General features: G+C 37.6%; 2 protein-coding genes across 3 annotated transcripts; both read right to left on the reverse strand.

The window, feature by feature from the left end:
• Positions 1-6,584: 6,584 nt before the first annotated feature.
• Positions 6,585-67,678, reverse strand: rspo2 (R-spondin 2). 2 transcript variants are annotated; one of them, XM_051865499.1, is made up of 5 exons: positions 66,760-67,678; positions 41,992-42,180; positions 30,789-30,932; positions 30,106-30,294; positions 6,585-7,900 (listed from the first exon to the last, which is right to left on the reverse strand). In XM_051865499.1, the coding sequence occupies exons 1-5, from the start codon at positions 66,860-66,862 to the stop codon at positions 7,779-7,781; spliced, it is 747 nt and encodes a 248-aa protein (XP_051721459.1). In that variant the 5' UTR covers positions 66,863-67,678; the 3' UTR covers positions 6,585-7,778. The 2 variants fall into 2 exon arrangements, with proteins under 2 accessions (XP_051721459.1, XP_051721460.1); XM_051865500.1 differs by lacking the exon at positions 66,760-67,678 and adding an exon at positions 65,753-65,843.
• Positions 67,679-70,262: 2,584 nt separating this feature from the next.
• Positions 70,263-120,044, reverse strand: eif3ea (eukaryotic translation initiation factor 3, subunit E, a). Its single transcript, XM_051865498.1, has 13 exons — positions 119,901-120,044; positions 118,309-118,426; positions 118,084-118,201; positions 106,976-107,018; positions 104,746-104,850; positions 95,390-95,515; positions 94,225-94,349; positions 88,843-88,969; positions 86,709-86,810; positions 78,864-78,973; positions 73,504-73,606; positions 71,222-71,356; positions 70,263-70,461 (listed from the first exon to the last, which is right to left on the reverse strand). Exons 1-13 carry the CDS (start codon positions 119,988-119,990, stop codon positions 70,426-70,428), a joined length of 1,338 nt encoding a protein of 445 aa, XP_051721458.1. The 5' UTR covers positions 119,991-120,044; the 3' UTR covers positions 70,263-70,425.
• Between the last annotated feature and the right edge of the window lie 14,386 nt (positions 120,045-134,430).

Here is a 134,430-nt window from a genome sequence, read left to right on the forward strand (position 1 = left end):
TCTATAGGCAGCAGTCTTTCTATTATGGTTTAATAAGGGCTGTTTTGTATTAATCCTCCCTTGAAACCACTAGCTAATGTAGCTACTAGACCCCTATAAAATTCAATAAATGGAGAACTGTTGCCAAACAAAAAGGAGAACGCAAAATCATGATGAAGGTTTTAATTTCGTCCACAGCAACAGGCACGGAAGCTTGGCCAAAAGTGACTTTTGTCTCCACATTCCGCTGTCTGGCCATAAAGGGAGCTCAGAGCTCTAGCTAATGTCTTTTAAATATATGTAACTGTACTCAGCAGCACTGATAAAGAACATATGTTAAAGATACTTCTGGTAAGACCTGAACTGGAGTCCAGAGGAAGGTGGTGATGGTGCGGTCGACTCACGGTTTTGACCTCTCATGTGATTACGAGACTTCAAGGCCTCAACGGAAGACTCGAGGTCTTGTGCGGTTGTCTGACTGAAATAAAACAGCTGACTTAGTGTGGTGGTGCAGTGGTCATTTGCAAGGAAACTAGCCATGGTGAGGGAAAAGGCGCTAAGAATAATATCATATGCCCCATAATAAAATCGTACCCCATGCCAGACCTGCCAAGAAACCTTTCTCCTATGGGAATCATATCAAGCCCATATCCACCGCTGCACCTGCCATAATGAAACCAAGATGACCAGGCTCAAAAATTAGGCCATAAATATTATTTTACTCCCTCTTGACTTCAAGGCTGAAAGTGAACATGAAGCGGGCCAGACCTTTAAATTGACAGAAGCATAAAAGAGGATTTCTCTAATTGTGATAAACCTCCATAATGCACTAATACACCAAAAATGACAATTTTCACATACTGTAGTTTCAATAAAACCACTTGATTGAGCTATATGTTGGTCTTTGAAAACCATTATTGACTGAATACAACAGTGCCTCTTAAAACACTTTGCACCTCTAAAAACTACATCATTATACCTGACATAACAGAAATTACATCACCCCCTCCCAAAGGACTACTAAATTCTTGAGGTCCCATTCACACCCACTGTGATGGATATTTAGTGGGATATTTACGAATGTAATTTATTGTTGAAGGGTTAGTTCACCCAAAAATGAAAAAAAACTGTCATTAATTACTCACCCTCATGTCGTTCCACACCCGTAAGACCTTCGTTCATCTTCAGAACACAAATTAAAATATTTTTAATGAAATTTGATGGCTCAGTGAGGCCTCCATCGCCAGCAAGATAATTAACACATTTTCAAATGCCCAGAAAGCTACTTAAAGACATATTTAAAACAGTTCATGTGACTACAGTGGTTCAACCTTAATGTTATGAAGTGACAAGAATGTTTTTTGTGCTCCAAAAAAACAAAATAACGACTTTATTCAACAATATCTAGTGATGGGCGATTTCAAAACACTGATTCAAAACAAAAGATTCGCAAGGCTTCGAAGCTTCATGAAGCAGTGTTTTGAAATCGCCCATCACTAGATATTGTTGAATAAAGTCATTGTTTTTTTGTTTTTTTGGCACACAAAAAGTATTCTCATTGCTTCATAACATTAAGGTTGAACCACTGTAGTCACATGAGCTGTTTTAAATATGTCTTTAGTACCTTAATTGTAAATTGACGTGCTGTCAATGGAGGCCTCACTGAGCCATCGGATTTTATCAAAAATATCTTAATTTGTGTTCCGAAGATGAACGAAGGTCTTACGGATGTGGAACATCATGAGGGTGAGTAATTAATGACAGAATTTTCATTTCTGGGTGAACTAACCCTTTAAGGTTAGTCTGAGACTAGATGGACAGAGACATAAAGATTATTTGATTGAAACATAATTTGAAAAAACGAAGAAAACAAAAGCATGACAGAAAGACAGATGTATGTATGTTTTGGCCATTGATAGCTGACATGGTAAGATGGACGGGCGGATGGACGGATGGTCTACTTCTACCTGCACATGGACATGCACAGCATTGTTTTTAGTGCATGACTCAATTTCTTTTCATTGATGGATTTATTCAAATGTGGGATTTTTTTTGGTCAGTATGAGCACCTCATTTCCCAAAATGACTGGGACTCTGGATAATATTTGTGTGAAAATGAATTATGCACTCCCTCTCTCAGTGATTTTGTATGTTTTGGGCATTGATAGTTGACAGATGGTAAAGTTGTAAGCAACACTATACGCCGGCAGACACTTTTGGCCTATAACATCGGAGCATATACAACCACCCAAGATCTCTCGCCAAAAAAAAGTCATTTTCAGCGAGAGGGCTAATGATCCCAGATTTCCTTTGCCTCGGTGGGCAACCAATGCCCCATTACACAGTTATTGAAAACAGCAAATTATTTCAACATTTATTGTCCCAGGCAAAGTTATTAATCCGGCGATGCAATGTCATAACTTCCATCTCCAGCATCTGCTTTGGAACAAATGTGTCATTCAGGCAGCAAACGTTCTGTACATGACAGAAAGATCATGAGAGGGAAATCGCATTGCACGAGAATGAGGACCACTAGCACTCAGGCCTCACAAACAGCATTTCCTGTTTGTGGTTCCACTTGTTCAGTCTTTGAAGTGTGCCGTAATAATAGAACCAAATGGAGCTAATGAAAACGCACTTGCCAGATTAAAAGGAAGCCATAGACTCAACTAGACCAGAACCTCATACCACAGGCAAACACACACACACCAGGAAAATACAGACATCCTCAGTATGATACTCCACCACATAGTTTACAGAAGTGGTTTTATGATGAAAAGAGAATCGCAAAATAGCAAGAGGAAATGGGCAACGCACACTTCTGATGTACAGGCATTAGATACATAACATTAGCATGTGCAGTGTGTCTTGGTCTGGATATAAATGATTACTTCACCCAAAAATAAACATTCTGTCATCATTTACTCACCCTTATGTTGCTCCGAACTTGGCTTTCTTCTGTGTAACACATAAGGGGACTGTTTTTTTTCACATTCAGTTACAGTTGATAGCAAGTGGAGCATTCAGTCTTTAAAGGTGAGGGACAAAGTGATTAAATTTTTTTTTTACTGACATTATTTTGCTCTAGTGCAACAAAAAAAATCACATACTCAGAATTAGTATCTGTTTTCTTTATAAATTAACAATTTCAAACAATGTACAAGTTTATAAGACAGTATGTAAGACTATGTGAAAAAAATATTCAATAAGCTACTCAATCAAAAGAGTAAACACAACTAAAAGCCAAGTCTACTTAGAATACTTAATTATACTTACATCTCGATGAAAAGATTGAGTCCAAGCGTGCAGCCATCTTTAGAATTTTGTCTTTGAACTTCCGTTTCTGCGGTAGCTGTCGATATTTCTATGGCATCGCTGTCAAAGAGTAAGCTGGTGAAGTTGATTTACTTTGTAGAGTTAACGAAAGTTATCATGAGCATTGTAATGTTTGAAGCGTATGTGATAACAAATGTCAGTAGACCGGGAAGATTTTAAAATGAGAGGTTCATAAATCCGTAAGATCGTACCTTTATGCTGTGGAAGACAGAACACAACGAGCGCGAAGCTAAAAAGAGGCGGGGCTACATAAGTCTTATAGGCTACGACTTTTCTGTCAGTAGCCTATAGCTCAAGTACACTTGAGTGTAATTTTAAGTAGCCTGTATTTCTGAGAAGTAGACCTACATAAAGTATATTTCTGAGACGTACATAAGAAGTAGACTAAAAAGTATACTTCCTTATTGTTAGTTTAAAAGAAGTATACTAATAGCACACTTGAATAAACTTCTTTTTTGTAAGGGATGATAAAATTTCAGCATTGGGATTAACTATTTAGAGAAAAGCGAAGACAAATACTTTATATTATATTATAATATATACAGTGGTGGTCAGAATTATTGGCACCCTTGGTAAATATGATCAAAGATGACTGTAAAAATAAATCTGCATTGCTTATCCTTTTGATCTTTAATTCATAAATTTAGCAAAAATATAACCTTTCATTGAAGGAAAAGAATTGAAAGTGGGGGGAAAATCACATTATGAAATAAATGTTTTTCTCCAAAACACGTTGACCACAATTATTGGCACCCTTTTATTCAATACTTTTTGCAGCCTTCTTTTGCCAAGATAACAGCTCTCTTTGCCTATAATGCCTGATGAGTTTGGAGAGCACCTGACAAGAGATCAGAGACCATTCGTTCATGCAGAATCTCTCCAGATCCTTCAGATTCCCAGCTCCATGTTGGTGCTTCTTCTCTTCAGTTCACTCCACTCATTTTCTTTAGGGTTCAGGTCAGGGGACTGGGATGGCCATGGCAGAAGCTTCTTTTTGTGCTCTGTGACACATTTTTGTGTTGGTCTTGATGTTTGTTTTGGATCATTGTCCTGATGGAAGATCCAATCACGGCCCATTATGGGATTTCTAGCAGAAGCGGTCAGGTTTTGATTTTTTATATGTTGGTATTTGATATAATCCATGATACCATGTATCTGAACAAGATGTCCAGGACGTCCAGCAGAAAAATAGGCCCACAACATTAAAGATCCAGCAGTATATTTAACCATGGGCATGGGGTACTTTTTATCCATGTGTGCACCAAACCCATCTGGTGGGTTTGCTGCTAAAAAAATCTCTTTTTTTAGTTTCGTCTAACCATAGAAGCCGGTCCCGTTTGAAGTTCCAGTCCTGTCTGACAACTGAATATGCTGGAGATTGTTTCTGGATGAGAGCAGAGGATTTTTCTTGAAACCCTCCTGAACAACTTGTGGGGATGTAGGTGCTGTTTGATAATTATTTTAGGCTTTCTGAGACTCAAGACTCAACTAATCTCTGCAATTCTCCAGCTGTGATCCTTGGAGAGTCTTTGGCCACTCAAACTTTCCTCCTCACCGCGCATTAGGACGATTTAGACACATGTCCTCTTCCAGGCAGATTTGTAACATCTTTAGTTGATTGGAACTTCTTAATTATTGCCCTGATAGTGGAAATGGGGATTTTCAATGCTTTAGCTTTTTTCTTACAGCGACTTTCTATTTTGTGAAGCTCAACAATCTTTTGCTGCACATCAGAACTATATCCTTTGGTTTTACTCATTGTGATGAATGATTAAGGGATTTGGCTTTTGTGTTTCCTCATGTTTTTACTCCTGTGGAACAGGAAGTCGTGGCTGGACAATTTCATGTTCATGATCACCCTGGTGTGCTAAAAAAAAAATGTAAATATGAATAGGAATATACTTCAGAGATATTTTACTCACAAAAAATTCTAGGGGTGCTAATAATTGTGGCCAACGTGTTTTGGAGAAAAACATTTATTTCACAATGTGATTTTCCCCCCACTTTCAATTCTTTTCCTTCAATGAAAGGTTAGATTTTTGCTAATTTTATGAATTAAAGATCAAAAGGATAAACAATGCAGATTTATTTTTAGTCATCTTTGTTCATATTTACCAATGGTGCCAATAATTCTGACCACCACTGTATTATAATATAACTACACACAGCAAAAATTATGTAACCTAGCGTTTTATTGTTTTTGGTGGTAGCCTATTCTCTTTAATGAATACACTTCAGTGTGCCTCTTTCTTGACTGTAAGTTTCCAGTTTGGTTTTGTGATGGTGTGGCCCCCGAGGTGACATCTGTGAGGAGTTCATTAACTTGTAACCCACAGCAGATGGGTGTTTATACACAGTAAGTTTACATATACATTGACTATGGAGAGTTTATGGGCCCCACTCCTACTTCAAAGATGGCCCAAATTGTACAGGTTTTAAAGCATAGTTTTGATTTGTTTTTGTCTCAATCAACATTTTTGTCCAGGTGTCTTTCAACATATTTATGAAGATAACGCATAAAACTGTGAAACATGCAACGTTAACTTAACAGTAATTGTGGAAAGATCTTTCACACTTTCCCTCTGGCACCAGCCGTATTTCTCTCCTACTTAATTCAAATTTAATGCAATGTACATTAGTATATGACTCTATGTACATCAATAATGATCATTCAATTCAAATGTAAGTTAAATTATTTAATTAAAAAAAATGCATTCCATTAATAAATGATTTATTAGTTTTCATTAAAATTTTGTTCATTTTGTGTAGGCCTACTTATTGTATATGCTTCTTATTCCCTTCTGGAAATAATTTCTAGGTTCACAGGTGCATTCGAATCTGGACGTCTGCTGTCTGACTCTTTGTACATGATAAATGGAGTCTGTTTGGAAGATCAGGCTTGTTTTGGTTTTTTCCCCAGAGGCAACGATTATACAGCATACAGCACACAGCACTAGGTTAATTGTCCGTGACTTAAATTAAACCGTTTTGGCAGAACCTACCTGAAGAAAATGTTTATTCATTTTCTTTCTGAGAGGTTGTTTGAAGTGGTTGCAGTGCCTGTAGCGACGGACAGAGTGATGCCATTTGCACCTGTCAGAAAGACTTACAGCTGCTCTGAATGATGTCGCATTCCAATAATGGCTCTATTCTCTGCTGCCAATTGGCCATATCTGTTGGTGTGCTGTGAAATGACAAATGTTACGTAATAGAGCTTTAGGGCTTGACGAGAGGTTGGCGAGGTTCTGAAAGCATACAAGGGCACGAAGTGCAACATGAACTGCGTTTTAATAGCACACAATATACACATTATCAATCAGTTGACGATATACTTCAGCTGCTGCAGGATGTGTGATCAACAAAAAGTACAAGATGTTAAACCAGGATTACACAGTGATTTTCTGAGGAACATTTACCAGCAAATCAGACACAATCGGTATCCACTGTTAGAGATATTTTGTATTGTTATAAGTGGTTGAAAGAATACTTCAGCACTGAGGAGTATCAGGTACAGAGACATAATTTTCACCAAACATAAAAATAATAATAATAATAATAATAATAAAAAAATGAATCAATAAATAAATCAATTATATACCATATAAATGTAAATGCTATGTGGAGGCTATGTTTTTTATTTAGCTTTTTTGTTCTTTTTAAATTCATTTAACTGTAGCTGGTATTATAACCCTTTACACATTTAAAAGCTGAAGGTGTCAATACTGAAAATACAGTAAGGTTTTTTTATATTTATCATCAATGTTACCATTATTAGATAAACTCACCGACTATGTACACATGAGTTTGTGGCCATGCTAGTTGAACAACTAAGATTCTTACCCACAATATACAGTTAAAGCATAAAGCGGTCTGGACGTAAACATCTTGTGCTGAGAATAATAATTTCGCAACTATGCATGGTTTGCAACATTGCTATGAAAAACAAAGTACCTATTTGACAAGAAAGGCCATACATGATGCACTCTGCCTTGATTTTTAAGGAAGGGGAATGGTGTAAATTGTACATAAATACAGATAAGTCTCTCTCTTGTTTTTCAGGGCATCATAATCAGTCAATCATCACGTAACCTTTCCGATCTCTTCTGCTCCTTTCGCCACTCTGTGCTCGTTCAACTCCTCCAGGTCTCCATGCCCAAGCTTTCTGTGCTTCCAGCTCAGTCTCTCTCTTCTTCCTCCTCAAACAGGACGAGATATGAGCTATATGAACAGCTGCTGTAGTGTTCCATGATATCACAGTGGGGTCATGGGTCGGGGGGACGTGTCACCGGTGAGGGAAGCAGCAGGAGGCACAGAGACACAGTGTGACCACATGAGTATGAATAATCCCTTTGGATGCGTGTGTGTGTGTGTGTGTTTTCATTTGGGTAGGTGTGTGTGGAGCGTGGCTAGCAGCTTTGTGGTCTTTGTTCCATTGTAAAGTCTTTTTTTTTCTTTCTTTTTTTTTACTGGGCAGCCCGAACAGAGGCGAGGTGGTCGCTGTGTTGGTTCTGGGCCCGGAACCGCAGCCTCTGCTTGTTGGACTTCTTCTTTTGGTCTTTGGTCCGGGGGCCCTTCCCCGAACCCCCTATAGCAAAACGGACAAGAAAGAAAAAACACATTAATTCTAGAAACTGTTGACTGGAAACAGACCCCCCCCCCCCCCCCCCCCCCCAAAACAAACAAACAAACAAAGCACTTAAAATAAGTACAGCTCTGATTTGCTCATTTTCTGATTCGTGATTAGGGGTATAGCAACCATTATGACATGTTACACCCATTTTTAATAATTTCTTAAAGGCTTTTTGAGTAATAATCAAGAAAAATAGTTTCAGGAAATTGATTAATATTCATGTTTAAAAGCATAATTAAGCCAGGCTAATCAAATCCCCACCCTCTGTGTCATTAAGGAGGAAACCACCTGGTTGTTTGAAATGTTTGAACTAAATTACACTGAAACTAAAAACATAACAAACATTACTGTTCAAAAGTTTGGGGTCAGTAAGATTTTTTTTTTTTTTATGTTTTTGAAAGTATCTTATGCTCACCAAGGATGCATTTATTTGATAAAAAAAATTCAGCAAAAACAGTAATATTGTGAAATATTATTACAATTTAAAATAACTGTTTTCTATTTAAATATATTTTAATGTACTTTATTCCTGTGAAGGCAAAGCTGAATTTTCAGCATCATTACTCCAGCCTCCAGTGTCACATGATCCTTCAAAAATCATTGTATAAATCATTGTATTTCCTTCAGAAATCATAATATGCTAATTTGGTGCTGAAGAAACATTTCTTATTTTTATCAAAGTTGAAAACAGTGCTGCTTAATATTTTAATGGAAACTGTGATACTTTACAAGGATTCTTTGTTGAACAGAAAGTTCAAAAGAACAGCGTTTATTTTAAAAAGAAATCTTTTGCAACAATATAAATGTCTTTACTGACACTTCTGGTAAATTAGATGAATCCTAAATAAAAGTATTAATGTCATAAAAGAAAATCCTAGCCTTTTGAATGAGAATGTCTCACAAAATACATCTCAGATAGATAGGTAGATGGATGGATAGATAGATAGATAGATAGATAGATAGATAGATAGATAGATAGATAGACAATTTTGTCTCATAACCATTTCATGCAGTGACATTTAAAGGGTTAAAATACTAAGCGAGACCTTTAACTGCCTGTAAATGATATTTTTAATGATTTAAAGACAAGCAGAACCCCAAACCAAATGAACCTTTCTTCACCCCTTCTCCCCTCCTCACACTCCAGTGGAGCAAAGTGCATAACACTCGTTCACTTCTCAGCCAGGCTTCTCAGACCAGAATTAATGCAAGCCAGGTGTCGCAGGCAAAGCATTCTGGGAAAGACTGTGTGGCATATCGCACACAACGAAGGGTGGCTTGCTAAATCCAACAGTGGCAAATAAGATAACGAGGTGCGTATGATTGAGTGTGTGTGTGAGTGTGTGAACGTTCGAAGGAGAAAGTGTGACTGAGAGGCACAGAAAATTTGTCAGCAGGGGGAAAAACGAGTCAGACTTGGATGCCGGGTGGTATCTGGATCCCGATCTGGCACACATTCTCCGCTAGCTGTGCTACGGTTCACATACAGGCTGCTGCAGAAAAGAATCTTTCTATAGTTGTATTTCAAGGCCTGGCTCACAGTCTTATTATTGCACTTGTTCAGGCCATTTAGCACCACAAAATGAGGCAAGGCTGCATAATGTGTGGTGACTTTATCTCAAGTGGGGCCTCTCTCTCGAACACGGTCCCAGCTCTTGGCTCGCTCGCAGCTGCCCGATTGCCATTCCCAGCCCCTAGATGTGAATTCTCAGAAAATGATTTTCTTAAGTGGAAACAACCCTGAGAAAATGGTCTCTTTTGGTGGCATGAGAAAAAAAATCTTAATCTTCCACCAGTAATTTCCTGCAATTAATACAATCGTTCTATTTTTGGGCCTTATTTCTTGCGGTCTCGCAATTTGGCACAATGCAAAAATGTTGTCTTTACACGACGGCTTGTTATGCCTTCAGAAACACCTCGAAAAGCCCTCTGGGTCCGATTTCACTGAACCGAATCTCCGTGCGCCTCACATAAAAACTACAGCAACAGCGAAACCGTTGAACCTCTTCGATAAATGTCGCTTCCAATTGCTCCAAGTGAGCTATAATGGATTTACTCAGGCGCAATATGCAAGTCCATAATGACCACAGGCAATATCTTTTCGTTTTCCATTTTAAGAGGCCATTTTGATTCAAAACTGTGTGCTTTATAAACAGTCTGCAATGCGATCAATTTGGGGGTGCAATTTGATGGCAGTACAGAGCAGAGGTCTACATTAAAAAGACCTATGTTGCAGGCCAGAGCACATATGTTCTTTCCTCCCAACCATTAGAACAATATCCTGTCTCATTAAGTTCTGTTTATAGTAGTGGAGAGCAGTGTGATTAACTAGAAAAGAACTAAACCTCAGGCTATGCCTCTTTGGCTGATCAAATCATTTCAAAGACATCAGTCAAAAGGACAGATTCTTCTAAAGGACTATTGTAGTAAATATTTGTCAAAGGCATTACAAGTTACCAAGATCCCAGCTAACAGGGAATGTTCTCAGAACTTTGGCTAACGTTCTGGCAAAGTTCTCTCAAAATTCTGAACAAACATTCTTCCAGTAACGTTAATAGAATGTTTGTTCAAAGTTATCTGGTCTTTAATAATGTTCTGAAAACGTTAGCCCAAAAACAATTTTTTTAACATTCAGAGAACATTCAGAAATAACGCTTTCTTAACTTGAAATATAGAGAACATATTTTTATGTACGTACCTGGATCCCTGTTTTTGGTGGCCAGTGTTGGGGAAAGTTACTTTTAACCCTTAAATGCATACCTCGGGTCTTTATCGACCCGGGACGTCGTTCACTACCCTCCTCCTCATTCATTTTTCAAAGTTAGACATTAACCTACTTAGTATTCCTCAATCAATTCATTACAAAGAATATAACAAGAAAAAAAATCATAAAATTATAAAGGAATGCCTGTTTTCCCATTCATTTTTTGTAAAAATTGTATAGAGTCGCTAACGACCCGAGGTGTGTATCAGTGTAAGTATATATTTTTTCTGCACAATAACAATTGAATCTTTGATGAGGGAATAAGCGCAATTCATATTTATTCCACAAGGTGGCAATGTCTGATACACAATGATGAAGTGACGTTTCATTCAGACAGAAAATGAAAGAATAGGCAAAACATGAAATGGCTCAGAGATTTACTGCAGAGCAAAGGACTGAATGCAATCAAATATGAGTGTCACTTTCACTGGATGGATCTGGTGAAGCTGTCACCGATCAAAATATTGATTTTAAAGATGCTGAAAATGACAGTTTTGAGAATTTGTTTGAGATCGCGAATGAGCTCATATTGGCGATCTCAAACATATTCTCAAAACTATCTTTTGCTGAATGTACTGGGAAATGAGCTCTGACGAGGATAGTAATGATGGCATAAAACATCTGCTCAAAATGAACCCTCCCAAGCTCCAAAAGGTAACAAAATATGCTTTATTTTATTCTTCTGTAATGGTTATTCTAATATTAGGGAAGTTTTATATTATCGCGACAGGTGGAAATCAATCTGTGATATAGATCCGGGTCGCTAAAGACCCGAATATGTAAGAATGACTGGCGAAACATTCATGCATTTAAGGATTAAAAGTAATGCATTACAATATTGCATTTCTCCCTAAAAAAAGTAACTAATTATGTAACACAATTAGTTACTTTTTATGGAAAGTAATGCATTACTTTACTAGTTACTTGAAAAAAGTAATCTGATTACATAACTCGTGTTTACTTGTAATGCGTTACCCCCAACACTGTTGGTGGCCTTTCCTAAGCTGGAAGTGTCCTTGGAAATGTCCTCTTTTTTTTTTATTGTGCATTTAAAAATGGAACTTGTTCATTTAAAAAATGGAATTTCATGTTTTTGGTGCACACAAGTTCTTTACAGTTCATAAGTGTGTTGATGTAATTTAGTATGACAGAGTATTATATACCATAGTTTATGACAGTACTATATTTGCCATGGTCAAAATACAGTAAACTGGTTGTCCTTTTTTGACTGGTTTCATCTTTTTTAATTTTTTTTTTTCATCAAAAAAAAAAAAAAAAAAAACAGTCAGATTTGCAGTTGAATCTACTGTAGAAATGCCTCTGATTTAATTTCAGAAATCTGTCTCAAGAAAATAGGGTCACATAGAAGTTCCTACAAGTAACCTTTTTCAATTACACATCCCACTGGATGTTCAAATCATCATTCATTTGTGAATTCTGAAAAAAAAATGCTGTTGGAAATTTCATAATATTTCATAACTGACAGCTAGAGGGCAACCAAAACTAACTGAAAGCCTTGTGTCTGTGCAGGTCAAAACCTGAAGTGGAAAATCATATCAAGATGTCTGCAACTATTTAATGCGCCTCAACCTGAATTGATGTCAGGCACACGATTGTTTGAATTAGGACCGTGTTTTCAGTTTTGATCTGATATTTGCAATTAATTGCCAAGTTCAATTAGCAAGGTTCACAGAGTGAGGTCAAGACAACACTGCCTTTCGCTACAACCCCACATTTTGAATTACCGCGAAGAGACGTGAGGGGAAAAACTGATGTGTTTTAGCATTTCTGATTGGGAAAGCTGAAAGCAAACATATGCCAGAATGGTTTTTATCTATAAACACTGGTTCCTTTTTTTCAGTGGAATTAAAAAAAGAAATCTTTCCGACACTGATTGCTTTCCTTTTGTAGATAAAATAAGCATCTGCCAAAAGACACTCAGTTTTACATGACTTTCAGCATCAAACAAATAAACAAGTTAGTGCTAATCAGAAACAGTGTGCTTGTGTGCGCCCTAATGTTCCGATATCTGCACGGAAAATTGATTACCATTCCTTGGCAACAAAAGAGAGAGTTTTCCCATGAGTGTATGAGTGTCAAGAAAAGAAAGCAAAGCAAAGCAAAGAGAACACAGGTGTAAGCTGAAACACATTCTGTAATGTATGTCCACGTGATTTCCTCATAACTTTCTTTCTTCTCCTGGTTTCTGCCACACGCATGGATATGATCTGCTGAAACACCTGGCAATGTGAAACGGTAGACCGCTGGGTGGAAGTTCCACTCCCAACCACAAATTCCTTCAGCGCGTGATTTGACATATTACTCTCTCCTTTCAATCCTCTACCTGGCTCTGACTGCATGTGTTTATTTTCTTTCATGTCATCAAAATACCACATAATATCAAATAAATGTTAGGGGTTTTTTTTTTATTATCAAGATAAAAAACTCTAATCACATGCTTGTGAAGCTAGAGCATGGCGCTAACAACACCAAGGCCATGGGTTTGAATCCCAGGAAATGTAATTTATTCCTGTGATGGCAAAGCTGAATTTTCAGCATCATTACTCCATCTTCAGTGTCACATGTTCCTTCAGAAATCATTCTAATATGCTGATTTAGTACTCAATTATAATCAAGTATTACTGGTGCTCAATTATTAATAATGATTAATATAATTATTATTATAAAACTATAATATATTTTAAATTATACATTACATTATTTTTTATAACAAATGCATATAAATATATATATACATAAATATTATAAATAAATATGAATACTTAAATATATAATAAATTAAACATATATAACATATTTTATGCCAAATGCATATCAATATTCTCTAATGTTTATTTGTAAGTTAATTAATTTGAATATTTAATATAATATAATATAATATGAGAACAAAATACAGTAATGTTGATCCTTTGAAATGATAAAAAAATATATATATTCCTGTTAGACTGCATTAGAAAAGGCTTCTCCTTAACAATTAAAAAAGTGTTCAAGTATTTAAATTCATTTAAAGTATTTAAAGTTTTTTCCTGCCCAAATAGTGGCAAAATGCATAAAAAGGTCCCATATCCCATCTAGGCCTGGCATTGACCTCCTGAAAAGACACTGAAGAGGCCCGTGACCAAATGAAAAGACGTCCTTCCAGCCTTAAAATCTAACCCAAAGTGACTTCATCTGCATGACTCAAGTAGTTCAGGAATCGAAAGACCTAATCTTATCAGCACAGCATGTGGTTTAAAGAAATCGATGCCTGACCTCAGGAAAGCATTACGAGCGAGCGGTAAATGGGCCTCTCTGCGAAGGTTCTTCTTCTGCTTCGAACGTTCTCATCTTTCAAGGGATCAACAATTAATAATTGCCTTCTCTGCTGATCCTTAATCTCATCCACTACCCCCACCACCCCCCAAAAACAGAAGAATTAAAGAGAGAATGAGGAGGAAAGACACAAAATGGAAAACAGGGCATGAGGCTTCTTGTGGAAGTAAAAGATGATAAAGCTGCTGTTTTGGTGGTCCATCATTTTCATAAAGACACCAAACGCAAAGTCATTATTTGTGAGTGAAGGAGAGGACCACTGGCGCCAGCAAGATTTGATTTCAGTGGCAGAAATTGGATTAGCAGCCATTAAGGGCCTCCTAACACATACATTTATAATGCTGTGAAGAGATGCATAACTGCAACCAGCTCCCCTTGACTTACACTGTGGACTATGTGTCTGGAAGGAGATCCAGTGAACCTGGCAGAACACAGAAGGGGAATTCACTAAACAGTTGTGTCAGTTTTACACAGCATTTCAGCACAAAACCATGTTTTATGCACTACCACTGCAATCCAGTTTTACTGGTCTCATAATGTCTTGTTTCTAAATAAATTAAGCTAATTATAAATTATGCCTTTTTTCAAAGGTCAGAACTAATTCCCCGGTGCAATTAATGTTGTAATTAACCAAATTTAATGATGTGCCTTTTATAATCATCATAGCAGCAGTTATTCATCAGATGTTAGGAGATCAAAAAAATAAAGAAAAGAAAAGAAAAGAAAGAAAAGAAAAGGCTCTGCTTATTATCAGATAAATTACAAAATTATTTTATTCAAGTCCCTGCAATTAATTTTATGATCTCTTCATTTTATTATTTTTTATATTGGAATATTATAGTGGCACTATATTGTAGTATTTCAAATATAGTATTAAAATTGTTTATTAAAAAAAAAAAAAAAAAAAAAAAAAAAAACAGCATTTTGAACAAAAAGTTGAGAAAAACGCATTTTTGTCAAATACTACATTCGGAACGATGATCAAAACATAGATGGAGTAGATCGAGTCCATCAACACCCCCAGAGCTTCACAGTCCTACACCTCATCCTGAGTAGACATTTCATTCGGTAACGTTTTTGATTTAAATGTTTGATGATTGCGTTATTTTAAACTTGCATAAGCAATGCTTTTATCGCTTGTTTCTGCTGTGTTTTGATCCAGAGATTCTGTACTGATTCTGTGTAACAGCGCCCCCTACCATATAACAGTGAAAACATGAATTGCCGGAAATTTACGTCAATGGTGGGAAAGCGTGGTGTCATAAATGACTGAAAATTCTGTTAATGGCGGGGAAAAAGTTAAGTTTTTAAAAGAAATAGGCGGACATTTTTTACAGTGTAGTAGCTTCAATGCAGTTAGTGACTTTTTGGTAGCAGCTTGTAGTGTTTTTCAAAAAGGTAACTACTGTAAATTATGATTATCTTGTAGCTTAATTTACAGTTTCAAAGCAGCTTCCCCAACACTTCCCTGAGAAGACGATCCTTTATAGGTAGAAGTCCATCTTGCTAACCAGCTGACAAGAAGCTTCTCTGCACAGTGTCACTTAGCCTAACAAGGTTACTCTGAATCATACTTCTCTCCCCTCCTCTCTCTTCTCTCTCTCCCTCTGAAGCTCTGCTTACTATCAGAAGGAATGATTTAAAACACATGCATTCCGAACTCAAAGCTAATGTTGAGATTAGATGGGTCATTATTGTCTTAATTCTGCTCAACTGTAGAAGTGTAGAGAGATTAAGGAGCAGGTGAGTGTGCCGCATTGGTTCTTTGAAGATATCCACGATGATATGTCCACTACCATTAGATCATCATCTTTAGCACAAAAACACACATGACTGGTGCAGTGATTTATCTGATGGTTACTACTGCGCTGTTATCAGGTCATGGGCCAGAGCTGAACTGGAAAAGTCTGAACACATTATCTTTAATGCAATACAAATAATGCATCCAGACTTTTCCCAGATCAGACCTAGATATCATTTAAGACTGATGTATTTTTTGTCACTTTATAGATGATAGTGTAAATGATTGTACATCAACATAAGCACTGTAGCTCAATATGTTGCAGCCTGTACTCTAACCGCAAAGCAGCTGATCTAGCCTGCATTTCATCAAAAATTAAGAATGATAAAAGGACCTATGATAAAAATAATTAATATTTTTGTCTGGTTTTCCAGGAAAACTTTCAAAGCATCCTGAAAACAAGATACAGTTATTTTGGGAGCAAGATTGCAGAACACACTGAAACTTCTTTTCAGAGAATATATATTGAATATTCATTTTTTAACCCATTGCCCAACTGCTTTTTTTGTTTCAAGTATAAATCCAGCAAAATTAGTGATATTTATGCTTTAAACAAGACAAAACAAATCTCTAATGGGCAGTGTTGAATACCAAGTCATATAATCTTGAAGAATTGTGCTACAACTTAAAAAGTGTTCTTGTTTTAAGGATGCTTCAATATTTTAGCTGGAAACAAAAGACCCAAATACAGTTACACTTTATTTCAAATGTCCACTTTAGACAGTCTACTAACTATACATAACTTTGCAACTACATGTCAACCAACTCTCATTAATTTGCAACTACATGTCAACAACTCTCATTAATTTGCAACTACATATTAACTAACTCTCATTAGAGTAGTAAACTGTTAGGGTTAGTAGAATAAGTTGACATGTACTCGCAAAGTTACTTATAGTCGGTAGAATGTCTGTTGGGAGACCATCAAAATAAAATGTAAGCAGATATTGAGCAAGTCAGTCTACTAATGCTCTAATGACTGGTAGTTGACATGTAGTTGCAAAGTTACTTATAGTTTAGTCTCAAGTAGCCAGACCTTCAGACTGATGGTCAGGACTCCATAGCAGCTTTCATTGGCCAAGGACCGCCCAAGAGCCCATCTGACTGACATGTAAAGCAACCAATCAAAGTTTGTCTTGTTCAGCGTTTTGGCGTCACAACGGCTTAGTTTCCAGGTGGCACGTCTCCTGGAAATCCTGGAGAATTCAACCAATCAGATGAAGTGAAGTGTTTCCCATTTTGTGCACCGTATGCATCAACGGTCCATAGGTATGACGTCTAAGGCTGAGACTACTTATAGTTAGTAGAATGTCTCAAGTTTTATAATTAAAAAAAAAAACCTAGTAAATCCATAGAGATGTTAATTAAGGCAGATATATTATTCTGACCAATGTGTAGCCTGATTACAAATATGTATCATTCTATTTAGAATTCAGTCAATCACCTGCAGACTTGCAGAGTGATGTCCACTACGAGTTACCACAGCGATGCCAGCTGCCCTCTACGCCACACACAGAAGCTGATATGCCTGCCACCGCAAACCCATAGAGAAGGCTGCAAAACAACTTCTGTGGTCTCCTATCTCACTGCCTGACTCACTCCCACATCTGGGCATAAGTACATAGAGCTGTAGTCTTGTGTCCCTCAGAAAATGAGGCGTAATTAGCTTTAGTTTCATTTAATTACTGCCTAAATGTTATGTTACATTTCTGACGAACGACATAAAAAGCTTCCACAGCTTTATCAAAGAGAACCTCTGTGCTATTTTAGCAAGCATCCAATGCTATTACCAACCAGGAGTGAGAAAACGGCAGTAGGATGATAAAAAAAAGATCAAGGGAATACCATATATTCATAATTTGTGTCACATGCCACAATTTTATAAATCATTTCTGATAAGGCAAATGATGGCTACAGCCGAGGTAAAACTATTTGGTTTTTCTGGAGTCGCTTAAGTGTATTCAAAACTTCAGCGCCTCGCTTTGATCTGTCAGATTTACGTAAACATCTGTTTCGTGCTGATAGAACGGAGGAATGATATACCAGGAGTGGTTCTTATCAAATCAGCTATCATCGGATTGCGAGGAAAGGAACTGATGTGCTGTTCTACTCGCCCAGGCATTTTGTGATTAACATCGGAATGTTTAGTGTATTAAGAACATCTTTTGTTTATATGTACAAAAAAAAAAAAAAAAAAAAACGGTTGCTACAATTAGCTTATGATTAAGGCTTCTGTCTTTGCTGACCTACAAACCGGCAGGAAAATGTCTTGTCCCTGGAATCCATCACTTTTCGCTCACTCCGGGAGTGCACAACTGTACGAGTACTGTATGTTTAAAATGTTTGTCCTGAAAATGGAACAAAAAAAAAAAAGAAAAAAAGAAGAAAAAAATTCAACAGCTTTGCCAAGGATGTGACCTCGTCACACTACAATTACACAAACTATTTGATGGAACATTTGTTTTCGATTTCACTCCTGAAGCTGCATTTCCTGCGAGTGCTGTGGGTGATGGGAAGTACAGCCTATATGTGGGTGCGTCATGGCAAATGAGAACATCGTAGCCCCCTTATATAGGGGCCAAACTTTCATGTACTGTACATATGGATGCAGAGGTACAACTATTTTACACCACGATGTGCGGTTGTCCTGGCAGGAGAGCGAACATTCATTATTGTGGAGTTGTGGGAAACATTTGGGGCCACCGCCACCACTGGGGCTTTTCAAACAGGGGTCCATGTTAAATTCATACAATCTAATCTGTTCCTTATATAAATACACACCGAGGCACAGCCATACTATAAAGCAAACCTGTAGGCTACATCTTGTGTCGAGAACGTACCTGTCATAGCCCTGTCTGGGCCATATGTGTTTCTGAGCTATACACCCGACCGTTTCAGATCTGTTTGCTCCCCAGGGGCGCTTCTGGAGGATGTAAGAGGAAATTGTGTAGCAATGATGTGTTCTTTATATCTCATTTCAAAAACAAGGCCTTCAATCTCCATCTCCAAAGGGGAACGGAGAGGAAATCTGCCTCGTGTCTCCAGGAACCAAGCGGGTTTCTACATAAAGAGGAAGTGCCCATGAGGCAGACGAGCTGTGCCAAATCAGACAGGCTTACACACTAAATCTGAAGAGAGTAGTGTGCGAGTGTGTGTTTTCGAGGGCAGGGACCCTCTGTGAAATGCTTCAAGTCAAGGGCGTCACGCCTGCTTTCCTTTCCTTACCTCAATTTATGAAATTCCCTTCAAAGAGCTTTCATCGGTCTAAATGGTGTGCTTGTATCCTTTCGAGACAACTTGACTTTAAAGAACAGCACTAGAAACTTTTGTGCTTGCATCTGTGGGCCTATGGGGCTGTGAGGTGTGTTTATTGATTTGAGGATCTAGGTACAAAGGTTCCTGTCAACCCAAAACCACTCACCTGAGTGAAACTGACAGCTTTTATCGTCTACCTATGGAGCCGCCCCGGTGCCAGTAATTCCCCTGGTTCTACTACAGTACTTCTGCTAAGGTCTTTCAAGGCCCAACAGGGTCAGGAGTTTCACACCGCAGCAATGGTTAGAAAAACAGGAACATGTCAGGGAAAAGATCCAAAAGTAACTTGAGGTAGCAGGGATTTGTCCTACATCCAGGAATTGGGTATAAATACTGGGATATGGGGACTTGGGACCTGGATGAACATTGAGAGGCAAACAAACCAGCTAAAAGTGGGTAGGTTGGGGGGGAGGGGTATACTAAGAGGACTTCTTTCACTGCCGTAAGGCAACTACTGAAATTACGGTCCTGAATAAAATCTGCATAAATTCAGCATAAAGAAAACTAGAGTTTCTACCCAGAGCAACTGCACCATTTTAATAGGAAATTTGAGGGTATTTTTAACTTAAAACTAGGGTTGGGCAGATTTAAGAACTGAAGAACTAATTGGCTAAAGAATTGGCTAGTTTTATTAATTATTAATTGAAATAAACCAATTCAAATTCAGGAACTGAACTGGAAGTTAAAATAATTCTCAATTCAGTTCCAAATAGTGCACACGCCCATTTACAGCCCATCTGTTTATTTTGTTGAATTTACCCAATTGCAAATTGACACAGTCTCTTTTGGCTATTCCCTGCTGGGTGTATGCAAGCTTGGATGTACAAACACCTAAAAACACATGCATTCAGCAGCAAACGACACTTTGTTTTGTCTGGGTGTCTGTTTCGTTGGTCCAAGCCGCTGGATGTGATTGGGTCAGAAGCCACAGCTTCCCTCAGTATCGTGAGGCTCTGATTACAAGCTGTGATGTCTCAATAAAAATGCCCGAGAGAGGACAGAAGATTTTAGCGGTTGAGTTGGTGCAACTGTGCACCAGATGTTGAAAGTCATACCCCGCTCCCAGCTAGCCCCGAAGAGGGGGTGGTCTTGGACATGCCAGTGTCCCACTGATATTGCGGGTACATGAAACGGAACCTCGGCATACACACTATCAAAAGTTGAGCTTATACATTAGTGCTTATGTGTGGGAATGTATGAATGCATGTTTATTGAAGGCTGTGTGGAGGAAGTGTCTTGCCTGTCATGTGTGATGTGTGTACGGCTGTTGTGTGCGTCTGTGGAGATGAAAGCATGTGTGGGGCCTTGCGGAAGGGCTTGCAGTGGGCTACGCAGAGGCCTGGAAGACAGAAGGACCACATTCAAATGGCAAACAATGAATGACTGCAGCCTAATTTGAGTAATAATAAAACTCTGATGCTATCATGAGACAAAATAACAGCTGAAAGTCACTGTCGCTAGAATGTATATTGTGAAATAAACATGGACTGCCTTAATTTGTATCTCAACTGGTAGAGCATGAAAGAAGGAAGGAAGGAAGGAAGGAAAGAAGGAAGGAAAATATATATAAAAAAATATAAAAGCAGCTATATATTTCAATAAATCCCCATTTATACTGTGTAATTGTGAAGACAGACAGACAGACAGACAGACAGACAGATAGATAGATAGATAGATAGATCCCCTCACCCCAGTCTCTCTTTCACAGGACTCCACATTTATGGCTCATGCCTGTGGAATGACGACGGATTCTCCATATAAAAGCCGGCGGGATCATGGGGTGTTTCAAATATTGCTCTCTGAAGACAGTTGCTGACAGAATGACGGGGCCATATTTATTTTGGTCAGGGAGCAGGGCACTTTGTGGGGAGTTAATCAGAGACTCCTCTCTCACCCCTACAAGGAATGTAACTGTGAAGAAAAAAGTGAAAAAGACGGCCCAGGACTACTGGTAATGACTTTCGCTCTTTGTGGAAGATTTAGCACCGGCAGAACTCTTCAGAGATCACATTTAGGCAGAGAGTGTCACGTAAATTGTACAGCAGGTGAGACGCTGCCTGAACTGATGCACTCCCTGACTGACAGCTATGACTTTTACATGGCTTCTGACTTGAATGACCTGGTCTCTCCAGTAGGGAATATAATTTTTTTCCAATTCTCAAAAGCTGCAATCTTCTGCTTAATCAAGGGGGCAATCAAACTGACTTTAAAGTTAGAGGGTACTATGTAAACACAGTGATAAACATCCAGCAAATTCTGGAGTGAGAACGAGACTCATCATGAAGCTCAATAGTTTGCAAGCTACACATGTGGCTTGTTAGCAAAGCTAGATAAGCAGATGGTCGCTTTGATTATTACTCATTCTCCAAACCTTCAAAAGCTTGTAGATCTAAAAAAGTATGGAAGCCCTTTTCCACTTGAGTAAAAAATAAAAAAGTATATTGTTAAATAAACTCTAAAATAATAAATTATGTCACATTGTAAAATATAAAGTCATGTGAGATATTATGTCACAATTATGAGCAGCAATAAAGTCACAATTGTGGGATATACATTGTCACAATTTTGAGCAATAAGTTCGCAATTGTGAGGTATAATGTCAATTATGAGATATAAAGTTTCATTTTGAGATTTAAATTCACAATTACAAAAAAACTTAAACATCAAATTATGAAATATGGTTCATTTTTACAATGGGACAATTGGAAGAAATTAAGACAATTACAATAGAAGTTACGTTTTAATTTTGATGGAAAAGAGCTTACATATAAAAATCGTAAGTTATCACTTAATCAGTAAGATGTAAAATCAGAGTTCAAGTTGGTTTAGGTCAGTTAAAAATAGACAGCATTGATTTCAGATTAAACAATGATTAAAAAGTAATTTCTTGCAATCAGGCACCTTTAGAAAAGCCAACCGAAAATCCGGGAAAATGCAATCAGTGGACTAAGATATCAGTATCTCGAATGACTTCTTATGAATAATTCAATAAGAAGTTCAAGAAGATCATTAAGAATCAATAACTATTGACAAACAACATTTACTGTTGACCTCAGTCCAGATGTCCAATCTCAGATGCCTCATCTTCAGTCAGGCTTTAAATGGATATTTATGTTTTGCAGACACTTTTATCCAATTCGACCTACAAGCGAGAAACAAGTGAGCGATTAATCATACAGAGTCAATAACATTAGCAGTGCCGCAATACAAACTTTAAAAGAAGATCAAAAGGGTACAAATGGACGTAGCGGGAGAATATATGGGAGCTGTTGTGTGAATGCAGAAAAGCGTGTTGGCCGTGAAACAGCGGCCCCCTGCTCCCATGTCAGTCCTGCGGAGTCAGCTAATTAAAGAAAGATTAGTCCACTGGCACACCAGTCACAACAGACCTGGGCGCAAGGCACGGATAATCACCCAACACGGCAGCCAATTAGTGAGCTCCACTTGCCCTGGGAAAGCAGCGCGCGCTGCGCTCCTGCTCTATCCAATGATAGCCCGCAATATTACCCAGACGTAATACACCATTTATCATTCCTGAATTTCAACACCGAGTCAGGATCTCATCGGGAGTCGTCATCTGCGGATCACTTTCTCCTGCGAGAGGCCCAAGTTTTAGTGGGAAGCGCAAGGCAGCCTGACAGTTATTAAATAAATAAGTGCAAACACACACTCTCGGCAGCGGTGGCAAGAGGCGTCCGCTATTTGTTTTGGAGGGGCGCTCGGCACAGGGCGAGTGTAAAAGACTCACATAAGAAGTGAATTAGTTGTCTGTGGAAGCTCGCATCTGTAGCTGGAATGTTTGACACTCAAAAGACGTTCAAATATGGATTTGGATTTTGGTTTTCCAAACTAAACACAGGCCCCGAGTCAGATCATAGAGCGTAATTAAAATGCTCGGAGGACAAGGTTATCCTGCCAAGCCCCCGAATTCAGTCCGCTAACTAACCATAAACACACCAGTGCCACACAAATCCGCGCACACATTAAAACGAAACTCCGCCAGTGTTTTCTCTGTGGCACAGAGGGGCATGCCTTGCTGCGGGTCTCATCCTGCTTCCCTCAATAACAGATTAAAGGCAATTACTCCTCTGTGGGCATCACTTTACCATAGTCTCCATCTGGCTCCCAGACTGGACTGACAAGCAGAGGATTGGGGGGTGGGGGGTGGGGGGTGTAGAGCTCAATCCTCATCCGAAGACGGGAAAGCAAATAGCGCCTCTGCAGCCACTGATCTCCCCACAACTTCTAAAGGGAGTATTAGATGCAAGATTCAAGAGAGCTTTATTGTCACACCAGCAATATACAGATATAAGTATACAGAGGGGGTGAAATACTGTTTCTTTAAGGCCCTGTGGGGCAACATTTAAACTGACACAACATAAAGAGACGAAGTGCAAATATCAATACAACAAGTGAAATTAAAAGGATAGTTCACCCAAAACCTGAGCACAAAAGCACAAATGATATGTATGAGCACAAAAGATAATATTTTGAAGAATGTTTCAGCTTTTTTGTCCATACATTAGGGGCTTTCACACTGGGTAGTTCTAGGAACTAGCCACCAGGGTGGTTCCCGAGAACTAATAGTTCCCCTAGGGCCGTTTTCCTGGTTGCATTTGCACCACAAGTAGGAACTATGAAGTGAGGTAAGCTGCGCTTGTTGTTTTGACTTTTATTGTGACGGCGCTGAGAACACCAGAGCCTGAGCACACAGCGCTCACATTCTGCACCTTCATTAGTTTACGATTTGTTTAACAGCCTGTCTAATATGTCATTAGATAGAACTGTTATACAAAGAAAGAAAACAGTATATGAAAAAGTATTAGCGTTTGCCGTGTGGTTGATGTCCAATGTCACTAGCTAAACAAAAATACATAATCATATTTCGCTTGGTCCTCTCAAAGTTTTGCTAGATTTTCTCCTTAACTCGAGAGGTCCATCTATCATTGTTTTCCATTTTCGTAGAGTTAGTTTGTGGAGTAAATATATAGGCTGTAAACTGTGTGTGTACACAGCTTTTCTTAAAATGGCGGGTGCCAGTGTTTCGCATGCGTTCGCTAATGAACATACACTTACATCACTGATAGTTCCTATAGTGCTGGTTTAGACCCTACTCTGAAGTAGGAGCTAATTTAGTTCCCCCCAAAAGGAGTTCCTAGAACTAAAATCGTTCCTAGTTCCTGCAGCACGAACATGGCAAAATCCGGGTACTTCCGCCAATAGTTCAAGGAACTATGACAAGGTTCCTATAGTGCGAAAGCCCCTATTAAAGGTCAGTGGGGTCCAAAATAGGGATCTGCACAGGATCGCAAATTCCTGCAGGTACAGATCTACATTGATTTGTTTTAGTCCCATTTCAGTATGATTCTGTCTCAAGCTATCTTTTCCAATTCCCACACTGTCACATATAACCGAAAAACATGTCCAACCCTGTGCCTGTAAAACACTTATTTTTGTTAATCGACAAATAGACAGTAACATCAAATAAATTTGAGTAACTTTTATTTTATTTTTAGATATTTTTGTGGGAGTCCAACAAGTCATTTTTTTCTCCCGCTTCCTCTGCACACATCAGTATCTTCCCTCCAGCACCTGCATTCAGCAATTCAAAACTTGTCCCACAGACCTCTAGTACATAACAATATTGGACCTGATTGACTTTCAATGGTAAAGAGAAAAAACACAGAGACATTTTTCAAAATATCTTCCTTTGTGTTCCACAGAAGAAAAAAGTCATACAGGTTTGGGCTGGACAGGTTTACAGTACATCCAACTTCAAGTTCGAATGGCAATTATCTGTGGCCTGTTTGCTAGCTCAATTCAAATCAAATGTATTAATTTTATTTGAATTTTAAAGGCATTCTCAATTAAATTCTGAATAGCGTACAACTCTTGCAAGAAGCCAAAGTGTCTAAATGTTACATTTAAGAGTGAGAAAGGATCATGAGCAACCCAAGAAGGACAAGAAACTGTCGCAGATATCAGGGCATATAGGAAAAACTGTATGTTTCTCCTATTTCAAAAATGGGAAATCAATTGCACCATGCAAGGCTCTTTGGCCCTGAGCTATAGAATCTAGAAACCACAGAAAATCGTTACGAGAAGTTGAGCATGCATATCATTGCACTATGGAGTCTTACTTGTTCCTGAAGTAAAATTTTTTCCCGAAAGTGCCACTCATAAGTGGAACAGACATGGTTATGCATGTACCAATATGCCATTCAATACACCATTTCTAGCTGTCTGAGAATCTGAAAGCTGCTTTGCTACGAACAGAAAAATTATCCAATAAGTCTCAATGTCGTGTTTGTGTCTGAACCTCAGCCACACCAAATACAATGTTAGGGAATTACTACTTGGATTAGGGAGATGATTGGAGGCAATAACAGTCTGAGTTGTTTACACAACATTTAATACAATTGACATTAAGCAACCTGCAGCTTGTTGGTTGGAGAAAGGCAGAGGGCTAACTACCTTTGAGCCAAACCTTTGCTCCAGGAAGGAAGGAAAATCTATCCACAGAACAACAGTTCTACTGACAGACGCTCCCTGCTGGAATATCACTCTACAGAGCACTTTCATGACAGAATTGTCTTAGCATTGCTCTCTCTCTCTCTAGTGTGGCTGGTCAGTCAGTTGATTTGATGACAGGGGCTTGGTAAGGTGAAAGCTGGAGCTCAGCAGGCATTTCATTTTCGCGAACAGCCGGGCGACTATTAATAAATTGTGTTTACAGCCCACTCTATACACCACCCTTAGGAGTCCCGTCACGCTGCCAGAAAGAGGCCGTCTAGCCTGCTGGGAGAGCGTCGGCCCAGCAACCGACTCCCAGATCCTAAATATAAAAGTGAACGATGGTGATATTCAACAATAGTCAGCAAAAGGTTAACTCAAAGTTCATTTGATCTGATTCATTCAAACCAATAACGTGTGAGCTTGAGAGTTTTTTTTTCTTAAGTGATTCATTGAAAGAACCATTTTATAAGAGTCATTTGTTTGTGAAATTGACTACACCATATCTGTAATGTTTTGCCCTAACATTATTTAATGAATTAGGTATCATACATTAACAATGAATTTTTCACAGCATTTAAATAAAAATAAAAAAAAACATATACTTCATAAAATAGTTTCACTTTATTTCAATAGTCTACTTTAGACAGTATACTAACTATAAGTAACTTTGCAATTACATGTCAACTAACTCTCATGTCAACAATATTAGTAAATTGTTAGGGTTAGTAGAATAAGTTGGCATGTATATGCAAAGTTACTTTGGCCGCATTTACTCTTGATGCCAAATTGCGATTTGTTGACTATATCCGATTTTTTTGATGACTTACATCATCTTTTAAAATTGACCCATATCCGATATCTGCATTTACACTCTCCACTTGGCGAAACAACCCTAAGTAGACGTACTGACCCATAAAAGCATAGGCCAAAAAGGAAGTAAAAACAGCACAATTTGCAATGGACGCAGACGAAATGATAAAGAAAGCTTTTGTTTTCCGCACCATTTTTAAATTTCAGCAAAACACTGGGTTGAGCCTTCGTCCTTCATTGCGCCATTGAAAAGAGTCATGTGATCGCGATTGGTGTCCATCAGATTCATTTCCACATATGAATAAGGCCTGAAACCGATCTAAGAATATCAAAATCCATGTGCTAACCCCCAATCTAAAGTAATTGTAAATATCTACAGAAAAAAGGGCGTACTACTTACTGTTGCACTGGTGCATGTGAGTGGTTTAAACGACTGGTGTCCAGATGTTTTCATCTTTTCTTAAGTCGCTTGTGCGTCAAGTTCAAGACAGGGTCCGTATATGACGTCCAGTGACATTTAAGCTCACAGAAACGGAAGCTGGATGATCAGATAAACAATGCCAGAAATATATTCACATGTAGAATTCCTCTGATGTTATTTACCTTCTCATATTTCCTGCCTTTGTCTAATCCATAGCAATCTGCAAAGTCTGCTGTTACGTAATCTTATACCTATTTCCACAGGCGGGTATCTAGTATCTATAATGTTATGTGCATTATGGTAACAGGGTCGTATTCTAGCACACTCCCCCACAGTCACCTTTTGCCTCATTTTTCTTCTTATGCAGAGTAATTTGCCCGGCAGCAGGGCATACATAAACTTACACATGTGTACATGTTTATAGTCTGGCTGTAATCCTATTTATGTCTCACAAAGTAATTTGTTATATTGCAGAGCAAAGCTGTCGTATTAGGTAGCATTCAGGGACTTATTCACAAAGTCCTTGGAATCCAGTGTAATGTAAGAGGTCAGTCGGGGGCTATGTTATCCTGGCCTCTCGTTTAATGAAGACTCTAGACCAAGCGGCCGTATCTTTATCCAGAGGCTTTGGCTACTTTCTGGTCACCTGTGCACAATATTTTCTCTGCCGTACCTGCACTAGGATGCAAGACAATGACCATAAAAGCGTTATTTCTATAGAACATCGCAGAATATCTAAAGGGCCTATTTACACCTGGTCACTTCATGTGTTTTTACAGCTATCCGATTTGTTAAAACTGTTCAGTTTACACTTGGCCACATAAATGTGACTATGCAAAATGAATATAAATCCATTCTTCAATTCCTGCACTATATGCAAATTTAACGGGCTGTATTTTATTTATCATCAGCTAATTTCAAGATCATAGACTGCAATGAAGATAATGAAGATAATTGTGTGTTGAGCTTCAGGATGCGACGGCAAACTTTCAGTTTCACTCAGCTACTCATCTGCAGCGGGCCACATCTGAGTATCCCATAGAGTATCAATATTTCTCTAGTAGATCTCCTGAACATCAGTTCTAGTGCACTACCTTAAATACAACATACAGCAAGATCAGTGTAGTCAGATTCACAAACAAATGGCTCTTATGAATTGGTTATTTTCAGTGGCGCAACTGCTTCTTTTTAATGAATTAAAAACGTACAGATTGATCGGTGTAGTCTGACTCACTAACAAATAACTTTTATTAATGAGTTCTTTTTAGTGAATCAAATACATAATGCATGACCAGTGTAGCTCAATTCACAGACAAATTATTCTTATGAGCTAGTGCTTTTTAATTAATCAAAAACAATTTTTTTTAATTGGTTCTGTACAGCATGCCCAGAGTAGTCTGATTCCCAAACTAATGACTCTTAAGATCTTAAAGAAGTTATTTTAATGAATTGATCAAAAATACTTTACTGCTTTGAATCAGTCTGACAAATCCTTCATTGAACTGAACTGATCATAGTGGTTACTTCATAAACATCTGACTCACTTTCTGAACTGTAAGTGATTTCTGTTCAAAATAAAATATTGTGTCAGCATCATTAATGACTGACTGTCCATGTGACAACTTGCTTTTAAACATTTCTTGGTTAAGTTCAAATGCTATATAAGTATTTCCACACAGTTATAGTCCATCTCAGAGGTACACTCTGTTAGTGACTCATACTGACCATATTACCATGTAAGACTTTTCCATAGGATTACATGGATGTTGGTTTCTAAATGTAACAAAGGAGCGCCTCCACTGCACGTTCAATTAAGACTTTAACAATGGCTCCTAATTACTGACCTCAGACGAAATAATTGAGACCAGGAACCATGCGTCACAATGCCAGTTTTTAATTAAAGATGACTATAAAATACTTTTGGAAAAGGTCAGGAGGAGCTGAATTAGGGAGGGAAAAATTCCTGTGGAGAGGGCCAATGTAGGGTACAGAAGGAAGACATGCCAGAAAATCACTATTTCCAACCTTCGCTCTGCACCTTACAACCACTGAAAGGGGAAAAGAGCCATGTGACATGTCAGAAATATATTTACTCAATCAGCACGTCTCTAAAGCAGCTGTCAGAGTGCATTCGTACAAAAGTAGACAATTTTTTATTTCTTCCAAATGATTTAAATGAAGACGAATGGATTCAACTTTAGCGATACGCTTCTCAAAACGAATAGCTCATGGAGCAAAATTCAGTGGCTGTGACCTGATACTAAGGTGGACGTTATGGAAATTTAGATACAGTAAGAGACTGAGGTACCTAAATAAACAATGGAACAGTTCAGCTTTGTATTGCCTCAGGTCTCTGGGTTGACAATTAACCTTTCCATAATCAGTCAAAAACTTTCTCAATGTGAAAGTGTTGTCCTTTACTGACCTCCAAAATTGAAATTACATGTGTACTCATTGTGACAGTATCATAAGTCAGTGACCGCAAAAGATTTAAGTTTGTTCAGGTGAGCAGAATGAAAAAAAGCTGCGAGAAAACGTCTCGATTAATTATCATCGTGAGTTTTCCTGATAAGCCCTCCTGAATACGGCAATTATTTCCACGAGTAAACTTGGCCCATCTCTTCTAAAACTAAACACTTTATAAAATATGTTTCCTTGGCTCTATTTACTCAAAAAATATTTTCCCTCCGATTTGACTTCTCGTTTTAGTGGTAAAATACATGCACCACCTACCGCAAATAACTCTCTTATAGAGAAAGGAAACAGAGTACCATTGAGGAAACCTGCACTTCATACTTTAAGGAATTCCACTGGGAGGAGAGGAGAATAAGTGAGTGAACACATACGCTCTCAAGAAAAGAGAGAGAAAAAAAACCTAAGGCGAGCTGGCTAAAGTGAGCATGGAAAAATACTAATAAATCATGAATGAAAATGCCAGTCGACACTGAAAACCCAAATCGAGGGGTTGAGGTTGGGCGGCTGACTTTTCAATCCGAAAATGCAGAGCTCAAGATTAAACAGGTGAGATGCAGTCAAAAAAGCCACAGTTATATTTCCTTCTTCGAGCGGAGGTTTGGAAATCTAATGAAATTGATGATTTGCAAAAGGAATTAATAATTTGTATCTTAAACAAGGGCTTGTATTCAAGGCATGAGCAGACCTAGATCCACATATGCTGATCCAATCACAAACACACTCACCTCTCCTGCAATGTCGCATAGCCATTTTGCATCTCCTGGACTCTGCGATGGTTGGACATGGTATTGTGTCCTTTGGTGGTTTCTTCACAATATGCCGTGTTCGGGTTTCCAGACCCCACTTGAAACCACAGGTTTTGTTTCTTCTGGTGCAGGTCCCCCACTCACTCCACTGGCCCACCTCACAACCCTCTATTGGGTGAAAGAAAACTATTATTTAGAGAACTAAATGAAAACCAATAATAATTGCTATGAAGGTTTTGATATGATAAGATACAGTGCAGTAATATTATACCTAATGCATAATATATTTATTTAGAGAAGTTTTAGGTTACAAAAAAAATCTGATTTTTGTGGAATCAAGAACTGGATATTAGAGAAAGACAATATTTGTAAAAATCCAGCTCAAAATTGTAGCAGTGTTTGTGGAATTTAGTAGCTTGTTCTAGCTGGTCTTTATCTAGCACAAGATAATCATTTTCTGATTGACCAGCCACTATGTCCCAGAAGCCAGCTTGACCACCTTGAATTGGTTTGAACAGCTGGTTTCATGCTGGTCTAATGCTAATGACCATCTTGGAACAGCTAATGAGCATCTCAGTGTAGTTACAAACCAGTAATGTTCCAGAACAGCTACCAGATTTATCTGGATTTTCCAGTAGGCTTGTATAAAATGATTTACTTACCTCCACACTCCATGCTGTCCTCCAGCGGAGCAAAGCCCTCCGGACACTTTTCGAAGCAATGGCCCTTGTGCAAGTAAAAACCAGGCTTGCACTTTGTGCAGAAGTCTTTGCTAAAGCAGGCCTCACAGTTATCTATCCTACACCCTGTGAAGAAACAAGAAAGATAGACGTCAGTTGGGACAGCAGACAAAACCTCCTCATCTGGAGCAGACTGAAGGGTGGGGGAGGGGATCGACGTGAGAGAGGGATTATGGGTTGGGAAAAAGGCATTTTGATGCCTTGTGAAGCTTTTCTCTTCAGGGGAGTGAGATATTCCAGTGTAACTTCCACTGATATGCATGTTGAGCCAGGGAGTGTGGGGTGTGAGAGTTTTTAGGGCTGCATAGTACTCCAAAGATGTGACGACATCCAGAATGAGAAACTACCTCACCATGACCCCTTCACAGAAGAAAGGAAAGCAGAACATCTCAGCATCCAAAAGTCCAGAGCTAGAAGAAAAGTTTGGCTCTCATTCGCTCTCTTGACTGAGCAAGTGGCAGCACAATTTATTAGCATAAAATCATTATCAGCAAGTTTAAACAAGAACTTAGAATAAAATCATTTTTAGCAAAAAATCTTAGTTAATTTTCAGCAAGAACTGAGCATAAAATCATTAAGCATAAAATCTGAGTAAAGTTTAAAGAAGAATTTAAAGGGATAGTTCACCCAAAAATGCATTATCCCATAATTTACTCACCCTCAAGCCAGGTGTATATGACTTTCTTCTTTCAGCCAAACATAATCGGAGTTATATTAAAAAATGTATAAACTATAATCACTGGCTCCCGGGAACTGAAGTACACAAGTTGAGTTCCAGCCGAAGAGTGAACTCTGACCTGACGCATGACGTATTGACGAACACGGAAGCACAGAGGATAAAGAAAAACAAAACACTGGTCACAAATTAGAAGTCCTAAATGAAAATGTTTAAAGAGCCCTATTCCACGAGAGGCCTCTACTGTCACCTAAGCTTACGCTACTCCTCCGTCATACGCCGGGTCAGAGTTCACTCTTCGGCTGGAACTCGACTTGCGTACGGCCGTTAGCCAGTAAGCCAGTAATTATAGTTTATAAAGTTAGAAATATGGATATTTTTCTTACAAAAATGCACCGCTTAACTTCAGAAGGCCTATATTAAGCCCCAGAAGCAGTATGGTTTACCTTTATGATGGATGGATGGATGGATGCAATTCAAAATGTAAGTTACTATTCACTCCCATTATAAAGCTTGGAAGAGCCAGGATATTTTTTAATATAAATCCAATTGGGTTTGGCTGAAAGAAGAAAGTCATATACACCTAGGATGGCTTGAGGGTAAGTAAATTATGGGATCATTTTCATTTTTGGGTGAACTAACCCTTTGACATAGTCATTACACCAATTATAAATAAGAACTCACCATAAATTCATATGTATCATAAAATTGTAACCAAATTTTTGCAGGAGCTTAGCATAAAATCATTATCCGGATCAAATTTTCATCAAGACCTTAGCATACAACCATTATTAGCATAAAATCTTGAAAGGTCGTAGTCTAGTCTAAGTGAAATAATCTAGTCTGGCACATGATGAAGTTCTCCTGTGTTAACATCAGTGTTGGGTGGAAGCAAAAGAGGGGTCAAGACACTCTGTGAAGGAGGCAATACCGCCGCACCGATCCTCCCACGCCCCACCTTGCCACAGCATATCAAGGGCAGCGTGCCAGCATGTCATCAAGCTGTGACTCTGCAAATAGCATGTCAGGCTGAGCAAAATTACATGAGCCACACCAACAGGGCGATGCGCTGGCCTGGATAATTAAAAAGAGCCACTGGGAGCTGTCTAATTTATGGCACTTCTTAAAAGCTTCTTCAGAGGCCCAATTGCCAGATAGGCAATGGATCTCAGATTACAGCTATCCACAAACATGTGAAGCTGGTTGCTGGTTCCACTCAGGTATGTTAAGGCACCTGTTTTTGGATCTTTAGTGGAAGGTTTATAACTTCTACCAATCTACAGGTAAGCATGCATTTAATAAAAAGTTTGTAAGAGAAAATCTGGCACATTACAAAGAGATAAGGCTTGGGCTTTAATCTCTGACCTCTCTGGGTTTCGTGAAGGTTCTCACCATCACACCCCCCTAATTAGACCATCTCCAGTAAACCAGCCTGTCTCCTCGGCTACATTCTTTCCCAACAAATGAGTCCTTCCCCTTCTCCCTTTGAACCCCTGAAGCCCCCGCCCACTTTTCCTGATCTCTCACGCTTTCTTTATCCAGTCCAAACAATCTCATGCAGAGAAAATAACACACACATACACACTGTACTCCAACAACCATAATCACCATCATTATCACTCCCAGGTCAATGACTGTGATACAGAATTTTTTGACCTTTTGAAACTTTTAAGACCTGTATGTAATAAATTGAGGTTGTAATTTATTGTGAATATAGGCATGGCAAGTGCGCTGCATGTCAAGCAACACTCCTTTAGCCTAATTACATGCACAATAGGTTTGACTTTCATACTTTATTGCTTAATTATAGTAGAGAGATGACAGGAAATCATGGAAGAAATTATGCAGGGATCAGTAAGAAGTTTTTTAGCTGGCCCAGTTCTGATATTTTGCCCTGCCAACATTTCACTGGCACCACCACAAAACATTTTTTATTATTATAATTAATTTTTAAATTTTTTAATTAATTATTCCTTAAAACGTTTTCATTCATAATTTCTTTCTTTACTAATTACAAAAAGCCAGCAGGCCATCCTTATTGTTGAATCCTATTACGGGAGCCAACTTGTGGTGCCCGTATGAGCACCCATGATCAATGTGTTCACAAACTGCTAAACCATAGTTTGCAACAAATGTAATACACACTGAACTGATGTGACACACAGATTAAAGAGACGAGCCGAGTTGGCTTGTAGCTTTGCTGCAGGGCAAGAATGTAAACCACGCTATTCAAAAAGAAAATAAGGACAAAAAAAGTACATCTTCATCATGTCGTTGTTTTTAACACCCTTGTCTTTACATCAGCCAAGACACCAGGGCAGAACTGCATCTTTTGTTTGATAAACATGTGCTCTGGCTGGTCAAGTTACGCTGTGCTGTAGAGATCTTGGCGCAGAGTCTCAGAAGAAGAAGGCCACACAGATGGATCTACTCGCTTTTGTTCCCAAAGTAATCAGAGCTCTGGGAGTCTCTGTGTCCCTACATGTACAATCTATGACAGGGAGCAACAGCTAATAAATGAGCTTTGTAACAGAAAAGCCGCCTCTGTCCTCGGTCTGATATATTGCAGCCATAGGGAGGCTGTCATCACCTTTAGGATCGCTTACTTCAACAGGGAATTGAGGACGAAAAGAAAAAAGAGCAACTATTGGCACACGACTCAGACAGTGACTGGACTGACTTGACATGAAATGTCATTTGTCATTCATGATCATCTGCAGATGCTGCAATATCAAAAATCACTGTGTTGGAATATCAGTTAGAAATTAGTAACGCTATCTTTGTATCTGAATAAGGTGAGCTTGGGTTAAGAAGCCTCATATTGAATGAATAGTCTGACCATCAGTTAGAAGGTCATCTAGGGTCTCAAACAACTAAACTACTAGTAAGAGATTATCCTTAAATCCAGCCTGCAACATTGGTGCCACTTTTGAAGGCCTAGATGATAAGAGGGGGCTAACATGACATAATTAGATCACTTGTTCTTCTACAGACATGGGAATAAGGACAAGCGGTGGGAATCTGATGAAAGCCCAATGCAAGAGGGACAAAAAAAAAAAAAGCCTAAACAGAACATTAGAGGAAATTGCCTACTCCGCTGCAAACTGTTGCTTGAGATTTATGTTTGTCCTTTTTTTCCACTTGGCTTTCAATGTGGTTTTCAAGTCAAGTGCATGTTGAGTTGAATCATCAAGCTTTAGGGGTGATCTAATCCTGAAAGACTTGTGGCAGGAATGCCTCTCTGCTGTGGTCTGGATGAAACAGAAAAAAAACAATAAAGCAAATTATACTGTGGACATTCAAACCAGCGTCATATTCAAGCGGCTGCGAACCACGTTGGCCAGGGCTGTTGAAAGTTTACTTCATTTTTAAGCAATTAAACATGTAATGTTTAGTAACTTCGTTTTCAAATAAAAATCTACTTTCTATATGACAGCGCCTTGTAAACAAGGGGTAAATTTGGTAGCCGGTCATGAGGTTACAGCAACCATTGCATAGTATTCGGCAGCCATCTGCGGTGCAAAAGGGATGCCCATGCTTGGGAAGTGCTAAATCCGGCCACATTTTTCCATTTCTCCTACCCAGAGAGCTTTGCTGAAAGAGTCTGTCCCATATGACCTGCTTTTTTTTTTGGTGAACATATTATGCGGTTGACTTTCTCACACCCAACAATGTCATCTTGCTGTGACAGTGGGTGCACCAGACCAAGCCCTCTGGGTTTTCTTTAGGCCCTTGCAGCATCTATCTGCATTATCCTCAAGCAGCTTCCTGCAAGAGAGGACTGTTGATGTTTTGTCCATACATACAAAAGTATTTGGATACTTAAAAGATAAGTTTGCAGATGTTCAACCAGTTTTGTATTGCTACAATGTTGATAGTTATTATGAACAATGTGTACTCTATCTCCATGCTACCTGCACCCAGATAACCCTATTTATTTGTCAGCAAAAGTCTGCTGGATGACGCAAAATGTCATTTTGAGTCATCCAACAGACTTTTGACAGCTCCAAGGCTTTTATTAAAATTACAGATCGAACTTCCGCATATTTGTATTCTCACCCACGGACAATCGGATAGTCAGAGAGGTGGTGCCAAAATCAAAAGTGCATTATGGGAGTTGAAGTCTTTGGCAAAAGAGAACGCCACAACCCATTTTCTCTGTTTTCTCTAGTCATGAAGCACAAATTCAACTTTTTGTGTTTCTAATGCACAGACAGCCAAGTTTTTTTAAAAGCTCATCAAACCAAGTGACATTAGTAGATCTAAAGCAAAAGATATGCTGTTATATCTACACTATATAACAATACTCAAATAATGAGTAAATACATTAAGTAAATAATTTAAATATAAAGAACATTCTCGTTGTCAAACGTTAGTGGTTAAAGGGTTAATTCACTCAAAAATGAAAATTCTGTCATTAATTACTTACCCTCATTTCGTTCCAAACCCGTAAGACCTTCGTTCATCTTCGGAGCACAAATTAAGATATTTTTGATGGCCTCCAATAGACTGCAATGTTATTACCACTTTTAAGGCCCCGAAAGGTAGTAAATACATTATTAAAATAGTCCATGTGACTACAGTGGTTCAACCTTGATGTTATGAAGCGACGAGAATATTTTTTGTGTGCAAAAAACAAACAAAAATAACAACTTTATTCAACAATTTCTCCTACGCTGTTCACATTAAGGTTGAACCACTGTAGTCACGTTGACTATTTTAACGATGTCTTTGCTACTTCTCTGGACCTTGAATGTGGTAATTTTGTTGCTTTTTTTGGGAGATAATTCTCTCGGATTTCATAAAAAATATCTTAATTTGTATTCCAAAGCTGAACGAAGGTCTTGTGAGTTTGGAACGACATGAGGGTGAGTTATTAATGACAGAATTTTCATTTTTGGGTGAACTAACACTTTAGAGGTCCAGTTGGCTGGAAAGTCATTCTAAAATTGGCTGAGAAAAAGTCTAACATCAATTGTTTGCAGATATCGCTTGGTTTTGATGTTTTGTTATTTAATGCAACAAGAGTCATTCATTTTAAGTTTGGTCCATTTTAAGTGTAGGCCACTATAATAATAACAAAAATAACAACTATTAGAGTGTCCTTAAATGTATATTCAATTCAACTGGGGCCATCTAAAATCTCAAATGATCATTCAGACCTGTAAAACTGGCTGAAGGTTAGGTATGCCGCTTACACTGTCAGGCAAATCGAGCTCTTTGGTGTGAGAGTAAGACAGAGGGGCCAACAGTAACTGTTCTTTTGCAAGTCCCAAATGACATCACTTTAATTGCAACAACTCGTTCTTTTCCAGAGGGTACAGGACTCATTACCTCATTGGAAGGACATATTGTGGAATTGTGTTGATTCTTTAACTATTGGGTATCACTTCAGGCAACGGTCGTTTCGTGTGGCTGAGGTCCACATCTGTCCCACTGGATTATCAAAACTACCCGTAAAACTCAGAAGCTTAAGAAGGTTTCGAACAGACTTACCCAAATGCCTGTATTCGCCCATTTAAAATAGTGACAAAGTGGGAATAATTGCAACAACAGTACAATAGGAACAGATTTTACAACACCAGTGACGATAAAACATAATATAAAATTAGATGAAACAATTATCCTTGACATGAGGGCTCTCATGTGACACATATACTAGTCCTGGATGAGCTGTGATACTTGAACTACACGTCCAGGATATTGGCAATCAGAAAGCTCTAACAAGGGTTTCCATATGAGTAAAGAGATGACAGGGTACTTTACATACGGACAGTACAGAAGGTCATCTGGGGCCAATATCTTTCATTCAGTGGAAGGCTGCTTATGGGCTATCAATCATGTCAAAGTATTTCATAAAGTCATGAAGTCAGCATTAATACTCAGCCATGTCACTGTGAAGTCACATGTCCCTAAAAGAGATGTATCAGTAAGCTGATAAATACCTTGAGGGCTGCTGTAAATAAAGATTATGACTGAAACTAGTCTCACTGCTTGCATGTTATACCCTAATTCTCCTTTTCATGCATTTATATACTTGCGTATCCGTGAGAAAGAGGGTTTGGGGGGGTTTCCTTGTGGTGACATTGAAAGACTTAAAATGTAAAGGGAGAAAAGGAGGGTTCAAGATGGATGAGGAAGAGGGCTTCCACTTGACAACCTGTGGAAAAACTGATGGTACCAGCACACTAGTTCTCTCTGCATTCTGAATCTCTTTTCCAGCGTTTATCTCTCCTTCATCCTCCCCACAATCTCTTTTTATCTGGTTAGCTTAAGTGGTAGGGTGCAGCAGTGTTTGGGAGCAACTAGCCAAAAGCAGAAAGGCTACTAATTTATGTCATATTTTATCACGCACACAGTCTAACAATCTTGTGAGATCAGGTAATAATTAAACACGCTCACCAAGTATGTTTCTCTCAAATAATTCTATGACTCATCACTCAGATGAGTTTCTGGAACTCGGCGCACTGTATTTTACATGTTCGTTGTTGCGCAAACAGCTAAACAGTTACATCCAGCTTTCTGTTACAGTTTTCGAATCAGTTATATAAATTAAGTTTTGTTAGTCGTGTTTATTGTAAATTTGAGTGTATTAATACACTAGGTGTGATGCTGTTACCCTAATTAATATCCTAATGATATTTTTGTGGCAGGTAATTTTAGCATTTAAAGGGATAGTTCACACAAAAATAAAAATGTCATAATTTAGTCAAACTCATGTAGTTCCAAACCTTTATGAGTTTCTTCTGCAGAACAGTGTGGTTTTACTATTCTTTATATATTATTATGGAATTTATTAATAATTAGAATTAATCATAATTCTTCTTTTTTTTTTTTCGATTTTATTATTTTATTTTGATTTCAGTTTTAATCATTTTAGTACTTCAACTTAAACCTATTTATTTAGGCAACATTTCTCATTTTTTAAAACTATTCAGGCTATATTTATATTTTAATTTCAGCTTCATTTCAATTGATTTTTAAAAGTTTTAGTTAGCGATAACACAGCTGTGGAACACAAAGATAAATTTGTTGATGAATGCTAGCGTTCAAATAACACTGGACCCCATGACTTTCATTGTGTGGACAAAAAAAAGACAACTTTCAAAGTATCTTCCTTTGTATTATACAGAAGAAATTCAGGTAGGTTTGCATTGATATAAGGGTGAGTAAATGATAGAATTTTCATTTTTGGGTGAACTATCCCTTTAAGCCAATTATACAATCTCCCTTCTACACATTTGTGATGGATGGGTCACGCATAGGATGCTCGCCAGAGGTTCAGTGTGGATTTCAAAAGTGCTCGACCCCACCCCACGGCTCCAGCGGAAGAGTCTGCACTGATGTAGTGCAAACCTGTCTCCTCTTTGCCTTTGTTTTCGCTCAGGCCCGGCGATTCTGCAAAGCATTCTTAACCGAGATAGGATCACACACACACACTCAAGGTCTAATGATAAGCAGCTGCTGCTTAAGTGATTTCAGAGCATGTTTTTTAAAAACACGATCAACTCCAATGTAATCCACCATTTCAGGCTCTTAGAAGAACGTACTGTAGTTGTGCTGAAAACCCGGACAAGAGAGAACACGGAGGGACTCTGAACGGCTGCCGTGTGTTCGAAATTGTTCCCAGTGACCCGACGATTAGTTCTCCGACTAACCCTGATAGAACATCCCATTATGACCGACAGACATGAAGAGCTTAGCGAAGATGACAGAAAAAGCATAACTTAAGGAGGAGGGTCAAATGCGAAGCTGGATTACAAAGTCATGACTGAAACAGCGATTACATCAAAGTAGGCTTTGCGCGGAGATTTGATGCTACGTGACAATGTGAGGTTTTGTTCTGGGAGAAGTTCTCCATGAAAGGAATCCAGATTAACTGGCCACATATCAGTATCATTTAAAATCAAAATTCAACCAGGACAACGAATGGTTGGAGGACACAGTCTCAGAAAACAACGTGTCTTTGTCCCTTCTCCACAACTTAAGAACTTATGAAATTTAGGTGCAATGACTTTGATTACTAGTTTAGAAACTCTATAAAGCCAAGGAGCCTCAATTGGTACATCCAGTTTATGGTAAATGAGACGTTTTAGGCGTTTCCCCTCCTTTTCTTTTGATAAAATTGGCAGATATAGCTGTATCGAGTTTGCTGAGTGAGAAGGGACATGTTTTTATACAGGGGTGTCTGTACTGCATCTGGGTTTATTAGCATTGTAGGTCCTGACACACTCCTCTGAGGTTTCAAATCTGTCTGTCAGGAGTTTGGCTCGAACAATCCAAAGAGTTAGAGTTTTGTTTTCACATGAAGTACAAAGCCAACACCTCAGGCTTTTCACTTAACCTCAAAAGGTCCGGAGTGTCTCAGGCCTGGCGCAAATGTTAAAATAAGGTTATAAAATACAGGGCATGGAAAGGGGGGGGATACAAAATTCCAGTAGGATTATTATATTGCTCTTTGCAGACAAATATAAGAATTTATATTTGGGATGGGTGACATCCAACATCTGACCAGTCAATTAGATCCTTTTAAGGAATCCCATCACAGACACCACATTTTAATGCAGTAGGTCAAGTAAAAAACTCATCTCGAGACCCTTGCAAAAACACATCTTACGTAAACGCACCCTAGAAAATGTGTCAAATCAGGTCAAACCGAAAACTCAAGTCAATACTGCATTCAGTGTATAAAAAATATTGAAAAAAGACGGTTGCCTAAATAACTAGTTGACTTTGGAAATACACTATATTGCCAAAAGTATTGGGACACCCCTCCAAATCATTGAATTCAGGTGTTCCAATCACTTCCATGGCCACAGGTGTATAAAATCAAGCACCTAGGCATGCAGACTGCTTCTACAAACATTTGTGAAAGAATGGGTCGCTCTCAGGAGCTCAGTGAATTCAAGCATGGTACCGTGATAGGTTGCCACCTGTGCAACAAATCCATTCGTGAAATTTCCTCACTACTAAATATTCCACGGTCAACTGTTAATGGTATCATAACAAAGTGGAAGCAATTGGGAACAACAGCAACTCAGCCACAAAGTGGTAGGCCACGTAAAATCACAGAGCGGGGTCAGCGCATGCTGAGGCGCACAGTGCGCAGAAGTCACCAACTTTCTGCAACTTTCAGTCAAAAGCTACAGACCTCCAAACTTTGTGTGGCCTTCAGATTAGCTCAAGAACAGAGCGTAGAGAGCTTCATGGAATGGGTTTCCATGGCCGAGCAGCTGCATCCAAGCCTTCACCAAGTGCAATGCAAAGCGTCGGATGCAGTGGTGTAAAGCATGCCGCCACTGGACTCTAGAGCAGTGGAGACATGTTCTCTGGAGTGGCGAATCACGCTTCTCTGTCTGGCAATCTGATGGACAAGTCTGGGTTTGCCGGTTGCCAGGAGAACAGAACTTGCCTGACTGCATTGTGCCAAGTGTAAAGTTTGGTGGAGGGGGGATTATGGTGTGGGGTTGTTTTACAGGGGTTGGGCTTGGCCCCTTAGTTCCAGTGAAAGAAACTCTTAATGCTTCAGCATACTAAGACATTTTGGACAATTTCATGCTCCCAATTTTGTGGGAACAGTTTGGGGATGGCCCCTTCCTGTTCCAATATGACTGCGCACCAGTGCATAAAGCAAGGTCCATAAAGACATGGATGAGTGAGTTTGGTGCGGAGGAACTTGATTGGCCTGCACAGAGTCCTGACCTCAACCCGATAGAACACCTTTGGGATGAATTAGAGCGAAGACTGCGAGCCAGGTCTTCTCGTCCAATATCAGTGCCTAACCTCACAATTGCGCTTCTAGAAAAAAGGTAAAAAATTCCCATAAACACACTCTTAAACCTTGTGGAAAGCCTTCCCAGAAGAGTTGAGGCTGTTATAGCTGCAAAGGGTGGGCCAACTCCATATTAAACCCTACGGATTGAGAATGGGATGTCATTAAAGTTCACGTGCACGTAAACGCAGGCATCCCAAAACTTTTGGCAATATAGTGTATGTAGTTTGGCATATCCCTATTTGTTTCATACACTGAATGCAATATAAAAGTTTGATCGGTTTTGATTGTAGTTAAGGAACTACAGTATATGATCTTAGTATGTCAGACAGCACTTAAACATATAATAGCACTTAAACATATAATAGCACATGAAAAATGCTGGAAAAAGTGTCTCCACAAATCACAACACTTGCCAAATCGACAGTTGGATTTGTCAGTTCACTCACCACGAAATTACAATATACAAGCGTTTTGTATCAAATACAAGGCCGAATTACTTTACTTTGAGTATTTACAGTATGTGACATGATAAATATATTCTTTACAGAGCTAAGCTTATGCTCAAATCCATGCTAAAGCGGCATGTATGTGCTTTAGCATTCACAGACCTGTGCTACAAATAGGCAGTGTGTGTGTATGCGTGTATATGTGAGTTAGGAAGTGTAGGATCTTACTGGAGCACATGTTGATCTCTGTCCCACGCATGCCGTAGTAGCCTGACGGACAGGCGTGGAGACACTCGCCGTACTGCCTCATCCTCTCCCTCCTCAGGAACAGGAAGAGCTTGGGCTGGCAGTTCATACACCCGTTGTCCTTTGAACACACCGAGCAGCCTTTACAAATGGGATAAGCTCCATAGCTAGCTGCAATAAAGCAAGACACAAAACAGACATGTTTACCAGCTAATAACAGCAAATAATGTTAAAGTGACATCTTGACAAGGGTTGCCAACAATCTCCATTTCTTTATAGCACATGCCACTTGAGATTTCAGTAAACCATTGATGATAAGTGACAATTGATCACAAAGTAAAAAACAAAAACAAAATTATACCTTTATAAACCCTTGCATGCAATTTGTTTTCCATTCTAATATGCGATAGTTCATGGCAATTGTATGCAAATGTATACTGAATAGTAAATCAATTTAAATGCAATACATACAGAAGCTTCCCCAAGCGTTTTAATGTGAGACTCTAAAATACGGGACAAATTGCATCCCATATGGATCGAATATGGAATGCGAGATTGTTTGCTTAAATACAGGACAGCAACCATAATCTTGACCTACATGAATGCAGAATGTACTGTAAGTAGCAAGACAAAAGCATTTTTAACAAAAACAACTTACTGTACACTTACACTTACTGAGGTTAAGTGCCTTGCTCAAGGGAGCATGGTGGTAGTTCATGACTCCTTTTTTGCAATCAAACCAGCAACGTGAAGTTGTAACCGCTTCACCACAGAGCAAGCTAACTACAAAGTGCTCTGCTGAATGGTAAACGTGTGCTGCTATAGAACTGTCTAAGACATTTTCATTGACACATAAAACTTTCATTGACTAAAGAAACTGTCATTACCATGACACTAGTGAGGCCTGACGTTTTCGCAGCACAGTGATTTGATTCAAAGCTCAACTCCTGTATGTAGAGTTCAGACAGCCGCTGAAAGCCCAAAACCGCATTGACTCCGAGAAGGATCATGTTGCTGGTAGAAGACAAAGGAGCCAGTAACGACCATACCGTTTCACAATAAAGGTCTCTTAATGTAAGCTCCTTAGCGTCCTCTTTACAGGAAAATGTCCTTGGGCGCACACAATAGCTGCAAACCAGAGACATTGCTATTGATTGGAGCCAAGTTTTAAATATCACAAACCAAGATAGAGTAACAGTCCGAAGTGGACGACCCACCACAATGCTTTATAAAATATCATGCATTTCGCTGACCTTTTTCCCATTCCCTTTTTCCCTCATCTTTTCTCAGTCTGAATACATATTGGTGCATCAGAGTTACAGTTAAAAAGATAAATAAATAATTATAATATTTATTTTATCGTTCTCATACTCCTCAATCTGTTCCCTAAATGAGCCATTTCTTGTCAATATCTTTGCGCACCAAAAAATTTGCTCACTAGAAATACCCAGAATGTACCTTAAAACCAGTGAGCATTAGGTCACTGTATTTGCTTACTGCAAATGTTGTCATGTTTATGTTAATGTTTAGTTGAACAAGGCCCAAAATTGTATTCAAAATATACTAGGGGGCAGAATAAGACAACCTTAGTCTTTAATCTAGATTTCTAATTTTCAAATTTGATAAAGGACTTAAAATTTTAAGAAAAAATGCTTGACTACTTGAGATCAGAGCCTTTAATAGGTGACAAGAGACATACAGGAACCAGATTTTATACAATATACAACAATCACTACTTATTTATCTGTTGTAGTGGAGGCAGTTCTTCCAAAAAATCAGTGATGTTGAATTATAAAAATACATTTGTAACCATCACAACATTTGTTATCTATATGCTATACATGTGCTATACACATTCAAATTTACATTGTAAAAATGCAATGTTGCCAATCAACTTGTCTGCAACAAAAAGCCCTAGAACTGATTAGGAATATTTATAGCATTTTTTTTGGTTTTTATCATGCTGTTTTCATGGTAACCAAAAATAGACAGCATTATTGTGTAGCTTGTTTCATGCCATGTGACCTCTGTGTTTTTGTGACAAGGAAATGATCTGGACACATTTTTTCCCCAACCACACATAAAGACATATGGTATACAGTTTGAACATGTTTATAGAAACCTGACATTCACCGTAAATTGGTAAAAATCTCCCCGACTCAACCCACACATTTCAGACCTGATTGCGATCGTAGTGCAGAGAACAGGCGGAAACCAGGACTGGCGTGAGGTTGGAACTTCAAAAAGCCGAAAACTATCAGAGTGTTTCCCTTATTGAATTTCGTTAATTGAGGGTGGTATGGCAATATCACAAACCGTTTCCCCTGTTCCTTAATCATAGGGGTGTTATTCCTTTTATCCCACTGTCAGAGCTGTTTCAGCGAAACCTTGCGGCAGTTAAATGATTTCTTTAACTGCTGCTGTCAACATGAGCTTGAACAACAAGATTGACCATGAACAATCACATCAGCGCATCGATTGCCCTGCATGATCATGCCGTTTCCCTCATCGCCTTGTGTTTGGTAGGGTTTTGCTTGTTATCAATTGTACGGCATGCCATTCAGACCTGTATTGATGGGACGTGCTCTCACTGGCCTAGTAATTATAAATGGAAAGAGTAAAGGAGACGGCACAGCTGACATTTTTTGCCTCATTCAAGATTTTTGGAACAGCAGCATGTCTGAGGACGGCTTTCCCAGCTCTGACCACAGGCATGTCAAAAAGGAGGCTGGGATCTGGTGCGTCTAGGGCAAGGGTGTCCAAGAGCCACCCTAGAGGGCCCAGTGCTTCCACATTTTACGGAAATCTTTTCACCGCCAGCTGATTTATACCTGGAGCTATGACTGGAGGCTTCCATTCTGCATCGTATTTTCATCGATTCATCAAGGGGATTAAATTCAAGCTCTAAACCAGAAAATTTGATGGCTTTCCAATATCACTGTCAAATCAGGCCTTAAAGAGACACTGGGACCCAAGAGGGGAAACAAGCAAGAAAAAGTGCCCAGTGGGAGCTCATTCATTTTCTGCATTCAACTGTACTTATACTTAAACTCAAGCTAAAAATCAAAGTTATGTCATAGCCATCATGTGGCATTTATGCATCTTATTTGCACAGAAATCTGCTCGAACTGTTTGAATGATAAGACGGCATCCGAGAAAAACCGAATGAGCCAAGTGGCTTTCATATGTAAACAACATCTCTGGCTATGTTTTTAAGTCTCTCTAGAACGCTAATTATCTAAGTGTGTCGGTCTGGCAGAATTTGGAGTTCTATGTAAATTACAGTGGGATAAGCCTAATTTGGCTGCTAAGAGTGTTTTTTGTTCCAAGAATCATACCAGCGTGAGCTTTAAACTTTACCATAAGTCTGTCATGTTAACCTGCCGGAGTGTAACTTATGCTGGCAAGCGACTGTTTCAGAACTAAAACTATGATTTTTTTTTTTTTTTTTTTTTAAAGAGAGAGGAACACATTTCTTGTTTTAACTTGACAAAAATCCACCCCTAAACCCAGAGTAAATTTTAAATAAACATTTGTTCTGACTTCGATTTGATTGCACTAGAGTTGAGCATAAACAAAATAATTTATCAGGCTTTACATTCAAATTCTCAAGATTTTATCCATGTTTCAATTTGTGCACATTACCAATTAAAAGAAAGGATAATACCCCTTCAGGAAATGAACACAAACAGATGTTCACAGCAAGGAACAAAAGTCATACAGGTTTTAAACAATTAGAGCAAATGACAGAACTGTAATATTTAGATGAACTATCCCTTTAAGTAGACTGTTAATATCTGTTAGGTTTGCACATTAGTGGCAGAACATATAATTAATTTTTAATTTAATTAATAATTAAAAATTATTGTGTAAATGAACAAATGATCATCACAAGTGAAGGCGCATTAAAGCACATTTTCAAAAATATACTTCAAGTAAGAAAAAAAAAATCACAACTGGGGAAGAAAACAACAACAGTTAGGCTAACTTACTTTTCTGAAATGGATGCATGCAATTATGAATAATAATGCTGAAATCCAAACTCTGCAGCATGAACTTTCCTCATTTAAATTGTGCATTGTCTGCTTCTTTTTCATGTGGATAATCTGAGATGGCCTCTGTAACACATTAGGTATTACAATAGATCATTAAATTTCATAATCCATACAATGATGCAAACCCATGTTCAGCACATTATTCCAAAGAAAAAAGAAAAAAAAACTGTTTTTGTAATATTTTCTTAAAAGTAATAAGAGGCTCAGTTCAGCAAATGCACGTTGACTTCAATGTGTCCCTGCTACTTTGAAACGGTTCCAATGGCCCTGACATCAACCTGACAACCTGTGCACCTCTCTTTGAACTGCCCTTTCCCATAAAGCAAAATAGTTTACACTGAGAGCACGGGACAAATGTTTCACAAAACCAAAATATGCAAGTGCCTTCTTTCATCATGCATTAAACGATCCATCTACAACCTAAACAACTGCATTTACAAAGGCCTTGTCCTCTTTGAACATCTTTGCTAAAGACACCACTAGGACTCCATTTTATTGCAGCCTGACCAGAAGACAAGATAATTTCTGCAAATCATCTAGAGTGACATTTTATTGTGTAAAAGAACCAACAGACAGCTTGGTCATACTGTTTCCACCATTTCTATCAGCCAAGACACAAAATCACCAGTACAAACGGATGTCTTGATTTGTTTGGGGAGCAAAAATGAAGGGTCGTTATTCATTTGAAGATGTTATTTTGTTCTTAGCTATGTTTTCATTTCTTTCCCTTATTCTCTCAATCGTTCGCCACAGTTTTCTGGGCACTTACTTTCTTCTCTCATCTATAATAGACACATCACTGTTGACATCGCCTCTCAGGAACATCAAATGACAGGTAAGGCATCCAACTGCTGACAAATATTCATCTGCAGACATTAGTGCAATGAAATGTAACTTATGAGGAGTAAAATATCTATCCAACAATATTCTGTGCTAGTTTTACTGTGCCCAGTTTCTGTGGCGAGACTGTGGTTCATTCAGGTAAAAGCTAAATTCTTGGTCCTTCATTCATGCGAATCTCAAGCTTATAACACAATGTATGACGGAATTGTTGGACTGTGTTGCCTTCACTCAGCTTTGGCTGGCTTTGTTTTGAATCCTGATCAACAGTAATTACAGTGTGAGTGAGATCCGACAGAAAAAAACGGTCTAAGGTACATTTAAAGACTCTCAAAGAACCGTGGAGCTCATCGCCTCAGGCCGCCAGAGCTGGGAAGAAAGGGCAAACCTCAACTCAAACAAACAATCACAACACTGCCAACAACTCCCAGTGATCTCTCTTTCTCACACTCAAAAATACCTATGACACCATACAATGACATCATCCCTATCCCTATACTCTAGATGATATCATGCATCATACAATATGTCAAGATTCAAAGCTGTAAAAAGTTAAAATACAAAACAAACTCTAGAAGAGAAAGAGAAAGCAATAGTACCTTCAACCCTGAGGCTAATTCAACGTTCATCCAATTAGTAAGAATTGTTTGAGAGACAGACGGGAGATCATTCTCTGTATCTCTCTACTTAAGCCATAATACTGTTACAAAGCAAAAGTGGAATCAATTACAATCTGATTTGTCTTAATGTTGCATATAAACTAGTTTTACAAGAGCTTTACATGCCATTGTTACAATTAACTCAAAGAATACCAGGGCCCTATTATACACCCGGCGCAATGCGGCACCAGGCGTGACGCAAGTGTTTTTTGCTAGTTTCAGCCCTACGCAGTTATCATTTTCACGTCCTGCGGCACGTTTTTTAAATAGCATATGCATTTTCGCCCCTTTTTTGTGCCCATGGGCATGCTGGTCTGAAAACGAGGTTTGTTCAGGTGCATTGTTGGCGCATTGTTATTTTGAGGCAAATGAAATAGACTGCGCCATTGACCAACTGAAACCTGGTCTAAAGTCAATGGCACAATATTTTTTTTTGTTATAGGGTGCGTTAGCAAAATGCGCCTATAGGCGGGTGCACAACGTGCGTACACTCTCCTTATTACACACACAGGGACATGCAGCAGCACACAAATATTTTTAAATATTAAAAATAAAAGGATTCCTCTCTGGAGAAGCGTTCGGTTTTTCCACTTGCAAATTGTGCCATGTAAATATCGAATCCGCCATGGTGTGAGCGCAACTGGCTTTTAAAAGGAATGGGAGATGAGACTCTGATTGGTTTATTGCATGTTACGCCCAAAACACACCATTTACTCATTAAGAGAATAGGGACAACCCTTTTAGACCATGCACCTGGAGCACCGACCATTTTTCCTATCGTTAAACTAGCAAAAGTGGATTTGGACACGCCTAAGTGATTGGTTTATTGCACTTAGATCATTAAAATAGGGCCCTTAAAATAACTGAATTTTAAAGTTAAAGCCACCAACTGAAATTGTAAAAATAATGATTGGTTAAAGTTGACATTTCGGACCATTTAAACAAACATGAGGAACAAATGACTTGTTTATAGTTGTTTCGACACATGGGATTGCAAACTGGGATAAGAAAAATTATACATTTTACCTTTAAACCAGTATTATTTTAGTATTATTTATACAGTGGTATAGTTTTTTAATATTTTTAATTAGCTTTTGTTTTTCTATTTCCAGTTTTCATTTTAGTTTTAATAATTGTATGTGCTTTTGTCATTTTTATTCTTTTTTTTTAATTTATTTCAGTTTTAGTAACTTTAGTACTTCAATTTAAACTTACTTTTTCAGTTAGTTGCCAAAGCTATATTTCTGCAAGTTTTTTTTAGTTTTCATCTAGTATTTATTATATTTTATTTCCAGTTTGTCAATTAACAAAAAATATTTGTGATAATTTTAATATTTTTGTAATTATTTGTAGTTTATGTGTTTTAGTTAACAATAACAAAGCTTTAAACCACCATACAAAATCCACCATAAAGATGTATTAGAGCACATAGAATAACAATATGATACAATATACTAAGCCCATTCAAAGCTCTATTAAAAGGAAGATTTGTATCTGTTAATGAGTAATCAGCGTTATGTGAATGGGAATAGAGAGAAAAGTCAGAGTTGGCACAGAGTCAACTGTCTCATTTTGAAATTCTGTCATCATTTACTCACCCTTTTGTTGCTCCAAGCTGTATAACTTTTTTTCTTTCTTCAGTGGAACACAAAAGGAGATGTTAGTCTGACAGCCTCAGTCACTATTCACTTTCATTGTAATCTCCATTTGTGGAAGGAAGAAAGTCATACGGTATTGGAACAACATGAGGGTAAATATTTTTGGGCGAACCATCCATTTAGAATCAGAAACGCTCGCCTCTTATAATGGAAAAGAAATTGGGAGTATGCAATAAAACTTTCAGATCATCCACTAAAAGTGTGCCAGTCCCCACATTGTTCCACATGGTTGAAGACAGTACATGGAAAACTGCATCAATCCACCCGCATTTGTTGCATCTGACTTTATTTGTCATGGTCATGGGCATGGAAATCACACTTTGCTGAAGATTAATACACCAGAGCCAGAATGGTGGGATATGGCAGGGGTATGTTTTGCTCTAAAGGCACATTTCTCCTCCAATTTAGCAGAAAATATGCTGGACCTCACCTCCGACAACTTTGCAGCTGGAAATAGTCAGGATTTAGGCATCCATGTTTTTCCCCCCAACTCCAGTTTACTTTAACAGATTGTACTGTATGCATATGTTTACAATTTAGGGCAATCCCATTACTTATAATGATTCTGCACCATGTGTCTGAGTAAACACATTTGTTTCACTGCACCGGCTTATTAGCTTAGTGAGAGTGTTCCTGTGATACAGGCCCGGGAGACATGGCAAGCACAGATAGATTTGTAGATTGGATCACCACGATTGAATCGGTGGACTTGATATCCAAACATGCTTTGTAAGCTTGGGCAGCTGGTACTGGTGTTAGTGTTTGTTTACAGTTGGTGCAAGACAAAAAGGGATTCAGAGGACCTGAGGGCAAACCTGCTGATGTGTATACTAATACCTTGGCGTGGCTTTTTAGTCCGTCGAGAGATCATAGAGCATGCACACGGGCTGATTATTGTCTTTCATTTAAAGTAGGAAATACAGTTATTTAAGGTAGCCAATCATTTAAACTGTTTCTAGAACTTGCCTATAGTGTTTTCTAATTGATGAAACATTTATTTATTTATTTATTTATTTATTTAGTTAGTTAGTTAGTTAGTTAATTAAAGTCTTTAAAGCTTGGGGTTGGTAACCAAAAGTTTGCTGGTTCAATCTCTGTAGGTAATGAGACATGAGAAAGAGTTTAAAGAAAGTGAATGTTGGATTTCCATTAACTTCAGGCAAACTGCAATAATGTGGTGGAACTATGACGTCACTTTGTAGGCCAATCGGCAGTTAGCATCACACAGGTTCCCTCGACAAACACCCAATAAGATTTTCCCATAGGCTTTTGGATTATCGCAATAAAATAAGCTTTTTGATCAACAAAAGTTTATAATACTTACATGTTTTGTCCATCAAGATAATTTCACAGATGAACACAACTTTTATGAATTTTGAAGCCTAAATGCAGTTGCCAGAAGCAAAAAGCTAAAGGTAGGCTATAAGTGAACTACACCACAGTCGCACAATTTCAACGTCACCAACACTAAGCTTCTGACAACTCTTTCAGTCTTTATCTAAAAACATTTTCCCTGAAATTAAAACAGTTTGTAAGAGAGCAGTTATAAGCATAACTAGGCTGTAAAAGCGGACTGAGCTTACCTGTTCGGCGTGATGACGTTTAATGTCGCCGACAGCCTCTGTAGTCTGATTTAGCTACTTGTTAGCAACCATCATTTTCAAGACATCTAACAGCTTAAAATCACGGGTAGATTAATACTGATGTATTTTATGTCGTAGAATAAAACGTAAAAGTATCTTGAGCTTGTGTTAACCACGGACCTTATCTCAGCCATTTAACCCATTCAAAAAACCCATTGACTTTGGGACGATGGAACCAAAAGTCCTAAAATGCTACCTCGCTTCCGGGGTTTGGCCTACAAAAATTCATCATAGTTCCACCACTGCTTTTAAGCATGAAAGAGCAGCCATTTTGATTCATGTGAATTACCATTTAAAAAAAGCAAATGCAATGGAAAAATACAATGAATAGCTGCTCATATGCTGCAATTCTACAATGAAAGTTTTGATTGAGAGGTCAAATAGCACTTTAACTATAATGCCTCTCGTAAAACACACACAAAAGTTCTTTATGTGTGGACCAAAGACAGGTGCCGTAAGGTGCAAAAGGCAATCTGTCATGATGGGATATGTGTGAGAAGATATGTTTTATGTTTCTGAACAGCTAGCTCTTTTTTTAGAATGGAATTTGGAAGTTAGCAGCTTTTTCCACTCCATGAATTCTTTTTAGTGTGAGATGTTCTGTTATGGTCTCAGGTCTGTAGAGAAAGTTCAGAGGTGAGGTCTGAGAAGAATCAATTTCTCGATCAGTATTTTGGTCTCATTTCCAGTAAAACTAACTAAACATCCTTAATAAAAGTTAAATATGCCTGATTCACAAAACTGTGCCCAATTGTAAGACTTGTTCAAAAAGACTTTTATCTGTCATGAGCAGTTTTTAGTTTTCTACCACTAGCAACATGTTTTAATATTATTATTTAGTTAAATCATTATATCAAATTGAATTAAAACATTCAATTTGTATTAAATTGTTTGATTTATGCTTATAAAAACCTTTAAAATGATAGAAGTGTAAAAAGAGTGGCAGAGAAGCAAAGACATGAGGGTGGTGGTGGAGAGGGTGGGAAGTGGAACGGTTAAAATTAGCACACCTGTTGGTAATTTATCACACATAAACCTCACACCTAATTTTCACACCTGTGGCACAATGGGTTCTGAATCCCACAATTCAGTCACACATGCTGTTCTACACACATGCTAAGCAGCTAGCAGTGGGTTTTCAGCGTGGAGAAAGAGCAACGTCATTGCCAAAAGATCAGAGAAACGACGTGCCTGGGATTTTTTCACAACATTGAGCATTAGCGGACCTAACAAGACCCTCCTTTTCCGCCTGCCAGTGATCCGATCTCATGCCACATCATAAATACCACCACAATCCCACAATCCAATACAAAGTTATGCAAAAGTTAAAAGGATAGTCCTCCCAAAAATGGACATTCTCTCATCATTAACTTACCCTCATGTCCCTACAAACATATATGAGTTTCTTCTGTGGAACACAAAAGAAGATATTTTGAGGAATGCTGGTCCTTATTGACTTCAGACATTTTAAAAAAATACCTCTTTTAGTGTTTGACAAAAATTAAGTCATACAGGTTTGGAACAACATGAAGGTAAATGGCAGAATTTTAATTTTTGGGTGAACTATCCCTTTAAGATGAAAGGCATTGCCCATGATGCATTTTACCACCATTTTGCCACCATTACAAAAAAAAACAGCAAGTAACACGTTGAATTAAACATGAAATTTTGAAGTAGAAAGTCTTTCTTGTAAAACCTGCTCCAATAATTTTTATTATTTGATAATAGTTTAATACTAAGTGTTAGGGGGTTGTTCATCAAAACTCAAACCCTAAGTATGAGCACTAGTAATTGTGAAGCTTGCCTTAACAAACACCTCTAAAAACAAAGTTTAAAATTATGAGTGCACATAAAATTCACCCACACATACTGTATATAGACACACTACCCAGCAGACCTCCATCTACACAGTATTGTTTGCCTTCACGCCTGACTCTGTGCTGTGCTGGGGAACATGAAAGGTATTACCTCATTAACCCTTTAACGAGACCTCTTCTCCACCTCCTTGCCTAAACTCTTCCCTACCAGGCCAGATCAGAAGTGATCCACAGGGTCAAAAGTGGAGAGCACCACGGGGGTGGCAGGCAGAAACATGCCGAGGAACCTCATATGGTCCCAACCACTGAGAGGGGACTTCAAAGCCTGATGCCCAAGACTGAGTCTTCTACTCCATAAATAGCTTCAGCAGACCCTCAAAAACTTCTACTGAGCTAATTAAGCAGAAATTCAACAGGATACCACGCAACACCCATGCCATCGACTTCAAAAACGGCACGCATACGATAAGCATAAGCTTGAAAATAACAAAAACAGGCTCTACAGTTGCGGTTTCCTGCACACATGGGTGGCACAATGTATAAAATCTGCGTGTATTGTTACAAATTTGTCAAATCCCCGTGAAAAGCTGGCAAGCGAGGACATGCCAGAACACTTCCAGATACAAATGAACACCAGGGCAGGGTTTTATGTAATGGCCGCTCATCTCATCTGCTCCCCAGGGCAGAGCTTACACTAAAGAGCTCTGTTATAATCACTCAACTTCAACCTCTTCTTGCTCTTACCAAAACAAACCTGTCTGGCAGCCAGATACATCTCAGATACGGCCCCTGTATGGCCCCAGTACTCCCATAAACACATTGGCCACACCATGCAACTTTCTTCTTTTGCTTTTGAGACCTGAAAGCACTGTTGATCTTGTCAAAGAAATTCTTGCTAAAAATGTTTGTTGACAAAAAGTGATAATGAAGATGAGGTGAAAAAGCATCATAATGATAATTAAATGACTTATTTAAAATACTGTGGAAAATAATACCGATATTACTATAAATTTGATGTTGATTCATTGTATCTTTGGAATTGCCCTGTTTGAGCTGAAAGAGCTGAATTCTGGTAAACTGAACTGCTTTATTTAAAGCTCAATAGTCCTATAAACAGTATATGAGATTAATTATCTATATATACAAAATTAACATAATATTACACCACTATTCAAAGGTTTGGGGTTTAAAAATATATGCTGTTTAAAATACATGCTGTTCTATTGAAATTTCTATTCATCAAAGTATCCTGAAAAAAAAACAAAAAAAAAAAAAAACATTGATCAATGTTTCCACAAAAAAATATTAAGCAGAACAACTGTTTTCAACTTTGATAATAATAATTATTGATTCTTGAGCAGCATATTAGAGCATATTAGATTCAGCATATTAGATTCAAGGATCAAGTGATATTTAAGACCGGAGTAATGGCTGCTGAAAATTCAGCTTTGCCATCACAGGGATGAATTATATTTGAAAAAATATTGAAATAGAAAACAGTTGTTTTAAAGGTTAAATGTAAATGTTTCACTGCATTTTAGTTCGAATAAGGCAGATTTGATGAGCTTAAGAAACTCTTTCCAAAACATTAAAAAAAATCTGGAAAATTAAGCGAATACTCAATGCATAACTCAATTACGTAAAGTACTTTGAGCATAAAGCAATAATAAACGGTCTCTAAAACACAGTGATTGTTTTTGCTGATAAATGACAGGTCTTTTGATTTTTACATCTTACAGTGCATTGTCATTAAATAATGCTATTTTTTGTCAACAAAAAGTGCCTTTTTACTCAGATTATAATTGACTAAAATTAATGGATATGACATACTGAATGCATTTGAAGAAAATTTACATCAAAAGACTATGGCCTATGGCTGTTTGGTATTAAGATCGGATCACAAGTGGATGACGCTAAATACAGGCGAAAATGGGGTCTAAAACGTTTTGAGCTTGTCCACTTTCAACCACTTCCAGAGGTAGTTGAAAATGCATTCGACCGGATTGCTTTGGTAGTGTAGATGCTCATGTGGTTGAATGTGTTCGAACAGCCACAAAAGACCCCCTTTACTCTCTGCCTACTGACCTAATGCGTAAACATTATAGGAAGCTCGCTAGGTAGGCGGGATTTAAACTTTATTGGCTGGAGTTTGGTTTGAAGATGGAAAACGTGCCAAGCACAATGTTCTCTCACCATTCCTGAACATGCACTCATAGCATTCTCTGTGTTCTTGTGGCTATCAGAGCAGAAATAAAAGCTGATGCTCTCCGTATGTTTTCCTTCATCTCTGGGCACGTTCATATGTAAATTGTGCGAGCTTATTTTGTCCATTAGATCCAAAGATCTGAAAAGCCCCAAACATTTACCCACTCATAGACCCTACCCTCGAAGAAATCAGGACGGAAGTGGTTGAAAGTGGACAAAAGAAACAGATTAAAACACCAGGAATGTGTCTTCCTCATCCACTTGTGATCCAATAAACTGAAACACATCTTAATACCAGGTGTAAACAGGGCCTATGACAAAACACCAGACCTTTGTGCATGTTAGTTAAAGTGACAAGCTGGTATTATCCATTACTGGAGTGCCACCACCACAGCCATTATTAACACATGAACATGAAACTACATGTGACCCTTGCCTGTGGATACCTTCAATGTACCGTCCCTCTCCGTGACAGCTGTTTACACAAGAGAAGACGGTGTGCTTCTGAGGTCTGGCTCTGGTTCAAATAAAATAATACACAGTTGAAGTCAGCCAAGATGTAATACAAGTGGATAACTGAGTGGGTGAAAAAAGAATGAATTTGTGAAATGTACATAGATATTTTCTCTTTCCCCAACTCCCAAACCTTTTCTTTATCATTCTCTGCCACCACTGGCCTGACCTCCTCTAAATATCTACCTACAACTGAGCCTAGTGGGTAGTTAAAGACAAATGGACAATAAAGGGACAAAAATAGAGATGTATTGAAGTCGCACAATACGTTCACTCACCACAATTGAAGTCCTCTGAGTTTCAGAACTTAAGAGTCTGAGGAATGCATTTTAAGGCCACATGCTTATTAAAATCATAACTTGCACTTGGGAATTTCTTCAAATTATGCGCAACAGATTACAAAGCATAAAACAGGGCTTTTTCTCTTCAGATTTCTATTTAGGTGGCACAATGCCAGACTATTACATGCATGCACACGACCCAGCAAAGACAATGCAAAAACAGACATATTATTGTAGGGCAAGCCGGAAGTTAGCATCACCCTGGTTCCCTCGACAAAAAAACAATTGGATTTTTCCATTGGCTTTTGAATTATTGCAGATAATAAGGTCTATGATTAATAAAAGCATATGATTCTTACACATTTTATATAATACAATAATCTCAATCTCAAATACACACTACTGTTTAGTTTGGGGTCGGTAAGATGTTAAAAGTTTTTGAAACAGTCTCTTATGCTAACCAAGGCTGCGTTTATTTGATCCAAAATACATTCTCATGAATGTTATATATTATTACAATTTAAAATAACTGTTTTCTATTTTAATCTATTGTAAAACATAATTTATTCCTGTAATGGCAAAGCTGAATTTTCAGCAGCCATTACTCCAGTCTTCAGTGTCACATGATCCTTCAGAAATCTTTGATTTGGTGCTCAATAAACATTTCTTATCATTATCAATGTTGAAAACAGTTGTGCTACTTAATATGTTTGTGGAAACTGTGATACTTTTTTGAGGATTCTTTGACAAATAAAAAGTTTTAAAAGAATTAAAAAAAAATCTTACTGAGCCTAAACTTTGAATAGTGAACTAATTACATATTTTCCTAATATATATATATATATATATATACATATATATATATATATATATATAGCTGTGTCCAGAGATGGGCACAAATACATCAAAAAGTATTTAGTTACAAATTACAAATACTTACTCATCAGATGTATTTAATTAAAATATAAGTAATTTGTAATTTGAAAATACAAAAATACAAACAAAATTTACACACAATCATTTGAAGTGTGAGAGTAACAGTGGAGTAATAAAGATACTAAAGTTATTCAGTCAGGAGCAGTGAGTGATTTTGTCTTTTTCTTTTGTTCCTTGATTAACATTAATGACAGACAGCAGCAGGTTTATTAGGCTACTGTCACTTTAAGAACAAACACACAGACCGAATATACTTATGGTTACATTAATTTAAGACACAACCGACTGTGTTTTCACCCGCAATTAAGCAATGTTATTTTTTATTGCTTGACCTACCCGTCAGTGGTTTATCTGCAGCGCCCGCGGGTATAACTGCGATCTGCCCATCACTACAAAGCGCACGTCATGCTTTAGCTAGCAAGTCAATTCACAAGTTCTAGCAATTTGCGTTAATCTTCTGTCCTATAAAGACATCCAGTGAATAATATCTGATAGTATATTTTACTAGATACTTTACCTAAAAGCAGTTTGATTGAGCACAAAAGCAGCTTCTTTACCTGCTTCTGACCTTGCTATGCAAAGTAAGACAGATGTCAGTCACGAGCTCGCAACCGAAACAGCAGCCGCCTTTTATGGCGCATTCACACTGGGCATCAGCGTTAACGCTTCTCATTTACTTTGAATGGGTGACGTCATGCGAACTGAATTGTGGGTCGCTTCATTCGCATTGCTTGTAGCAGAAGTTAAAAATTTCTTAACTTTTCAAGTGCCAGCGCAAGCGTCAACCAATCAGATCGCCTTATGCAAATACCGTTGCGCAAACGCTAATTGCATTCATGCAACACCAGAAAGTAATGTGATTGGCTGTTGTCACTATGACGGTCGCGTCAGCACCAAGCTTCAGAAACGCTCTCCATCAAGCGTTGACGCCAACTCCCCATGTGAATGCACCGTTACAGTTGTGTTCATGCCATAACTACCATAATTAAGAGATGGCAACCCGTGACGTTATACTTATAATTTATGCATTTCAGTGGCAATACGCCAAAATTAATCTGCAGCAGTGGTACAGGTCAGAGCTCCCCTGCTGAAAAAAACAGCATATGCTGGTTAGGTATGTTTTGAAGTATGGAAGCTGGTTTGAGCTGGTTTAAGCTGGTCAAGTGCTGGTCCTAAGCAACTAGCTCCAGCTTAGGACCAGCACTTGACCAGCTTAAACCAATTCATGACCAGCTTAAACCAGCTCATGACCAGCTTCCATGCTTCAAAACATACCTAACTGGCATATGCTGTTTGTTCAACAGGGTCTTTAAGTTGTTTATATTCATTATTATTGTAATGTTATGTGCTTTGAGCCATGAGGTAGTTCAACGCCGTCTCTCTTGCCACTTTTGCTCCCTGCTGTGAGCATTCATGTGTTTTGAGGGAGGCGTGGCTTTGGAGACGCTCTGAAAGGAGGGTGGGATCTTATGCTTTCAAAGCTAGCTCACTATTGCTAGCCTCTCTGAAAATGACCTACCCTACCTTTAAGCCTGGTGATGAAAGTTATTGTATGTGAGAATAAAATAACATATTCTAATGTATTTTTTAGTATTGTAAATACAAAATACATTCTCACAAAGTATTTAATTACAAATTACATTTGATTTTTTCTTTGTTCAGGAAAATACAAATTACAAAATACTCAAAAGTAATTAAATACATATTTTAAATACAATTAATTAAAATACTGCCCATCTCTGGCTGTGTCCCTCATATATATATTAGGAAAAGGTTCTGTTACTCTTGGGGGAACAAATACCTCAGTCTGTGAGAGAGAACTTATAAACCATGTTAGTGACGGCATGATAGTAATGAAGTTAACTGAGCATTTTATACTCCTAGCCATAACAAATTAATAAGATTGACACAAAATGGTCTGAATAATAGCTTACAATGATCATTTCCCATTGCAAAAAGCACACAGCTTTATTATGTAATAGAGAACAGAATGTTTTAAAGACCTTTTTGTTTAGTTTCTTTTGCATTAAGCGAGTTTTGCGATGACTCATGACTCATACGCTGATTACAGATCCGTGTTGGCTACTGCACACAAACCACTGACACTCACTTTGTCATCAACGGCTAGTGACCCTTGAGGACCCCTTCACATCTGAGTTGCATGTTGAATCCTCACAGAAAGAGAGGGAGGGTGAGAGACAAAGAAAGACAATGAGCTTAGCGCCAGGGCACTATAATGACCACCATGCCTGGCCTTGATTAAAACCACACCAGGACTTCTGGGTTGCACAGGCAGGCGGGCAGCAGGCAGGGTGTCTCTGCCTCCCTTTCAAGCTCTTAGAAGGTCCAGACGTCCTCGACCTAGACCCACGATGGAGACGGGCACAATGACAGGGCAAAGGGGACGAGACCCAAGCTCGATTCACAAACAAATTACAAGCAAGAGTTTAGCTTTATTGCCCCTGACCGTCTCACTTCCGCACCATGCTGAAAGCAAGGCGTGTGGATGGCTGTTTTGATGTGGTGTGGATGCGTAATTAGAGGTCCTATCAAGCGCAGGGGAACAGAGGAGGCCTGTCCATCTGTCGGGTGTTAGAGAGACTGGGAGGGGGAAACGGCAGTCCAACGTTCCCCCTTGTTGTTGTTCCAGCGATTTGTGTAGGCGTGGATGTAAATATCTATCAGAGCCAGAGACAGGCCACACACGCCTGCATATGTAGCTATGTGCGTTTCTGTCTGAGGAAGCCTCTAGAGCTCACGTTACAACAAGGCCCTCGCCGATCGATTCAGACTTGGTAGGAGGCCTGAACGCATACGGACATACTCGCAAACGGAGAACAAATGCGGTACAGAATAGAACCTGGCAAGGCCTGGGAACACAGAGAGCCTACCCAATGCAGTTCGATTCCTCCAACCCTTCCAAGACACTTTGAACCACCAATTAAATTCTTTAAAATGTCCAGCACACTCAGCTGACACCCCATTACCCTGTCTGTGCTCTCCCGTCTATTCTCATATAGCTGGTTCAAGATGAGGTGATTCGTATGGAACTGTATGATGCAAAAGACCAGCAGGTTTGTTTTACATTGAAGCTCTGTTTCAAAAATTATAGTGAACTTCCTCGCTGGCTACTACCTACACAGGCAGCTGCATTCTAGAGGAGCGTCCTAACTAAAATGTAACTGCCAAATCTTAAGTGATTTGGAACGCTCTACAAAGGGAGGAATTCATCATACAAATAATGCTATGCATGGGACACTCGACTCAGTTTCAATGTAGGAAACCCTAGAGGAATGACAAGATATTTCAATGAGCAGAGGGATTATTGATTATTATTGAATTATGTGTATATATATATATATATATATAGCTTCTACGTGAAGGACACAAGCAATGCTGTCATAAAAATTGGCATCTTAGATGACAGCATAATTAAAATGCCTATTTTTTGGGGGGGGGAAATACACATCACACATATGATGCCTTAAAAAGTTGCCTATAGAGGAATCTTACTAGGATTTGGAACAGAGCAAATATCTGTCAGAACAAGCAAAACTATGTCCGTGACATGCACAATGTTTGTCTCACTTCATCAAATGTCCAGATGATACCAAGTAGAACCAGTACTTGATGTAAAAAGCAATGCTTTTGAATAACATGCATGGTACAGATGTGCAAATGTACGCATTCTTACTTTCAAAATCAAATGGAGTGAAACAAAGCATGGGTCGCAAGATGTAGTTTTTTAAAAATGAACTACATTTAACTTGACATGCCATCTTAAAAGTGCAAAGCTCATGCTCCCGATGTTGAAGAAATTGAGACAATGAAATGTCAAATATGTCCATCTCATTTACATCTTCAAATATCACTTGTGTCATTGTATGATTCAAGTTACTATTTTAAACAGTTTGTTTAAATGTTAAAACAACTTGTGTTAAGTCCACCTCTTGTAAACAAGTCCCATTTTCAAAAGTTTTATTGCTTTATAAACTCAAGAGAATCAAACTCGAATGGCTTACCATATTTAGTAGCCTTACAAGAAATGCATTAAAGTAAAATTACTTCAGGGGGAAATAACAGAGGTGAGCATGTATTAAAAAAAAAATCCCCCTGGAATTTAAAAGGCACAGTAGACTTTTTGTCTATGGCACTACAGTTTTCAATCACCGTTGGGAAATATGGAGCGTATTATAATAAGCTTTACATAATAAGTCTATTTTATTTCACGTTTCCGAAAATGAACTTTTACAGTGTGGTAAATTGTAGCCTGAGAGCAAACCATCTGTTTGGCATTTAGCTTTGCCAACATATGGGATCTTCTGATGACAACGATTGAGGCCAGTGTAGAGGATGCCACATTACCAAAGTACATATAAAAAAAAAAAAACTATGAACACACAATGGGTATTTCTCTGCCGCGACATTACGAATGAAGGTGGAAAGTGTTACAAAACCTCTCAGCTGCAATGCTCACCAATTCTCCATTTTGAACATGAGGCAGTACCCTGGTGACAAGGAAAGCGTTCGGACACAGGACGCCTGGTCTGGACAGCAAGTTTGGGACTGTTTAAATTAATAAGTTCATTGAGTTAATAGTGAAGTGGATGTGGACACAGTCTTTTAGTAGTACATTTAAATGGATAATTACTTTCTTCTGCTGAACACAAAAGAAGATGGTTTGAAGAGTGTTCATAGTATTTTTTTCCCCATACGATGGAAGGGGGCCCATCAAATGTTTGGTTACCCATATTCTTCAAAATATCTTATTTTTTGTTCAGCAGAACAAAGAAATTCATACAGGTTTGGAATAACGTGAGGGTGAGTAAATGATGGTGGAATTTTCCTTTTTGGGTGAACTATCCTTTTAAGGGTTTTTCAAAATTGCGTAACACTTAAAGGGTTAGTTCACCCAAAAATGAAAATTACCCCATGATTCACTCACCCTCAAGCAATCCTAGGTGTATATGACTTTCTTCTTTCAGACAAATACAATCGGAGTTATCAGAGTAACGTCCTGGCTCTTCCTAGCTTTATAATGGCAGTGAATAGAGAATGAGATTTTGAAGCCCAAAAAAGTGCAAGCATCCATCATAAAAGATATCTACACAGCTCCAGGGGGGTTAACAAAGGCCTTCTCAAGCGAAGCGATGCGTTTGTGTAAGAAAAATATCCATATTTAAAACTTTAAAAACTAAAATATCTAGCTTCCGACAATTTACGGTGAAAGAGTGAACTCTGACCTGACGCATGACGTATTGAAAAATGCGAAAAGCAAAACAAAACACCGGTCATGAATTAGAAGTCTAAAATGACAATTTTTAAAGACAAATGCCGGAGGATTTCGATATAAGAAAAGAGGAGCTCGAGTTTGTTGCCCAGCCCTAGGTGTTTGAAAAGCGAGAGGCGTCAAAGCTTACGATACTCCTACATCACATCAGGGGTTACTCTTTTGGCGTAAGTCAACATTTGCACGGCCGTAAAATTTCTTATTTTTCTTATACAAACGCATTGCTTCACTTCAGAAAGCCTTTATTAACCCCTCGGAGCCATGTGGATATCTTTTATGATGGATGCTTGCACTTTTTTGGGCTTCAGAATTTCATCTTCTATTCACTGACATTATTTAATATAACTCTGATTGTATTCGTCTGAAAGAAGAAAGTCATATACACCAAGGATGGCTTGAGGATGAGTAAATCATGGGGTAATTTTCATTTTTGGGTAAATTAACCCTTTAAACTGTGCGGCTTATTAATTGCGCTATTACTTTTCTACGCAATCAGCCCCACATCTATCTATATATACACAAGCACCACATTCTGCAGATAATATAAAAATCTAGTTAATACAATACTGTCCTTAAGGATCGCGGAATGGCGAAAGAGAGAGACAGAAAGAGAGAGGGACATCTTATCAGTTCACTTAGAACACCAAAAGTTTTAATCCGTCTCAGGTGATGGTGCTTCCATTAAACCATCTCTAACTGATCTCCTCAAATATGCCATCCATCCCTCCCCTCAGTCTCTCCTGTGCCCCCAGATCAAACTCTTTGTCTAATGATATTCTCTCTCACGCACACTCAATTCTCAGAAATTCGCCAAAGCGATCACAAGCTATGGTGCGACAGGAAAGGGACACAGCGAATACACCCAACACCATCTAACCTGCTGGAATAAAAAACTCCTGGCCAGCGGAATGAATGGCTGGGTGAGAGAGTTGGCTGTACTTGACAAAATTAAATGAACATCAATTCCATAGAACATCACTTCCATTATGGATTAGAATGAAAAGGCATGTCACATTTTCCAAAAGAAGAGTGGCAGAATGTTTTTCTTTTTGTTTAAATAAAGAGGCTCTGGAGCAGTCACCCATCCTGTCACACACTTCATCAAGACATTAAATGGCACGAACATAGCAAGAGCCAACATTAACACTTACACCCACAAACCTGGGACCTTACGTAAACTTGTAGAAAGCGTAGCTCTAAACAGTTCTCTGTCCTTACTCTTTTTAGACGTCTTCCCGAACAGATTTTAATGACATGATCACTGTAAAACAAAGAAGTCTTTTACATCCTACACTCTCGCAGTTTCACCACTCAGGCCATTTTTTCTTACATATATTCTCTAATTATGAGCTGCACACACCAAAAGTTCACCCAAAAATTAAAGCTCTGTAATCACTTACTCACCCTTACATTGTTCCGAACCTGTATGAATTTCCAAACCTGTATGCAAAACACTGACTTTCATTGCACGGGAAAAAAAAAAAAAAGTCATCTTTTGTGCACCACAGAAGAAAGAAACACATACAGGTTCGGATTTACTAAACTATGAACCATATAAACTTATCATCTTGCATTTCTTTTTTATGAAATATTTATCTATACAAAACAGTTTCTGAGGCATAATGGGACAGATCGCCATTTGCTGCCAGCAGATTAAGATATAACTGTTCGATAGTGTTAAAATACAGGTGCTTTTCCCCTAATCCCTTCAGGGTGAAGCTGGGGAGCTCAGGGATGGAGCTAAGCCTTTCCTCTCTTCCACTTTCCCATGGATTACCGCGACTGTGTTTCTCTGGAAACAGACTTCTATTAGTTCCATTACTGTGAGCTTAATCGGGCCGTTCATCAGAGCTAGCCGCTCCTTAACCTCCTGTAGTGCAGAGTTTCACTTAAAGTGCAAGTGGATGGCTTGTGCACAGAGATTGGCCGAATTCAAATTAATATGTTCATTTAAATACTACAAATAAAAAGTCAAAAGTTGTCATATTTAAAGCAGTAGCTCTGAGGCAAAAGCATTAACACCCCTCCTGAGCCTGGCTTGTCAAACCTGCAAGTCTGTATGTGAATGTTCTCTAGTCTGCGCTGGTACGCAAGCCCACAGTTTTATGTAGTCAGCAGGTGGCATCATTAGCCAGAGAATAAAAATGAAAAGTATTACCCCTGGGCCAAGCAGTGATATCATTGCAAACTCGCTGGCATCTGTAAAGCACTGAATGGGGGGTACAGAGGTGCAAATTTAATGTGTCTTGCTGCTGGCTTTGTTATATTCATCTGAGGAAGGCTGTGTGAATACAAAGCCAATCACGGATAAAAACACAGAAAAAGTATGATTTGAGCTTCGATTTAAGTCATGCGTTCCTGCTCAGCTTTAGTAGAGTATCTGTTGAGAATAAATACAGTTGTGGGGTGGTTAAGACAAAGCCTTGTAAAATACGGTTCAAGAGGATTGACTGTGCCGCTGGGGTGATGTGGGATTGTAGAGTGCACACAAGCATGCCAGAAAAGACTGCACATAAAGCTGTCCCAAGTGTGCCGAGGGCAAGAAAAACACTTCAGCATTTTAGACTCAATTGAATAGTGATACAGCTCTCAATAAGTATGATAAATATAGGAACGAAGCAAATATAAAAGTTTAATGGCATTTTAAATGACCAAAACAAGCCCCGTATGTACACGCACCTTTCAGTTTGCAGGATCAAACTCAAACAAATAGAGTTCACTGCTCCTCCAAGGCATGTTTTACAAATGTGTCACCATTTACACATACAGTACACAAGATCCCGCTCACCTCCAGATGCACTTCTGCCACCATTTTCCTCATCAAACTCCCCCAATCCTCCTGAAAATGCTTAACTAGTCTGCCTCTGCCAACAAGTTTGATCCTATTAAGAAAATTATATTACGTAGTATCTGAAATCGCAAATCTTGTAGAAAAACAGTGGGGCTGAAAACTTGTGTGTGCCAGTTCCCTACAGTGTCTGGCTGATTATTTGCAGATGGGCAGTGGTTGGGGCTCTCAGCCGGAGCAGAGGTTTCCCCTGGCATGCCATGCATGTGATTAAATCTATGAATGCCTCCAAATTTACATCTCTGCGGATTTAAGAGCGCATATCAGCCATGGTGTCAGCAAGTGTCTTCATTTGGGCTCAAGTTCAATTGGGAGACATGTAGGCGGTTGTCCTGTCACATGCAGTGAATGATGTTCAAGAGTTTGAGGCTTAGGGGGGGACGGTTAAGTTTGAAATGTTTGACCCCCCGTGTCCATATGCATTGGTTAAGCAAGGCAACCCTCATATTTACTGATGGGTTAAATCCCTGCGGCTCTTAAGTGTGGATTGTTATACTTGCAGCAGTTGTTCAAAGCTTAATCAATGCCTGTCTGTGAGATCAATTAAAAGCGGCTTAGGGCAAGAGAAGGGTCACTGCATTTGAAAAGGGGAAAGGAAAGCTCAACTATTCATCAGATGTCCACCAGACAGCGCCGCACTGTGAGGGTCTGTTCTACAGTCAGTACTTTGAGAATGAATTGCCCATATTCTTTAACATAGTGTGTACACAACTCTCCAAAACATGAACTAACCAACTCATTACAATCATGATGAGATATCTGACATTATAAAATCAAGGCTTAAGTAAAGTGTGCGAATTATTAATTGACTTTCAGGGTGTCGACTTTTTAAAAAATGGCAGTAATTTTCCGAACGCAATTATCCTATGGCGTCCCTAGCACACTTATCCAACCGTCTATTATCTTAAAGGCGTTTGAAGCAAAACATTTAAAGATTAAATTCATGATAAATGTGTGAATTTATAATAAAATTATACATAAAGAGAGTAGCTACTTACGTTTCTAGACGTAGACGAAACATCTGTAGACGAAAGCAACTTCTGTATTTAGCGCACTCTGTCAAACTTTTTAGCTTACAGATCTATTGATTTTTTAAACCGGCTCTCTCAGTTGTTCGTGTCATGTTGTCTACTAACGTAAAAAAGCGTTTATACAGCTCTTTAACAGAGTTTTGCGTTGGATAATGGGCGCGTAATTTATACCAAATTAAATGCGTAATTAGTTAGACAGGATGCTGATGAAAGAAAAAAAGACGGGTTTTTTTTTTCACGTTTGGACCTTTAAAACGTCATCTTTACGCATCATTTGGAGACACCGTAAAGAACTTAGATTCTCTGACAGGATGCTGAACACAATCTTGAAGGTACAACAACCCTTTTCTTTTTAAATTCAGACAGTAAACGTTTTAAAACACCTTAAGGTATAGGGGAAAATTGCATTCTTGGATTCACTTCAGTAAGCCGAAAAATAAATACAACAAAATAAATAGGCTACAAGGACGAGTAACAGGTTATTTATTCAATTTTATGTTAAAAGTGTCTCATTTTTAACATTTTGGCAACATACGTGTGACTAAAACTACGGTTCCCTGAGGTACCTTAGTATGTAAGCTATTAATCGAAATGTTGTACGTTTAAACGTGAAATGAAATGATCCATGAACATCACTTGAGAAAGACAGCGAACCTCATTCTACAAAAATCACCATGGTGACGATATTTTTCGCCAAAATAATAGTTAAAACTAGTTATTTTTACTGTTGTAAAACTATGGCAACTCGCCACCGCTTCCATCAAAAATCGAAATAAAATGACAAAAAGATTCTGAAAGCGTACTACGGTTACCATGGTAATTTTTTTGTGATGAGAAGTAGCGTAACATCAGGTGGGACTGTCCCTGTCATACGCTTACCGAAAGTCTGTCCATGTAGAATCGTCAGCTAAATGGCTAATTTGTTAATTAATATGCTAAAGCATCTATCAAAGCCACATGCACAGTTCACTCACCTCTTTTGTTTCTTCTCCAGCGGTGAGACTGCTGCGTCTGACAGTGGCTGTAGTCCACACAGTTCAACACGATCAGCGCAAATGAGAACAGGCGAAACTGCATCTGGGCGGCTGTATGATTGTCCCGACTCACGGTAGAAAGCGTCAAAGGTACTCGCCGCGAGCCTTCAAGGTCCGTATAAGAGGTTTCAATATGTATATTTTTCCACAGAGGAGCAGGGAGTTGAGGAGTCCGGACTCGGTTGTGTCACACATTAGAGGGGTAGAGAAAACACCATTTCTCACCACCGGTTAATGTCATTTTAAAGAGCGAAACGTGCTTTTTTTTAACAATAAAAAGTGTCTCGTTAATGTCTGTGGAGAAAGAAAAGCTTTTAACTTGAGCTTCTTTGAGTAACAATTACACCTTGATGGATCAATGTGTTTGCGAGTGAACTATTTCATTCAAAAGAACTTAAGGAATTAGCGAATCTCCAAAAGCGCACGAGACGCGGGATGCCTTCAAAAGTAGATGCACAGAGCGAAAGAAATATACCTGCGCGAGTCCAGTCCAAAAAAAAAGAAGAGAAACTTAGCCTATACATCAAGTTCCTTCCGACTGCCAAAGTGGACTTGGAACATCCAGCATCCCTCTCGCAGGAAAAGTTTAGTCCTTTCGTCCCCTAGACAGAGTGAGAAAACACATGGATGCAATAGTCTGCAAAAGCTCTAGAATAAACCCTTGAGGTGCATGAGGATGTGTGTGTAACTGTGGCATATGCTGCAGTGCTCGGCTGGTGATGGAGTATCACTCTACTGGTGCTGATGCTATATAGGCGCTGCTGTCACGTGGAGACTCCAAGATCTTGTGGGGCTTTTCGGAGCACTTTCAGAAGCCCCTCGGCCAGAGAGGGCTGTTTCCCCCCTCCTTATTTAAGTTTTAGAAGATGACAAATGGAATTTCTCCTACTGTATCTATACAACACAGATTAGCTTCCCCAGGGTCCTAGTGCATTGGTTTGAATTAGAAGTAGTGTGCATTTTATCATCTATTCACTTGTTTTTTCCTCCACTAATTCATAAATCTGACACATTTATATAAAACCCAGTAACATCGCAGAAAATACAGCTTATAATACTGCATATACACTACCTGAACTGCAATCTTCATTCTACTGTTTCATCCTGTTGGGAAAACAAAACAGACAAACAAATATTAAAATAGCCTACGATGGTTTTGCTGGTCTTTACTAGTCTCCGTGAGCACTTTTCAGATGGGAAGACTAGCTTGGCGACCCAATAAACCAGATGAACTCTTGCTTGGCCAGATGGAGAGACCAGTTTAAACCTGTTAAGACCAGCAAACCTACTTGTAATGGTTTAATTTTTTTTTTTTTTTTTTCAGCAGGGATGAAACCACAAAACTAAAAATATACATTATTACAAGGAAAAATATGCGTACTCATATGATCCCAGGTATAATGATGTAAATGTCTCAGTTTTAATGTAAACACTCAAAATTTAAAGACTGCAATTTCTTTTTATATATTAGGATTAAAATAACTTAATCTCTCTATTCAGGTCGATTAGAACAGCTTTCATTTAAGATATTAACATTAGTTTAAACAAGTTTTTAAACCATTTAAAGTACAAAAAGAATGAGTGCTGAGGCAATTTTCCTTTAGAAGCTTCTTTGCCAAAATGGACATTAATTGCTTTGAAATGCAAGAAATGTTTTACCCAGCCTGACCACTAGGTGTGGCACTTAATCTTTTATTTATATATCAATTTTTTTCCATGTTCTTTGACTACATCTTAAAGCATCTTTTCCCCTTCAGTCAGTTTGGCTCAAATTAGCTAGAAATCTTCCAGGTTAGGTTAAGGTGTGAAGCACGTGATTCAGGTACCAATACACTTATAACAAACAGGTGTTATTCAAGGCAGCACTTTGTGTATTTCACAGAAAAGTCCATCCGTCCTTAAAAACAGTCCACACAGACCCTCCGTTACCCTCCTCAGAAAAAAAAAAAAAAAACCTTGTCATTTCTAAGTGATGACGCTCTCTTCTTCAGAGCCCTTTGATGTTCAGATCAAAGTGAAATTCTGCCAAAGTCAATGTTAATTATATGACAGCTATTTGTCTCTATCAGTACAACACAATAGAGTTTCATTTCTCATTAAAAAAAATCTTATTGAAGATAAGTATTTATTCATCTGCCTTCATTACTAGAGTTGTATCAGGTTGCTTTTAGAGTATCTGAAGACTTTCCATCTCGGTTTACTATACCCTTTTACTGGATAGACATTTAAGTGCATACTATACATAAAACCTAAATATAAACCTGAAGCACCTGAAGTGATTCCCTGTCAATATAAAGCTTCTGCATTAGGACAGACTCTGTAATGATCTCTCATATTACAGAAAAAAGCTACTCTATATATAGGCCTGCCCTTGCAAAAACGCATTTGCAAGTTGGAAAACAAGACTCAAGAAATAATCCCGACAAAAATTTATTAGGGAACATGCGTTGTATATTTTAATTATGTGGCCTGTTTTTGAACAAATGCCTTAACCTTTTCACGTAGGGAAAAAGGAATGAACAATGCGAAAAAGGGAAAGATTATGTAGCCCTCTTAACCAAAACCTACGTTGACCTTTTCATTTGGGTGTTTGTTTATTTATTTTAAGTGAAGTGACAGACGTTGTGGTGGACAACCTTCTCAGCCGCACGTCTGCTGTTGGTCTGGATGTCTTACTAAAACAACATCTGAGACAGCACTCCTAAGGTGAATGTGATAATTAAGGGCTAGGAGGGTTTTATTTTCGTAATGTGTCATGGCACAGGACCGGTAAACCAATCACTTTAGCCCACCCCCCCTTCCTCCCCGCCTGCTCGCTCCCTCGCTCCCTCGCTCGCTGGGAAAGTAAAGGTGACGTCAGTTGTTTTAGATGTCTGGCTGGGAGCCCGAGCGCTGTGGCAGCTATAAGCCCCCTCTTCACTCGTCCAGAGAGACAGGGCCCATAAACATGTCAGCTGATAGAGAGGCCAAAGCAGACATTAAGACACGCTTCGAATCCCAGCCTGCAGCGTCTGCGAGCGGTAGGGATAGAAATAGAAAACGTATAGAGCGATAGACTGTAGGTGTCATGCGCGGAAGATGTGATGAGATGGGAAAGGTGGGGAGGCATTACGTTGATTGTCTAGCGCAGCTGACGTGCCCATCTGCAAACAAAGAGGACGAGCGGCATTGAAAATGACAACGGGAGTTGGGATGATCACCTTTCCGTGCCCTTTTCTTCGCCGCAGCGGAGTGGGCCGCTACATAACAGCGCCGTAAACGCAGCAGACTAAACACTCATTCATCATTACAGCGCATGCATGTGCAGCGGCACAAAACCCCCCGTCCCACTCAGTGACTCAGAGCACATTAAAACTTCATCTATTACACAAAAGATCACAACCACTTAACCCTCAACCACCATTCGTAATGTCCAGGAATAAAATGCAAGCATGAGGTGAAGATGGTTTTGTATTTTTATTTAATACCAGATGCATTGAACCCAAGTGCAAAAATAAGGCCTCTGTCTCGCTCCTTTGAGGGACACGAGAGGGAGAACAGGATGTTCGGCCGCAATATGGGAATGCTGGAAGGTTAGATGGGAGAGTACGGTCTGCAAAGTTCCACTCAAAAGCCAGTCTCCTGACCTGCCCAGTTTGGAGTCTGAATAGAGAGAAAGAGAGCCAAAAATGTCAATACTCATCACAAATGCAGGTGAATTCATTATAAACGACTGAACATGCAATTGACACTATCTACTACAAAACCACAGTCATTTCGTAAGTACAGTACAAGCAGTTCAAGTTCACGTTCGCACCTTCCGTTGGGAAAGAGAAAATGTTAAATTAAATTGCGTCTGGCCAAACATATCAAAATACAGGACTGTGTGTTATGGCCTTTGCCATTGTGGTGTTTGTGTGAGTGAGTCATTTAAATGACGTGGTTTGAGAGACCGAGACATTTAAAGGCCGTTATTTTGAAATGTTCTATTTCGAACAAAGCGAAGGCACGTTTGTCGTGGGCCAATCAGTGCGCACATACGAGATCAAACGGAGGCCGACTGGACCCCAAGCAAAACATCTGTGGTGACTCCTAAACGCAGGGAACTCCATGGAGCGTGTGTGTGTGTGATTGTGTGCAAGCGTTATTTACTCTGCAGCGCTGAGTCATGGGACTCAGACCCTCTTCTTTATGGCTGAGCTGTGCTACCTTGTCATTAGGCCTTTGAAGAAAAACGACATGATGAAAGCACTTGCTGTGTTAAACTTGCTCTTACTGGTTTACGCCGTGTAAAGACAGTTCTGGGCTGATTGCCGCTCGGCATTCTTCTGGATAGATCATTTGCGTGTGTAAACTACAGGGCTCAAGACAAAATGAGATGAGATCAGACAAAAGAGAAGGAAAGATGCTCTGGTGCTTTGACCTCATTCCTGTTTGCGTTGGTCTGCTTCTTCTCGATGTTCATGGCCAGCATTTGGCTGCGGAATGAAAGGCTCTTGGTTTTCTCGATCACTTGCTGATATGGCGATACGGCATTGTTGCCCATCACCACATGTCCCTGCCAAAGGAAAGAGGAGAGCAAAAGAGTGTCAGAGCTAAACTCAGGGAACACCAATCCTTTTCTGTTCCCACAGACACACAGACCTGTATTCACAACCTCCTTACAGTCAGCTCAAAACACACAAGAGCTAATTCTAGGTCATTCCGGTAGAATATAATGTGATTTGTGAGATCAGAAGTCTTGTTAATTGTTTGTGGTGTTATGACATGCAAAGTTCCTAGATCATTTGCCAAAAAAAAAAAAAAAAGATGATGATAATAATATGTCTGACTTTTCTTTTGGATAATCTCTCACACAAGCATTAAATGATATATACTACTGTTCAAAAGTTTAGTGTCAGTTTATAAAAAAAAAAAAAAAAAAAAATACTTTTATTAAGCATGGACACATTAAATCAATCAAGTTACAGTAAAAACATTTATAACGTTACAAAAGATTTCTATTTCGAATAAATGCTGTTCTTTTTAACTTTCTATTCATCAAAAATATGATAATGATAATAAATGTTTTTGAGCAACAAATCAGCATATTAGAATGATTTTTGAAGGATCATGTGACACTAAAGACTGGAGTAATGGCTGCTGAAAATTAAAGGCACAGTATGCAAGTTTCTCAGCTAGAGGTTACTTATTCAAAACAATAAAAATGTGTAGCTTGATGACGCTGTGAACGAGCGTGGAATCATGGGAGCTGTTGTCTTCACCTCCACAGCCAATGGAAAGCAATCGAACAGGAAATCATGTTCATGGATGAGCTCATGTATTAAAGCTTTATTAACGTTACTGTGGTATGAAGCATGCTGGGGTATCCAAACAGTTGCTCATCTGTCTAATAAAACATAATATATTAAAGTCCATAATATATAAAAATCCCCCTGTGGTGAAAATCAAGTTTTTAATGCTGTTTATATGTCTATGTGGTGTTTTTAATATGCTTTAAGACAAACCATGTGTCAACGAGTGGATCTCTGAGCTGGTGTGAGTGAGTGGAGGTGGGGCTAATTTGCATATTCATAGAACCGGGTATACTAAGTGAGGCAAGGGTGTCGAGTTACATTCAAGCAATTTTAAGGCATGAAAATTTTTTTTAAATATGTTATTTTGGTGATCAAAGATGAGTTTTAAGGAAGAAAATTATTGACTACAGGGGGACTATTATTTGGTGATTCCATGGTTTCGAGGAAACCGCGGATATGACAAAACTGTGGATTTCTCTGGACTTAAACGTTGGAAATATTTAATATAAGTACACAAGTCAACAAAATATATTGTTCTAGTGCTTTTTGGATATTTTAATCCAAAAATCTTACATATTGTGCCTTTAAGCTTTGCCATCACAGAAATAAATTAAATTTTTTAAATAGAAAACAGTTTTTTCACAATATTACTGATTTTACTACATTTTTGATCAAATACATTCCGCCTTGGTGAGCATAAGAGACTTTCAAAACATTAAAAAAATTCTTACTGACCCCAAACTTTTGAACAGTAGTGTTAAACATTTAAAATGAATAATATTATTATTATTATTATTATTAATAATAATAATAATATATTGAAATTTAAATGATATAATACACAATGTATTAAATGGTGGGAGAAAATCACCATGTGCAAATTAATTACCTTTTCAAATTCATTTTCAAATAGTTTTTAACACTAATGATATATTATTACTTATTATATATTATAATTATTACTTGTTTTGTTTTTTTATACACTTGTTAGACCCTGCACTAATGCCTAACCCGGACAAACAAAATTAGTCAAAAAAAAAAAAAAAAAAAAAAAAAAACTTTAATATATATTTTAAATAGTTTTATAGAATGGTAATCTTTGTCATTACTAAAAAGTAAAGCTACATGTTTGTCACCATATTGAGAATGACCCTCCTTCAGGACGGTAATGACAGTCCTCTTACCCTCGAGGAAGGATATGGTGAGTAAGCGGGCACTGGGCAGAATTACTGACGTAATTGATTGCCTCTCCTTTATGTATTAAAGCAGAACATAATCCCCGCACAAAAGAGGCTGAATTTGATTTTCAGACTAATTAAAGGACACTAACGCAGCATCTATCAATCGTTCGCTATTTGAGGAGGACGGCAGAGAAACGAGAGTGAAATAAAATATGAGAGACTCTCACCAGTTTGGAGTCGATTTTGGCATCCAGCCTGGCATTGCGAATGAGGTTCACGATCCATCTTTCTGCCTCCTCGGGAGTCATATTCAGCTTATCGGCCAGCATACTGCGAGGCAAACACAGTCCATTAGGACAAACTTAGGTAAAGGGAGAACATTATATACACTGATGGCATTACATGAAAATTGTGAGGTATATAACAAGCTTGTGGAGTGTGTGTGCATGCAGGCTTAAAGTGCTGATCGAAAGTGCTGGATGATAATGGGTTTACTGTCATACCTCAGCATTTAGATGTCTGTTCAAGAGTGACAAATGCTTTGCATTATGTAATCAAGTCCGTGATTCTAAACGTACTAAGAAACCCATAAAAATGGAGTACAATTACATCATTGCGCTTTCACGGGTATGAGGTCAAGGTAACGATGAAACAAACTTTGCAGACAAGAATAAAATGACACAGCTTGGGCTTGCATGACTTCTACTGACCATCCTATGGCATTTTAAAGAAACGGTCCATAAATAAAGCCAGGTGTCTCCTCCACGAATGTGTCATTGAGGGAGGAAGGTGGCAGCAGGGGCTCTAGCGTTCTTTGATGCAAAATCCTACTATACTGCAGCTGGCTTTCTTTTCGACTAAGCTCATTCCATGCTAGTCAGAAAGAGCAGGCTTGTCTCATTGTGTTCAGTAAGTAAAGCCAACACACCAGGTTTCCAATGCTTTCCCAGTGAAAGGTTAACTCAATCACCCACCGTGGCAACAGCATGGGTCTGGAGACGGACAGAGATGACAGCTTATATCATTTCGCTCCCAGTGAAACCCTCAGAAAATGATGCGTGACAGGCTAGATTGGTCATAAAGCTCATTATTTAAGAGCTAACCGCCAATGAATGTGCCGGTTGTCACATCACGAGTTCCAAGCTGGTGATGGTTAACACATGTCCAACATCAAGCAGTGACACTCGGTGCGGGAAAAAGGAATGCCTGTCGACTCCAGGGGTTAAAGCAGGGACATGAAATCCAAGCTCTTCGGCAGCCCCAAAGCACTCCGCAAAGCATGCGGCGCGCTGATGAACAATTACAGCCGAAAAGGAACAGGAAACCAATTAAGACACTGGGAAGTTTAGATAGCTGTACATCCATTACAGGCCCACAGACCTAGAGGTCTAGACCATGTCTGAAATGAAGCAGACAGACTCTGAGCTTTTATGAAAAAAATCAATGGAAATGCCAAAGGTATTAGAAGAGAAGAAGAGAATCACATGACAAACAAACAGCTAAAACAAACTCTGGTGACGCAAGAGACAATGAATATTATTTCACTGATTTGATTAAGTGGTGATACATGTCAGTCAAGCCAAAGTCAAAGATCAACTCAAAAAACAAATAAGATCGAGTTTCCTCTTAGGGGAGCTGACCCTCCGGAGGAGCTAAACCAGAGACCAAGGTCAACCACTGCCTCGGTACAATGAAATGGCCCACACACACACACACACACACACACACACACACACACACACACACTAATCTAATTTTACCCAGAAGTTTGACTTTAAAACAAGAAGGGGAAAAAAAGTAGTGCTTACACATGCTTGCCACTAATATGAATGAAAGTCTGAACTGAAACCAAAAATATACAAACGCTGAAAGAAGTAATTATGGAAAAGAAAGAGGTTGGGTGAATGAGCCACTCAAGCATAAGTGCCTGACATGGAGGTTTAAGCCAAGTTGCTTGACTCCCCTCACTGCAGTCTCATTTTACACAGGTTTAAACCTGGTCCTCTGAGGTTAGGGGGTGAAGGGTAAGGATCGTTTTCACTTCAGCCCCTTACATGTACCAGCTCCTCGCAGTTGATTTATCCAATTCCGATTCCAGGCCTGTGGGACTGAGGCAACCGGTCTCACTCCAGGAGCCGTAGACAGTTAAAAGGTCAGCTGTGAATTCATACAGTACTGACCTGCTCTACAGAAGTTTTTAACATAGTGGACTTAAAACAAATGCATTTTTAAACAATTCCATATGAAGGCACAAAGAGATTCACATCATTGGAAGCCATTGGAAGTGACCCCTGCTTCATAGCTTGGGGTAAAACTGATTCTCCTATTCCCAGTAAAACAACCTCCCTGTTTTTCATAAGGAAATGCAGGGTTTTTTGGTAGAGCTGTGAACTGAATGATTAATTCATTATATGTATTATTAATTATATGATTTTTAAAGCTGCAGTCCATAAGTTTTGCCTCTTTGTCGCCATCTCTGTTTGAAACCTGCAATTGCAGTTATTTGCGGAATTATCTTTACGTGGTTTGTGCCTTGGCGCAACTCCTCAGCGCGGATGAATCTAATGTTTGCTGTCAATCACCACATCGGTGTGGATACTGTACTTCGGAATCCCAGATTGTAGTCTTGAAGTATGACCAAAGTAAGAATTTTCACTGGAAAATGTCATCTGAACAAGTAACATGTCTACCGCTTTTGTTCTGTCCAACTGAAGGAAAAAAAAGCATTACAATAAATCGCGCTGACAATGGTGATTAAATCTAACGATCGCTTAGCTCATAGCACATCAAACCGTGCAAATTATTATTGTTGTACTTTGTTCTCAAATTGTTAATTGTTAACAACATCAGCATTGCGTGACTACGTGTATTTAGTGCGTATTAGCGTTACCTGTAGATTTCAATTTCTGTACAGTCTAATCATCACTAACGTTAATTTCTCATACCGTACAATCCGTCATCCAAATGATAAGTTTAATTATTGAAGCTGCTGTGAGAAAAGGCCACCTCATATGCGAAATAGCCTAGTTAGCTGGGACTCTTTACTTTACGTAAACAGAAATAACGCAAAGACAAACGGCGACATGCTCGAATTTCCCACGAAAACCCACCAGTACCACCTGAATTATAAAACATTATTACAAGCTTACTGTTGTGAATCGGGCTAAGGTAAGGAGATAGTTTTGAACACTGACTGATTATGTACTTTCTCAATAATTGATTTTGGATCATTTTTAACCAAAAAAAAGTTACGAACAGCAGCTTTAACAAAATGAATATTTTTTTAAAATAAAAATTACACTTAATTTAATTGTTAATTTCAAAAATAGTAAACAATTTACAAAATTCCAGGCCAGTGGGACTAAGGGAATTTCAATAAATTACCCAAAAAGAAAGAAAGAAAAAAAAAAAAAAAAAAAGAAGATTGAATACAACAATGCCTCCTATGTGCTTGGCCCCACAAATCAACTGCAAAATGGATTACAATGGATTGTAAGAGATCACACTGATTTACAGATGACAAGATTTTAGACATTCAACTAAAAACTAAAATTATCACCAAGTGCACACAGACTCTCTACTCAAATAAAGACCAATGAATTTAAAACTGGGAATTTAAGACTTTGAGGGCAAAAGACAAATACAAAAGCCATCATATGTGCAAGTCATAAAATCAGATTTCAAATACAGCCTTCTCAGACATTTTTATATATAAAGCCATTTGTAGTTTTTTTTTTTTTTTTTTTTTTTTTGGTGTAGGCTGAGGGCAAAAACGAGGGGGGAAAAAATAAATAAATAAAGCCTACCCGTTCAAGGCCAACAACTGTAAACATAATAAAACTGCTACAAAACTTGCATATGTTTCATTTGAGCCCACAATTAGTTGCAGAGGACTTCTGCGTAATGTACCAATGACATGCACTTGTAAACCAAAAATGGAGGTTTTCCAATCCTCTATACCCTCTAAACAGACATAACGCTGTCTTTCAGGTGACTCCTTTGAGCTACTAACCTGAACAGATAAACAGCAATCACAATTCAGTTTCCTAGTTCAGCATTACCTTTGTCGCCTTTGACAAGAAAATGGATTCAATTGCAACGAGACTGCCAAAAAAGAGCCAAGACTCCAAATCAATTCCAGACTATCTGCAACTGGAGATTTGGACAGAGCCTGATCACATTCCATGTTTCAACCTTGACTCCAGCCCTTCTCGGTTTTATACAGCTCAGAAAAAGTGAGCGAGCAATTAGGCTGTACAATGAAGCATGGAAATAGTGTGAGAACCTGGGGATAGTTGGTTTTTGATCGCGGGGTGTGCGCTGAGAAGAGAAATAACAGATTCCGAATGGCTACGACTGTTTGCACGTGCACTGCTGGAGAGAGAGAAAAAAAACAAACTCCACAGGGCTTTCATCAAACGTGGTATATGATATTGTGTCGGGTGAGCGTGTGCATTCGCGAACATGGACCCTTTCGGGATTTACAGGATGTCATAAATCCCCCGAGGTAGATGCAACCTGTTAGCGGATCTCCAATTTGCCGTCAAGTGCTTTCTGCTTGGCGCGCAGAGGCGGTGGCGGGAAAAAGAATGCAGGACAGATGCTCAAAGACTACTAGTTATGAAAGCTCATTAAACAGGCAGGAGGGCAACGCGGCCTCTCTGCTCTGCACTCCGTCACTGGAAGGCTAATAGGAACCAGGCAAAGGGAAACCAGTGACACCCGCCCAAACCTCCCTTTCCATGCAGACCACTTCTTTTCCACCAATGGAAAATGTTGTGGACTGAAACCATTGCATGTCTTCTCTGAAAGCCTACGATGCCGTATAAATACCGTAAAAGGGGCAATAAAAAAGCGCAACCAGAGTAAAGTGGTAATAAAACACCTGCCATATTCAGCCGAACGCAGACCGGAGAGTCTATGAGGAGTTCAGAAGATACATCGTGTCAGTGATAATTGAACTGTGTGGATCAATGAACAACATAAATCACTGTAAATTTATCTTAACTATTCTCTTTAATTGGTTTAATTAAGGCAATATTCCTCTTTGGTTGTGCTCTAAGTGAATTAGCGCTGAGAAAAATTCCAAACGCCACCATCTTATGGTCCTAACAAGGACGTGACAAGACGACAATAATGGAGTAAGAGGCGTTTAGAAAAGAAAAATCTGCTGTATTATCCGCAGACCGGGCACACCCATTAAGATTCTCCCAAGGGCCAATATGTAGACCCTTTAGACATGCTTTAAAACAGATGGGTGGATGTGCCTGGGATGTCTGGTTCTGAATGCGTGTCTCCATGTGTGAGATTGAGGTGCTGGCAGCCGGTCTCTGGACATGCTTCCTCCAGCACACTGGGTAATAAAAACTTATCAGAGAGTGGAGTGGGAATGGAAGAGAGGAAACAGGAAGCTTTCCCACATTGTGGACACATTTTCAGACCTGCTACTTTTTTTTTTTTCTTCTTCTTTTTGATCATTCCTGACAACAATTTATCCATCAATTTGTCCACTTTAAATGTTATTTCAATGTTTTGATACATGATCCAGCAGTTATTTTGTACTACATTGAAATCCCAAAATACTTACTTTATACTGATGCACTGGTGAATTCGGCAGAAGGTCTCGAAGATGAACAGACGAGCATTTTCGATGAAATCCTCAAGGCACGCCACAAGAAAGAAATCATTCACCAGCACCTTCAAAAGATTTAAATGCTTACATTAGACACTGAATGGGTTTTCATGCACATTTACTGGTTGTGCTAAAACATGTAAGGTCAAGAAAATGCCTTAAACCAGGGGTTTTTGATACCACATATATACATATATATACACATACATACAAATATTTTATTATTTGTAAACACCAATCAACATTTTGACATAAAAACTATTCATTTCATGTAAAGGTTCTTGTGTTAACCTCTTCGTAAACATATGTAAATGCACTCATTGTTTTAGGAGCAGCGTTCATTCCAAAAGTTTACTGGAATATGGAAAACTCTGTGGCTAACCTGGACAATGAACAGAACAGGAAGTTTATATAAACTCAGAACTGAAATAAAAACAGTTCCACTTCATCTGAGGTCTCTGTAATAGCACCTGGTTAGGGAATAACGATATGGGAAAAATGCCAAAAGCATTAATAAAACAAAATTATATCAAATTATGGAAATGAATTCTTGCTTTACGAATTCAGTAATTCGTAAAGCAAGAATCCATTTCCATAATTTGATAGGGAGGCCTATAGTTAACACATATACAACGGTGTTTAATGCTATCCTCAGGAGAAAACCATTATCTGGAAGCACAAAAAAAAGGAAAATCTGGGGTCATTCTCTGCACTCTAAACTAACCGCAGATCTTGGAATTCCACAGTCCCCACATGAAACAGAGCAGGAACAGAGCCAGCCACCAAATCCACCGCAATGGCTGTGACTTATCGCCGTTTGTCTTGCCCATTGCCGCAGGGTCCACCGGGCTGCGTGGTGGAACCAATTTACAGTGCCACTGCTTTCAAACATCTCAACTACAGTCTACTATCAATCTTAGACGCGCAGAGCAGCTGAGCTCTGATCACCACATACTAACCTCCACATCCTACAGAGACCTGGTGTGCTTTACCTTGCAGTCAAAACGCAAATAGTGCAGTGCATTCCACTCAGCTGAAGAAATGTGCGAGCCCCTGCTGTCTCTGCACGGTTCACATGCAGTCCCGCGTCTTCGTGTGCACGTCTGCGCTCACAGCCCCCGCTTTGTTTGCTTAGTCTTTGAGAGCTACTATCTCCGTTGTTCTGCTTGAAAAATCCCAACTACATGGCCATGGCCCTATCAGCCAACACACATTTCATCAATGACATTGTCTTATCTTAAGCTGATAATGGTTCGCTTAAGTGCTATAATTACTGTAGAGGTTTTTTTTAGTAAGAGGGGGAGAGAAGGCAGCTACAACAACTTCGTAGCAGTACAAAAAAAAAGTCAATTTGAGCTTAACTTACTGGAATCTAAAAGTGCAGCTTTTGGGTTTTTTTTTTTTTTCTGTCTTCAAAAAGACTGAAAACAGGGCTATATAAGGTTGTGTCTATGTTTTATGCATAGCATAGACATTATGAGCCCAAACCATTGTGTAAATGGCTCCTCTCCGCTGAGATGGATCAACTGAAGAAGGAAAAATTACAAAAGCTGACTGGATAAGCATGATAAGGTAATCACAATGCAAAGTAAGCAATGTGATGATCCACAGCTTGAAGAAAATCCCAGAACACTTATGCGGTCAGTCTCTACAGATCCAGGACCGTGTCCAGTTGGACTGAATCACAGGCCTGCAGAACCTCTGGAGCCATGGGTGCCGATTATATGTTAAGAAATTGCTTGTAAACAAGAGTACTGTATTTGGGTTATTATTTTAGACATGAAGTTTGGGGTCAGCATGATTTATTAAAAATAAATGAATACTTTTATCCAGCATTAAATTAACAAAAGTTACAGTAAACACTTGAATAATGTTACAAAATATTTCGGTTTCAAATAAATGCTTTTCCTTTAAACTTTCTATTTATCAAAGAATCCTGAAAAAATGCACCATGGTTTCTGCAAAAAAAAAAAAAAATTAAAGAAGAACTACAGTTTATATACAATGATAATAACAGGAAATGTTTCTTGAGAACCAAATAATTTCATTCAGGTTACACTGAAGACTGGAGTAATGGCTGCTGAAAAGTCAGGTTTGCCATCACAAGAATAAATTACAATTAAAAATATATTAAAATAAAAACTGTTATTTTAATTGAAATAATATTCCATGGCTATTATTGTTTTTTTTACTGTATTTTTGACCAAATAAACTGTCTTGACTAACCTAAGAGACTTTCATAAATATTAAAAAAGAAAGATTGTGTTTCATATATATATATATATATATATATATATATATATATATATATATATATATATATATATATATATATATATATATACACACACACACATATATATTATATATAAGGGCAACAGATTAAAATTATCATGTACTCTTATCATGAAATTAAGCATACACCATTTATCTTTATTTTTGCCATCATTGCCTATATCCAGCAAAGTAAACCATTAGATTGAAATGTGATTTTCATAAAACTGTATTTCAGCTTTTTTCAAGGTAAAGATGTCTTTCCAAAAAAGGACACCAAATAACCAAATGATATGATTTAATATAATTCATACATTTATGTACACCAAAGCACCCATAAAAATCAACAATGCTTTACAGGTTTTTCAACTAACAATAGTTTTCAGGTACAGAAATTGAATAAAGTAATCAAATATAAAATAACTGCATGTAAACTTTTTTGAATAATTAAAGATGAAACATTAAGTTACAAAAGCTATTCAGTCAAGAGTGATTTCTTCGTCTTTTGTCATTTAATTAACATTAAAAACAGAGAGCAGGAATATTAGACTGCTGTCCCTTTAAGACATAATTCAAAGATCCAGCACACTGATCTGATACACATGCGTTGTCTGTCTCGTTTTTCTCTTAAGACATAACCTACTATGTTTGTTAGGATGCTCGCTAAGATGGGCATGGTGACATAATTTTTGTGTGAATTTGTCCGTTTAGGTGCAAGACTTGAAAGAGAATTTGCGCGAGAGGATTTGCTCGCTGTGACACGGCTTTCCGTGTACGCGCTTCGGAAAAGCACACACAAATCTCCTCACAGAGCGTGCAAGTTCTCTTTCGCGTCTTACGGATGAATCTTTAAATTGGCAAAGTATAAATGAGTTTAGTTTAAACACAAATAGCAACATGAGATGGTCAGGTCTCACTTGCGCTCGCGCGCTATCAACACTCGTGATGACGGCGTAAATGACTGGTCATAGAGCATTCGGCACGTCATTGAACATTTGTTTACAGTGACAGTTTTGTCCATGTTCTTTTGATCATCGCTGTTGTAACGTATTGGGAAACCAGAATGCATATCCATTGACTGAAACACACAGCCGAATCTGTCTGTCTGTTTTGCACATTGTATTCAACAAACCATATTATAGATGCATCGTCAGATTTAGGATGAACCGCGGTGCAAGCGCGTGCCGAACCGTGGGTGGAGAACCGAACGGTTTGATTTTTTTTTTTTTTTTTTTTTACAGTGAACCGTTCCATCCCTAACAGCAACATACACAGGACAAATCCAAACATTATCCTGAATGTGTGTGAAAATGTGTGTGAAAGTGTACTGAAATGTGTCTGTGCATAAAGACAATGTGCGATCAGTGCATCGAGAGCGCTCATACATGATTTGTTTGCCCATCAATATAACGGACTCACGCGTGCTTAATGTATGACTCCTGTATGTCACTCAAATCATCTTTACTTTGATTGCTATCCTCATCCATCAAAACTATCATAGCAAGAAGCTGGTTTGTTTTATCCAGCCGAGAAACAGTTTTCATATCATCTGGACTTACAGCGGTGGGATGTTTCGACGTTCCATTCAGACAGGAACAGCACGATGCGGAAGGGCTCGCACTCTTCGTGTTTTAAAGCGAAACAGACATTGGAATGAATAATTCTTTCTGCCATCTCTGATATAATCTGCATGGACTCATCTAACTGCGTGACGTAAATTACGTTATGATGCAATATATATATATAAATAATAAATAATATATAAAATGAAGATGGGAATACTTTTCAGTGGACCCTCATTGGATCTGTATGAATTTCGTAAATTACATTATTTTTATTTAAAATGGTAAAAAGTTAGCAGCATTCAACAGACAAATATGCAAATATATATTAATAAAGATAAAGCAATAAAATGTATTTATTTGGAATTCCTGAGGGAGAGAGAACATTTTTGGACCTCTAGCATCTCCTCTCAATAGTATTTTCTTTATTAATTAAAAAAAAAAAAAAAATGTATCCCTATTAGAGAAAACTAACTTGTTTTTTTTCTTTTGCAATCACTTAACCAAATAGTTACTGTAATGAACTTGTTTAAAGATGAGGGGATGTTTGTTTTTGTACGAGTAAAGGCGTTTGAGGGCAGGTAGTTGACTAGCAAGGCTTCGGCGGTCTAACAGGAAAAGCCTGGGGCTGTTGTAGACGAGCAACTCTGATTTTGTAAGTCACCACTCAATCAGACTGTGAATTTGTGAGCATTTAAAGCTGACATACATCTGAGCCTAGGCTAGTTATGCTCACATGCCACATAGTTTAACTTTTTTTTTGTGCAGCTTGTGATCTCGATAATGCCTTAGGCTTTCATAATCAGGGTCAGGACTAATTAGTGGCCATTTACGCAGTGTCTGGGCTGAACTCTTGTAGTAGAATATGCCATGGTTCTGGAGGTCCAGTAGCCAGAGGGCTCTCACGAGATCTCACAGATGCAGGTGTGCTAATTACTGCTAGCCTTACAAAGCCTGGACTCCAAGCATGCAAAGTGTAATAGAGATCTCCCAAATGACTCGATCATTTGGACCAGCAGAGACCCCCCAAAAAAACTTGACTTCTGGTGATTTAGGCCTCTATGCTTCTTGACGATAAACGTCTAGAATGAAAAACAGCTGGCCAGATCAAATGGGCACTCGCACAAAAGTAAATGTTTATAAATCATGTCAGCATTTTAGGAAGGTCCCCATTTCAACGTTAAGTTGGGTTTATTTCATTCTCCTATAAAAAGCCTGCTATTTAACATACGAGGTGATTGTTACTAAACAAACTGAATTGTTTTATTTTGGGCAATTGTAGACAATGGGCAGTGCGACTGGTCTTTGAATTCATAATAATTTAGAGAATGGGAATGAGCTTCGACATAAGTGCACACTAGGCTAAAGGCACTCAAGCTAATTATGCTTGGGATGAATCTTTGTAATGTAATGTAATGCGTTTACTGCAACCAAGAATGCGCCTGAAGGCGAATTCTGGCTTTTATCATACTGAGACTTTCTTATAATACTTTTTGCCATTTAAGATTTGGCATGTTTGTGGGGAAGCTTACCAAATGCATTTTGGTTTAAATGTAATGTTTTCCAGGGTCAGGATGGCAAACAAATCTGCCAACAATGTCTGTAATCGCATAGTTGCAAAAGTCATTTGCACTTTACTAAAGCCAAAACGTGATTAAGATATACATTCAGAATTCCATGTGTTGCACCAGCAGCTCTAAATATTGAAAATTGAAAATGAAAATGGTAATTTATTCACCTTCACTTTGTTCCAAATCTGGCCTTTTTTAATTTACATAGAACACAAAAGGATAAATTTTGAAGATGGTGAGAGTGGATTAAACTTTCAAGATTAAAACAAAAATGTAAAAGCACCATAAAAGTGGTCCTTATGACTCATAAACCATATTCAAAGACTTTTGAAGCCATAAGACTTTAAATCATTATACAAATACAATATGCAATATATCCACCCTTCTTGTAATCTGAATTCATAAGAGAAATAGCACCTGGTCACTTCGTTTTCTCTGATCAGATATCTATCCAATCGTGAAAAGACCAGGTGTAAATGTCCAAAACAGTATTTAATGTTTGAATTTTTTTTTTAAAAAAAAATGACAAAATTTGAAAGCTGAGACTTTGTTTCATACCAAAAGTAGCCTGCTCTGTCTTGTCTGTCAGCGCATTGTCAGTTTCCTCTTTGCTCCGCAATGTATTTTCACTCTGTGAGAACATGTGGGGTGAGAGTGCCATGGCTTGTCGGACAAAGCAACAATAACTAAGGGGGGGCGGGTCTTTGTGAAGGGTCAATTGTAAATGCATCTGGCTGTTGAAACCACATATGTAAATTTAAAAAAAATAAATGAACGCGTAAGCGCGTTATAGGCTATATGACGTTATAGCCAGATATAACCGCGCTACTGCCACACACAGCCACAGATGAACAGCTCAGTATTTCTTCAGCAAGCCGATACTCAAACTGCTGCAAATGAAACTGAAAGTAAGATCCAGATGCTCAAAACACAATCATCATTAAAAGTAATGAGACTAAATGATGATCTCTTCAATTGCAGTCTTTGATCTTGAAATTAGCTGATGATAAATAAAATGCAGTCAATATCTGTTGCTTTTGTTGACGTGAACTCCATTAAATTTGCATATAGCGTGGGAATTGAAGATCGGATTTATATTTGTTTTGCAGAGACACGCTTATGTGACTTAAGTGTAAAATCGCTATACGATCAGTAAAAACACATGAAGTGACCAGGTATAAACAGGCCCTATGATTCATGAACAAATCGTTCTATTGAGTCAGAACTTTTCAATGAATTTGTCTGAAAGATTCAGTTATGATTCTGATCTGATTCTTGATTTCAAATCACTGACTCCAAAAGCTCACTGCAGGAAAAGAAGTAAAGAGACATTTAATTTTGGTCCTCACGTGAAACTATTCCAAGCCTGTTGAAGTCATACGGTATAGTTCACAAGTGGCATGCACCACTTTTATAGAGCCCTGGATTTTTTAGAAGCTTAAAAGAAGCTTCTCTTTTCAATAAAAACTGCATGGAAAAGAGCAACCGTCTTCACAAAGATTTAGAATGATTTACAATTTTCATTTTTGAGGTGAGCTATTCCTTTGAACAGAGCTTTTTACTCTATTCTGTTGTATTTTTGTTTTGTTCGGTGCTGTGTTGGCACTGGAAGTCAGTAGTTTAATTGTAAAAACAGAAAGAATGACACAGCAGGGCAAGGGTGAAAACTGATGAAGTGACCATTATGGAAGGCCATTTATAAACAGGAACAAAAATACAGATCACTGGCTTGTCTGTACCGCAGAAAGCTCTTTCCAGTGCGCGTGTCCGCCTCTGCACACCAAAAGCACTTCTTGTTAACCATCCCACTGATCTGACAATTACCGGCTATCATAAAAACATGACAAATGGTGAGTCAGAGGCTCTTTCAGGGGCCCACTTCCACAGCTGCCCATGACACTGCGGCTCGCAAAGACCGCCTGAGCTTTAAGACCCCTTTCAGGGCCCAAAACAGAAGGATAGGCTGTTTGTGACTGCAGAAAAATGACACACAGCATCGCTAATGACTATCAACAGTGATGGTAAAGTTCAGAGGATGCTTCTGACAAATCATTGGTCGGAGATTTAGTGTGATGTCATCACAACTCATCATTAGGGAAATTGAGACATCATCTGCGTAAATTACTAAGTTAAAGGCTTTTTGTGGCCAGACAAGAAGTGAAGGATGAGCTCAACATCTTAGAAGAAGGATAGTCTCTTCAAACGCTTTCACTAATGGAACCTGTTATGAATCTTATGTTATGAATTTTATGCTTTTGGAAAAACAGGAACATGACAGAAGACACAATCAATCTGCGAAAGTCCCTATAAAGAGGAGAGTGCGCCATGCTTTTAAGGACACGCAAAGAAACAAGCTAATAAAAAGGTAACAGGAAAAGACAGCTGGAACTTACCGCCTCACACTCTCGCAGCTTCTTCTGAGCACTATCAAAGTCAAAGTTCACATAGAGACACTCCACAAACTCTGTGATGGGATCTTTGTAGGTGTATGACTCCTAAAAAGAGAACAAAAGATAAATGAATGCAAAATGGGAAGTTCACACAAAAAATAAACTTCCACCATTGGTTCTCAAACTGGGGTGTTTTTAATTATGAATTTGTTTGTTTTATTAACAAAGAGTTTTACATTACAAGCAGAACTTGTACAAAATCAGCTGCTCAAGTACAAAATTACTGCTGCTTTCATCTTGTGGTTACAAACATGGTTGTCGCCAAACTGTTGCATCTATTTTCTTAATTGGCACAAGCTGACCACAGTAAAGAAATTAAGTCACATATATGGATGATTTAATGAGAACAATTTTCAATAGTAAAACTGTCCTTGAGAAGACTTGAAAACAGTGCACAAGTCATATGGACTACTTTTACGGCACTTTTTCTGTCCTTGACAGCAGCCTGTTTTTTCAACCACATATTCTAATGCAGATTTTGGGATATCACATTAAAATGTTGTATAGAAACACTAATATGTGGCTAAAATAATAATAAAATATAATTAATTAGTATAATATAACTAATAAAAATGTTAAAATATCAAAATTTAAATTTGCAACTTGGTGAAACACAGCTGGTCTGAACCATTCACTTTTGCTGTTTATGGAAATCAATGGCCTTTACATTCTGCAAAGTATCTTCTTTTTTGTTCCATAGTAGAAAGAAAATCTTACTGGTTTCAGACAATATAAGGGTGAGCAGATTGAACTATCCCTGCCTGGTTGTATATAATAATGAGCACAACCTCTGCTTAATGTGCCATGTCTATAAACAGCCATGAGCTGAAAGACTTAGTGCAGTACAATCCCTTTAGCAGAGGACCTGATGGGATGAGTCCCATTTGGATACGTGATAGTCTTTGGGTCTTCCCTGGATCTAAATACCATAGATGCTTGAGTAACCATGAGAGGAGAAACTTGTGCAGGGAATATGGTGAGCACCTCAGGACACATGTTTAAGTGATTACGCAAAGGCTGCGGGATGCACTTATTTGGATTTCAGTGCCATTGATCTCTAAAGAAGCTACTGTTGTTGGACACAGACATCAGAACACTACAATCAGACTGTCCAGCACCATTCATCAAATCTAATGGGTTCAAGACTCACACGGCCTGAGGAGGCACATAGATAAACAGAGCTTTTATTTCCAGGCCAATATACACCACTCGTTCATTCATTCATTTCCACGGACGCAGCGAGGTATAAGATTCCCTGCAATGTTCTAGATGTATTAAATTCAAATAAAAATACATTTTATTTAAAAGAGAAAGAAAGCATTGTTTAACTGGTGATGGGTAACCTCTTATTGAAAACATCTTTCAGCACTTGCAAGGCAGTGTGGATGATTGAGGGAAGACCAACAGAGTATGAAACAGTTATCAATAGAGCACCACCTGACAAATAGGATTGCTCACATGGAATTAAAGGAAAAAAGGCTTAGAATTTATAATAAACCTGAGGATACACACAAAGTAGCATGAATACAAATGAAAAACTTTTTTTTTTTTTCTAACCTAGGCACATGAGACAATTCCATTTAATGTGTTCGTAAATTAATAAAAAAAGGGGAAAAAATAAAATATAATACATTTCTCAACAAATATTGATTACATTAATTTAAATGACATAATTCAACTGACAGCCCTAATATAAACATTTTAATTCAATGTTAAAAAACATATTTGTAATATACATTTTAATATGTATATATACGTTTATAATGTTTCATTTGATCGTTTTTATGGCACATCACTGCAACGATCAAATTAAACATTAATATATTATACATGCATGTATAAATATTACAATGCTCATTAAATATATCATATATATATTAATATATTTATATTTTTTAAATGTTTATAGGGAAGGGATGTCAGTTGATTTAAAAATGTAATCAAATTAATTTAATACCATTAATTATTACTTATATTAATATTTTTCAATAATAAATAACACAATAAAATAATATAAATTCATTGAAGGACATAGCAAACCAGGACATAAATGAAAAACCAAAGTCCTGTCTGATACCTGCTGGATGACTTTCACCAGATCCTTTAGCACCTGCCTACGCTTGCGGACGTCCTTGTTGGTGATGACAGCTGTGGTCAGATAGCGCAGTATGTGTGGGCACATGGTCTGAATAGCATTTAGGTACCTGCAAACAAAAACAACAACAACAGTCACACGCTTGAAGGACAGCTATCATCTCTACAGTGAAACAGTCACATGATGTAATTTGACGAGTTTGGACACCGTTTTCACAACAAAAAAGTTCTATAAGAAAGATGAACTATCAGTTTCCCTATTCTCATACAGTGAACTTGCAGATTCTCATTAAACAGAAGAACAAGAGTCAGACCGTGTTGAAAGCACCTCTGTTCATTGGTCCCACTGTGGAGGGAAGGGAAAAGGAAAAGCCCCTTTCTAGACATGGATCACCAGCTACAGGCCTGCAAAGCAGTGAAACACTATCCACCAGGGACTTGTTTTTCAACCACAGGTCAACTAGCTGTGGGCTTCACCGAGAATGAAAGCTACATAGCACTACTATTACAACCCAAGACAAAGTTTCCTCTCTACCGACTAGAGACGTGCAAGAGCTTTCTTATATGGACAAAAAAAAAAAAAAAAAAAAAAAAACATACAACAGATGCCTTGTCATAGGGCTGAGAGCTCCTGTTAAAGTGCACTTAACATTTCGAGTCAATTTGGAGGACGGCCTCCACGCCTGCGGTATCTGTACGAACATCTTTGACCACCCCCCCCCCCCACCCCTCATACGAGGACCAAATTAAATTTCAAGGAGGAAGTGGAGCTGCTCTGCCTTGGCCAGGCCCTAAAGCTCCCTTACGGATCAGCACGGAGAAACACATGTCACTTGGAGGAAAAGGAGAAGGGCTGCCGGATGGTTTAATTAGCCGAAACAATTAAAGGGACATGGGGGCCTGTGGCACTTGTGATGTTGGAGCTAAAAACAGCAGCGGGCTTCGGCGGCGTGTGATCCCAGTTGGCGCAGCCTTCGGTCTCTCCTCCCTTTGTAGTTGTCTGACTTCATGGCAAACCACAACACTTCATGCTGTGTTCCTGATTAACTTACACCTACTCGCTCTCCCAGGGAGGCTCCGATGGCCAGACCGCTCACATGAGTCATGATGCCATATCTGGGCTTTGCACAGAAAAAAAATAAATAAATAAAAAATGCATTATCTAACGGAGCCCGACAGCTCCGACCAAAGCCATGATATGGCTTAATCGGTTGCTAAATGACTTCACAAGGAAAAGGGCAAAATAGGAAGTAGTAGTTGAATTTGAGTGTGTCACTTTCTCCTCAGGGAGGTAGGGGTTTAGGATAGGGCTGCAACTAAAAACTACTTTGATAATAGATTTAGGTTTTGATTGTGTTGTTGACCCGGGTTCGAGTCTGGCCTGGGTCATGTAATGCTCCCGTTCTCTCTCTCTACATTGGTACTTTCCTGTTGGAGAGCAGTTTAAATAACCAAAAATGCACCATTATTAAATTTCTGCCTGATACCAATAAGACGATAATTAGTTACTGACAATAAATGATAAAAAGACAATTATTCTATTCTATTTCATGTAAAAAAATAAATAAATAAATAAATAAATAAGTATATATAAATTTAAAAAAAAAAAAATGTTTTTAAAACATTTTGGTGAATTTAGTCACAAAACTGTTCAACATAATGTAAAAGTGTTAAATTAAAATATGTAAAAACGTTTAGAATCAGCAAGATTTTTTTATGATTTTAGTGATGAATGATGAAAGTTCAATAGAGCAGCATTTGAAATAGAAATGTTTTATCCACTTTATTCCTGATGAGCCTACTTGCATTTTGAATTATGGGTGGCACTTCCGGTTTGGGGAACTTCCATTCAAAAAGACTGAAACTAATTTCAAATCATAAGGTTGCCCTACAAATAAAGCTTTTCTGAGCTGTCAATTTTCCTACGTTTTATTTTTCAGACATCATGAGAACATCATAACACTTGGTATTTTAACATGACGTTATAACAAGAATATCTATGGCAAGAGCTCTTTTCAGTCGCTGCATTCTTTTCCTCATGATTATTTTCTTTTTTCCCTTTGCATTTTGCTGTAATTGTATGAAAAAGGACAACATATACTGCACATTTGTGGTCTGTTCTCCCCATTTAATTTACAATATATATCCCATTAATAATTCACTGGAATGCACGAAGAAACTCTCGTTTTTCTCCTAAAATCCTGATGTCTCTTTCCAGGTTTGTTTTCACATGTAATACAATTAACTGTCAAAATAACAGAAATCACTTTGAAACAGTATCATGCAATGCTGAAGTTAATGAACATTTTTGATTAAGGCAATGTATGTTACATAATACAGATATACAGTGCTGCTTGAAAGTTTGTGAACCCCTTGCAGAATCTGTGAAAATGTGAATAATTTTAACAAAATAAGAGGGATCATACAATATGCATGTTATTTTTTATTTAGCACTGTCCTGAGTAAGATATTTTACATAAAAAATGTTTACATATGGTCCACACGACAAAAAAAAAAAAAAAAAAAAAAAAAAAAAAGCTGAATTTATAAAAATGACCCGCTCAAAAATGTGTGAACCCTTGGTTTTCACCCCGCGGCTCTTAATGCATCGTGTTTCCTTCTGGAACATCAGTGAATGTTTGAACCTTTTTTAATAGTTGTGTTTGAGTCCCTCAGTTGTCCTCAGTGTGAAAAGATGGATTTTAAAATCATACAGTCACTGCTGGAAATGGTTTAAATACGCAAAAGATGCTGGAAAACTTAAGAATTTTTGGGAAAAATGTTTTTGTCTTGTGGACTTTATGTAAACATCGTTTATGTAAAATATCCTACTCAGGACCGTACTAAATTAAAAAAAAAAAAAAAAAAAAAAAAAAAGACATGCATTTTGTATGATCCCTCTTATTTTGTTAAAATTATTCACATTTTCACAGATTCTGCAAGGGGTTCACAAACTTTCAAGCAGCACTGTATTTAACTAAAGTGATATTTAACCCGTCCGTTACTGCTGTGGAAAGAATCATGCTTTTGGGGTTATTCATGGTCTATTCGAGCAATTTGTTAATGCTTACACTTTTAACTATCCCTTTAATGTTCAATGGTTGAAGGGTGAGTGAAATAATGTCATCTTATTGTACCCAGTTTAAAAAAAAAAAAAAAAAAAAAAAAAAAAAAAAAACCTATTATTGCATTCATAGAGTGAGTTTCACTGATTGTTTACAGCTTAACGAAAGTGACACCCATAATTCATGCAAAACATCACAGACCGCAGGAATAAGCTGGATAACAATGTCTTCACAGTCACTTTTAAACAAGAAAAGCACAATAAACAAGAAATGCATTTTTTACTACTTTAAAGTGGCTTCACTAATGGAGTCTCTGTTGCAGCTCTAATTTGGATAAGGTAGAAATAAAAGGTAGAAAAAGAAGCAAAGGAAGGAACAGTGGTGCAGTTCCAATTTCATGATGCATCTGAAGGGAGGAGGGGAATTAGAGGTAAATCAAGTGAAACTCTGAATCCACTCTGCGCTGCCCGGGATAGTGTTTCGGCGGTATTAGCTTTCCTGTTTGCACCTACATCATAGGTCATCTTGTGACAATATTCTTTCTCGAACTGCCCTTGGAGTTAGTTGGAACGTATTATATGATAGCCTATCTTTGGTATCATTTTTCCTGCAGTAAAAAAATTTCGGTTTCTGTTTTTGTTTTGGCCGTCTGCTCGACGGCACGACTACATCATGTACAATCTTCAGACTGAGAGCACTGGATCATACCCTGTCCTGAACAATAGCCAAACAACTAAGAATTGAACCTGAACGCCACAGGCTGATGTCAGCCTAATTGTCAACAAAACTTTAAGAAAAACAAAAAGGAGAAGAACAAAAAACAAAAGGTCTGTTCACAGGGTCAAAAACAGACCGTGATGCAGTTTTCCAACTAAAACATGACAATCAATGTATCTACCCTCCAAGAACGCAATACTGTTGTGGTACATAAAACGCAGTGTATCTAATGCAGTAAATTACACTCAGATTCAGATTTATGGGGTCTGATTGCTCTTCGTGGCCACGGCTCTGCAAATAAAAGCTGAAGGCAGAAGAGGTGAGAGAACAACACAAAAAACGAAAAGTGAAAAGGCGGCTGCCAGCATTGAAAGACCTCTGATCTGACGAGCCCAACCGCAATTTAGAAGTACCTTTTTGGACCGGTTTTAACGAAGCATAATGAATGTTCTTGTATAATGAGCACCTACGTCCAAAGGGCTGCTGTTAAGCCAGCCGATTGTCTCAAAGGCAGGTCAAACATTCACTCTAGTTTCACGGCCACAGGTCATTGGCCCTAAAAAAACAGCACACAACAGTCATGACCAAAGAAAAAGCCAAACCTTAACATGGTTTTCCAGCTAGCAACAGTGCAATAAGCCACCTCAATCTGTCTTTTCACCCACTATGGTCAGGTTCTAGTGATTAATTATTGGTCTGGTCATCCTTAATCATCTATTCTGGTGGAAAACAACGTCTTACAGGCAGAAGTCCATTTTGTCTTTGAATAGTGTATAGGCATTAGGCTCCACAACAGTGCATTAGGGGGAAAGTGTGGCCTTAAAATAGATGGAATGTAGAATTATTTAGTAGATCAAGTTTCCTACCTTAGGCACCAGGTGTAAACCCACTTAAAAAAAAAAAAGCTAGCAGACCCTTGAAGCTTCTTTTTACTCAAGAGCACACAACAAGACTGAACCCTGGTGCCCTTTAATGTGTTAAGACCTTGACTGGTCTGCACAAAAAGCCCCAGATTACCCTTCTAGTATGCACACTTGTGAGAGTGTGAGTGTGTGAGTGTGTGTTTATATATATATATATATATATATATATATATATATATATATATATATATATATATATATATAAAATGAATTTTGGGTTTGTGACTACAAACTACCACTTTTTCCTCATGGAACATTCAGACCTGATTGGGAATGAGAGTCAGGGGTGATTCATTAAGTTATATTTTTTCCCGTTTGGAAACATTTTTTAAAATGATTACATAAAGATCAACTTGTTTGTTCAGGATCGACAACATCGCTTTAAGAAGCTTAAAACATTGAACCCGTGAGTTAAGCAGCCCATTTGCCATTGTCAGCATTCATCCGTGCTGCCAGACTCATTTTCGCGCTGACCACTGGGGTCGTGGGTCTGTGAGCGGCTGGCTGGTGAGCCCAGCATCAGCAGTTTCTTTTGCGGACTGTGGTGGGCTTTCCAACCTGGACCCGTGTTCTATTCCTACCTCATCCATTTTTATTAGAGTCAAACCAAAGCAAAACCAAATCCCAGATGGAAAACGAGCAGCTGCAGAAGGTGCTTACTGTGGCTGGTAGAGGAAAAGCTCGATGATGTTGTCTCTCCCTTTGGGGTGGTTGAAGAACACGAAGAGTGACCAGTGGATCAGCCAAGTCCTTTGTTGGAGAGACTGGAGAGGAGAACTTACCGTCTGTAGAGATATAACAAAAATGGAGGGGAAAAGATGTTAAATAGCTCATACCCAAATTACAATTTTACTAAGCCTCATGCCATTACAAACCTGCAAGACTTTCTTTTTCCATGGAAAACAAAAGGAGATTTATTTGATTATTTGATTGTATTTGATCAAAAATACAGTAAAGACAGTAATATTGTAAAATATTTCTACAATTTCAAATAACCGTTTTCTATTTCAATCTTTTAAAATGTAATTTGTTCCTGTGAGGGTAAAGCTGAATTTTTTTAGCATCATTACTCCAGTCTTCATTGTCACATGACACTTCAGAAAACATTCTAATATGCTGATTTGGTGCTTAAGAAACATTTATTATTATTGTCAATGTTGAAAACAGTTGCGCCGCTTAATATTTTTGTGGAAACACAATACATATTTTTTCAGGATTCTAAATATATAGGAAGTTCAAAAGAAATTACTATTTATTTGAAATAGAAATCTTTTATAACATTATAAGTGTCTTCACTGTCACTTTTGATCAGTTTAATGCATCCTTGTTGAATACAAATGAATTTCCACTAAAAGAATATAGTGATTAACTTAGGAAGTAATGATAAAATGTTCTTTTTTGGGTGAACTATCCCTTTAAAGAGTGACTTGTCGTGATCGTGACTGGATCATAACAAGATGAACTTCTGACTCTGAAAAACCAACACTTGGCTTCCGCTGCCTTCCAGGCTCAGTTCAAATCAAAGTTCAGAATAGAAATTTACAATGTCCAAAGACTTTAATTTTTTATTTACTCATACTTCTCCCAAAGCCAAACCCTTCTTTCCCAGCTCAATTCCTCCAATTAAAAATCAAGCTGTGCCGACATAACACAGCAATTAAGGTTTTGCTTGACTTGTGAGTTGCGGTGAGAAGGAATCGAGGAGATGGAGCAGAGGAGGGGAGGCAACAGCGGCGGTGCTATGCTCAAACGCAAGGCGGTCAATATTATGGCCTATGTAAGGGAATCCGAGTGTGGTATTGAATTCTGAGTGGCGGGGCATTACATTGTTATCGATAGTCTCTCTCAGGCGGGTGAGGTCCTCCATGGCAGCTTCCCAGTTCTGCATCAGGATCTCAGAGGCCAGCTTGCCCCAAAGAGAGTTCAGCGCATTTCTGTCTGTGGCGGGGACCTGCACAAACATACACAAACATAGAAAAATACATTGAACCACTGTAAACAAAAGTAGACAATGAAATCAACTCACTTCCCATAAAATTACACTGGTAGGGTGGCAGTCTTGGTCCTTTTCCACTTTCTAAATACTGTATTTCTGACATCTGCCATTTCCCACAGCTAAAAGTTAAGCTTCTCTTGGCAACGCTGCTCGGTGGAGTAACTTCTTTATTTATTTACAGTGGATAAACGGATTAAATTATGTCATCTTCAGGAATCGGACTTGTAAGGGAAAAAGAAATGTATCCTGAAAGACCATTTAGCTTTTTATAAAACTTCATTTGCTGTACTTCTGTGATAAAGTCACTACAAACCCTTCTCCTTATTAAGCACATCTGAGGTAAAAATAAATAAATAAATAAATATTTTTTAATAAATAAACAATTTTTTCTGTTTTGTAATGTTAGGAATGACCTAATAAAACTATAACAATTTAACTGATTATTTATATTGATTAATGTAAAATTTCTATTAAATGAATATGTATAATATTTTTTTTTATTATTCAAGAAAGAGTGTTTTTGAGGTGGTTGAGTCAAAGAGGTCCTCAGACACGGGCCAAAGGCTAAAGGGCAACTTGTCTGTGATATTGCTGGGAAATAATTACGCAAGTTAAACAAGTGCTCTTTAACTAGCCTGGGGTCAAGTGCTATCTTGAGGGAAAGAAGGGTCACGTCAAGAGATGAAAGTGGCTTGAAATCTCCAAAACACGAACAGGAGCTGTTCACAAAATGTAAATCAAAGTCCTTTAATATAGGTTACTATTAATATAGTCATTCTTTCTGATATACAGCGTGGAGCATCGTCAGGCACAAATGGGGAACAAAAGCTCCCCGAAGTTCATGTGAACTTGTGGTGACCTTAGTGCATTGCCTTTGCCTTCGGTGAGGCTCTTTAATGATGTGTGCTGCTACCGCTAGAGCCTCTGTTACTGGCCCTAACACATGTCTGCAAGCTTTGATCAGGCCCAAGATGTGGACAGGACCGGAGTGGCGGGACACTAATCAAAATGTCTGTTCGTGGAGGAGTGAGAGAATGAAGTCCAGACATTAGGTAAAGAAACTCAACTAATCAAATCAAAGACCAAACTAAACACAAACACTGGGTGAGGATGGATAGTTGTGTGGTTGCAAAGTTAATGAAAACCATTTGAGTAGGTCTTTGCTGGACAAATAATAATCAAATGTATTATTTAAATTTACATTTACTGACATTCAAAAGACTGGGCTGTCTTAAGATTCTATGTCACATCTACATTGACTAAAATCCTCTGAAAGCAGAAGCCAATAACATAAGTCTTGTTAAACAGAAACAGGCCCTTGAAAATAATGTTTAGATAACTTGATTAACTAGTAATTGTGATAATCTCCTGAACATTTGGCACAAAAGAAAAACATCCTGCGGAATCAAGTTATGAAACCCCTGAAAGATACACGCTCAGCTTCTTGCATGGAAATATGAACAAGATTTAACATGGTGCATCTTTGCAGAGACAATCAGCTTCAAAGGAACATAAGCTGTTTTAAATTATGACTAAAAACAAAAACAAACAAAAGGAGGAGATAATGTGTTGCAGATTAGCGAGCTGCTGAAGTATCTAAGCGTGTTTCATGAAAACAAGGGGGATGAGCTATAGCCAAAGGCTCATGGGAAATGGAGTGATTAGACTGACCAGTGTGCACGAAAATGACCTATGACAGACGTAGTGGCATGCAGACAACCCAGAAGTCAGGGTCTGAATATTAGAAGGAGTAATGTTGTCACGGTACCAAAATTCCAGTAGTCGGTACCAATACCAGTAAAAATTTACGGTTCTTGGTACCACAGGAAAATCTGTTGGAACTATTTTACTATTTTATTTAACTAGCCTATTTTTAAAAACATTAAATATGATGGTAATCATACATATAAATATTTGAAGTATATATACCTCAATGAAATAAATTTTGAAATATAAAAAAATAAATAGGCCTAAACAAATGCTCAAACATCCATTTTGAAACAGATGTGCATGTTTTAGCTATTCCTTCAGTGAAACGACACACTACAGCCTGTAAAACTAAATTAAATAAATATCAGTAAATAATGGTAACCTAAATAAGAAAGTGAAGTATTATTCTAAAAAACATTCGTTTTTTATTTCCACACAAAGATGCGTCATATAGCCTACCGCTCTGCGCTTTGAGAGGGATGTGGGGAATGAGCAGGAAAGAGACAATTTCTCTTTAATAATATCTTCATGTTATCTCCTGATGTTACAAGCAACTGACACTTGTTGTAAAAGGTCTGAAGAGCTAGTTTCATCTTCAGACATTCAGGCTATGTTTGATTTTGCGCTGCCAGAGAAAGCGAAACAAAAAAAAAAAAAAAAAAAAAAAAAAAACACTGGTGTGTGAAACGCGCTATACAAAGAAACTTGACGCGCCTTATCAAGTCTAATAACAAGCACAAGCTGTGTTAAATAGAAATTGACATGCAAGCAAAAAGGTTTCTGTCCTACAGTGTTTTTTCAACTTTACCATAGTAAAGAATGCGAATATAATAGGCCTAATTAAAAGTGAACCAAAGGAAGAATCGTTTATAATCCCCTGCGTGAGTGAAGATTTGGGAAAAGAAACAAAGATTCCATGTTCAGTGGAATAACTAATGGAATATTGTAAAATTCTCTGCTAATCGGGTGACCAGATCGTGATTCGCAAAACAGAATACAAAGCCGCAAAGCTTAAATGTATGACGTACCTCTCTCATTCGGCATGAACCAAAATGTTTCCATGGCTGCGATGTCACATTTAATTGCTAACCTATTAGCCTATTTCTTCTATAAACAAAGCTTTGTGCTTCACACGTGTCATATTCACGTAAATACTGGCACAGCCCTATCAGTAAGTACCGAATATACCCAAATACTCGGTATTCCTGGTACTACAGAAAAGCTGGTATCATCATATTTTCAAAATTTCAGTACCGACTTGGTACCAAGTACTTTTGACAACACTAAAAAGGAGCCCTGCATACACTAAAATCTGACTGGATGGACATACTGCTCCACACGTATATTAACCATTAAATACAGATGAGGAGAAACATTGGATATTATGTGACAAATCCCTCATATTCCAAAAGGTAAAGCATAAATAGGATGCTGTCTGCAAATCCTCATGGAATCAGGAAACTACAAGGGTATACAATAACAAAAATGATAATACACATAATATACAATGTGTTTGGGTCAATGACATGACGCGCATATTTTTGTGTCCAAGTGCATTTACTTTTAAAATAATTTGATAAATTCATGACATATATCACTTTATTCTATAAAACCTATTTAGTTTAAATTCATTTTTAGTACATTTAAATAATACATATTTTATGTTTTGTTATCTTAAACCCCCAAAATGTCAGGTGGTGCAACTATTACAAAAAATTTAACTAAATACTATGCCATCATTAGGTTTGAAACCTTTCAAGCCCAGTTGGTACATTACTATAATATTAAAAGTTAAAATTAACTGATTTGTACTGATTTGTATACTTAAAATTAAATTACACATAAGGAAGGTATTATAATAATAACAACACCACAATATTTTTTTAATGACAATGTTTCTTCTCGTTTTTTTTTAAAGTATACATATTTGGCTATCATAAAAACATGACAAATTAAATATTGAAGTAAACTCATTGAATATGCAAATATAGCGGCATATATTTAGCAAAACGCTCCTCTCTAGAGTTAATTTTTCTAGCTGACTAACAAGTTTTGAATGGCTTTTCTGTGGTAAATGTAATGTTGCGTGACATTGTTTACAAGCTGTTTTACTGACATCTTTCCGCAGTTGAAACACCGATTGAGCGATTACATGAGACATGATGCAGATTTCGTTAAGTTGTACTGTATCTTTCGACATACCTTCTGATGTTCATTCATGTTTAATTTGTGCTTTAACTAATAATAAAGAAAGAGAGGAGATCGGTTCACGTGTTTCACTTGAACTGAGGTGCTATCGCCAAAACGGTATTTGTTGTTTGATTTTGTAATTAAATTGACCATTTAAAAGCTTTACTTTATATCAAAAGTAACAATGCACAAAGCTTATTGTGATTTTTTGGATCAACTGAAAACAGCTTGGACTAGAAAATCAATTCTTGGGATTTAAGAATCGATATCGGATTATCAAAATAAGAATTAAAATAATAAAATAATAAGATTTTTAATCCAGCCCTAAAATAAATGCTCTGTAGATTTAAGGAAGGATAAAATCTACTTCTGTAATATTTGCATAGTGAAACACAGTAGTATGAAACAGTTTTAAAATCCATAGAGTACAGAAGCAATTACCCATCTGCTTGCAACAGTGGAGCACTTTCATCAAAATTCCCAAGTTAGATGTGTCTAAACAACAGTCAAAGCCCAAAAACTCTGAGAGATCAGCTCGGAGGGACAACCGGGGAAAAACGCCATCCCTGCTGCCAATATAAAGGTCAACGTTTCATTTCTAAAAGTGTTTGTTTTTTTTCTCTTTTTTTTTTTCCTGGAAGTCCCTGCCTGCTACATTTGGCGATGCTCCATGTCATTATGGCAGCTTTCTGCACACTGACTGGCTTTCAGCACTGGCCATGCAAGAATAGTTTCAATACCTGGGTTTTTCCACAAGTTACCTTGAGTTTCCATTGCCTCCCGAAATGGGCACATTTTCACTGACTGACCAGCAACAATAAATTTACTGTGCTGGGGATCCGACGGGACACTCAATCTTTATTCTCAACATCCAATCCCTGCATTAACAGATGATATGAATAAGTTGCTCTTTTCGCACCGGGCCCTCACTGTAACAGGACCTCGGGTCTGGATTTTGCAAGCCTGGCTTCCTTCGTTAAATGGCTGTGTTTCCCACGCTAGAGGAGTTCTAGAGCCTGACATCTCCCATGCTAGGAGCCATCCAAGGAGATGGGAGGTCCAGCTTGAACAGGGGTGGATAAACAGTAAATAAGAAAAAGGGGTAGGTATTCAGTGAGAAAGCTCCATTAAAACCATTTTTACAGGTATTAAGGTGGTTATAAAGCATTTTATCTGACAATTATCTTAAATTTGAAATGAAAGGATTACAATTTAAAAGCTTCAAAACATGCGCAGGGAGAGAATTGCTGGAAGCTATTTCCTTTTATTTAGATTGAGCAGTGACAGCATAAACAAGGCTGGTTGCTGTGTGAACAGTCTAATCTACTCAAAACGCTTGATGTGTTCACAATATCAATGATGTGGTTTTCCTAGGATGGGTAGAATTTGAGGAAAACCTAACATGCATGTCTACAAAGCTCTCTGCTCACTTAGACAAGGAATAGTCTGCACAAAAATAAAAATTCTGTCATTTACTAAACCTCATATATTCCAAACCTGTATGAATTTCTTCTGTGGAACACAAAAGAAACACTACCATTCAAAGTTTTTTTTTTTTTTTTTTTGGAAAGAAATACATTTTTTTCTAAAAACAAATCAAAAGTGACAGTAAAAGTATTATATACATACAATGGTTACAAAAGATTTCTATTTCAAATAAATGCTGTTCTTTTGAACTTTTTATTCATCAAAAGAATCCTGTAAAAATATTAAGCAGATAATAAGAAATGTTTCTTAAGCATCAAATCAGGATATTAGAATGATTTCTGAAGGATCATGTGACACTGAAGACTAGAGTAATGGCTTCTGAAAAATCAGTTTTTCCATCACAAGAATAAATTACATTTTAAAATTATTAATATAGAAAAAATGTATTTATATATAGAAAAAATGTATTTATATTTCACAATAATACTTTTTTTTACTGTAGATTGGATCAAATAAATGCAGCCTTAGTGAGCATACATATGTCGAAAGTCTATTAGGTTGACTTCCATTGTATGGACAAAAACATTCTTCAAAAAAAATAGTGTTCTGTGTTTTCCGCAGAAACAAAAAAAAGAAAGTCATACGTGTTTGGAATGACATGATGGTGAAAAATGATGACAGAATTCTCAAGCATCCCTTTAAGTATGTCCTTGAAGCATCTATACTAATGAATATGCAAAAAAGGGTGACAAAAACTGAAGGGTGTAATTCAAGGCTTGTCGGCCGTTCCTTCCCTCGGCTCCCACGAAAACCACAGGGACACAACAAACAAACAAACAGCGTGACTGACGCTGCAAATCATTCACAAATGGGAAACATGTTGCAAATCTAAACAACACAGTCTTCATCACACCTCTGAAATGCTAAAACCAAGATTATTTAAAAATCAAATAAAGGGTTTCTTTTTGGTCACTTGTTGCCACAGCGACGCAGCCTCGCTTGGCAAATGTCTGCCCTTTTTTACAATAATGTAGGCTGAGTGAATCATACGTGAGAGCTGGTCTGAAGAAACAGGAGTGCATTCCATGTGAGAAGGCAGGCTATGTGGTTACATGAGAAACACTCGCCGGCAAGGGAGTCTGATAACTTAGCCAGGCATGGAGCCTCTCGCAACACTCTTGGCCCAGGGCAGCGTTGACAATGGGCACCTCTCTTTAAGACACTGGACTACCTCCACACACTGCGGCCAGAGAGAAAAGAGCGGGTCAATTTGTTCGTTCCCAGCCGTCATTTGCCCCCCGCCCCACTAGCTAGACAGCACTGCGCTGGGCTCTGAGTGTCCGGACGCTTTTCCCCATAAGTTCATCTTTCACTCATTTCTACAGGCAGTGGGAGAGAAGCCACAAACACCAGAGCCCCAGCAATGAGCCCTTTGTTTATAGAGGAAATAAGAAGTACGCACGTGTAACATGGATACTGCCAGTACTCTCAGTGAACTGCAATTATCTTCCCCCACAAACCTACTTTGGTATTATCTGATTCCAAAAGTATTCCACTGGTGAAAATTATTTAATCCAAGGTCCTCGGTGCATCACCGCCTGGATCTTTATCCAGACAACAACATTTAAAAAAAGGTAAAGAGGTAAAGGGAACTTAGAGGAAGATGTGAGTGTTTGTGTATGCTCTAGGCTAGTTTCACACCGCAAGACAAAACGTCCAATTCCAATTCTATGCTGGAATCAATTTTTTTTTTTTTTTCCCCCCTGGTGAGGTTGTTCACTTAACCTTTTAAATGTAGTCCATATCAGACAGTATGATCAGGTGACAACTAATCAGCAAGTGAAAATCTGATCCTAAACGGTTTATCACTGAAAAATGATTTTTTTTTTCGTAAAGAAAGCTTAACGAATCTTTTGTTTCGAATCAGTGGTTCGGAGCACCAAAATCATGTGATTTCAGTAAAAAAAGGCTTCGTTTGTCATAAATGTTTCGAAATTTCAATGGTTCAAGTGACTTTGGCAGTTTGATATGCGTTCTGAACCGATGATTCAAAAAAAGATTTGTAAAGCTTCGAAGCTTCATGAAGCGGTGTTTTGAAATAGCCCATCACTAGATTTGTTGAATAAAGTCATTATTTTGTTTTTTTGCACAAAAAGTATTCTCGTCGCTTCATAACATTAAGGTTGAACCACTGCAGTCACATGAACTGTTTTAAATACGTCTTTAGTAGCTTTCTGGACATCTGGAAGTGCAAATTAACTTTCTCTCAATGGAGGCCTCACTGAGCCATCGGATTTCATCAAAAATATCTTAATTTGTGTTCTGAAGATGAATGAAGGTCTTACGGGTGTGGAACAACATGAGGGTGAGTAATTAATGACTGAATTTTCATTTTTGGGTGAACTAACCCTTGAAAGTAATTTTTCTTTAAAATCTTCCCAGGTAACAGGAAAAAAATGATATGCATACAGAGATTATATATATATATATATATATATATATATATATACACACACACACACACACACACAAACCTCCATACAAAATTAATACTACTACTACTACTAATAAATATGCATGGATATGGATATAATATCAATCTACATTTATTATTATTAATAAATAGCATGATATTTATTTATTATTATAATCAATAATAATATAGCTGGTATTATTAATCATAATAATAAAAATAAATGCACAAAAGCATTAAAATAAATGTAACGTGAAATTAATGGGAAAAACTGCAACCTGACTACCTGAAGCAAGAAATAAATAAATAAATAAATAAATAAATAAATTGAATCTGATTTATTTCCAGATCTGAACTGAAATCATCTGATTTAAAAGGGATTTTTGCTTTTCACAAATGTAATTCAAAAACAAGGAGAGAAAAAAAATCTGATTTGGGCTTCATTTAACTGCATTGTGAATGTGGCCTTAGTATACTGTTATCCAATGAGATTTTGGCTCAATAAAAGACTCAAAATGGTTTGACTGTTGGAAGAACACAAATTCTAGTCATCTTCTGTAGAAAAGCCTTTTTTTTTGGCGTCTTGGGATTATATGGAGCAAGCTGTGTAACCTTTAACCCTTGCAAAAACTGGGGAATCCTGTCAAACCAAGAGTGATTAGGCCACAAAATCCCCACCAATCATCTATGGGGAGTAGCACTGCCCATAAACCCATAAGCTTATGAAGTCTGCCACTAAACACAGCCCTGAAACAACTCCTAACCAAGTCCTTGAAGAGGTTCTTTTCAGCACTCAAGACATGCAAGGAATTTAACAAGCCATGGGATGGCACTTTTCAGAAGTAATTACAGATCAGGAGCTTTTAGTTTTTCGGATTGCCTCAAGTGCAAAAAAACATTGCCTGTATGTGTGGAGCAATGAATAAATGACATAATATTTCATGATAAAAGGATCTGGATTCTAATTTGAGAAAATCTACCTGTGAGCGAGCCATGTCTACTTTTCATCTGCGTCATTTAGAAAAACACAACGTTAAGTGCATGCGTAATGCTCGTAACTCACGGGATTTGGCAGAGTCTCGTACTAAATAAGCAGAACCATATTAAGCAGAGACAATAATTCAAACTCTCAATAGGGCGACCGTCTGGCTCAATTAACACTCACGGGGGAACTCTCCATCAAAATAAAACTGTTTGTCCATTAGACAAGAACTTATTAAACAAGAATGCATTTAATGGCATCAATTTGCGAAAGAGAAAATGAAAGGGTGTCGTGATGAAAAGAAGCTCTTGAAAATTGCCCCACTGGGAACGTCCCAGAGGAGAATGCTAGAAAACACAACTCTGTCATCTGTTAAAGACAGGGGCGTGGTAAGACACATACCAGGACTCTGAAGAAATAGAGGTACTCCGCTGCACCTGAGTAGTTCCCACACTCATACTGGAACTTGGCGTATCGGTACAGGGTGTCCAAATACTCCTGCCGGAACTGCAAGGAAAAACAGACATTAAACAAAAATGCAAAGTAGGGATGCTCATAATTAACTGGTTAACCGTTAACTGAAAGTTAGACTTCTGACCAATTAAATGATGTAACGAATACATATAATACACAATATTGCAATGTCAAGTTAGCACTACTAGAAAATGATATGTTGTGTGTCTGCACGTGAAGCGTCTGTGCGATCACTTGAATTGTTTCCTTATAACAGTGAAAACAACTTAAAAATACTCATTTATGTCATTTATGGTCATACAGGTAAGAATAAGACATCATTTGAAACTGGGTTTACTTTTATTTGTTTACACTTAAAATATAAACAAAACATTGTGCTTTTGTAAAATAAAGAAAACAAACAGGATGCACTTTCTGACTTCTTGGTTTCCTTTCCGTGAACTTGTTTTTGGAGCGAGTCACAAATTGAACTGAAACTCAGCATATAGCCTACTACTTGTCGCACAGTTTTTTTTTTTTTTCTTTTATCTGTTTGTTATTTAAGTGAAATATATTTCGAGTATTTATTCTTTTTATGTATATGATTTTAATCTGTTTTTCCTCCATTCACAGAAGCACTGCTTGTGCATGATTAAATACACAAAATGTGTATCTATTTATGTGCAATGGTAATGAAGAGTGACATTAATAAAATTTCTGCCATATGAAGAAAATATAATATACTGGATAATATACTTGCTAAAACAAGTTAGCTCCTTAAATTATTTCAACACTTCTAAAAATAAAAAATAAGAAAGGTTTAAATAATCTTATAAAATCACTTTTTTCTTCATTTTATACACCTAAAATTATATATTTATTGTATGTGCCAAAACGTAAACTGAATTTAACACCCCCCAAAAAAAAAAAAAAAAAATGCAAGTTAGCACATGCAAATCAATGGCACTATCACTGGCCTCAATTAGTTCTTAGTGAATTCCCCCTTTAAAAAAAAAACGAAATAATAATAATAATAATTTGGTAAAAATCTTCTCCTCAAACAAAGCTCTCAAAACCAGCATGTCAACATGCATCTTGCTAGGCATTAGGCACAACATGTTTATTACTTTAAAAAAAATCAAATAAGCTTCTTTAAACATCAAATATGTTCTGATTGACTGATTTTGGTACTTGGTGCAGTATTTCACTTCTAGTGAGTACAGACAAATTATTTGTACACCATCATTAGCTATGTTTCCATCCAAAGTTGCGAATTTAACTGGCACATCACATAAAACATTTGGGAATAAAGCAGTTTCCATCCACTGAGCCGAAGAGAATAAAATCGTCACTTCCTGATAAACTGGCGCTAAATATCACTAAGAAAAATGGAAGTTGCTGCAGTAGGAATTTATTCGGTCGAGGAATTAGATTTTTTTTTTTTATGCGCATTTTTAGAATTTATGCGCATTTTGGCGTTTCCATTCAGCGTTTTTATGCAATATCCCAAAATAGGTGGATGGAAACATAGCTATTGTTTACATGTGAACCTACGTGACCTCAAGATCATCTGTCTCGAATACAATCCTCAATTTCAGCTAACAGCGATGACCAGAGAGTACCAGCAGTTTGGCGGACAGTTCGACAGAACATGCTCGGGAAACCAGGGCGTCTTAGAACAGAGGGCTCATTGTGTGTCTAGTATATGTCTGTGTGTTTGTGTGGTCACAGTAAACTAGAACCCTGGTGCGGATGTCGTTAAGGCTACAGGGGCCTTCCTGGGGGCGGCGACGAGAGGGTTGTTAAGGCGAGGATCGTGTCGTAAAGACGGAGCAGCCTGTGCAGTGAAGGTGCACTGAGGACAGGCCTCAGGTCAGTCTCAGGATGCTGGGGTGGGAGTGCCGTCAAGTCAAATATAGAATCTCCAGCATTCTTGAGGCCATACCCACGGGTCCCGAGCTGTTCTGTTTATTCTTAACAATTCGCCACAGAATGTAAATGTCCGCAGAAATTTCTGCAAGCCATAAAATCCCCGAAAATGACTTAAGGTTTTGGGAAGTCATTTAATGTCTCGCTGCTCAGGGCCGCCCCTCCCGTTGGCCCCCCAAAACAACACTGGGTTCATAGAGGAGTCATGAGAACTCCTCAGAAGGGTGGAAGAGTCAGCAGAAGTACTTACACCATGCTTGTCAGCCAGATAGTCGAACAGCATACGCCCGTCCCTGGAACACAGAAACATTTTGCGGTGAGCAAGAGTGGATGAAATACACTTATTTTTAAAAGGTATAAATAATCATATTAAATAAAATCACTATATTTTATGGAATTCCTAAATTAAAAAAATACATAATAAAATATAAATGTAAAATAAAATATATAAAAAAAAATATAATAAGATAAAATAAAATAAAAAATACCCCCAAAAAAATAAGAGAGAAAGGTTGAAGCTATGGCTAGTTAGTAGCACTCTGACACATTAAGCTATTTTGATCACATGGGCAACAAGTTCGAAACAGGCACAATACATTTCCTTATCCTGTTTTCTCTCTCTCTTGCCTTCATTTCTTGACACACCTCTACTCTTCTCTACATAAAGTCTCAAAATGCAACCAATATAAAAATTTTAAAAAAAATTAAAAAAAAAAAAAAAAAAAAAATTGGGGGAAAAAAAGTTGGAAAACCACAAGAAAAAAGAAAATAAAAGAATTTCACACTTTCTGAAAAAAATGTGATTTCTAGATTAGGTTTGCTGTGATAGTCGGTGTTACCGGTTACATCACTTGCCCACCGCGGCACTGCACACCACTGTCGTTTTGATTTTTTATAGTAACAAAAATCATTTATTTCAATTAGAGAACAGACACTACAATTAAAAACCAAACATGTCTGCTCAATTCAGCATGAGCCGAACAAGAGCTGCAGCACAGATCAGCAGCAGGAGTCAAATTTGACCTCACTTCTCCCATTTTACCTCACTCTTGACTGACAAGACGATGGCAGCAGATTTAGTTTCAAAACGAAACGTAAAAGCGCCTATTTAAGCGAGTTTGTCATTGTTGTTGTGTTTTTCATTAAGAATAATAATGAACCCACCATTCAAGCAATTGCCGCCCCCTGAATTTCCACTAATTCGAAAGTGAAAGTAAAATGTGCATGCTCGTACGGGCATTCATAATGGTGCGTGTTCACTGGCACGGAGCAAAGCGAGCATTTTCAATTAATTCCTATGGAAGCACAACTTCCATAGGAATTAATTGAAAACGCTCACTCTGCACCAGTGGACACGCATGGTAAATCCCCACAACACCACCCCAGTGATACCGGTATTACTAATCACACGACAATTAACTTGTGGAGAAATTTCCTCACCGTCACATCCCTACACTAGATATACTTTTATTGAAAAGGACCATGAGGCATATCACTTTTTTTTTTGCCAATGTCTGACAGACAAAAATAGTAAGCCTGATTACTTATAATAGCACACATTTTTCAACCAGCCTTGTGATTTGAGGTATCATTCATACCCGTGAAAACAAACTTTGCGGGATTAATTACACAACGACCTTTAATACTGGGGTTTAGAAAAACCAATGAGCCTAAATATGAGCCTCAGTAAGTAACACCACTTAGGAAACGCCACTAATTAAAGAAAGAATAAGGTAATGAAGAAATGAAAATCAAACACATTGTGTCTCCTCCTCAGGTGAGATGGAGTAAGAATCTACTGCAACTTGTGCATATCATTTGAGTTTTGCCAAAATGCTCGGCACAGGGTGCTGGTAACCAAGCTTACCGCACGACCACCTCCGCCAAATGTGGCCGGCCTCTGAAGAATTCGGCAAATGAAGCCATGCGTCACTGTGTGCTCCAGACAGAATTGCACGTTTATTTTATTTGTGGGGAGGTTCAAAGGCTGTTTATAAAGGCATTCTCCTGCAGAACTGCTTCTGTTCCGTTATACTATCATCTGACAGATGCTGAGACTCTGGGTGGAGACAAGCCACCTCCCTTACGCCGCATCCTAACCAGTGATAAGTGCTAAAACCTACCTACCTCTTCTATGTAAATCAGATTTTAATGACCTTAGCAGACACAACCACAAACAGCAAAAGTACATTTCTGCAAGTGTCTGATTTATATTTCTGTGCCGTTGTGCTGGCAAGCCTCACCCTTTGTGAAATCTCATTAGTCTAAAATCTCGCTCCACATATGAACATCAGGAAACAAGGAATAGTCCAACAAAAAACAACTCACATTTCAGTCTGTCTTCACACAAAGTTATTGTACGGCTTCAGAAGACTTGGAATATAGACCCACAAGTCATATGAACCACTTTTATGATGGTTTTATGATGTATTTTTGTACATCATAAAAATGTAAAATTTTTGGAGCATAACTGCCCCAGTCCTAGAACTGCATGACTGATGAAAAGTTATTTTTAATTTAAACTTTTTTTTTTTTTTTTTTTTTTTTTTTTTTTAGATTTTCGATTTAGACTTTTTTTAACTCCAGGTTTGATTTGCTTGTTTGTAGGGCTACATAATTTGGCCAACATTTCTGTGATTATATCAATATGACTATATAATAATAATAATAATAATAATAATAAATATTTCAATTAATCATGTAGCTCTACCTAATCCCAAATTCACCATCACTGTATGGAAAAGTGTGAACATTCTTAAAGTCTCCTTTTTTGATTGATAAAAGAAATAAAGTCATGCAGTTTTGGAAACAACACATTTTTTGATCAACTATCCTTTTAAACAATGAATATCTACTAATGAGAACAAATATAGACATTGCTCATTGCTCTTTTCAAATTTTTTGTCTTGTCGCATAAAACCTGATTAGGACAACAGTCCTTACTGTGCTTTTCTGCATTCGTCCAACCTCCTCAGCTCTCACCTAGTATCTCCAAAAACTAACAGTCAGTTCATGTTTATCTGTCTGCTGAGGAGGACATTACATCTTTACTCCGTCAGCTCTCACCACCTCCCGTCTGGGTTGAAATGAGGAACAGACAGGGCAGGTTTTGCCATGGAGGTCAATGCACTGGTGCTGAGGGAACTGCGAGATAACTTGGCCCTCAGCCATTCAGCACAGCTCATCCATCCATCACGCTCAGTCTGTTAAAGAAAAGATCCATCGCCACTCCATATGTCCTAACACTCCTGAACAATGGTCCTGACAGATTTCCAAACATGATATCACCTGCTTACAGCATCCGCCCCGTGAGCGACATTGTCAGAGAGCTGACCCAGTAAACATCCGACTGACGTAGTTTAAAAGAAACATGTCGCACACAAGCAGCTATTAACAAATAAAAGAACAAATAAAGACGAGTCCTGATCCGCACTTCCTCGTGGTCGTCTCGGCCTGTGAAACTCCAGACACCGAAAAACGCCCCACGAAACCCGAAATATTCAGATCGAACAAGTAAACTTCAAAGTCGCTCGTTAATGAAGAGCAGACATCCATTTGAGTTGGTTAATTAAGACTGCGCCTGGTTCTAAGGCCACAGACTTAATCCTAAACTGTGATAAAAGCATGTTTTGGAGAAACGAAACGCAAACTGGTGTTTAAAAATGTCTAGGGAAGGCAATACCACCTACTGAGATTTCTCACTTTAGAGACACCACAAACACACATCGGTAGCCTGATAAAATATATGGAGGCACGGTGCTGTATTAACGCTAGTCAAAGCCAGCAATTAAACAATAACTAAGTGCAGATCGTGGCCTCAGCTACTGCCTCTACCTGCAGGGGCCAAAAGACACAGAACAGAGACAAAAAATGTGATTATAAGTCAACTGTTAAAATTATTAGCAATGATTGCTATGGCAAGCAAATTTCAAAGAATTTCAACAAACCCTTAACCCCAAATATTAAATTTTGGAGCACACTTTGTAATACATGGTGTGTGTTGAAGATATGAATGATACCTTAAATCATGCAGCTTTTTGAGGAGAGGTATAAAAGTTATTTTCCAAGTGATCAGACATAAGATTTTGAACATCCTACCAAACATATAAAAATCACACTACTAGCCACTTTGGTGGGTTGAATTTTATATACAGTCATGTGAAAAAGGACACCCTATTGAATTCCATGGTTTTCTGTATCAGGGCATAATAAAAAAAAATCATCTGGTCCTTGGCAGGTCTTAAAATTTGGAAAATAAAAACTCAACATATGACATATCACACCGTGTCATTTGTTTAGCAAAAAATAAAGCCAAAATTAAAAATCCATGGGTGACAAACTTAGGACACCCCTACTGTTAGATACTAAAACAGTAAGGAATTAAGAGGGTAAAGTAGCAGTCAGGCACTGCTAATCAAATTTCTTCGATTAACTGATCACCAGCAAGTGTGATCACCTCTATAGAAGTTGAAGTTCTGGCAATTTGAGCATCTGGAGCCTTCAGATGTGTGTTAACAATGCTAAGGAGGAAAAACATCAGCAATGATCTTAGAGAAGCATTTGTTGCTGCCATCAATCTGGAAAGAGTTACGAGATCATTTCCAAACAGTGAGGATGATTATTCACAAGTGGAAGACATTCAAAACCGACACCAATCTTCCCATGAGAGAACATCCCAGCAAATTCACCCCAAGATCAGACAGTGCTCAGAGAAATTGCAGACAGCCCAAGAACTACACCTCAGACTCTACAGGCCTCAGTTAACATGTCAAATGATAAAGTTCAAGACAGTACAATTAGAAAAAGACGGGTCAAGTATGGCATGTTTGGAAGGGTTTCCAGGAGAAAGCTTCTTCTCTCTAAAAAACGTGGCAGCAGGGCTTAGGTTTGCAAAGTTGATTCTGAACAAACCCCAAGACTTCCAGAACAATGTCCTTTGGACAGACAAGACCAAAGTGGAGATGTTTAGCCATAATGCACAGTGAAAACCAAGTTTAGTGAAAACCAAGTTTAATGAAAACCAAAAGAGCATATCAGCACAAACACCTCATACCAAAAGTCAAGCATGCGGGTAATAGGGCTGATGATTTTGGGCTTGTTTTGCAGCCACAGGACCTGGGCACCTCACAGTCATTGAGTCGACCATGAACTCTTCCGTATACCAAAGTATTCAAGAGTCAAATGTGAGGCCATCCGTCCGACAGCTAAAGCTAAACCAAAATTGGGTCATGCAATAGGACAGTGACCCCAAGAACACCAGCAAATCTACAGAAGAATGGCTGAAAAAGAAAAGAATCAAGGTGTTCCAATGGCCCTGTCGAAGTCCAGACCTCAACCCGACTCGTTGTAAAGTAGAGTGGGCCAAAATTCCTCCAGAACGATGTGAGAGACTGATAAAGTCATACAGAAAATTATTACTTCAAGTTATTGATGCTAAAATTGGATCTACAGGCAATTAAATCATAGGGTGTCCGAACTTTGTCACTCATGGTTTTTCCATCTTGGCTTTATTTTTGCTACATAAATAATGACATGGTGTGATATGTCATGTGTTGTTGTTCATCTGAGGTTTTATTTTCCAAAATTTATGACCTGCCAAGCACTAGATGATTTTTTATTATGTCCCGATATGAAATACCATGGAATTCAGTAGGGTGTCCTAACTTTTTCACATGACTGTATAATATATACACTTTTCAATTGTAGCGTTTAAAAAAGGCATCTGAAAAAATAAGTGCAATGTAGCCAAAAATATTGATTTTTCGATACATTTTGATACTGAAATATCTGAAATGCTTCCAATACTCATTTTCTGAATAGATACACGATACCAGCTGCGCTTTCTCACTCTCCGACAGAGAGTTGACACACAAACCCGCTTCCCCTCACTCACTCTTTTCATTTGCTCCGAATGAATATTGTTGGTGTTGGCTTGAATTGTTGGCTTTTTAGCGTTTTTTTTTTTTTTTAGAATTTTACAGTGGGATTGCACATATTGCGCTTAATTTTACTCATTCTCGCAGATTATTGATTATTGCGCTTAAACAGTCAAATACACACAAAATAATGTCAAAATACCGGTGGCGAGTATTCATGTAAACACAGCCAGTTATTTTTAAAGTGAACGTAAACAGTTGAGAAATAAAACGCATGTGTAACAGTATAGTGGATCCGTGTGTCAGAACTTTAAGTGACAGCAGCCTAATATACCTGCTGCCAAATTATATATTAAATAATATTAAAAATATCTATATGGAAGTTTTTCCCCATGGTATCAATGTAGCCTTGCTAGTATTGTATCAGTGACTTCTTTTTGAAGAGGTATTACCACTCATTCTCTTGTGTAAAAATGTAAAAATCTAGTTTGTAACTAGGCTAAACCCACAATAGCTTAGTTTAATACACAAATAGTGTTGTCAAAAGTACCGGTACTTCGGTACCAAGTCGGTACTGAAATTTTGAAAATGTGACGATACCCGCATTTCTGTAGTACCGGTAGTACAGAGAATCCGGGTATATTCGGTACCCACTGATAGGGCTGTGGCACTATTTACTTGAATATGACACGAGTGAAGCACAAAGCTTTGTTTACAAAAGAAATAATAGGTTAGCAATTAAATGTGACATCGCAGCCATGGAAACATTTTGGTTCATGCCGAATGAGAGAGGTCCGTGAGTCCATAAATTTAAGCTTTGTATTCTGTTTTGCGAATCGCGATCTGGTCACCCGATTAGCAGAGAATTTAACAATATTCCATTAGTTATTCCACTGAACATGGAATCTCTGTTTCTTTTCCCAAATCCTCACTCACGAAGGGGATTATAAACGCTTCTTTCTTTCGTTCGCATTTAGGCCTATTATAGGCTATTCGCATTCTTTACTGTGGTAAAGTAGAAAAAAACTCTGTAGGACAGAAACCTTTTTGCTTGCGCGTCAATTTCTATTTAACACAGTTTGTGCTTGTTATTAGACTTTATAAGGCGTGTCAAGTTTATTTGTATAACGCGTTTCACACACGCTGGTGATTTTTACTTTCGCTTATTTTCTGGCAGCGCAAAACCAAACATAGCCTCAATGTCTTGCCCCTGCGGAGGATAAAACTCGCTCTTCAGACCTTTTACGACAAGTGTCAGTTCCTTGTAACATCAGGAGATAACATGAAGATAATATTAAAGAGAAATGGTCTCTTTCCTGCTCGTGTCCCACATCCCTCTCAAAGAGCAGAGCGGTAGGCTATATGACGCATCTTTGTGTGGAAATAAAAAAAACGAATGTTTTTAAATATTTAACTTTCTTATTATTTAGATTACCATTATTTACAGATATTTATTTCATAGTTTTACAGGCTGTAGTGTTGTTTCACTGACGGAATAGCTCAAATAAACACGCACGTCTGTTACCCCTATTGAAAAAACAGCATATGCTGGTAAGGTAGGTTTTGAAGCTGGTATGCTGATTTGAGCTGGTCCATGCTGGTCCAGGACCAGCATAGGACCAGCTTAGGACCAGCACTTGACCAGCATAAACCAGCTCAAACCAGCATACCAGCTTCAAAACCTACCTTAACCAGCATATGCTGTTTTTTTTAACAAAATGGATGTTTGAGCATTTATTTATTTTATTTTTTTTTATATTTCAAAATTTATTTCATTGAGGTAGCCTATATATGCACACACACAAACATACACAAATGCTCCAAATCATATTTAATATGTTTTTAAAATAGGTTATATAAAATAGTTCCAACAGATTTTGCTGTAGTATCGAAATTGGTACCGTGAACCGTAAAATTTTCATGGTATTGGTACCGACTACTGGAATTTTGGTACCGTGACAATATTACCCACAAAAGCATAAAACTGCACTAGAGATGTCAAAAAAACTGGTAATAAAACTACTAACATTCACAGCACTCATATTTACAGTAATAAATGTAAATTAATCTGTAAATGTAAATTTCATTAATAACCAAACAATATAAGAAACGACTGAAAGCTATGTCGCTGTATTATGATTTGCCATTTTATTTGTTAATTATTTATATTAACAGCATATTTTGCTAGATTTGGCTGGGTTCAAGAGGAAACTATGAGTAAATTAAATGCTAATAATTACTTAAATCATAATTTTTTTTAATATTTTAAATTTTAAAATAAAAATAAAACACTTGGCCATGAACATGTGAAAGTGTTGTTAATTTATTGAAATATTAACTTCTCAAAGGGTACTTCAAGTAAACATTTTAGGCCAAAGAGGTTCGGCTGACATAAAAGGGAATCCCTGCTATAGAGGATAGGCAAATATTCAAATATTTAAACTCTGACATTTCAAGGCTATAAAAGGTCTCATGATCAGGTCTAAATTCTCAAATATAGTGGCTAAATCAGTCACTAAGTCATTGCTATGCCATCTCTTCTGTCTAGGTTTGATGGCGACTGATTGTGAGCAGAACAATGTCTTTTCAATCCAACATAATCAACAAGAATCCACTGTCTCTAATCCAGCAAATCCCTCCAACTGCTAATGGAGACAACTATTTGAGAATATCTATACTGCCTCCGGTGATCAGTGCAACAACATTCTTTTAATTAAGTAAAAACATCTCTAATCCCTAATACACCACATATCTAAACCTAAAACATCTAGATTGGCCAGCGGCTAAAAATGAGGCACATCCATCAAAGAAAAGCAAGCATTAGATGAGGACAGAGTTTAACCAAAATATTTTAATTACGGCAAAGTCAGCATCACAGAAATCGAAAAGTAGCCTCTGTGAAACTCACCACATGATGCTCTAACTTTCTGCTTTTCTGAAATTTGCAGAGTGAAACCATATACTCATCCACATGGCAATTTCAATCAAATGCGAAACGATTGTGATTGCAAATGCCCGCTGATGTTCTGCCATCCACTTAATTAAATGGCACTTAAGCCAGACCATCCAGAAAAAGAGCCACAAATGTTCTGTTTGGAGTATCGTCTAGCATTGAGCAGGGCTTCATCCCACATCCCTGAGGACTGTCTTGTCTCAAATGTGTAATTGAACACTGTTCAACTTGCATTAGATGAACAACAAAATAACTAAAGTACCATCTCAGCTGTTGCTTGGAATAGACAATGACTAATCTACTGTCATAACATTAAACGATTCTCCACAGTCTTCTTCCAGTAAAAACCACAGACATGTAAAAGTCTACACAAATGTATTGTTAAGTACAGAAAGATCAATTTTAATTTATTTCTTTCTTTTCTTTCTTTAACGCCATTCCAGCTTCTGTGGCTATGTTCATGGCAAGAGCCAGGTTTGGTTATTCAAAAACAAATCTAAAGATGTTTACGATTATTTAAAAAAAAAAAACCTTAAGAATAAATTTGGATTTACATGGTTAAAAACCTTGTATCAACAGAATAAAACAAGTTTCTCAAAGGGGTAGAAGTATTACAGTCCAGCAAAATCTCTTTAAATGGACAGTGGATTCTGACAAGATGAACACTTTGGTGAGTTTTCTCCTGATAGTAAAAAATTACGTGCGAGTCTTGAGTGTCCTATCCGGCATTGTGTGTAAATGACTTGATCCCAGCCACTATTTAAATGGAATATATGTTTTTTCCCCAACATCAATATTTATTTAATGTAATTTGTTGTTTAAGCCCTGATCCCATTCCAATTGCCATTTATTTTTGGTGTATGCATTTAATGTTGTTCTCAGATCTGTGAAACGTATATAAAGCATTTTACTGGTTATGTATAATGCTTCTTTGGCAGCACTGACTGCTTGCTCATTACCAGAGATTCTTCAATGGCCAAGTACCCAGCAGAAAATAATATTAAAATTCTTTGATTTTTTTTCAAGAGATGAAAATTTCTATTTTAATTTAAAGACAACCACAATACACTTTAAAGCATGTACTAAATACCTCATTGGTACATCCAAAAAATGGCCAAACATGTCTGAATACATGAATGAGCCTCAAAAGAGCATTACTTGACTGACTGAATGACTGAATGAATGATTGAACTGAAATTCAAAAGCACTGACAAAGTAAAAACAGTAATAAATAAATAATATTATTATTAATAATAATAATAATAATAATAATAATAATATTATACACAGATTGTTTAAAACGACAAACTTTTGGTCTAACTGTCAAGTAATGCTTTTTGCATTCATAGTATAGTTAAAAAAAAAAATAAAAAAAAATCAATTTCCTAAAACAGAATTAAATTTTCTAAAGACTCAGACAAGGAACTTAAATGAAAGCAATCTAGACAGATGTGTTAAAAAGAACATCTCACAAACAGCTTATGTCTACTGATATTTAGATATGCAGATACAGAGACAAACCCTTTTATTAAATGGATACTTCACCAAAAAAATGAACATTTGCTTTTAATTTACTCAGACTCAGGCCATACAACATGAGGTTTTTTCTTCAGTAGAACAGTAAAGAAGATTTTTGGCTGAAACTGTGGTCCTTGGTGATTCATATAATGCAAATCAATGGCTGCCATCACTTTGAGAGTCAAACAACATATACAGGCAAAACCAAATTAATAGCCGTAGCTCCTGACGATACATTGAGGTCTTATGAAGCGAAACGATCAGACTGTACAAGAAACAGTAAAACTTACTACCCCTTTTCCACAGCCTCAGCAAATGGTCCTTAGCGAGTTCACGACAGTCTGGAGCACAAGCTTCCTGTCACATTATGATGTACGCGCGGGAGTTAAAACTTTGGGAACATGTGAAAAGTCAATCTTCCCGATTGAGATTGCGCAAGTGAACGTAATCTTAATATTTTATATGGGTTGTGGCATTCGAAGATAAGCACAAGTACCATTTTGATGAACAATATAACAACTCATCCTCCCTCTCTGTTGTAAACAAACACAGCATCAGCTCACGAGCGAGTTTGCTTCCGCACATACGCTATTATTTGACAGGAAGCTCACGCTCCAGACTGCCGTGAACTCTCTCAGGACCATTTTCCGAGGCTGTGGATTACAAGTAATAATGTTGTAAATAATGTTCAGTTTCTTGCATAGACCGATCGTTTTGCTTCATAAGACCTCAATTTACCATCAGGACCCATGGGTATTAATTTTGTTTCGCCTGTATATATTTTTTTTGAGTTTCGTTGACTTGCATTATATGAGGATCACGGTTTCAGTTAAAAATCTTCTTTACTGTTCTATTAAAGAAAAAAAAAAAATCACCTACATCTTGGATGACCTGAGGGTGAGTAAATGAACAGCAATTTTTTTATTTTTTGGTGAACTACCCCTATAAAAAACATTAATAAGACAGTATGTTGTACTGAAAAGGTTAGTACAATTTTAGCATTTACTGTACCTTGTAGACTGCATCTGCCTCGTGGTCTCTGGGTCCTCAAACACCTTCACAATCGGCTCTGTGTCTGCTTGAAGTTGTTTCAGTTGAGCCACCACTTCAGTCCTCTTCTCTCTGAGAGCTGCAAAGAGGTAATGCATTTTAGATATGAATCTCATACAGTGAACTCTCATGTATCACATTAAGTGTCTGTGATCACTGAGAAGTGAAAGAAGTGAAACCACTCACAGTTGGGTATTTCTTTGTCAGGATATAAATTCCTATATACATCCATGGCAAAGTCCACCATGTTGGTGTCACTGAGGAGATCCAGCTTTCCATGGAGAAGCTCATTCTCATTGTAGATCTATATAGATATATATAGATGTATAGAACAAAAGTTAGGAACAGTTTTATTAATGTTTTTGAAAAGTCTGTAAAGTCAGTAAAAACCGTAACATTGTGAAATATTATTACATTTTAAAATAGCTTATGTATTTAAATATTTTAAAATGTAATTTATTCCTGTGATGACAAAGCATCATTACTCCAGTCTTCAGAGTCACATGATCCACACATATCAGAAATCATTCTAATATGTTGACTTAGTCTTCAATTATTATCGGCGCTCATTTATTAATAAAGGTTATCATCAATGTTGAAAAACAGTTACTGCTTAATATTTCTTTGGTAACTAATACTTTTTCAGAATTCTCTGATGAATAAAACATCATTTATTTGAAATAGAAATATTTTGCGACATTATAAATGTCTCTACTGTCATTTGAATCAATTTAAAGGGATAGTTCACCCCAGTCATCATTTACTCACCCTCAGGTTGTTCCAAACTTGTATTTTTTTATTTTTTTTTTTTTGTTCTGTTGAACACAAAGGAAGATGTTTTAAAGAATGTGGGAAACTGAACAGTTCTGGGGCACCATTGACTTCCATAGTATTTTTTTCCTACTATGGAAGTCAATGGTGCCCCAAAAAAGCTTGGTTACAAACTTTCTTCAAAATATCTTCCTTTGTGTTCAACAGAACAAAGAAATTTGTACAGGTTTGAAACAACTTGAGGGTGAGTAAATGATGACAGAATTTTCATTTTTGGGTGAACTATCCCTTTAATGCATCCTTGTTGAATAAACGTATTTATTTCTTTTTTTCTTTTCTTTTAAAGACTGATTTTATCCTAAACTTTTAAATGGTAGTGCATCACAGATATAACAAAAATATGAAGAAGCACAACATTGATAATAAATATTTCTTGAGCACCAAATCAGCTTATTAGAATGAAATCTGAAGGATCATGTGACACTGAAGTAATGATGCTGAAAATTCAGCTTTAACATCATAGGAATAAATTATATTTTAAAATATATTACAATTATTATAGAAAATAATAATTGTAAACAACGCAGCACTGGCTTGGAAGTGACAAGCCAAGACAAAGTGACAGTTTCTTCAGCTGGTCCGAAACTCTTTCTCGCTCCTTAGAAGGCAGCTCACATTGTTTTGCTAGCCTTCACAGCTAGCAAATGACTAATAGACGAGTTACACAGCTGCCAAATAACTACTAGAAGAGTTAGTTACATTATGGTTAGACTGTCTATTATTCAGGTCAAAGTTTTTTGGTTCTGTCATTTTCCTGTACTCACTCGGTACTATTTTATTACCGGCTGAACTCACGAGTTATGTGAGTTACACACTACCGGACGTACCGGTGCGGCACCACTATTGCGGCTATCGTAACGCGCGCACGTGGTAAAACCTATGCCGCCTTCTACAAACAAACAAAGCTACAAGACGCCTTCAAATACGAGCGTATGTTACACATGTACCTCTTTTACTGAGAGGAATTCCAGCAGTGGGAAAACGAGATGCCTGTCCAAAAAGTGGGCGATTTTGGTGGTAAGATCGTATTCCGCCATGTTGACAACGGAAGAGGACGCGCTTCGAAACAGGAAAAACTTTATTTAATTCAGTGTGCGCACAGTACAAGCTGCATCTGCAGGTGCTAGTGAAAGTCACAAAGTATCAGAGAGAATATACTGTTTTATTGAATAATGTTTACGCTATGCAAATAAAAATATTATAGAATAAATATTTTTATTATATTTTAATAAATTTAATAAAATTTAATAATTTAATTTTTAAATATTTTAATAAAACAAAATACAATGTGTGTGTGTGTATATATATATATATATATTTTTTTTTTTTTTTAATTCAGGCTACTCGGCTATTCACTGTAGGCCTACTTCTAAATAAAATAAAAAAAATAAACTTAGAAAAAAATAAAACAACAAGGTTTAATAATATGACACTTACTCTATTGTAAAAAAATAGAACAGAAGAAATTTAAAGAATAAAATGAAATTTTATTAATAAAATTTACTTGACTATTCTGCGCTAAAAGAATATAATAAAGTTAACAAATAAAACAGAATACAATAGTTTAAATAATAAAATTTACTCAACTATACTTTGCACTTCTAGAAAATAATAAAATTAAAATAAAAACTAATAGAATAAAATAGTTTGAAAAAATTGAAAACAATTAGGTTTCATAATTGCATTTCCTCTTTTGTAAATCACAACAGAAGAAATTTAAAGAATAAAATAGAATTGTATTAATACAATTTATTTGACTACTCTGTGCTAAGAGAATTTAATAACATTTGATGCTATATAAAATATTTATAAAAGTATATAAAAGTTTTCTGTCAGTGTTGTAAAGTATTGTACTCACAAATAAAAGAACAGAATAAAATAGAAAATTAAGTTTACTAAACTCAACATGAATACAACAATCTCGTAAGTGTGTAATTCTCTGATATTTATTAGTAGAGTTAAGTAGGAGCACAGTTATGCTATAAACCTTTCAAGACTCTATAATTTGACTGCAGAATTGATACAATGAAACATTTTATTTAAAGAGGTCATGTTTTGCCAAGTGAACTTGCTGAATTTTGAAAATCCTGCTGAAATAATGGGCCTCTTCCAGAACCCACTGAAATTCCTCCAGCAGACAAGTATCAGCGAGAGTTCAGCAAGAGTTCCAGAGAGAGGTGACCTCTCTCTGGAACACAGTGCTACCTTCACTTCAAGATCAAAACAAAGGGAGGTCCAACAGGAAAAAAGCTCACTCAACGACATTACTGTCAAAATAATCACGCAATATGGGCCTACCTCAATGAGAAATTGAAGACAGGAGCAGAAGAGCATCCAGCGGGTTTTATGCTCCTCACTTCAGCAGCTGTCTCATAAAGATGCCCATGTGTTGGCCATACACTGCAGAGAAGAGCCAATATCAGCTCCTAAATGGTCCATCTCTAATGGGTTCCACAAGCTCCATGTTTACTTGACAACCACACGGCACTGTCCTGGATCCCAAAACAATTTCCCTCTTGTAATGTCGAATCCTTGTTTTGTTCTGACTGTGGAATGAGTCACAAATGTAAAGCTGTCACTTTGGCTGAGTCTGTTTAACTGGGCAACTCTGGCGTTCCTTAAACTCTGAAAGCTGGAGGGAAAACAACATTATTTAAAGACATCTTTGTTTAAGTATCTGAACAAAGCACTTTATAGTTAAATGTGTTTTGTTGTATTTTAAATACTTCACACATTTAATTCACACATTTTGAATGTTATGACATCTTGTTAGTTTTGAGGTTGAAAGTTTAACATGATTTTTAACTTCTCTCTTTGGGAAATATCACATCAAAATGTCACACTTGCTTTAGTTACAAGCCAGTTTTCACAGTCTTTATGTGCGCATTAGGTTTTCTTTGCAAACCAATCGTGTATTTTTTTTTTTTTTTTTTTTGCAGTCACACCCACCATACGTTCCCAGAGTTCATGAGAAAATCCTTTTGTCCAAATAATTCAGCATCAATAATGCATTTCTTGCATGCAAGCATATGCGCTGTGACAGCCTTGGAATTTTTACAAAAGAAAAGCAAGGAGCTCATTTAATTAATGCTCTTATTTTACTTATTTGTTTTATAATTCTCAATGAGAAAATTTATTTTCCCTGTTTCAACAATTTGGCACATCAACCTAGCTGGCACTCGGCTTGGGAAGACCTCCATGAAAATTCTTGTGAAATAATTATCCATGGCTTAACATAAGGAAATTACCGGCTGTTACTAAGTGGTTTGGTTTAACTGTGCAAATAGGCACCATGTTGGGGATTGTAAATGCTCCACTTAAGGAATTCTTTTTTTTCTCACTGTCCCTATTTATAAAGTACATGAATGTTTTGTCTCTCTTGGGAATAAAGGTGTCATTTTTTAAAAAATGAAAGGGATAGTAATTATAAGTTTTACCACATAATAACCTTCTAAATTTCTAAATAAACCTACGAAATTAGCGTATTTGGTGTTTTAAATTAATCTTTTTTCATTTCCAAATATAAGTGCAGCAATGTGGTTTTATTAGTTATTTCAGAGTGATTGCAACCAATATGCTGAAATCAGCAAATAGAATCATCAACTGTTTTGCTTGTAAACTTGATAAGGCAAAGACTTCCAGAAAGAGTCCAATGCTGGCAAAGGCTGTTGGAAAAGGAAGGAGCAATAGGTTAAACACCGCAATAGAATACTAATTGACATTAAGACTACTTTTGAAAAATTAATTCTGAGGCCAAATTGCTCTGGTTTCTCCTGTTTCAACCAGCCAATCATTTTAATGAAGGAGGCCCTGGAGCACAGCATTGGAAAATCCACGTTTACCCTCTCCTCCAAACAAGACTGAGGCTAGAAGAGTCAGAGACAGCGAGCGTGATGAAAGTTCACTTTTTAGTTCTCTGCATGTCCGTTTAAACCCAGCCGCGGCTCGTCTGTATGGGGCAGAGCCTCACCAAAATATTCATCCAAACACAGACCTCTATATACACTTAATTAATAATAAATTAATAAATGTGTATAAATGTATTGTTTTCTGATTTTCTATCCTATTTTAAGTCGTAATTTTCCAATGTAAATCTGTGGTGAAAAATGGAACTGCAGCGCGCTCTAATTGAGAGCCATTTGGGCAGATTTCCGACTGCCCCGCTTATTTTCACGTTAACTTACGTAAACCTCTCTCCAGATCAAGACGATATCAGTCCGCTTCAGCTATGTGTCGGCATCAGGTCAGCAAATAGTTGGCATGTCTGTTCTTTCTATGTTGAGTAGCGCATTAAGTTAATGAAAGTATGAACGTGCTCATATGAATAGCCTTTATATACAGTAGTTATGTTGTGTTTGTTTTATGCGTGTTCTGAGACTAGACATGACTTTGTTTTCCTCACTGGAATTCCTACACAACTTGCAATATTCTAAAAAAACATTCGGAAGTAATAAATACTGCATCAAAGAATAACACAAGACGTGTCACTCGTATTGTTTTGAATGGGAGAAAGTGCAACGCGCAATATGGCGGAATAAGTCCCGCGTTCTAAATAAGAGCCAATCGCCGATTGGTAAAGTCATCGCGTCACTGCAGCGGCAGTTAGAAGTTCCGGTTCTCAGACGCGCGCCTCCGAAATGAGACACAAGAGACGCGCGTTTAAGACTGCGCATGCGCATTAGCTTGATCCAGCCTGAAAAATACCGTTTTTTTTTGTCATGATTCGAGCATTTAGAAACAAAATTTATGAGACATTTGTTATCAGATTTTATTGATAATTTCAAATATGTAATTTAATCGAAAGCTTGGCAAACAGCTTTGGAGAATTTGATGTTTCCCCATTTAAAGAGATAGGAGCTGTTCTTGCATGCCCGAGAGGCATTTCAAAGATGGCTGCCGAGTGAAATGACTTGTCTTAAAGGGACTTTGACTGCATTAAGACAATTCTAAGATGGCATTCTATGCGATTGTAGCATGTGCTAAAGTATGTCAATCATCATTAGAGCGCCACCCTCAGTCTAAATAATGCAAGGACATTAGAATTCTGCCAAAAGTGTGGCTGATGTGTTCAGCGATTAGGATACAAAGATTATAAAATGTTTAGCATGAACTAGCGCTAAGACCCAGAGTCTGCCCTACCTAAATTTACACCCAGTAACGCCCTAATGTTTAAACTTAAATTTAAGCTACATTTATAATACATATGGCTGTATATTCTTTTGAAGCAACCTATTTCTGACATGTACGGAAATGGAAGAATAATAGTTCCTGAAGACTGACATGTTAGCTAACGCACCAGAACATGTGAAACCGTTGCTTATTAATATTTGTGGTTACAAGTCAAGGTGACGCTGGTGACCTATAATTTAAGCGGTACAAACGCAATGGCACACACAAAAAAAGTTATCTTGGCATTGGTACCTCCTTAACAGGTCATTTCAACACAAATAGAGTCATTTATAAAGAGGAACTGTGTTTTACAGTGAATCATACCAAATTGTGGCTTTATTAATGCACGGGAAACTGTGAGCGCTACTGTAGGTGATTAAATTGCTGATGTTCCTTTGAGGGAAACATGCTGCTCTGGAAAATAGAGACCTTTCTGCATTTGCAATTGGATGAAGTTAGTAAACCCAAATCCCTCTGGATCTTTAAAGTCAATGTTTTAAAACGAGGCCTAAATCTAACCTAAATTTTTATAACCTTATTTAACTGACGAAGTGTTGAATGAGCTCATGGTTGAGGATATATTTCCCTCTAAAATGCTGCAAATCAATTTGATGTAAAAACTGACTCAATTAATATATTTGCAGAGTATCTTTCTTGATGTTTTTGGACATGCAGTGTTTATGTAGATGGAAATGGATGGTTTAAATGTCTGTGGTAGACAGTAAAATGTTTGTAGGAAAAGTTCTGATTGCCCCAGATGTTGTTGCTGCTTTTTTACAACTCTTCTGTCTGGAAACTACACTATGCAGATGCTCCACAACACGTCGGAGTGAATACTGCACACCCACGCTCCATCTCCACCCATCCCAACTGAGAAAAGTGGTGGGTATGACCACAAAAATAATAACTTGCACAATTAAGTATTCCACTCCGAGTGCACACGCACAAATGGACATCTTTCTTCCTTTCACTATCATAAACCTCAAGCCTCAAAATAAAAAAACAGCACCTTACATAAGACTTGTAAGTAAAAACCACCGCTGCATTTTGTTTTAAATCTATCACACTTGACTGTTACACATAGAGGCTAGCATTTTTACATGACCAAATACTATAAATGTATTAATTAATAAAAACATTGAACATTGTATTATACCACAAAATAGTATTATACCACTTCACAATAAGTAAATAAGTACATACATAAAGCAAAACAAACATTGTGTTATATGGAGGGCCAAATTACTTAAATCATTAAGTAAATATGCAACATTTATTTATTTAATAGTTATTTATTTAATTTATTTATTCAACATTTATTTAATTATTTACTTAATGAGTAATTTGGCCCTCTATAGTTATACCAAATATTTGTTCATAAATAAATAAGTAGAGCAAAACATTGAACATTGTATTATACCACTTTACAATAAAAATAAATAAACCTCATTGTATGTTTATGTTATGTGTGAGTGTGATAAAGGAAGTTTTTGAGAGAGAAGAGGTGGTATGTACAGAGGAAGTCTTATAAATAGCCCACGGAAGGGCCTGGCATCGTACCCACTTCATGTGTATGAGGCCCTGTTGGCACCTCATTAACTGCAGGGAACTATTGTTAAGTGCAGTGTCGTGGAGACACCCTGTTGTTACTTATCTGACTCTATCAGGGGGAGGAAGATTGGAGGGTGGTCCCTAGAGCAGCCGTGTCTGGCCAGATTCTCCACACCTTTGTGTGGGCTGCTGCTGCCAGGCGCTCTCTAGTCTCCCCAACCTTAATGAGGAGCCATGGCCCACACTGTGAATAAGATGGGGAAATGCCAGGGACATAGTACATTTTGATTGGACGCTCGTAAAAAAAATAAAGAAAATAAATAAAATTAGAAAAAAAAAATCCACTGTAAACATGTCAATTTAATTTCTCTCCATTGTCTAATGATGAATAAGGGAGCCCCCATTGCACTACATTCTATATATTACTACACTACATTCCACCCCTAAAAACACACACACAGACACACACTCCAAATGTACATATTTCTAATATCTGTTGATCACAAATAATTACATTAGACTATTACAGTATTGTTTATTATATACATTACTAACGATAGTAAACATAACATTTTAGTATGTTATATTAAAACATAACATTTAAAGGGATGGTTCGAATCGGACATCACAGCTCTTGCAGTTCATTCCGTTTGCGCTACAAACCAGCGTGTTTTTATAATTAAGACAATACATTAAATTAATATGGTAAATAATACCAGTTTGCAATATCAAGCAGCATAACAAACTGTTTTGTACAGCTAAATATAACTGGAAATGAATGACACCAGAAGCCAGACACATTAAATTTACAAATGGCCGCACCCGAAAATAAAAATTAGTTTTTATTTTTGGGTGAACTATTAGTTAAAAATAGTTCAGAGATGTTTCTAAAAATACCCTGCCTCTTCCAAGCTTTAAATGGTAGGGAATGGGAGGTGCGATTTTGAAGCCCCAAAAAATGCATCCATCCATCATAAAAATAATCCATATGGCTCCAAGGGCTTAGTGAACGCCTTCTGAAGTGAAGTGATGAGTTTTTGTAAGAAAAATATCCATATTTAAAACTTGCCGTACACGCTAACGGCACCTCATTAGATGATGTTTGATGAAAATCAGATATATATGTACATAAAGTTTGAGACTAGACTTAAAGTTATTGTTGCAATTATAGTTTTTGTTCATTTTAGTCAGAAGCTGCGGCCTATGAAATGTCAGTGGGAAAGGAATGTAATTTCAAGCAAGTTATTGATTAAAACATGGAGTTGATTTAAAGGATAACGATGGTAATTCAACATTCAAGTTTAAATTGCTCTTTGAATAGCACTAAATTAACACGTTAGCCTATATTGACAGCATAATTGCCCAACTGTTTTTTTCTTTAAAAAAAGAAAAGAAGTGTCTCAATGCAATTCATGACGTGCAATGAAGAAAATGATAAACATAGTAACACATAGCCAAACTTTTCGTGAAAAACCATTCCCCCGTGATAGCTGCCTTATTAAGTGGAATACACTGCCAGACAAGTCTCCAGCTGCTTTTCATTGCAATATCAAATTAATCCAAATCAGTTGCCTCTGAAGATGAATGCCTCCATGCATGATACCTCAAAGTCAAACCTTAGCTCTGGGCCTCTGTGCCAGTGATATGAATTTAAATTATTTTTCCACTGCTTTTTAGATATGCATCACCTCGCTCTTTGGACGTGTCTAGTGATAAATCAACATCCCAGACTCCTTATCCCGTGCCCGATGCTGACTTCAGCACTGTCGTATTTGATGCCATTGGACTTGGGTTATCTTTGGAGCCAAGAGGGTGAGCAAACAATGCAGACTCACACAGAACCTCCTATTGCACCGAGCACAACATCTGCAACGCACATGTAAGCCAGAACACAATTGCTTGCTCTGAGAATTCAAGTCAAGACTGCATTTTAATCGCTTTAATGATTTAATGGAAAAGCTTAATGTCCAATAATGTTTTTCTGGACGTGCAAATGCATTTGAGAGATTGTAAAAACGTGATTGAAATAAACCTCTACTATTAAATACTTTTGCTAACAGCAATGAAATGCATTTAAAAATGTCTTATTCTATTTCATATCTATATGGAAAAGTATTTTTTAATCAAATTTTCAATTGAATTAAATTTCATTTCTGCCTCCGTTGAATTGTCAGCCATGATTATTTTATTTTCCAGAAGCAGAAATATCCACTAATTTGTGTAGATTTGTTTTTTCATGTTGTCTTAATGTCTACACCCATTAGGGGCCCTCTCTATGCAAAATCAAAGCAGCTTTTATCAGGCCATTAATATGACTTTGTGTTCATCTTATATGTGAGTACATCATTTTAAAGGTTTTGTGTATGTTATTTTCAACCCATTTAGTTCTATAATGTGAGATATTTCAGGGTGAAACAGTTCAACAAACAATGTAAGGCAGAATTTGATTGTATCCATTGTAAAGTGATTGGATAGTGAAATACCAGAATGGTACCAGATTGTAAATAGGTTTGTGACGTCAAAAATTTGATGTCAGTAGGATTATTTTTTAAATAAATTAATTCTTTTATTCAGCAAGGGTGCATTAAATTGATCAAAATTGACAGTAGAGACATTTATAATGTTACAAAACATTTCTATTTCAAATAAAGACTGTTCTTTTTAGCATTATTCATCAACGTATCATGGTTTCCACAAAAAATTAAGCAGCAACTGTTTTCAACATTGAACATATTAACATATTCAACATATTAGAATGGTTTCTGAAGGATCATGTGACACTGAAGATTGGAGTAAAGTCAGTTGAAAATTTAGCTTTGCCATCACAAGATTAAATTACATTTTAAAATATATTAAAATAGATAAAAGTTATTTTAAATTGTAATATTATTTTACAATGTCAATGTTTTGCTGTATTTTTGGTCAACTAATTGAATTGAACAGAACTTCTTTCAAAAACATTAAACCGACCTCAAAGTTTTTAGTCGTAGTAGTAAGTAGTAAGTAAGTAGTAGTCATTTATTTATATATAAAATGTTCAATGAGCAGAAACTGATTGCTAGTATATTGATTAAGGTATATTGGACAATTTTAGCATCACTTTGCTCTATGATGTGTAAAAACTGTGATAGAAGGATATGGGTTAGGGTTAAAGCTAACATTGAGAAAAAGCAAGATGAATTTGATTATAAACTTAGATGTCACTGCCTGTGTAAATAACATATAGATGAGACAAATATGAAGTAGCTAAAAATGAAAATGAAATGGCGCTAACTTTGCATTTTTTTAATGCACCAAAACCTCAAATGATTGCCGACCCCCTGAGGACATAGACGTCTTCAGTTGCAACAATAGCAGAGAAGGGCCAGACCGCCACTACTTTGGATACTGCAACTTTGGATAGACCTATTTCTGTGGAGAGTCAAGCAGTGGTCTTGTGAAATCATTGTGCTTCGGCTGCACTTCACCGCCAGAGTAAAGTTGAGGAAATTACAGACGTGCTATAAAAACAAGCTGTATTTCCAGCGGTTTCTCGTAATTGTGCTTACTGTTTACAGAACTGGTGACAACAGTCCTTCCTTTGTATTGGCGTTGCTACAGTAGGTGTCCTTTATCGTTTCTGATGTGGCTGTGCTTTGCTAACCCCAAAAGACACATGGGAAGACTCTAAAACATCTTTATAGTTGTTACGGACTGAGTCCAAGGAGTGACAGTGGCATGGGTGAGCTGTGGGTCATGCTCTATTGCCCCCACATATTGAGGGCAACTGAGGCGTGACCCATTCAGTCTCAGGAAGTGTTTTGCTAAACGAAATGTGTTCCAATTGAGGACGGGGAATAATGTGCAGTGTCGTGAGCTTAAGAAGTATTTCACAACAGGAAAAAGGTTTCCAGGCTGTCAGCTTAAATGAGGTGCTCTTTGGTTGTGGTTTTACAGCTTTAGAGCACATGTTGGAGTGTAGAGAGACAATGCAATAGCTTTTCAACAGGCCTTTGTTTTCTACAATCACATCTCCAGTAAATGTGCCTGTAAATTTTTGTGGAGATATCACAAACCAAGACTACAAGCAGATTCATATTAGCATACATGTCTACTTTTGTAGTCACAGGAAATAGTTTGGAAACTTTTTTCCCAAGTATTATTTTGTAAGTATTAATTTTAGGAGATTACTTGCAATTAGTATGAGACATCCTGGATCAACATATTTTGTTGATCCTGGAACAACATTCCTGTCAGAAAATTTAATCCTAACCATATCCCTACCTCTAAACCTAACCCTACCCATAAGTTATCCCTAAAATCAGAGGGAAAAGATAGGTCAATATCACTGATAGAAGCACCTAATACTGCATGTAAGCCAAAATTTGACATCAACTGTAAACTTGTCCCTCAAATCTGATTGGTTGATTGGAATGTTGTTCAGGAACATGTTGTACTTGGTGAAATCACATTCACCATACAATCACCATAGTTGTGCTTCAACTAGTGAATTGTTTAATTGTGTTAAAGCAATGAAACATGCCAAATTATGTGGACATTTTTTTTTTTTTTTTTTTTTTTTTTTGCATAGTAAAATAAACCCTGTTGCTGTAGTCTATAGAAAAAAATTGTCAAATAAATAACTTAACCAAGTTTAGTGTTTTGTTCTTCCCTGATAAAAATATAAAATATTTTCCTTGTATTTTCATGGTTTAATAGGACTTGTAGGGTCATTAAAAACAAATACTTTTGGCCAAAACTGTATTTATATTTAGATCAAGTTAATATTTTATATATCAAATTAATATTTTATTTTATTAAGACTTTTACATTGAAAAGACTGAATTGTTGTGAACATGGAACAAGACGCAACTGACAAATGCTTTGACTAGCGCTGTCAGTCACGGGAAAACCCCTTAACTGTTAAAAGGACAAGATAATACATCGGACATTTTAACAGATTTTTTATTATGAACAAAGGACTGACCTGAAGGAAAATGCTAATTCTGAGTGCAGGTAATAAACTCACTCAATCGATCTGTTTCTACATAATACATTAAGCTTCAATGAACAATATCAATTGAGAACATACAGTTTACGTTGCTAAGAATGGTTGCTAAGGGTGTTGTGTAGTGATACACAGAACCTTTGGGTGAAGCGGTCATAGCTGTGTTTTATCGTTGAATAAAACACAGCTATTGACCAATCAGAATCAAGGACAGGAACTAACCCTTTTATAATGATCATTATGGGCACAAACTGATATATATATATATATATATATATATATTGTGGTTCAGTCCCATTTACCCTCTTCCCAGCATGCACTAGGGCAGTTTGCCAGTTTTATTTACAATGTTGTTAAATTGGTGTCACATTTATAACCTTACCTTGTAATATTAGGAATATTTTATGTACTTGAGGACTGTGTGTGCCATTTTATGTTTTCGAAAATTTAATGTGATATTATTTAAAAATTGCAGTTTGCTGACCATGTAATTTTCCCACGAAAACAGAACGAAAAACCCTGTAAATAAAGACATTCATATACAGTTACCTTTTACAAACACCTCATTTTTATTACAGCATACATTATAAAAGCAAAAAAAAAACTTAATGTTTAACATCTAAATGAATTATATTCAAGTTAAATATATTATTTAAAATTACTAAATCAACCAGAATACATTGGGCTACATCAATGAAAGGAGTCACATCAGGAAGAAATAACTCTTCAAGGTAACAAATGCCTATTTTCACTTTCACAGTGTAGTGTCATTTGAGACCCAGTTTGAATTGAATGTAATGAGAAAGAATGACATCCATAAACTCAGTCCAGCAGCATGTAATGCTGTTCATGTGTTGACAGACATTCTACCATGAGCAATTACACTTTTAGGCCCGGTTTTATGTCACAAGATCAATTGAGAGCTTGATATTATTCTTGGCACTGGAACAAGAGGTGTGTGACACACTTGTTAGTGTATATGTATGGAATGTATAGTGTGCGTGCTGGAGCCAATAGAGAAGGGGAGAAAGAAAGTGTATTAGTGTGTTGGTGGAGCTCTGGTGAAATAATTGTGATTTGCCCCAACGTCCAGTTCTAGAGGTCAAAGATGCCATAGAAGAAGCTTCATTACAACAAACCAGGCGCACAGTTGAAGTCATGTGTATGATTTGTCTAAGATTGAAAGCGATCCTGTCAGACTGGGGTCGAGATTTGCTTTCAAAGCAAATACTGTTGCAAATTGCATCTGCCTCCATTTTCTGTAATTGGAAGATATTGCTTGAAAAAAAGGACTGGAAAAGCGCGGCGGTTGTTGAAAGCCGCAGAACACCTCACCCATTGCTCCAAATTGCGTCTTTATAACTGCTTGTGTCAGAGATCAGTAGCCTTGACTACTTCTGTCACAAATCAAAATAAAATGTCTGAACAGAGTATTTCAGAGAATGCCCTTTCTGTGGAAGCAGGCATATGAAGGGAAACACAGGTCTACCTCATGTCACATGTGGTGCTCTAAAGGCACGGAAAACTACGCACACAGTAGTTAAGCAGCACAATTTCGGTTTTCAAAAGGCTGCTATTGATCTCTCCTTATGGTGACACTTCTGGCGAGAAGCGGAGCTCCAAAGTAAACACAGAGCACGTGCTACTTTTTTCCTCACTTCCCGTACACAGTTGTAAGAGAATCTGATGCCTGTGAGGAGCTTGTAGAACCTGTGAACATGAGGTGTCTTCTAAATGTATGTTATTGATCTTGTTGTGAACGATTCATCCATATGTTTTTCTTTTTTTGACCTTCAAAAAAATTAACTGATTCTTTAGAATAAATTGGAATTTCCAACACTACACATGAGAAAGAGAGGACTGTTTAGGATGAACTGATTCATAAAGCAAAATTTCCAACAATACAGAATACAGATTAAGATATTTTTGATGAAATCTGATGGCTCAGTGAGGCCTCCATTGACAGCAAGTTAATTTACACTTTCAAATGCCCAGAAAGGTACTAAAGATATATTTAAAACAGTTCATGTGACTACAGTGGTTCAACCTTAATGTTATGAAGTGACGAGAATACTTTTTGTGCACCAAAAAAGTCAAAATAACGACTTTATTCAACAATATCTATTGATGGGCAATTTCAAAACACTGCTTCATGAAGCTTCGAAGCTTTATTAATCTTTTGTTTCGAAGTGGTTCGGAGCGTGTATCAAACTGCCAAAGTCACGTGATTTCAGTAAACGAGGCTTCGTTACATCATAAGTGTTTCGAAATGTTTCAAATGTCAATGGTTCACATGACTTTGGCAGTTTGATACACGCTCCGAACCACTGATTCGAAACAAAAGATTCGTAAAGCTTCAAAGCTTCATGAAGCAGTGTTTTGAAATCGCCCATCACTAGATATTGTTGAATAAAGTCGTTTTTTTTTTTTTTTGGTGCACAAAAGTATTCTCGTAGCTCCATAACATTAAGGTTGAACCACTGTAGTCACATGACCTGTTTTAAATATGTCTTTAGTACCTTTCTGGGCATTTGAAAGTATTAATTATCTTGATGTCAATGGAGGCCTCACTGAGCCATCAGATTTTATCAAAAATACCTTAATTTGTGTTCCGAAGATGAACGAAGGTCTTACGGGTGTAGAACGATATGAGGGTAAGTAATTAGTGACAGAATTTTCATTTTTGGGTGAACTAACCCTTTAAAAAAATAAGTTACCTGGTTGCCTTAAAATTTTGAGTTCACTGAAATTAAAAATTTGAGTTAAAACAATGAAGGCAATTTATTTAATCAACAGAAACTCAAAATATTATGTTATCTGAACGACATTAATTATTATTAAAGTTGATTTGACAAAAGAAAAAAATGCTCTGATAACAAATCATGAAAATATTTTTTTTTTACAGTGAAGGCTGCTTTTCTTTGATCAAAAATACAGTAAAAACAGTATTAATACAATTTAAAACAATGTAATTTATGTCTTTTATGGCAAAGAAATGTAGGCTAATGTATTCCCGTGATGGAAAAACTAAATTATCTGCAGCCATTACTCTAGTCTTCAGTGTCGCATGATCCTTCAGAAATCATTCTAATATGCTGATTTGCTGCTCAAGAAACGTTAATTATTATTATCAATGTTAAAAACCAGTTGTACTGTTTAATATTTTTTGTGAAAACTGAGATAAGTCTTTTTCAGGATTCTTTGATGAATAGAAATTCAAAAGAAAAGCATTTATTTGATATAGAAATCTATTGTTTAATGTGTCCTTGCTGAAACAAAAAAATAATTTCTCACTTCTCACTTTCTTTCTTAATCTTACTGACTCCAAACTTTTGAACGGTAGTGTAAGTTAGAAGCATTGCCTTTTAGTAACTTCCCAACACATCAGCTAGCGCTGGCTTGTTTTAATGTGGTTGTTATAGCTTTCCAGCAAAAAACATTATCCACATATCAAGTGACTGCCATTTAGGAGACTTGGAAATTATAAATCCACAAGTCACTCAGAGCACAATGAACCGCACAAGTGTTTTTTGCAGAGAGGATGACATTTTCTAGATGCCCTTTTATAAGCTAACAGTGTCTTTTAGAAAACAAAAACCTTGGTTTAGCTTCTACAATGCACAAGCAGCCACAATAGGAACGACATTGAGTTTTGGTTGTGCTGCTATAAACAAGCATGTGCTGAGTCCACTTGGTGAGTGCACTGTGTGGTAGACACAGCAAAGTAAACGCACACACTGAGCCAGATCCACAGCTCCTAAGAGACCAAT

Source organism: Ctenopharyngodon idella, chromosome 16, assembly GCF_019924925.1.
Source record: "Ctenopharyngodon idella isolate HZGC_01 chromosome 16, HZGC01, whole genome shotgun sequence".
NCBI classification, from domain to species: domain Eukaryota; kingdom Metazoa; phylum Chordata; class Actinopteri; order Cypriniformes; family Xenocyprididae; genus Ctenopharyngodon; species Ctenopharyngodon idella.

Bases quoted from the DNA above. Each gene is read 5' to 3' on its own strand.
- rspo2 (XM_051865499.1), bottom strand. From the start codon at position 66,862: ATGCAGTTTCGCCTGTTCTCATTTGCGCTGATCGTGTTGAACTGTGTG. The intron at 30,295-30,788 runs GTAAGTAAATCA...TTCACCCAATAG, and splicing joins GGACAGCATGGAGTGTGGAG to AGGGTTGTGAGGTGGGCCAG. The intron at 7,901-30,105 runs GTGAGTGTGTTT...GTTTTGCTATAG, and splicing joins TATGCGACATTGCAGGAGAG to GGGGTTCGGGGAAGGGCCCC.
- eif3ea (XM_051865498.1), bottom strand. From the start codon at position 119,990: ATGGCGGAATACGATCTTACCACCAAAATCGCCCACTTTTTGGACAGG. The intron at 86,811-88,842 runs GTATCAGACAGG...TTCTCTTTTTAG, and splicing joins TGGTGAAAGTCATCCAGCAG to GAGTCATACACCTACAAAGA. The intron at 78,974-86,708 runs GTAAGTTCCAGC...AATCTTTTGAAG, and splicing joins AGCTGCGAGAGTGTGAGGCG to GTGCTGGTGAATGATTTCTT.